Raw genomic sequence first — 144,179 nt, 5'->3', positions numbered from 1 at the left:
AACCTTCCACAAACAGTTGACATTCAGTAAACACTTGCTCAGGGACTTCCCTGGTGGTCCAGTGGTTAAGACTCCACATGTCCACTGCAGGGTCCGTGGGTTCACTCTCTGGTGGGGGAACTAAGACCCCTTACACACGGTGGTCCAGACAAATAAATAAATAAAATGATAAAGTAAATTTAAAAAGCACTTGTCCCCACTGCCCTTAGGCCTCTAAGATACCCTGATATGATTCTTTCCCTAAGGCCCAGAGTGAATCAAAGAAAAATACCTAGGACTATCCTCTAAATTTAGATCGTTCAATATAAAATTGTCCAATTAAACCCCAATTCAATGCAGGCAATACTGAATACTTCAGGGGCCAGGTGAGAGGCAATTTCTGAATGGTCCCCCAGTGATCCTCACCCCCAGATACTCAGGCCCTTGTGGAAACCTGAGGGCGAACTATACTCTGTGGTTTTTCTCTAATGAATAAAATAAAACCAAGATGAGGTGGTATCACTGAGATTAGGTTACAGATGGCTGACTTCTATTTCTCACTCTCTCATCTGCTTGCTTTCATGAAGCAAACTGTTCAATATTGTAAACTGCCCCTAAAGAAGACCCACATGGCAAACTGAGGGACACCTCTGACCAACAGCCTGAATCCTGCCAACACATGGATGAGTTTGGAAATGAATTTTTTTCCTGGTGGAGTTTTTAGAGTGTTTAGGTACCTGCAGCCCCAGTCAGCATCTTGGTTGCATGCCGTGAGGAACCATAATGCACGTGACCCCATTCAGCTGTATTCTGATCCCTGATTCTCAGAAATCAGACATGATCAAGTGTGCATTGTTTTAAGTTGCCACATTTTCAGGCAGCAATAGATAATACAAGTCTTTTATTTACTCCAGTGGAGCCCAAAACATGAGATTCCCTTAACTTCTCATGGGGACAAGATAATCTCAGACAAATGATAGTAGGAAAACAATATAGTACATCAAAACTAATCCATAATCTCCAATCATTTTAAAATTAATTTTTGTTGGAGTATAGCTGCTTTACAGTGTTGTGCTACTTTCTACTGAACAGCAAATTGAATCAGCCACATATATACACATATCCCCTCTCTTTTGAGCTTCCAGCTCATTCAAGTTACCACGTGCATTAAGTAGTCTCCTGTGCTATACAGTGGGTTCTCGTTAGTTGTGTATTTTATATGTAGTATCAATAATGTATATGTGTCAATCTCCCAATTGCTCCCATCCCCTTTTCCCCCTTGGTATCCATATATTTGTTCTCTACATCTGTATCTTTATTTCTGCTTTGCAAATAAGATCATCTATACCATTTTTATAGATTCAACATATATATGTTAATATATGATATCTATTTTGAATTTAGCTGGTGTCTAAGGCAGTAGGGAAGCTCTGTGGTTAGGTTTAGAGGCCCTGCTGACCTGCATTCATAGGTGTCTAATACTGGACTAGTAGGATTTGGCCTTCTTTCCATTATGAGTGGTCTTCCAGCTCTTCTCTACTTAGAGATGCCTGCAAAGTCATTATAAGGCAGCTTTAGCACCACAGGCCTTAAGAATATAGCATTATTATTAGCCAAGTGCATAGAATTCCAGATATCAATAAATCAATCCTCAGGGCCAATCTATAGAACAATCTGGGAAGTACAAAATTTTCCATTGAGAAGTTTGGTATACTTCAGTAAATAAAGTTTCCCTGCCAACAGTTTTTCTCTCTCTCCTTTTCAGTGAGGCCTGAAATGAAACATCTACACATTCTTCTGGCAATTTGTTTCTACCCTATCCCATGCCCACTGGCTCCAAACACACATACACACACAAACACACATATACATACATGCACACACACACATATACACACACAGTTGGAATTTCCAATAGTAACGAAGATGAATTGGCCAAAATGACATTGTTTATGAGTAAACCAGATGTAAATTGCTCCATTAGAAATAAAAGAATTACAATCCTTGCTCCTTGCCAAAGGTGTCATAACCCTGTATACCATCTTGATCTCTAAGTCATGTCCAGGCACACACATTGTTTCCCAGATGCAGATATAACAGTCTATTGCACAGAAGAGAGTGGGGTGGAGTTTCACCACATCAAGCAAATTAGTTTGTGACATGAAGAACATAGTGTGGGCTGAAATGTCAAAGATGCAGGGTCAACATTCACCAGCCCAGACCACAAACCAGAGGTGAACAGAGATGCTCCCAGCTGCCCCTGGCTCAGTGTTGCCCTGGAAGAAAGGAATCCACTGGATCCTGACAAAGGCTGAAGTCAGGTGGCTGAGTTTGCATTCTCTGGCTCAGCAGCTGGCTTCCTTTGAGAAGACTTGCATCCCTCCCAAACAGGTGAGGCATAAATTTAATCCTTCATTAAATAAAGGCAAAATCTCAACTTTACCTAGTTATAATTTCCAAATTATGTATAAAATTGTAGATATTCGTATTTGTAGTTCTATAGCTTGCCAACACATAGGCATATCTTTCTGTGCATTCTAGAAGCATTGCCTGGGCTACTTCTCCATTTTACTGATAAGAGAAATCAAGCACAGAGAAGTAGTGTAAGTGCCATACTTGAACCTCAAGATCTGGCTCAGTCACTCACTAACTGTGTGATACTGACCAGTCACTTAAACATTGTCACTCTAAAACAAAATACTGCTCCCGCAGTATTCTATGCGGGATTGTAAGGATTCTATGTAAAGTTCTGTAGAGACTTTAATGCAAACACAAATGTGGTCTATATGATTACTAACCATAGTTCAAAAAATTAAGTAGAGGAGTCAAGAATGGTCTCTGAACTCCTTGCTACTCTAAGTGTGGTCTATGGAGCAGCAGTAGCAACAACCCCAGGAAGCTTGTTAAAAATGTGAATCTGAGTCTGTAGCCCAAAATTTCTAAATCAGAGATGTCCACGTTAGCAAAGCTGCCAAGTGGCTTCTATGCTCATGAAAGTTGAGACTGAGCCCTTACCTCAGTCTCAGAGTTGATCATTCTTCCCGAGCAGACTCTCATGACCCATCCAAACAGGCCAGTGGGGTTCACTCCTGAATCTTCCCTGGTCTCCCTTCCCCATCCTCCAAAGAGCAATGTTTCAGAGTAGATATTGGTTTACTTAAGAGTGCAGGCGGGGAGTGAGTTGACAGTTATCTAATATAGGCTAACCTTATTTTTTTAATTATTATTATTATTATGGATTATAAACCTAATGCATGTAGAAAATATTTTTTAAAAGAGAAAATATTTAGAAAAAAACCTTATCATTTCCCAGTTAACATTTAGAGGTATTTTCTTTGATTTTTCCTTCATATACATACATACAATGTAATTCTTAAAATAGAACTGGGTTTATACAATTTATATACGTTTGTAAACAATTGTCTCAATTAATATTATATTAATTGGTGAATATTTATACTTGTCATTAAACATTAAAAATATGACTTTTGTTGCATGGCACTTCATCATAAGCTTATACTAGTTACCTTTAAGAGAAACATGCATGTAATCTTCACAAAACTGAGACACTATTTAAGCATCATCATGTTGTCCCTAAGTTTAGCACAGCACTGAGCACATAGTAAGTGCCCTCAGTAACATTCCTTGCACTGAGGACAGAAGATGTTTTAAATTTATAATCAAAATTTTCCCTAATAAAGAGTTATATTAGCACATATGTTGAATCTGCCTCTAATGAGGGGTTCCAAAATGATTCATTAATGAACTACAGACACTGATGTATAGAACAGTCTTATGGACTCTATGGGAGAGGGAGAGGGTGGGAAGATTTGGGAGAATGGCATTGAAACATGTAAAATATCATGTATGAAACGAGATGCCAGTCCAGGTTCAATGCATGATACTGGATGCTTGGGGCTAGTGCACTGGGACGACCCAGAGGGATGGTATGGGGAGGGAGGAGGGAGGAGGGTTCAGGATGGGGAACACATGTATACCTGTGGTGGATTCATTTTGATATTTGGCAAAACTAATACAATTATGTAAAGTTTAAAAATACAATTAAAAAAAATAAATAAAAATAAATAAAATGAGAGGAAGGAGTATTACCTCTAAAAAAAAAAAAATGAACTACATATTTTTGTTACAGGTTTCCTGTTGCAATTAACTTTGGAGAATACTGTAGTAATTCCCAGGGAACTCCTGACTGGGTGTAAGTTCAGTGCAGAGAAATGCTTTGAAGCAGAATCAAAAGTGGCAGTGGAATCACTGTCATTGAGCAGGGATAGTTCAGGTGGTTCTGACAGTGCTCTGTCCCAACTTCAAAGCAGTGTTTTGTCCCTAACAATGCTCCGCATTTCACCTTTTTAGAAAAGCTCTTGCAAACTAGTACAGCCACGATGCAGAACAGTGTGGAGATTCCATAAAAAACTGGAAACAGAACTGCCTTATGATCCAGCAATCCCACTGCTGGGCATACACACTGAGGAAACCAGAAGGGACAGAGACACGTGTACCCCAATGTTCATCACAGCACTGTTTATAATAGCCAGGACATGGAAGCAACCTAGATGTCCATCAGCAGATGAATGGATAAGAAAGCTGTGGTACATATACACAATGGAGTATTACTCAGCCATTAAAAAGAATACATTTGAAGCAGTTCTAATGAGGTGGATGAAACTGGAGCCTATTATACAGAGTGAAGTAAGCCAGAAAGAAAAACACCAATACAGTATGCTGCTGCTGCTAAGTTGCTTCAGTCGTGTCCGACTCTGTGCGACCCCATAGACGCCAGCCCACCCGGTTCCCCTGTCCCCGGGATTCTCCAGGCAAGAACACTGGAGTGGATTGCCATTTCCTTCTCCAATGCATGAAAGTAAAAAGTGAAAGTCAAGTCGCTCAGTCGTCCGACTCTTTGCAACCCCATGGACTGCAGCCTACCAGGCTCTTCCGCCCATGGGATTTTCCAGGCAAGAGTACTGGAGTGGGGTGCCATTGCCTTCTCCGAATATAGTATACTAACGCATATATATAGAATTTAGAAAGATGGTAATGACAACCCTATATGCGAGACAGCAAAAGAGACACAGATGTATAGAACAGTTTTTTGGACTCTGTGGCCAGGGCGGCGGGGGGAATGATTTGGGAGAATGGCATTAAAACATGTATAATATCATATAAGAAACAAATCGCCAGTCCAGGTTCGATGCAGGATACAGGAAGCTTGGGACTGGTGCACTGGGATGACCCAGAGGGATGGTATGGGGGGGGGGGGGTGGGAGAGGGGTTCAGGATGGGGAGCACATGTACACCCGTGGCGGATGCATGTTGATGTATGGCAAAACCAATACAATATTGTAAAGTAAAAAAAAATAATAATAATAATAAATAAATAATAATAATAAAGAAAAGCTCATCTCTCTGGGCCAACTAGTGTCAAGAAGTTTGTTTCATACCATACTGTTGTTTCAGTGGCAAAGAGCATAAAGAGGACTGAGTATCAGAAACCTAGCTCTGACGACTGGACATGTGCCTAGAGAAAGGCACCCCGGCACTAGTGGCACGTTCTTTGCTGTGGAGAGAAGTGCTGTGCGCTGTGGGATGGTTAGTAGCTTCTCTGGCCTTTACTCACTAAATGCCAGTAGCCAACTCTGTTCCCTGAAATGTGACAACCAAAAATGTCTCCAGACGCTGTTACATGTCCCCTGGAGGGCAAAATCACCCCATTATTAAGAACTGATAAATCCATACATACTTAGGATGGCTGTAACTTTTTTGAAAAGATAATAGCAAGGGTTGGCAAGGATGTGAAGAAATTGGAACCCTCATGGACTACCAGCAGGACCATGAAATAGTGTGTGTAGCCATTGTGGAAAACAGTTTCTCAAAAAGTTAAATACAGAACTACTACGTGGCCTAGCAACTCTACTTTTACATTTGTATCCAAAAGAACAAAAAGCTGGGACTTGAATATCTGTTCACAATGTTAATGGAAATATGATTCACAATAGCCAGAGGATAAACAAGCCATATGCCCATCAACAGATGGATAAACAAAATGTGATATGTGTGTTATTTATATTGATATTTTTACATATTTTTATGCATAGAAAACTCAGTCATAAAGAGGAATGAAATTTGGATACATGCTATAACATGATTGGACATTGAAAACATTACATTTAATGAAATAAGCCCGGAGGACAGGTATTGTACCATTCCACTTACATGTGGTACCTAGAAAAAGCAAATTCAGAGACAGAATGCAGAGCAGAGATTACCAGGGACTGAGGGCAGAGGGAAAAAGGAAGTTATTCCTTCATGGATACAGAGTTTCTGTTTGGAATGATCAAAAGATTTGGAGTGCAACAAGGGGTGATTGTGAATGTGTATAATACCACTGATTTATATCTTACAAATGGTTAAGATGATAAACATTATATTATATATGCATGCATGCATACATACATGCTAAGTCACTTGCACATCCAACTCTGCGACACTATGGATTGTAGCCTGCCAGGTTCCTCTGCCCCAGGCTCCTCCATGGGATTCTCCAGGTAAGAATGCTGGAGTGGATTATCATACCCTATATTTTATCACAATTTTTTTTTTTTTTTTACTTTATAATATTGTATTGGTTTTGCCATACATCAACATGCATCTGCCACGGCAACTATGGAGAACAGTGTGGAGATTCCTTAAAAAACTGGAAATAGAACTATCACAATTTTTTTAAAACTTAAAAAAGGAATTGACCCAGAGTGATTATATTCAGAATTATTTTTTAAAAATCAAGCAAAATATAAATTTTTGTTTATTATTAATTATATATCACTTTTTTAGATGACTTATTTATTCTGTTAGAAGATGGGAGGAGGGAGGAATCCCTTGCCTAAGAAACTGGGAGACCTGGATTCTGGTCCTAATTCACTGCATGAAATTAAGCATATTATTTTATCTTTTATAAGGATAAACCTTAGTTTCCTTATCTGCAAATTTCAAGATTTGCATTAATAACATTATGACCATTTGCAGTCATAAATTTCTATATTCTGTAATTCTGAGAATGGACTATGAAAATTATTTTCAGAGCATTTCTGAAAAATGCCTGTTAAGAAGTATCATAAACATTTCTTTGTGTAGAAGTATCCGAAAACGATGTGACATGTATTGAACTGGACAAAGTATGGTGATCTGAAGACTACAATCCTAAAACAGTATTTCCACTGTGATAAAAACACAAAGATTTCCTTGGGGTGAGCGCTTCTCAACTTAAGGTATTAAGATTACTTAAACAGCATCCCTGTCTTCTCCCCTTCCTTTCTCCATTCCCTTCTTCATCCATCTTGTTTATTATCTATTTTACCTATTTTGTTACCTGTATTACACATTTCTTCTCACTTAACAGAAAGTTTAACTTCAAAAATTATATGAGAATACCATTAGAAGTACATTTACTTGGGGGATGGTTGGAAACAGTACTCCCAGAAACAATCATAATGAAGATGAAGTGATTATAAAATAATAGCTAACATTTTGAGCATTTAAAATGTAGGCCAGTCCCTGTATCATTTTTTATGTGATATCATATTGGTAAGTGCTATTTGATCCTCATCATACAGGTTCAGAAACTGATCTTCCAGCTATGAAGTGATAGAACTGGAATTTGAAAACTGGATATTTCTGAATACAGAATCTGCACTCTTAACCATTTCTAATATTTGCCCTGTCTCGAGCCCCAAACCATCAACCAAGCAAGGAACCAGAGCATCTAGAATAAGGAGAAAAGAAGCAGTATGTTCCCCCTTCTGTTACTAAGGAAATGGAGAAGAAGATCGCTTTCTAACCTTTCTGAATGAATAAATTCATGAATAAGTGACAGCTAAAATCCCAGCACGAGCAAAAAACCTGTTAGCTTAAAAAGGCTCATTACTAGAAGCGGTTTATTGGATAGCCCTGTGTAAACTTCCTTACCAGAAGATAGATAACATCTCACCTACAATGTACAAAACTTTTTCTGGTGACCTCTAGATACCACAGCCTAAAAAAAAGAGAGAATGACCACCTCCATCAAGCCTCATTTCTTCCTCCACCCACTGGCTCTTTGCCAGTCAGTTACACAAGCTCTCCGCCTTCTGGACCTAAGCAGCCAATAGATAGCACAGTTTCTTGGTATCTGTCGGTCTCTGTTCATGGCCACAACGTAACGCTTCTGGGATTTTCTTTCCTAGTGGTCCCTTGAGCCCTTCCACAAAGATGGTTTTCTCATATCTGGGCAGGTATCCTAGTCACTTACCTCTCTCGTTAGTACTCCATCAGATCCCTCCCATACATATCAGGCTTTTACATATCAGGAGAATATGTTTTATAATGAGTCAGAAAGGCCTGATGGCTTACAGTCTCTTGGCAACACATTCTGGCAGCAAAGCCATCTGAGGACTTATTGGGTTAATGCATGTGTGTTTCTGAGTCTCTCCATTCCCCTTAAGAAGGGAATAGATATTCCCTTGAGCGTGACTATGACAGGATTGAGATTGGATTAATTAGCAGGCACTTATCCCGTGCCTGGAGATGCAAGTTAAAAAAAAAAAGGCATAAAACCATATTGTGTCAGCAGGGTGCTTATAGCATTGGCAGTCTTGGTTTTTTAACATATTTCTAAAAGACTGTTTTCCTCATTGAAGAAGTTTGAAGAGTAGATGCCTTTGAAGCTAGAGATATAAAACTCCTTTAATATCCAATAGAGTTGATGCATACCAAAAAAAAAAAAAAACCAAACAATTGAAAGAGATAAAATGAAAGGCTTTAAAATTCTCAGCACTTTAGTTCTTTATTAACTTCTTGAAGAGATTATTGTCCACATACAGATTTGTCTTCTCATTTTGTCTGCTTATCTGTTTTCGGGAAAAAGAAAAGGACCCAGCCTGGGAGAGAAGGAATCATTGCCCGCCATATCCCAAATTTGGGTATTTTCTTATCAAAGCTACTAGCTCAAATGGCTGGGTCAGTCACGTTTTGCAGCCCTGTCAGTTTAAAATTATATAAGACAATGGGAAATGCAATAAACCAAGATCAACAGAAAATACTGTGCTGTACTTGAAAGTGTTTAATAAGAACAGGGATAAATGCCTGTCACTTATCCCCTGAGTTGTCTCACTTGTCCCCTGAATAGTCAAGGTTTAGAAATCTTATTCTGTTTCACAATTCTATAAGGCTGGAATCAGCATCTCTATTTTATAGATAAAATGTCACCCAAACCCTTTACAGTTGGTATGTAGCAGGCATTCCATAAGAATTAGCAGGAAAAGGAGAGGGAGGCTGGTGGAGGGAGGGAATTAATTGGCAAGTAACTCTAATCCAGTCTCCTCTCACTTTCTAGGTATAGCAAAAGTAGTGGTGCAGTGGTAAAGAACCCACCTGCCAGGACAGGAGGAGATGCAAGAAGATGCAGTTTCTATCTCTGGGTCAGGAAGATCCCTTGGAGCAGGAAATGGCAACCCACTCCAGTATTCTTACCTGGAAAATCCCATAGACAGAGGAACCTGGTGAGCTACAGTCCATAGGGTTGCAAAGAGTCATACACAAGCAAGCAATGCTGCTGCTGCTAAGTCGCTTCAGTCGTGTCCGACTCTGTGCGACCCCAGAGATGGCAGCCCACCAGGCTCCCCCGTCCCTGGGATTCTCCAGGCAAGAACACTGGAGTGGGTTGCCATTTCCTTCTCCAATGCATGAAAGTGAAAAGCGAAAGTGAAGTCACTCAGTCGTGTCTGACTCTTAGTGACTCCATGGACTGCAGCCCACCAGGCTCCTCCGTCCACGGGATTTTCCAGGCAAGAGTACTGGAGTGGGGTGCCATCGCCTTCTCCGACAAGTAAGCACACACACATAGCAAAATATATTGATGTATATTTATTTTGTCTCCCTTTCCTTGCCCTGTCCCTGAAGTAGGTGCTACTTGATGGTAAATAATCTAAAACATAGTGGGGTGAAGAGGAGCAGCAGATCTGGGATAATCCAGGAAAAAAATCTTCCCAGTGTTAATACAAGAGCGAATCCACCATAGGCATTTTCGGTCTTAAAGCACGACACTATGTTATGGTAGAAAATGAGAGCCAGCATTCTTTTCCCTGCCTGCAACTAGCAATGTGGCCAACAGGGAAGCTCAACTGCCTGGTTAGCTTTATCACCTATAAAAGAATGATAGTTCTCATGTTGGGGTTTCTGGAACAAATTTAAAAGATAATATTGGTGAAACAGCAAGTCAAATGACTGTTGCAATGTTTTTGTAAGATATAAATCTGATGAGCACTCAGTAAACTGTAGCCTTTATTATCACTGACATTTACTCCTTTAGTTTCTCAAGAGACTCTGGTGTGCATTTTTTTATTAGGGAAAGGGTATATGAAACAAATAAAGAGTTTGTTTGGAATTTCACAGTTTATGATAAATAGCCTAGAAGGTCTACTTCTAATTACATGACCTTTAAGAATACATCTCATCTGTTTATAAACTCCAAAATATTCAAATCCTCCTATACCTGTCTCTCACATCTGTCTTAGCCCTCCCTACTGGGTCAACAAAGTCCCCAAAAAAGGAAGAATATTATTTACACTCTATCCCCAGTAGAGGATAGGGCATAATAACAACTATATATGCACACTCACATACACACACATTCTTTTCTCCCTATTACATTGCTGTCTTGTACAGTTCGCAAGCTTTTTATTTATAAATTCCTATTTTCCTAGTTCCCAGAACAGTGATTTTCATATAGCAAGTGCCCAATAAGCATCTGTTGAAAGAATTGGAAACATTATTCGCAGAGAGAGGGAAAAAAACAAGTCTCCAAGCAGGAATTGATAAATACACTTGACAGTGGGCTGGGCAGTGAGATGCAGGGTGTGATGTGAGAAGACAAAACTCAACACGTGGTTTTTCCAAGCAGCTTTGTGCTTCACCCTTTGCACCCTCACTCCCTTTGTGCTTCGTCTTTTGCATGTGGGAGTGACAGTGATTTCTGTAGCCAATGCCTAACTTCCTTGAGTGACTCGGCCTTGTTGCCTCAATATGTTGCCAAGAGCTAATTGTCTTTCCTGCTGCTCTAGAAGTAATGACAACCACAAATACTGAGAGCACGCCATGTGCCAGGTACTTAATTGACTGCTGATCCTCCTCAATCTGTGTCCCTGGACATTAAAAGGAGTCAAGGAGCACACTATTACACAGCCCCCAATTATCAGCACTAAATTAAACTCTACAGAAAGCCCTTTGCCTAGTTACCTTAAATGAAATCAGTTGTCTTTTCTAATTAAAAAGTTGCAGTCAGTGTGGTAACTTTCCAGATGCTGCTGGCTAATAATCAGTACATCTTCATCCCTCTTTGCTTGTTAGAACGTGGAAAACACACACCCCTGATTCCCATGTCAAAAGCAATTAAAGTCAGAGGATGGGAGATCCTTGTGTGAGATTTGAAAGATGGAAGAGAAGGAAAAGCCATCCCTACCTGCTGACACTGTCAACATACACATATATCACACACCATATAAACCCCTACATTCCACACATTTGTTCACAAAGAACACATATCATACACAATGCACACACACACACATACACACACACGCACACACAACACACACACTCCACTCATTAGGACCAAGGCTTTCATTGACTTGAGTCTTCCTTAAGTCACACCAATGCTAAATTTTTTCTCAGAAGGTCCTGAACTGTAGCTTGATGTGCTATGGCAAAGATTGTGTAAACATCTTCCCTGTAAAAACCTGAAACAACACAAAATGAACACTTAAGAAGCACATTGGCCTTTGTTAGAAACAAACCCGAACTCTATAAACCATGTTACAGAACTGAAAGTTTATTTAGTATTAATTACGTGGGAGAAGAAAAACTGTTTTCTGAGACTCACAAGCATCATCATCAAAACAGAAAATCTTTAAAAAGAATATATCTCTATGCTATGCTATGCTGTGCTAAGTCACTTCAGTCGCGTCCGACTCTGTGTGACCCCATAGATGGCAGCCACCAGGCTCCCCCGTCCCTGGGATTCTCCAGGCAAGAACACTGGAGTGGGTTGCCATTTTCTTCTCCAATGCATGAAAGTGAAAAGTAAAAGTGAAGTCGCTCAGTCGTGTCCAGCTCTTAGCGACCCCATGGACTGCAGCCTACCAGGCTCCTCATCCACGGGATTTTCTAGGAAAGAGTACTGGAATGGGGTGCCATTGCTCTAGCAGCATCTAAAAATAGCACAATAGTAACTGTCCAAACTATGAAATCAAGAACAAATTTAAGAATTATGATCCTCGGGAACTTCCCAGAAGACACAGACATATTGCTTTTGAAGATTAACTTGCAAACTGTAGGTGCCCCCTAGAAATGGAACTCCAAACTGGATGCACAAACTTCAGATGTGCCCAGTAGTCAACACAACAACCATTCACTGAGACCCAACTTTTGATTGAGGGGTTTAGCCAAGATCCTGAACCACCATGTACGTTTTAAAGTCTAACCACAGAGCAAGAAATTATAGGATTTACCAACCTTAACAACAATATACCTATGATGGAAAATGTCATTACATAAAACCAGAAACTTACCAGGAAAGACTGCATACAGCTGTACATGGCAGAGGAGTCTTGGTGGTCAAACTTCATGTTCAAAAAAAGTTGTTTGAGAGAGAGAGGCCACAAATGAAGAGCAACCTAGAAGAGGAGATTCATGAAAACTCTCTAAAAGGAAATGTATAAGTCTGAAAATTATTCTAGAAATTGGATTGTGGCACATCCTTAGTAGTGTCTGAAAAAAATAAAATAAAAAGGCATGAGGCAGTGCATCACAGGGGCTTCCCAGGTGGCACTAGGGATAAAGAACCTGCCTGCCAATGCTGGAGACATAAGAGATGCAAGTTCAGTCCCTGGATCAGGATGATCCCTTGGAGGAGAGCATGGCAAACCACTCCAGTATTCTTGCCTGGGAAATCCCATGGACGGAGGAGCCTGGTGGGCTAAAGTCTAGGGGATCACAAGAGTCGGACACGACTGAAGCAATTTAGCACATAGTGCATCACAGTGGGAAGAGCCTGAGCTTCAAATAAGCTCTCTTTTGCTGCGAGACAGAGTGAGCTTCACTAGATCTGAATGTCCTCATCTATCAGTGTGGGATGTGGTAGGTGCTAGAGGTGACACATCTAACTTGCCAGTAAGCAAGGAAAGGGCAAGCAAATACTTACACAGCAAGTAAATACAGTCTGTTGAAGCCTATGCTTTTCACCAACTCATGCTGAAGCTGTTTGCTCATTCAGTTAATTATTCTGATTGTTTATTGAATATGTGTAAAACCATGAGGGAGGAGAATTTTTTTTTTAATCTAGTCTTGGACACAGACAAAAAGTAAATAGGCAGATATGATTTAGGATTACAACAAATACTACAAAGAACATTGGAAGAAAATGATGTTAAGACCTTAAAATTGAAAAGGTTAACTTCATGCAAAGATAGGCTGACATGAAGACATGAGGCAGTGTTCAGGCAGAAAGACAGCTTGTGCAAAGTTCCTGCATCAGAAGAGGGCTATTTGAGGAACAGAGTGATCCAGGAAGGGATTAGCATCAAATGATTTTAGAGGGATCCTCTTCTACAAAGAGGAGGATAAGGATTTTTTTTTTTTAAATTCTAAGTGTAATTGGAAACATTGAGTGATTTTAACCAGGAGCATTTTGTAAATAATTTGTGTTTTTAAAAATCACTCTGGTTCCTACATGGAAAGTGAGCTGTTGGAATAAGAAAACCATTCTGTTACCGTATAACAAATATGACTGAAAGTCAGTAGGAATGGGTTTAACATGTGTTCCCATCATTTACTAGAAAATTCTTGAGTCATACCAGAGTTCCAAATGGGAAAGGAACTGACAGAAACATAAACCCAGGGGTAGCTCATGTCCATATCAATGTATGTATTCAAAAGCATTTGAATAAATAAAGGAATTAGAATTCCTCCTTGTTCCAAGAGGTAAAAAGACTATTTCCTCTCCATATTGAGCTACCCCATGAGAAATGGAAGGTATGTAGTGCTGCCATATTCTTTCTTTGTATCCCAGAAAGAGAATAGACAGAGATTTACAATAGCCACGTGCCATTATTAAGAGATATTTTGTGTACTTTCCAGGGAGACAATAAATAGTAACATTGCATGCAATCAAATAACTTGTTCATTATAATCGAAGAGTCAGGAGTGGACTTCTCAGGATCAGTATTTTCAGTCTCCACATACTATCGTTTTCCAACACATCATAATGACTCTGTTTCCAACTGAGTTAGTTGAACTGTTATAGGAACAGTTACGCATACAACCATGCAAGTTCAGAGCTCCAAATTCAAGGCCAAGCAAACTAAAATATTACACTCCTTAAGTCTTGAGCACTTCTTTTAAGTTTGTGATTTCATCTCCTGCATCATAATTTTAATGAGATCCTTAAGGATCTTCACCTTTGAATTTGCACTTATTTTTGTTCTTAAGGAAGTAAGGATTCTTTTTTGTTTGTATTTCATTGTGATGAACATACAAATACTGATTATTACCTAGATAACATGAAATGATCTTTGCACACTGAACTCAACACATGCGTTCTTTCTTGTAGATATAAGTAACTCTTCAAATATAGCAACATTCAAAATCTTTTAGTAGGCAAGTCCTATATTTCATATATTATTAAAAGATTTGAATTTGACAGAGGTCAGCATAACCAAATTTACACATATGGCCATGCTGAAAAATTCTTTTAAATGCTTGTAAATAACTTGACAATTGATTCTGAGGTTACTATAGCAAAGTATCATAAAACAGTATTTATTTTATAAAATTTAATATATTACCAATAGTGTTCAGAAATCACTCATAGACCACACACACAAAAATTAAATTACTACTCAAGTTTCAAACTCTTTCCAACAATTCCTGTATGAGAGCATGAAATCTAACAAAAATAAACTAATATAAAAGTTAAAAATAGCAGAACTCCATCAGACTGACCTCTTGATTTACTTTCCTCTTTTTTAGTTTTTATTTTTTGATTAATATACTAAGATTATATTTCTCTTCAGGGAAATTTTGATCTTTTCTCTGTTGATTATATTTAATATAAGCATTCCAGCACAAAAAATTTTAATTGATGGCTATTAACAATATGCCCTCTGGGTGTATCAAGTCATTTAAATGTTTAGATTCATTCTGGGAATTGACTTGAGAATTCAAATTGTTATGAGAAATATCTAAGAAGCTCTGGTTTATTATGTTTTTAATACCTTATATCACAGATGACAAGGGAAAAAATAAGAGTAGAAAAGAAAGGGAGGATGAAAAGAATAGGAAGGTGAAAGAAAAATTAGGAAGATACACTGAAACTCAGAGGTAAATAAAGGCAAAACAAAATGAAAGAGCAACGTTTTAAGCAGACATGGCTAACTAGGATTGGCCATAAACTTTAAAAAAATAAATGGCTTTACACAGGGAACTCTGTTCAATGTTATGTGGCAGCCTGGATGGGAGGGGAAGGGAGTTCAGGGGAGAGTGGATACATACATGTGTAAGGCTGAGCACCTTTGCTGTCCACCTGAAACTACCACATTGTTAACCAGCTGTACTCCAATATAAAATAAAGTTTTTTTAATGGTTTTAATAATGATGACACTTAAGAATAAACAAAGGTTTAAAAAACTTGGGGACAAAATTTAAAGTCAATGAAATTATTACATGTGTTAAAGAACATACTTGCCAAGTTATTAGGTTTCAAACTGACATTCTAAACATTGAGACTTGGCTTTGTTTCTTTGGAGACACAATTGAAAAGCCAGCTTACTACTAATGTATTTGTAATAATCAATTTAGAGTAAGAATATTTCATATTAACATTCTTACAGCTATAGACCATCATAGGTGAGGAGAGTAAGATCAATGCAAATTATTTCCAATTTAGGTGTAGCTTGAAAAGACTTGTCACCAGAGGCAATTTTACTGTCTATCATTGATAGTTATTGTTGGCAAATTGTCAATATTTCCTTCACAAACAGCTTTAAACCTATATAACAGTTCTCTTGCTTAGAGAGATTAAATCAGTTGTTACAATTAATGTTCTATTTTGATTTTTGTAACTAAGTTGCTCAAATTAACAAAAGTTATTTATTTCTTGACACTCATTTGATGGATAATTATGAAAATAGGAACTCAGAAAGAAATTCAATATCAGAATGAGAAAAACATACTTTTGTAAAAAAAAAAAAAAAAGAAATTTGGAATGACCATAGTTTAATTACATTTGGGCTAAATTTTCTTGCCAAGTTTTATATTCAAGATAAACATGGCTGAGATTAGAAGGGAAGCCTGATATAGGAGGCCCTAACCAGAAAAGCAGAGAATGAAAGTTCAGTCCACGTCCTCTATAATGACTTGATACATGGCCAGGGCAAATTTCCCCAGTTAGCTTTAACATCACTGATAAAAACAAGGTCCAAAAGAAATATCTGTCAGACTTTCTCAATGTTAGTCTGTCTTAATCACATCAATCATAGGCTCATTCATTTTCTATCAGGTGTGATATAAGTTTTTTTTTTTTCATGGATTTCATTAAAAAAATTTCCTCATTTTATAAGGCTCAGTCCCCCTTTTGCAATATATTTATTCTTTGTCTAAGACAATCATTACCCCTTTGAGAGCAGAATGGCTTGGTTAAAATAGCCACAGGATAGTTTTGACTTTGACCTTGCCAAACTTCTTCAGTGATTAACACATCACTTGTGCCACTGGACAATCTCTCCATATTCAAAGGTAAAACGTGGGAACTGGATTTGTCAGCCTCCCTTTTAAGCTTGTGGTACAGCTTTTATGGGTGTGCTAGTCAAAAGGAGAAATCTCTTCTAATTCAAGGCAATACTAGAACTCTTCTGAAATAAGGACTCCTCTGATGTATGATGCTTTCCTAGTATGTAGAAACAATGAAGGAAACACCCAGAACTTCAAAGTTTCTGCATTATCACTGTCTTTCACAAGAACTGTAGGAAAACTGATCAAGGCATCTTGAATGGGAAATATGCCCTAACCTTTGTTAGGGCAGACCCTGAGACCCTAACCAGAAATTAACTAAATCTTCACTGTGAAGATGGTTGTATAGCCACAGCCATGTGGAATGATTTGTAATTTCTCATTAATTCATTTAGTCAGCAAATCTTTTTTTAGTTTCTATCATGTGTCAAACACTGGAATAGGACTTGGAAATACAATGATGACCAAAATAGAAAAGTTCCTATTATAGAGTATATACTCTCAAGGTGATTAATAGGCAATTTTAACCCTGAGGTATGATGGAGGAAGTTCAAGAGCAACCAGCAGGAATATTGAACTCAGTCTAAGGGTGGAAGTGGAGACATGTACAGTTGATCCTCATTATCAATAGATTCTGTATTTGCAAAGTCATATCACTAAAATCAGTAACCCTAAAATCAATACTTGAAATGCTTTCTGGCTCATTCACAGACATGTGCAGAGCAGGGAAATTTTTGAAATGTCCAAACTCATATGTACCCAGCAGAGATGGAAGAAGATAATGCTCTGTGTCCTCATTTCAGCTCAGAGAGGAACAGAGGGTAGAGATTGTGGGATGCTGGTGGGGAAGGAGATTTGCAGGGCAATGCAAGATGTTCTGACACAAGCCTGTTAGACTGGGTTTGAATCCCAACTCTGGCTCCTGTTACTGGAGCAACCTCACATAAGTCACTTTAGTACTTCTGAATGTCGCTTTCACTTTTATAAAATAAAGAAAATAGAATCTACCAGGATATTTTGCTTTTAGGGTTTAACATTGCAATCTTTGTGATATATGTATAAGTGTGTGTATATGTGTGTTCCCCCTAGGAAATAGTTCAGTATTTGGTAATGCAGTGTTGTTGGGATTTCATAGAACATTAACCATCATGATAAGAAGAATCAGTTTTATAGGTCTAGGAGTTTAAAAGTTGAAGGAGGGATTAAAATACATGCAGAGGGTTTCTGCATTTTGAAGAAGTGAAAAATTTCAGAATGCAAACTAAGCTTTGTGCTCAAGGAAGAATGGAGTGAGACATAAGGTCTAAAAATTCAGTAAGACAAATAATGAAGGATTATTGAGATCCGAAAACAACAAAAAAAAATGGGGGTTTATATTAATGGGCATTGGAGACCTCAGCTGGAGGATTTTAAATATGAGGCTGCCACAATCAGATGTAACCCAAGATAACTGTTCCCAGGAATATATGCAGTCCTGTCATTGATATGTTTTGTGGTTTGATGCTTCCAGCAGCATCCTTTTAATACAGAGGCAGGAGCTTTGGTCTTAGAACTGGAAAGAAAACATGAAGAGAACAATGAGTCTACAGAGGACATAATGAAGATTATCAGAAAATGGAAAAATGGTCTTCTATAAAATACTAGAAGTTTCTGCTTCCTGAAAGTGTTAGACATTCAGTCATGTCTGACTCTTTGTGACCCCCATGGACTGTAGCCTGCCAGGCTCCTCTGCCCATGGAATTCTCCAGGCAAGAAGACTGGAGTGGGTTGCCATTTCCTTCTCCAGGGAATCTTCTCAACCCAGGTCAAGATTCTTTCCCATCTGAGCCACTGCTCCCTACCACCATCACAAATAAGTCCTAACTATTCAATACATCTGTTGTCAATCTCTCCAGGTTCAAATCCCAGGTGAGTGAATCATAATAGACAAGCCAAGACACCATACCCTTTCTCTGCCAGAGGAAGGCTGATAGAGGCTGTCCCCTCTCAGGCGTTTGTAGTAGTAGGTAGCACTGCATTCCACCACCCAGTAGGAAAGGGAATTGGATTTACATGCCCAAATGTAACAGCAAATATTCAACATACCCACAAAATATGAGGAGAGGAAACAAAATGCCAAATTACTAATGAAAGCATTCCCTTAGAAGAGAGAACTTACAAACCAATAAACTGTCTTAATGTCTCCAGGGTCATAAGTCCTAGGAAACCAAAGACTCTTTGGTCTAACGATACATATATGGGAGTAAGCATGTGTTTTATTTACCACCAACTGAGAGTCGGACTGTGAAGAAAGCTGAGCACCGAAGAATTGATGCTTTTGAACTGTGGTGTTGGAGAAGACTCTTGAGAGTCCCTTGGACTGCAAGGAGATCCAACCAGTCCATTCTGAAGGAGATCAGCCCTGGGATTTCTTTGGAAGGAATGATGCTGAAGCTGAAACTCCAGTCCTCTGGCCACCTCATGCGAAGAGTTGACTCACTGGAAAAGACTCTGATGCTGGGAGGGATTGGGGGCAAGAGGAGAAGGGGACGACAGAGGATGAGATGGCTGGATGGCATCACTGACTTGATGGACATGAGTCTGGGTGAACTTTGGGAGTTGGTGATGGACAGGGAGGCCTGGCGTACTGCGATTCATGGGGTCACAAAGAGTCAGACACGACTGAGCGACTGATCTGATCTGATGCATAGGAGGACACATCCTAAGGCATTTTTAGAGCTGTCCCCAATTCCCTGACAAGAAGATAAATGTCCGTATTACCAACTATGGCTTTGTTGACAGAGCATCACCAGTTTAAGTCCCTCTGCTACTGCTAAGTCACTTCAGTCGTGTCCGACTCTGTACAACCCCACAGATGGCAGCCCACCAGGCTCCCATCCCTGGGATTCTCCAGGCAAGAATACCGGAGCAGGTTTCCATTTCCTAAGTCCCTCTGACATTGCTAAAAACTACTTTTACCTTGTTCTTTCTTCCCTAACTCTTATACCTCCCACAACTCCACAACCAACCCCACTCAGTCAGAAAATCTACATGTTAAACTGTATTTTGAGCACATTTTCTATATCAAGAACTGGATTTATTAACATTTATAAAAATGCCAAGCATTATCTGTAAAGTTTAGATAAACTCTCAAAGGAAATAGCATTTTTAAGGATGGAATGAGATCTTAAGTAACTTTCCCAAGATCACATAACTGACAACCACTAGATCCACATGTCAAATCCAGATCTGCAGAACTCCAAAGATACTTATAGTCAACAAATTACTACACCTTCTCGATTTCTTTTCCTTTACTTTCCAAATAGATCTGAGGGAACTGATAATTTCTTAGACCTTGTTTTCTGTATCTGCTGAAGGAGACAAAGACTGAGGCACCATTGTGCCCTCCAGGTGGATACTATTCTGGTTTCCCAAGGATTAGGATTAGAGATGGCAACTTAATTAGAGTATAGAAACCATACTTGTTTAAGAAGAAAATCACATAGAAGATGTGGTGCATATGTACAATGGCAAAGTACTCAGCCATAAAGAAGAACAAAATAATGCCATTTTCAGCAACACGGATGCACCTGGAGGTTATCATACTAAAAGAAGTAAATAAAAAAGGGAAAGACAAATTCCATATGATGTCAGTTAAATGTGAAATCTAAAATATGACACAAATGAATCTATTGAAACAGAATCACAGACATAAAAAACAGCCTGCTGGTTGCCAAGTGGGAGGGGCGGGGTGGGAGGCTGGGGTTAGCAGACTTCAGCTTTTGTATTTAGAATGGACAAATAACAAGGTCCTACTTATAGCACAGGGAACTCTAGTCACTATTCTGTGATAATGTAATGGCAAAGAATATTAAGAATGTGTATATACCTGAATCACTTTATTGTACAGCAGAAACCCACACAAATCTGTAAATCAACTACACTTCAAGTTTTAAACAATGATTAAAGAAAAAAGAAAATCACCAAAATGGACTTCCAAAAACTATAATTTTAACAGAATGGCTTTAATTCTTGACTATAAAACAACTCTGCTCTCTTCTCTATTCTTCTATGCTCTTTTCCTTCCCTTCCTTTCAATCTTATCTTGCATCTTCTCTCCTTATCACCACTTGAAGTATTTTGACTGTGAACTAACTGGAGGCTAAGGAGCATAAAGTGCTTCCGACTATATATCAGTGTTAAAAGGTCAATTTGGGAGAAAAATGCAAAGCCAAACATAGGAGAGATGTTATATAACATCAATAAAAAAGAACTGGGTGTGGAATGTCTAAATAGCATGAACTATTAATAAAATCCCATTTTATTTCCTTAATTTTTTATGGAGTACTATTATTCCCATGTAATAGATGCAGGAATTGAGTCCTGGGGAAAGTAAGTGATTGGCTTGACCTTGGATCAGGTGAGTGATAAACTGGGAGGAGCAGGCTGGGTGTAAATTGGGAATGGAGGTGACAATGATGAATAGGTCTTGGGCCCATGGCCATCTCTCAGCATTAATGAGGCTTCTAACTTTCCAAGAGATTCTGGAAATAGCAGTTTCGTGAAATAGTCTAACATGTATTCTCTTTCTGTGAGCCAATGCACCTGATCAGGGCAGGACATTTGCCTTTAACAACTGAATAAGAGCAGATCCAAGCCCATGACTGCAGTCTTCTAGCTCTTTATCTGGTGTGGTCTCTGTAACAACACTGTCCCTGCCAAAGACTATACCACATGTGTGTGCATACAGATGAGGATAGGGCAGCCAGATGGTATCAGAAACGGTAAAGGGGCCTAACAAGACCACTTTTCCAAAAAGTAGAGAGAGAACAAAAGAGGTACTTATTGAAGAAGACAGTTTTGACAGGACTGTCATCAGCAATAAGGTTAACTCCTAACATTTTCTCTCAGCAAGACTTCTTCAACTTGATTTATTTTGGAGAAAGTACATAAGAGAAAACTTTCTCCTTTCACTTCACATCAGTTGCAAGTCTATATCAAAAGGCATTTGGGGACAAAAAATAGAATCAAAAAGCCAGGTATCTGGAGTCTTTTACTATGAATGTTTGGAGTCTTCATGTGTCCGTTCAATGCCCAGTTACTGGGTATTTCCATGAGCTAGCCACTGAAACTGATGATGGCAGGCCAAAGCTTCTTATATTTAAGAGGGTCAACTGGACAACAGTTTTAGTTATAATACAATGGAAACCACCATGAAAAATGTTTGCCTGAGACCAAGTCTTAAAGTTCACCTCTACTTGATTAAACTATGGACTGTAGACCTCCCTTTTCTTAGAGCACCTACTTTAGGAAACTTTCTGTTGTAAATTCTTTCAACAGGAAGAATCAACAATTTAATTTCAACAGTTTAAATTCTTTCAATCTCCTTCTCCCAGCCTGTTGCCAGTTGTACAGTCCAGGAATATCTTTCTCATGGACTTGGGAGGCATCCCTGCATCTCTTATGGATCCTACACTGGCAGGCATGTTCTTTATCACTAGCGCCACCTGGGAAGCCCTTTGAAATATAATCATCAAGAAAGACAGTGTCAGGGACTTCCCTGGTGGTCGTCTAGTTAAGAATCTGCCTTGCAATCCAGGCGATATGGGTTTGATCCCTGGTCTGGGAACTAAGATCCCACATGCTGTGGAGCAATTTAGCCCCCACCACAACTGAGCCTGCATGCCACAACTAGCATGCTATAACTAGAGAGTCTGCTGCTGCTGCTGCTAAGTCAAGTCTGCACACTGCAACAAAAGATCCCACGTGCTACAATTAAGACCCAGTGTAACAAAATTAAAAAAGAAAAATTAATGCAAAAGACAGTGTCCCTATTTTTCAATTTCTGTGAGAGGGTAGAAGTCTAACTTCAGTAAACAACAATTGGCAAGCACAGATGGCCTAATGACTTTGACCAACTTCCCTGCTAAGTGCTTCCAGTACTTTTTCACCGGCTAATCCAGCGCTTAAAAATCCTCCAACCTTTTGTTTTGGTGGAGTAGAGTTTAATCTCACTCCCTATTGCAACAGTCTTGAATGAAGTCTTCCTTGCTGATGAGGCAGTAAAAATTTGACAGCTACCAGCTTGTCCAATTAGAGGAGGGAGAAGTAGGTCATTGGTGACTGGAGAAGAAGGATGCAAACTTCATGTAAGAGGTTATTAAATGGACCTTTTGAAAGATGAACAGTGAACTGTACTAATCAGAGTAGTGCAAACTATTCCAAGCAGTAGGTCTCCCTGCACCTTCACAGACATGTGAGAGCAGTGTCTTTGGAAAATGGCTGGAAATGACTGGCAGGCTGTGAAAACACTAAAACTATTATTGTGAAAGTTTCTGTGGTTTTTACTTCTGTTCCACTTTATAATTCTGTCTTGAAGTTTCCACTTTAAATGTTATTCTAATTATAAAAAGAACACTGAGTCCACAGTGAAAGACATACCAGCTAGAATTCATGTAATTAATTCAATAATTTAAAGTTTACTGAGTACCTACTATATGCCAAGCAAATAGATACACATGCCCTTGTTGTAGAAAGGACCGGGTTAAGAGCATGGACTCTGTGGCCACACAGTTTGGCTTCAAACCCATACTCTGTACACCCCATGTGACTGTGTGACCTTGGGCAAATGACCTGGCCTCTCATGACTCAGTCCCCTCATCCATAAAACAGTATACTTGATTTTTGTATGCTGCTGCTGCTAAGTCACTTCAGTCGTGTCCGACTCTGTGCGACCCCATAGACAGCAGCCCACCAGGCTCCCCCGTCCCTGGGATTCTCCAGGCAAGAACACTGGAGTGGGTTGCCATTTCCTTCTCCAATGCATGAAAGTGAAAAGTAAAAGTGAAGTCGCTCAGTCATGCCCGACTCTTAGCGACCCCATGGACTGGAGCCTACGTGGCTCCTCCATCCATGGGATTTTCCAGGCAAGAGTACTGGAGTGGGGTGCCATTGTATAGTATATACTTAATTTTTTAACTTAATGATTTAACACTATAACAAAAGGTATTTGGGACAAAAAATAAAATTAAAAAGTCAGGTACCTGGAGTCTTTTATTGTGAATGTTTGGAGTCCTCATTTGTCCATTCAATGCCCAGTTACTGGGTATTTCCATGAGTCAGCCACTGAAACTGATGATGGTAGGCCAAAGCCTGCCATTAAGTGTTAAATCAGGAAAAACATTTATGACAATACCTGCACATACTAGTTGTTTAATAAATATTAGCTATTATTTGACATTTATTAAAATCGAGCTTAAGTCTTATTTATGGCTAGCTAATGCTTGTATTTCAAAAAAGCATTATTAGTAATAATACAGGCTTAGAAGAAATCACTACTTTTTAAAACTGCCTTTTATATACCTTCTTTCTAAATATTCTTACATTAGGAGAGGAAGAATTCCCTGTCAGTGGATATCCCCAACTCTCCTCTCCCACCACAAACATGCATGTATAAGATCTTGTGCTTAGCATAGCAATTTCACCCCAACTCTCCTTAGGGTTTTTCTCAGTTTCCACCAAACTGTCATCAGCAATTGACGTTTGGCCCATCAGAGTCAATTAAGGAAAGGCCTATTTTGGCCTTCCTGTCTCCTTCTGACCTATGAAATGTGCTATGTCTTCACCTTCTTTATTTGCTTTTCCACTCCACAATGGAAAGACTGAAGAGAGAAAATAGGAGAGGAATCGGAGAGAAGGACTGGGGAGCAGGCCAAAGCAAGGCCAAATCTCAGATTAGCCTGGAAGCCAGGCTGCCTGAGTTAAAATCCAACTTCATAAACCATGTGACCCTAGGTAAATAATTTATTTCTTTGTTCCTTAGTTTTCTCATCTGTAAATTATGGATAAAACAAGTATCCATATCATGGGGTTGCTGCAAAAATAAAATAAAATAAAATAAGCTACTGTATCATATAAAGCGCTTGGAACTGAACCTGACAAATGTCAACTTTTTTCATTAATCTAATTATAGTTTTCTGACAACATCCTTTTCTTCTCCATGCTAAGCTTCCCTATCCCTTTCTGATGAATTCTTCATTTGAAATAAATATTCTGAGTACTGGGCACTGAACTAAACCTTTGGTCCTCTTAGGAACCATCACACAGACCACAGTAAATGAGTGCTCCTTCATATTCACTGTTTCTCCCTATTTCCTATTGGTCCTTCTAGCCCCACAATGAACAACAGACTGTTGACCCATAAATGTTTGTTGCTTTTAGTATACAAACTTCTATGAACACAGACTGCTTTCTAAACTTTTAATAGAAATTCCATTGAAAACATTTTAAAAATATATCAGACTCACTCAATAATGTAGAGAGTGCCAAAATGCATAACAAAGAAAAAATATTTTAAATCCTAAGAATTTGAACCAAAAGCTATGGTTTTTCCAGTAGTTGTGTATGGATGTGAGTTGGACCATAAAGAAGGCTGAGCGCTGAAGAACTGATGCTTTTGAACTGTGGTGTTGGAGAACACTCTTGAGAGTCCCTTGGACTGCAAGAAGATCCAACCAGTCCATCCTAAAAGAAATCAGTCCTGAATATTCATTGGAATGACTGATGCTGTGGCTGAAACTCCAATACTTTGGCCACCTGATATGAAGAACTGACTCACTGGAAAAGACCCTGGTGCTGGGAAAGATTGAAGGCAGGAGGAGAAGGGGGTGACAGAGGATGAGATGTTTGTATGGCATCACTGACTCAATGGACATAAGTCTGAGCAAGCTCCAGGAGTTGGTGATGGACAGGGAACCCTGGCATGCTGCAGTTCATGGGGTTGCAAAGAGCTGGACAAGACTGAGTAACTGAACTAAAGAATTTGAACAGAAAGTTTTCCAGTAGTCAAGTACAGATGTGAGAGTTAGACCATAAAGAAGACTGGGCACCAAAGAATTAATGCTTTCAAATTATGTTACTAGAGAAGACACTTGAGGGTCCCTAGACCAGCAAGGAAATCAAACCAGTCAATCCTAAAGGAAATCAACCCTGAATATTCATTGGAATGACTGATGCTGTAGCTGAAACTCCAATACTTTGGCCACCTGATATGAAGAGCTGACCCATTGGAAAAGACCCTGATGCTGGAAAGAGAGAGAGCAAGAGGAGAAGGAGGCAACAGAGTACGAGATGGTTGGATGTCATCATTGACTCAATGGACATGAGTTTGAGGAAACTCCGGGGGATAGTGAAGGATAGGGAAGCCTGTCATGCTGCAGTTCATGGTTTCAGAGTCAGACACAACTTAGTGACTGAAAAACAAGTATGCCTGAAAGATATTTGCATGTTATTTTAAATGAAGAATAATATATACTAGAAAAATACATAATAATGGTTATTAGATTTATAACACAGTATGGGAAGGGAGAGTTCATATATTGTTATCTCTTTTTAGGGATAATGGAATTTTAATTATGTTTAGATATTAATGGATTTGTAAAGGAAAAGGATGAGTTCTGCAACCCTGAGTGAGTAGATGATAGGTGCTGTTCTAATTCTTGTTGAGCCTGAGGCACACTTAAACGCCAAAGAAGGGAGGTTGTGGAGACACACAGTCATCTTATATCAAAGTCACTGCCTGAGCTAGGATGTGTCCTATCTACAGAAGGAATAACGGCATCTCTAGATAGATATTCTTTTGAAATTAGCAGAAGGAGTCAGAAATGTATATGATTATTCAGAATCATTTAAATAGTCTCAGTTTGCAGAACTGAGTGAAAGATTCCCAAAACACAGGGTCCCCTCTTAACTCTCCACTGAGTGGGGACTTAGGGAAGAATAAGATAATGGGAACTGGAAAAGATTCAAAATCCAAAAATAGAGGACCAAGAAGATGTGCCTATGAGGGAGGTTTCAAAAGTATGACACAGACGTAGCACAATGAATCAGAAACAGTGATGAGTCCAAAACATCTGGATGAAAAGTAAAACTAATAACCTGAGAATTACTAAAGATGAAATCATATTTAAAGAGACAGAAGTATTTGTAGGCATGTGTGTATGTAGTTTAAAAGCAGGAAAAATAGATAAAATCATAAACTCTACTGTACCACCAGACCATTGGATCATACAATTATCTTCTTTGAGATTCATGAAAAGAGTAGGTATCTCTTTTCACTAACTCACCCTTATACAAATAACTTCCTAGAGTAACATTCTAAGATTCAATCTAGTACACCTATTATCCACTTATTATCAGCTTATATAGGTAAACTATATAGGTAGAAACAATGGACTTGATGGTAAGGTGAAGAATAAGAGTAAAAGATGAAGAGTCAAGAATGACTTCTATTTTCTGTCTTGATCTGATGAAACAATGACTGAGTCGGAGAGCCACTTACTCTGAGGAGTAAAAAACTACAAAGGAAATCAAAGGTTGAGAGGAGTTAAGTTTGAGGTGCTTGCTACTCACCCAAGAAGAAATGATATACAAATGGGTATACGTATGAAGTGTAAAACTCTGAAGAAAGCTCCAGACTGGAGACTGATTTTGAGATCTATGTTAATATATAAAGTCTTAAAATGGGTGGGATCATTTCATAAGAGTATACAGAGAGGAGAGGAAACATTTTCTCACCTTAGATGAATAGCAACAACAATGTTTTAGCTTTTCAGATATATTGACTTCTATATAATACAAATAAGAAATATTTATCTGATTTAAGTATTGTAAGTTTCTTTTATAATTATCTCTGAAAGTAATATAGTGTACTTGAGTTCAATCCCTGGATCGGGAAGACCCTTGGAGGAGGAAATATCAACCCATGCCAGTATTTTTGCCTGGAAAATTCCATAGACAGAGGAGCCTGGGAGCTATAGTCCATAGGGTTGCAAAGAGTCGGACACGACTGAGCGACTGAGCACACGTTCAGGACTTTTGTGCCCTAAGCTATATCAAGTGTTTTCCATGAATTTCTTTCTCACAAGAATGCTATCAACAACACAATGCTATTATCCTAAATATACAGATAAAGAACTTGACACAGAGAGATTAAGAAATATAATTTATGATTGCTCAGCTTGTTTGAGAGCAACTCAAATTAAACTTCAGTTCAGTTCAGTTGCTCAGTCGTGTCCAACTCTTTGCGACCCCATGAATCGCAGCACGCCAGCCCTCCCTGTCCATCACCAACTCCCAGAGTTCACTCAGACTCACATCCATTGAGTCAGTGATGCCATCCAGCCATCTCATCCTCTATCATCCCCTTCTCCATTAAACTTATGAATTATCTAATTCCAGAATTCCACTTTATCATTGAGCTAAATCACTTCTATGTAAATAACTCTAATTTTTCAAAGTATATTTATATAATCTTTACAACTTCCTGGTAAAGTTGGAAATACTACAGACACACATTTTCAAACTTTAAAGCTCATAGATGATATGTAATTTGTCAAGTGAATACCACAGCACTGAAGAGAATGTTTGCCACGTGATACAGTTTATCCAAGCACAATTAGGCAAAGACATTGCCAGTATTAGAAAATAAATACTACAGATTACAGGTGTATCCAAGACAATGTACCTTGGTTCATAATCTAAGGCCAATGAATTATAATTAAGTAAGTGAAGTTTCATCTTACCTCTTTTCTTACCATAACATTCAAAGGCCTACAAGACCTATTATCACTAAGACCCATGAGTCTTAGTGATAATAAACAAAGGTTCTCTTATAAACCTAAAATGTTTACATATCTCTGTATTTTACAAAATACTACTATATTCATAGGATTTGAACACAATTTCACTCTTGACTCTCAGAAATGGGAGAAATGAGGAACAAAGAAAGGGAGAAAGGAAAAACAAGGGATTAAAGGAAAGAAAAAGAAAGGCTTGTGTTTCCTTGATTAAAACATTCATACTTATCCCTTCCTAGCAATAATAGTCAAGTTTCATTTTTAATATAATACAATGTTTCTCAAGGAAACATGAAAAATAGACATTGTTCAATAATAAGAAACTCATCAAACGGGTTGTTTAGTGAAGGCCAAATAACCATCTGATGAATGAACTCTTCAGATTCCCATTATTTATTTAGGCATTGTATAGACGAGTAATCTTTATTCCTTTTGAAGTTTCAGCTTCAAACAGCATCGTCTTTTTCAGTTTCTTAAAAAAATATATATTTACCTTAATTTGTAAAAAACCAAGTGGGTGAAATTTTGTAATGTGCCTGGAAACCACAGAAACACAACAGATTGGGAAATCCCTGGGGCAGCTGCAGCCTGAATCACTCGGTTGTTTTTGCTGTTGTGTAGACATGGCCTTCAGGGCCAGTGATGGATGAGTGATGGAGTCAGCCTAATTCTTTGCAAAATCCATGCTTGAAGTGGCAGCCAAGGTCAAAAGACAAAGCTGGCTGGATCTCTGCACCTAGTGTACTGTTCCTGTTCTTTCAGGGACTCTGGGGAGGCCCTTCAATGTGGGGGGGCAGGCTCAATATCAATCTATCCTTTTCCTACTCCTCCACTCAATATACATTGTTACCTCATTTCCATAATAAATTCTTATGTCCTGGTTACCACAGCAAGTATGCCACCCATGTTCAGTGCCAGGGTAGAAAAAGTCATCTTGTTTGGCTGAGCTAATACGAATCTATTCAAAAAGTCCACAAGGCAAATGCAGTCTGATTCAACCATTCCATTTCTTCCCAGTCCTGTTTAGCAAGAAGTATACTTTGGCTCAAATGTGTATTAACAAGGAAATCTATGTTTGTAGTGACCTGCTCTGAATGGGCCCCATTCTTACAGAAAGTCTTCTACTATACCCAAGAAAAAAGTCCTGATAGGTTGGAGAGAGTAATTCATAGAGAAAGATGTGCTGACAGCTCCGAATGAATAGCTTTCTTCCTCTAGGGCTCCAGCTCCAGTAGGCCCCCAGACGCAGGGAACTTATTCACATACTAGAATCCCAGAACAGCAGTCATATCCAACCAAGTCCTGGAAGTGATTAGAGAAGAGACTTCTCTCCTGAAAAAAAAAGCAGTCTTTCAATTAGCTACACAGATTTTTTTCTTTTTAACTAGAGAGTAGAGAAAGATGAAATTTCAGACTCTGAGTTGCAATAAGCCTCTGATTTTTCTCTCTACAATGGCTTCCTGTATACCGTGCATGATGAACCAAATGGAGCTGCCATCTTGGAATAGTTATGAGCTGTTCAAGAGCAGACCAAAAGCATGGAACCTATAATGAACAGGTACAGACAAGAAAGAATGCTTTGGGTTGTCTTTATGTCACCCCCAAATCTTGCCCCATTTTCTTTCATTTAATTGAGTTAGGATTCAATAAATGTTTGTTATGTGTTTACTATGCACCAAATACCTATTGAATTCTTTCACATGCATTATCTCATAAGACTTACTCTTCTCATGATACAAATGAAGGAAAGGAATATAAAACAAGTTAAGCTACATAAAAAGATCACACATGTAATGAGTAACAGGGAGATATTTAAACCTGTCTTCTAAATTTTTCTCTTTTCAACATGGTACATACCCCACTGTTGTGTTGTGTTGTGTTTTTTTATTTCCACCCAGTCCCATCAATTCATGGGAAATAGATGGGGAAACAATGGAAACAGTGACAGACTTTATTTTCTTGGGCTCCAAAATCACTGCAGATGGTGACTGCAGTCATGATATTAAAAGACGTTTGCTCCTTGGAAGAAGAGCTATGACCAACCTAGACAGCATATTAAAAAGCAGAGACGTTACTTTACCAACAAAGGTCCATCTAGTCAAAACTATGGTTTTTCCAGTGGTCATGTATAGATGTGAGAGTTGGACTGAGCACCAAAGAACTGATGCTTTTGAATTGTGGTGTTGGAGAAGACTCTTGAGAGTTCCTTGGGCTGCAAGGAGATCCAACCAATCCATCCTAAAGCAAAATAAGCCCTGAATATTCATTGGAAGGACTGATGCTGAAGCTGAAGCTCCCATACTTTGGTCACCTGATGCAAAGAACTGACTCATTTGAAAAGACCCTTATGCTGGGACAGATTGAAGGCAGGAGGAGAAGGAGACAACAGAAAATGAGATGGTTGGATGGCATCACCAACTCAATGGACGTGAGTCTGAGTAAACTCCGGGAGTTGGTGATGGACAGGGAAGCCTGGCGGGCTGCAGTCCATGGGGTCGCAAAGAGTCAGACACAACTGAGCGACTGAACTGAACTGAACCTCCACCAGGGCTTTGACCTTGACAGAATTACAGGCTCCATTTTCTAGTTCCTGAGAACTCTCATGGTTTCAAAAACAAACAAACTCAGGTAACAGATGGGAGACAGATACAGGCACTCCTGAGGATGCCCCTCAGGTCTAGAACAGCATCATCTGCAGGTAAAGCTGACAAATGCCCTTTGGGGAGGCAGCCCTTGGTGTTTCAAGCTGAATGCTCAAATCCCTCTTGAAAGAACAAGGCATTTTTTTAATCAAAAAGTTCTAGAAACTTTTCAGAACACCAGGGAATAGTTTGAATATATCAAAATACCCTCAAGTCATCTTGTCATTTGAGGGATTACTTAATTGCTAGGGTAAAATCACTGTTTGCTGATTGGTTTTATAGAAATGAAGTACCTCTTCTGCTTCCAAAAAATAAGTTTGGTTTTAGTGAAATATAATTTTCTTGATTAATTACAAAGAGAAAACTATCTATTCTTGCTGAAGAAGTTAACTATGAGACTGCTGGAAAGTATAGCCTCTCAAAAATTAGAGCACAAAATTGACAATAACAGTGTAAAAGAAGTATTTGTCCTAATAAGCTTATCATGGCTGTACTGAGACATATATGATAAAAGTAAAACAATTTTTGTATAATTCATAATTTTATTCATCATGACTTTAAGAAAGCACCTGATAGCTGAAAATATACTGAATTGATTATTTTTAAAAAATAAAAAACTACATAGAGGATAATTAATAACACTGAAAATTCTTGTTAACTCCTTAATGTCAGTTAAACAATATAAACCAAGCCTGAAATGTTGATATTATTCTTTGTGATTTTTGTTTGGGAGACAACAGATTACATACAATGCAAAAGCAGAGGAATCAGATGAGCAAGAATGAAACTCCAGTAGGACATCTTAGGATTTAAATGAGGGCTATTTTCTGCATCAGTAATAGGAAGTCTTAGAATATGAATAATAAAGGATCTATGACATAGAGTTTCATTTAAGCCTACATGTGTGAACACTTGAGTTCTGAACCTGTTTTCTTTTCAAAATAGATGTGTCAGATCAGATCAGTTGCTCAGTCGTGTCTGACCCTTTGTGACCCCATGAATCGCAGCACTCCAGGCCTCCCTATCCATCACCAACACCCGGAGTTCACCCAGATTCACGTCCATCGAGTCAGTGATGCCATCCAGCCATCTCATCCTCTGTCGTCCCCTTCTCCTCCTGCCCCCAATCCCTCCCAGCATCAGAGTCTTTTCCAATGAGTCAACTCTTTGCATGAGGTGGCCAAAGTACTGGAGTTTCAGCTTTAGCATCATTCCTTCCAAAGAAATCCCAGGGCTGATCTCCTTCAGAATGGACTGGTTGGATCTCCTTGCAGTCCAAGGGACTCTCAAGAGTTTTCTCCAACACCACAGTTCAAAAGCATCAACTCTTTGGTGCTCAGCCTTCTTCACAGTCCAACTCTCACATCCATACATGACCACAGGAAAAACCATAGCCTTGACTAGACGGACCTTTGTTGGCAAAGTAATGTCTCTGCTTTTGAATATGCTATCTAGGTTGGTCATAACTTTCCTTCCAAGGAGTAAGCGTCTTGTAATTTCATGGCTGCAGTCACCATCTGCAGTGATTTTGGAGCCCAGAAAAATAGTCAGAAACTGTTTCCACTGTTTCTCCATCTATTTCCCATGAAGTGATGGGACCGGATGCCATGATCTTCGTTTTCTGAATGTTGAGCTTTAAGCCAACTTTTTCACTCTCCACTTTCACCTTCATCAAGAGGCTTTTTACTTCCTCTTCACTTTCTGCCATAAGGGTGGTGTCATCTGCATATCTGAGGTTATTCATATTTCTCCCGGCAATCTTGATTCTAGCTTGTGTTTCTTCCAGCCCAGCGTTTCTCATGATGTACTCTGCATATAAGTTAAATAAGCAGGGTGACAATATACAGCCTTGACGTACTCCTTTTCCTATTTGGAACCAGTCTGTTGTTCCATGTCCAGTACTAACTGTTGCTTCCTGACCTGCATACAAATTTCTCTAGAGGCAGATCAGGTGGTCTGGTATTCCCATCTCTTTCAGAATTTCTCACAGTTTATTGTGATCCACACAGTCAAAGGCTTTGGCATAGTCAATAAAGCAGAAAGAGATGTTTTTCTGGAACTCTCTTGCTTTTTGCATGATCCAGGGGATGTTGGCAATTTGATCTCTGCCTTTTCTAAAACCAGCTTGAACATCAGGAAGTTCACAGTTCACATATTGCTGAAGCCTGGCTTGGAGAATTTTGAGCATTACTTTACTAGCGTGTGAGATGAGTGCAATTGTGTGGTAGTTTGAGCATTCTTTGACATTGCCTTTCTTTGGGATTGGAATGAAAACTGACCTTTTCCAGTCCTGTGGCCACTGCTGAGTTTTCCAAATTTGCTGGCATATTGCATGCAGCACTTTCACAGCATCATCTTTCAGGATTTGGAATAGCTCAACTGGAATTCTATCACCTCCACTAGCTTTGTTCTTAGTGATGCTTTCTAAGGCCTACTTGACTTCACATTCCAGGATGTCTGGCTCTAGGTCAGTGATCACACCATCATGATTATCTGGGTCATGTAGATCTTTTTTGTACAGTTCTTCTGTGTATTCTTGCCATCTCTTCTTAATATCTTCTGCTTCTGTTAGGTCCATACCATTTCTGTCCTTTATCGAGCCCATCTTTGCATGAAATGTTCCTTTGGTATCTCTGATTTTCTTGAAGAGACCCTAGTCTTTCCCATTCTGTTGTTTTCCTCTATTTCTTTTCATTGATTGCTGAAGAAGGCTTTCTTATCTCTTCTTGCTATTCTTTGGAACTCTGCATTCAGATGTTTATATCTTTCCTTTTCTCCTTTGCTTTTCGCTTCTCTTCTTTTCACAGCTATTTGTAAGGCCTCCCCCGACAGCCATTTTGCTTTTTTGCATTTCTTTTCCATGGGGATGGTCTTGATCCCTGTCTTCTGTACAATGTCACGAACCTCTTTCCATAGCTCATCAGGCACTCTATCTATCAGATCTAGGCCCTTAAATCTATTTCTCACTTCCACTGTATAATCATAAGGGGTTTGATTTAGGTCATACCTGAATGGTCTAGTGGTTTTCCCTACTTTCTTCAATTTAAGTCTGAATTTGGTAATAAGGAGTTCATGATCTGAGCCACAATCAGCTCCTGGTCTTGTTTTTGCTGACTGTATAGAGCTTCTCATCTTGGGCCTATCTTTTAAACACTCTGTCCTCAGTTTCCTTGTTTTTTCAGATTAAGTTTTACTGGAGTGTAGCTGCTTTACAATGTTGTGTTACTTTCTACTCTATAGCAAAAGGAATCAGCTGTGTGTATATATATATATATATATATATAAAATCCCCTCCCTTTTGAACTTCCCATTCAGGCCACCATAGAGCATTAGAGTTCCCTGTGATATACAGTATATTCTCATTAGTAAATAGATGGGAAAACAGTGGAAACAGTGTCAGACTTTATTTCTTTGAGCTCTAAAATCACTTCAGATGGTGATTGCAGCCATGAAATTAAAAGACGCTTACTCCTTGGAAGGAAAGTTATGACCAACCTAGATAGCATATTCAAAAGCAGAGGCATTACTTTGCCAAAAAAGGTCCATCTAGTCAAGGCTATGGTTTTTCCTGTGGTCATGTATGGATGTGAGAGTTGGACTATGAAGAAAGCTGAGCACCAAAGAATTGATGCTTTTGAACTGTGGTGTTGGAGAAGACTCTTGAGAGTCCCTTGGACTGCAAGGAGATCCAACCAGTCCATTCTGAAGGAGATCAGCCTTGGGATTTCTTTGGAAGGAATGATGCTAAAGCTGAAACTCCAGTACTTTGGCCACCTCATGCAAAGAGTTGACTCATTGGAAAAGACTCTGATGCTGGGAGGGATTGGGGGCAGGAGGAGAAGGGGATGACAGAGGATGAGATGGCTGGATGGCATCACTGACTCAATGGACATGAGTTTTAATAAATTCCAGGAGTTGGTGATGGACAGGGAGGCCTGGTGTGCTGCGATTCATGGTGTCACAAAGGGTCAGACACGACTGAGCGACTGAACTGAACTGAAGTGATGATCCTTATTTTTAAAGTTAAGAAAAATACATTCCTATGTTATGGTCTTTTAAGACCAAATGTGGACTAAAGAGTGTTTTATAAATTCTAACGTAAGGTTAAAGCTGTGCTCTTAACCTGCACAGTGTTTAGAAATAAAGTAAGTAATAAAGCAGTTAGTTACTTTATTTAAAATCAGGATATTTCATATAAAATTTAAATGTTAGGATTCTCTTGAAAAATAAAGCATTCTGACAACACTGGCCCATATAACTCTATAATTGAATTGTCTGAAAATTAATACCATTTGCTCCCTTAGAACAAGATACTCCTCAGTTTCTTTATCCCCTACAGTTCCCTATTGTTTTACTCAGGGGCCATTTCAAACATCCATATGATCTGAAACCCTGGGTTATTAAGTTTATTTGCCCCCACATACACACTGCATAAAAGCAAGATTAATATTGAAACCAGTAGTCAGTAGATATCAAGTAAGGCTTAGCACCCAGTTGTGCCTTAATATTTTATATTGGTCACTTTACTGAAGAGATTTTTATTGGCCTCAAATAAAATAATCTACAACCCAAATCTCTGAATTAGTATCATTGCTCCTCCATTCAACTACTGCTACCATAGAATTATTCCATCTGACTTTGTCCACATGTTCACAGCCACTATTTATCTGGAATTCTATTGAATGGATATTTTAATTCTGGTGTCATTAGAAAATTATAGGAGATGACCTATATACCACTCCTTGTGCTATGAAAGAAGAGGAAATACCAGTAAAAAAAAAAAAAAAAGTGCTTTTGGTAAAGCAGTTATTCAGACTACCAAACAATACTAGGAGACAGATGATTTTGCCAATAAGCACCACAACCAACTTTTCTAAACTTAACTACAATCATCTTTAGAGAGAAAAATATCAAAGTCTGAAAAACATACTATGTAGTTTGAAAATTATTTTGCATTCCTATTTAAGTATTCTTAAAGCAACCATTAAATTTCAATGTATTAATAAAAGAACTTTTAGCTTTGGACTATTAAAAAACCACTAGATATTGTTCAAAGCCATCTAACCCCCCAAAAAATAACTTATGGTTATTTTTTAACTGTAAGTAATGTTTTGACCTTGGACACAGACATTAATTCTTTTTCAGTGCCCAAGTCAAACATTTTTGACTACTTCAATGGATTGAAGTTTGCTTAGAAACAGACAAGGAGATGCCAGCCACAGATGGATTTCCATTTGGAGGCATTTTAGATGCAAAAGCAGAAAATAGCCATCTCCCCTCTTTTCTAGTGGAAAGGACCATGGTGGCTCCAAATCAATAGACATTAAGAAGAGCTCTTAAGTCACAAGATGAGGGAGAACGTAGAAGACTCAGATGAAAGATGCTCTGGATGAGAAAGTATCCAGTTTAGGGAGGCAGACAGGCAAGAATTTGTAGGGGGAACTTCATCTAGGATGTGCAGGTCCTGTCTGATGACAGGTAAGATAGAGTGCTTCTGATGTCCCTAGCCTAGCCTTATCTAAAATCATATATGGAACTAACTCCGCTGGTGGGATTTCTTTCTTTAATCTGTGCTGTTTTTAACATTCATTTGCAAATACTCTCAGTTCTCAGGCTTCCAAAGATCCATATTTCTATTTGCCTGCTCAGGCTATGGTGACAACACAGATGATCCACCTTCTGTGTGAGCCTCTCTTCCTCTGACACCACTTACTACCAGGGCATCTACTGATGAGATGCAGTGTGAGAAGCCCAGGCCTTTCAACTGCACAGGCTTCACCTAATTCATGCTTCTTCCACCATCTCAAAAGATGGGCATAAGGCTTTAACCACTTTTCTGATCTTTATTTTAAAGTCTACTTGGAAAGATCAGCTCCTCTTCAGACTCCCTTTACTCAGTCAAACAAGTCAGAAGAGACATTACAACAAACTCCATGGTTTCTGCTGGTTTATCTTAGTTAGGTTGATAGTTAACCACCTTGTTGGCTGTGGGTTGGTTGCTTCATTAATTGGCATTAATAGTTTATTTGTCTATATATAATCTGAAGGGTGTTTCCTCAAGAGAAGAAGCTCAGAGAGGCTATCAAATCCCTCTCACTACTAACATATATTCCACAGAGTGCATAAATAATGAGAAGTGCAGATCAGCTGAGGGAAGAGTCTTCTGTCTTTGGAAACAAACAACTTCAGGTTCACTTGGTAGAATACACTCTAGTAGTTCTTAACATATTATTGACCAGGGGATTTTTGCCGAAACGAATGCCTGTGGCTGGTGATTTATTATGTAAGTGAATATTGAAACACTTTAGCCAGTAACATCTGAGTAACAAAAGATGTATTAATATGTCTCTGGTCAATAAGTTGTTAAAATATGGGGATCATGGACAGCCCTCAAGATACCAAGAAAAATCATAATAAGCCTTCTTTCTACAAAAATGCACAATATTGGGCATTCAAGAATTCTCTAAATCCACTCATGGGCTTAAAGATTCATAGACCTCAAGCAAAAGCCCAGTGAGGAATGCAAATAAATATTCTTCTGTTTTGAATTCAAGGTTTTGATAGGAACATTAGTTATACAACTCAGTTAATAGATAGTCCATAAGAGAGATCTTTGAGTAATTACTAAGTAAAAGATTGGAAATTCAATGCAACTTGATGTCAGAACGCTGATATGCTGAAGTGATTACTATTCCCAGTTTATACGTGAGAACACTGAGGCGTAGAAAGGGTAAGAGTCCCAAGTTTATAGTGAGGACAGAGGAGCCTGGCGTGCTAGAGCCCCTGGGGTTGCAGAGTCAGACAGACTAAGTGACTGAAAAACAACAATAATAAAGCTAGAATTTTAACATAACAAGAATCTAGAGGATGGTCCCACTTACATGACTTTCACCTGAAAATACACCAATATATACTTAACACTGTCCATAATCAGGAAACTTTTTTTGTTTTATAAGATCACTTAACCTATACATGGCATCTTATATCTAGCTTGAAGGTCATGTGACATCATAGCAAAGTAATAAGGTCTATAGAGTGAGAAAAGGAAGACTATTTTATCTTCAGTCAACACAAGAGGAACATGGACTTCTTTTTTTTAAACTACAGCTTAAATATATTTGTTGTTGTGTTAGTTGCTCAGTTGTGTCCAGTTCTGTGACTCCATGGACTATAGCCCACCAGACCACTCTGTCCATAGAATTTTCTAGGCAAGAATACTGGAGTAGGTAGCCATTCCCTTCTCCAGGAGACCTTCCCAACCCAGTAACTGAACCTGAGCCTCCTGCTTTGCAGGCAGATTCACTACCATCTGAGCCACCATTCAGTTCAGTCAGGTAGGCTCAAGTCGCTCAGTCATGTCCAGCTGTTTGCAATCCCATGGACTGAGCACATCAGACTTCACTGTCCGTCACCAACTCCCAGAGCTTATTCAAACTAATGTCCATTGAGTCAGTGATACCATCCAATCACCTCATCCTCTGTCATCCCCTTGTACTCCTGCCTTCAATCTTTCCCAGCATCAGGGTCTTTTCAAATGAGTCAGTTCTTTGCATCAGGTGACCAAAGTATTAGAGTTCCAGCTTCAGCATCAGTCCTTCCAATGAATATTCAGGACTGATTTCCCTTAGGATTGACTGGTTTGATTTCCTTGCTGTTCAAGGGACTTTCAAGAGTCTTCTCCAACACCACAGTTCAAAAGCAGTGCTTCACTGCTCAACATTCACTATGGTCCAACTCTCACATCCCTACCTGACTACTGGAAAAACCGGAGCTTTGACTAGATGGACCTTTGTGAGTAAACTAATGTCTCTGAATTTTAAGATGCTGCCTAGCTTTGTCATAGCTTTTCTTCCAAGAAGCATATGTCTTTTAATTTCATGGCTGCAGTCACCATCTGCAGTGATTTTGAAGCCCAGGAAAATAAAGTCTTTCACCGTTTCCATTGTTTTCCCATCTATTTGCCAAGAAGTGATGGGACCAGATGCCATAATCTTAGGGTTTTTTTAATGTTGAGTTTTAATTAATTTTAATTGGAGGCTAATTACTTTACACTATTATGGTGGTTTTTGCCATACATCAACATGAATCAGCCATGGGTGTACATGTGTCCCCCCATCATGAACCCCCTCCTACCTCCCTCCCCACCCCATCCCTCTGGGTTGGCCCAGAGAACCAGCTTTGAGTGCCCTTCTTCATGCACCAAACTTGCACTGGTCATCTCTTTTACATAGGGCAGTATGCATGTTTCAATGCTATTCTCTCAAATCATCCCACCCTCACCTTCTCCCACAGAGTCCAAAAGTCTGTTCTTTACATCTGTGTCTCTTTTTGCTGTCTGCATACAGGGTCATCATTACCATCTTTCTAAATTCTATATATATGCATTAATATACTGTATTGGTGTTTCTCTTTCTGACATTTCACTCTGTATAATAGGCCCAGTTTCATCCACCTCATTAGAACTGACTCAAAAGCATTCTTTTTTATAGCTGAGTAATATTCCGTTGTGTATATATACCACAACTTTTTTATCCATTCATCTGCCAATGGACATCTAGGTTGCTTCCATGTCCTAGCTATTATAAACAGTGCTGAAATGAACATTGGGGTACATGTGTCTCTTTCAATTCTGGTTTCCTCAGTGTGTATGCCCAGCAGTGGGATTGCTAGGTTGTACAGCAGTTCAATATCCAATTTTTTAAGGAATCTCCACACTGTTCTCCATCGTGGTTGTACTAGTTTGCATTCCCACCATGAGTGTTGAGTTTTAAGCCAGCTTCTTCATCCTCCTCTTTCACTTTCAACAAGAGGCTCTTTAGTTCCTCTTTGCTTTCTGCCATAAGCATGGTGTCACCTGCATATATGAGGTTATTTATATTTCTCGCTGCAATCTTGATTCCAGTTTTTGCTTCATCCAGTCTGGCACTTAGCATGATGTACTCTGCATATAAGTTAAATAACCAAGGTGACAATATTGGTGAAAAAATTCATTCAAGTTTTTCTATTAGGAAAAGCCCAAACAAACTTTCTGGCCAACCCAATATAATGAAAGAAGCACTTGGGTATCTTGATCCCTGAGTTCTTATCAAAATTCTATTAACCTGTAGACAAATAACTTGTTTGAGCCTCAGTTTCCTGGTCTATTTATTGAAGGTGTGCAGGTGTTTTCTAAAGTTCTATGGGCCTGTGATTTGAGTCTGTTAGAGGGAACTTTGGAAGGCAACTCAGACTCCATAGTTCTACTAAAAATATCCTCCAGGGAGTTGTCTCTGATCAGACAAGTCTGGGTAAGTTCCCTTCCCTATGTGTCCCTGATGCTCTTAATTCTAACACACTACTTATATACTATTTTGAAATCATCTACTTACCTACCTTATTAAACAATAAATTCACTGAAGACAGGGGCCTGAGTCTTTTTACCATCCATAGAAGAAGCAGAACAACATGTAGTGTAAGATCACAGACTCTGAAGTCAGAATTGTTTGCATCTTCGTTTTGTGTGCTTGGAAGAATTACCCAAATACTCTGTAACTTGTATTCTTTGCATGTGAAATGGATACAAGAATGGGACATAACACATGGAATTATCATGAGGTCTATATATATAAGACTTATAAAGCATTTAGAAGGCTACCTGAAATGCAGTGAACGTTCAATAAAGTCATATATCACTATCACTAAAGTCTAACAAATTCTGGCATGAGGTAGATGCCCAGATATTTGCTAAACAGGTGAAATGTACTGATGAATGAATTCCTCAGCATTCAAGATCTGAACCCTGAAGGGTCCAAATTAATGACAAGCTGTGACTTAAGCAGTTTGTCTAATCCAAACTGAGGGGCTTTTGAAAAAGAATAGATACATATATAACTAAATTACTTTGATGTACACCTGAACCTAACACCACACTGTTAATCAACTATACTCCAATATAAAATAACAGTTTTTAAATGAGGTGTTTTGTTATCTAGATTTAACACTTCACATATTATATTAAGTTGTATTTTGGATAAAAATAAGCAGATAGGAAGCTAATGCTCTTGTGTCTGGTTTCAAACACTGGTGAAACTCCAAACTTCACAGATCAGAAGTTGTAACAAAGAGGAACTTCCCTGGAGGTCCAGTGGTTAAGACTCCAAACTTCCACTGCAGGGGGCATGGGTTCAATCGCTGGTCAGGGAACTAAGATCCCTGCATGCCACATGGCATGGCCGATTTAAAAAAAAATCAAAACAGATTGTAACAAAGAGAAGCATTTCCATTGCCAACCATCTACTTTGAAATATATTACATGAGCAAAGAGTATAAAAAGACATGGTTACATGAGAGACTAGGAAGTTCTATGAAAAAGATCAACATGCTGTGTGATTTTCACACCAAAGAAGCATGGGCTCAACTCTTCTCTATAATTAGATACTGAGCCTTCATTTATGTAAGTTCCTATCTTGGTACTTACCCCCATCACCCTTCACTGAAAACTCCTCCATTCTGTTTCCACTTCTGTTTCTGGATACATGATAATATTGTTGTGGCTTTCCCAGCATAATGGTGCTAGTTGATTTGCAGAAAACTCATTTAGAAAGCATTTGACTTGCAGATTATGTTTCGGTGAACTGCATCCTCAGATAAACAAACATATACTCAAAATAATGCTTGAAAATATGAGTTACAGCATCATTAAGATGAATAGCTCCACATTTCAGCTTGTCCATGCTCAGAAAAATATAACCTTAACATGAAGTTCTTACTAATCCTTCAAGAACAAAGATAGCCCTTTAGGAAGGAGCATTTTTCAAAGGCATTACAGATATCTGAACTGTTGTCCTTATAAGAAATAAATGTTAACTCATCAGCTATTATGATTCATAAAGAAAATTCTGTTCTATGTACATTTAAACTATCATTTTCAATAGCTGTCTGAGTAGGAAGAAGAGACCAAAAGGCATACAAGCATCCCACATAAGCATAGATTCTTGACTATACATGCTCCCTAGAATTTCAGCCTGGAATTAGAAGACATAAAGGATGATACAAAGATAAAGGAGAGATAAGAGGAAAAGGATGTGGGGTGAAACAATTTGAATATATTGCCCTCTCTGAGACTCAATTTAAAATTGAATTAAGGGAGTGTCAAATTACCATCTATTATAATAATCCTATAATCTCACCACTCTCTAATGACCACAGCCTGGTTGTAAAATGATTTACTTTCTGTCACTCAGTAATTAGCAAACTACACTCACAAAGCATACTACATACATTTTAGCTTTGAAATATTTTGCCCCAACAGGGTTTCTTAAAATAATAATGATGTTATAGCAACTTAATTTGTCAGTAAGTTGACATTAAATTGTTTTCTCAGTTGTATGAAGTGACAAGAATCAGTTCCACATGTTTATCACATAGACTATGATTTATGACTCCTGAAATAAATGTTTTCATCCACTGGAATACATTTGTTTATTTTAATTCTGAGGCTATTTGGGGGTAAGGAGAGGGAACACATTACTCTCCTAAAAGCTTCTTTTAATGACTATATCAGAAGAAGAAATTAAGAAGAATACACAGAAGAATTATACAAAAAAAGTCTTAATGACCCGGATAACCACAATGGTGTGGTCACTCACCCACAGCCAGATAATCCTGGAGTGTGAAGTGAAGTGGGTCTTAGGAAGCATTACTAAGAACAGAGCTAGTAGGGGTGGCGGAATTCCAGCAGAGCTATTTCAAATCCTAAAAGATGGTGCTATTAAAGTGCTGCACTCAACATGCCAGCAAATTTTAAAAACCCAGCAATGGCCATAGGACTGGAAAAGGTCAGTTTTGATTCCAGTCCCAGAGAAGGGCAATGTCAAAGAATGTTTAAACTACTACACAGATGAATGCATTTCACATGCTAGCAAGATTATGCTGAAAATCCTTCAAGCTAGGCCTCAGTATGGGAACTGGGAACTTCCAGATGCACAAGCTGGATTCAGAAAAACAGAGGAATCAGAGATCAAACTGCCAACATCCTTTGGATCATAATAAAAGCAAGAGAATTCCAGAAAAACATCTACTTCTGTTTCATTGACTATGCTGAAGCCTTTGTCTGTGTGAATCACAACTGTGGAAAATTCTTAAAGAGATGGGAATGCCAGAGCACTTTACCTGCCTCCTGAGAAACCTATATGCAGGTCAAGAAGCAACAGTTAGAACCAACATGGAACAATGGACTGGTTCCAAATTGGGAAAGGAGTCTGTCAAGGCTGTATATTGTCACCCCGCTTATTTAACTTATATGCAGAGTACATCACGAGAAATGTCAGACTGGATGAAGCCCAACCTGGAATCAAGATTGCTGGGAGAAATATCAATAACTTCAGATATGCAGATGACATAACCTTCATGGCGGAAAGAGAAGAGGAACTAACGAGCCTCTTGATGAAAGTGAAAGAGGAGAGTGAAAAAGCTGGCTTAAAACTCAACATTCAAAAAACTAAGATCATGGCATCTGGTCCCATCACTTCATGGCAAATAGATGGAGGAAAAGTGGAAATCATGACATTTTATTTTCTTGGGCTCCAAAATCACTGCAAACTGTGTCTGCAGCCATGAAATTAAAAGACACTTGCTCCTTGGAAGAAAAAGCTATGGCAAACCTAGTCAGCATATTAAAAAGTGACATCAGCATATTAAAGTCAGCATATTAAAAAGTGACATCACCTTGCCAACAAAGATCTGGATAGTCGAAGCTATGGTTTTTCCAGTAGTCATGTACAGATGTGAGAGACCATACAGGAGGCTGAGTGCCAAAGAATTGATGCTTTCGAACTGTGGTGCTAGATGATACTCTTGAGAGTCCCTTGGACTGCAAGGAGATCAAATCAGTAAATCTGAAAGGAAATCAATCCTGAATATTCCTTGGAAGTACTGATGCTGAAGCTAAAGCTCCAATACTTTGGCCACCTGATGGGAAGAACTGACTCCTTGGAATACACCCTGATGCTAGGAAAGATTGAAGGCAGGAAGAAAAGGGGGTCAAAAGAATAAGATGGTTGGATGGCATCACCAAATCAGTGGACATGAGTTTGAGAAAACTCAAGAGACAGTGAAGGACAGAAAAGCTTGGTGTGCTACAGTCCACGGGGTCGCAAAGAGTCAGACACGATTTAGCACCTGAACAACAAGAACAGTCAAAGTAGGAGTGAAATCTTCAAATATACTCTTGCATGCTTCTTCAAAACGTGTTATTTCCAGTTGTAGAAAACAGCACTGAACATATAACCCTACATGTAGACTCAGCTGACAAAACTAATTAAGCTGTTTTTAAATTAAAAAAAAAAAAAAAACTGTTTTAATGATTGCTTCTGTCTGTACACTGTCACCAAGACAATACTAATGCTGGCAGACAAAGTACTTTTTGTTTCTGTATGAACATAGCTTTGTTGTTGCAGCTAAGTTGTGTCTGACTCTTTTGCAACCCCATGAACTATAACCTGCCAGGCTCCTCTGCCCATGGCATTTCCCAGGTAAGACACTGCAGTGGGTTGCCATTTCCCACTCCAGAGAATGGGATTCCCTGGTGGCTCAGACAGTAAAGAATCTGCAATATGGGAGGCCTGGGTTCGATCCCTGGGTCAGCAAAATCCTCTGGAGAAGGAAATACTCCAGTATTCTTGCCTGCAGAACCCTGTGGACATAAGAACCTGGTAGGCTTCAGTCCATGGAGTCACAAAGAGTTTTACACAACTGAGTGACTAACACTTTCATTTTTCTTTTTTCCAGGGGATCTTCCAGACCCAGGGATCGAACCCATGTCTCCTGCATTGGCAGGCCGGTTCTTTACTACTGAGCCTGGGATGTCCTGGCCATAGTTTAGATAGCCTTAATAGAAAAGGAAATTAGATCAGAATCCAATCCGACTCAGTGAGAAAATGCTGAACTCTACCCAAATTTCCCCCATGCAGTGGGATGTGGTCTGTTTTCATAGGTTGAAAAATTCCTAAACTTCCAATCAATCATTCACCATAAGACTTATATTCATCTCAGAATCATGGCCCCCAGCAACTGTGGCAATGTACGACTAGTCTACTAAGAAGTGAAGCAAGAGGCCTGATGAAATCAGACGGCTAAACTAAAGAAGAATATTCCCAGGCTCTCTTAAGTAATCTCCCGCTTTCACTGGATTTTCAGAAGTTTCCCTGGGGGCTAAGATGGAGGACCATATGACATTTTCTGCAGAGAGATGTCTGATTCATTTGGCTACTACTCCATGTAGCAACTGAAAATAGATAATAGAGAGCAGATGAGTTTGCACCACTGAAAAATAAAACCTTACAATAACCTGCAGAAAATGGCAGGGTCAAACAGATTTTTGCTTGGGAAGCAAATAGGATAGAGAATAATGTTCTTTTTATTTTATTTTTAGAATTCTTAATTGGCAGATAATTGCTTTACAATATTGCATTAATTTCTCCCCAACACACATCAGCCATAGGTATACATATCTCCCCTCCCTCCCATCTTTTTTTTTAATTAATTTATTTCAATTGGAGGTTAATTACTTTACAATATTGTAATGGTTTTTGCCATACAATGACATGAATCAGCCATGAGTGTACATGTGTCCCCCATCCTGAACCCCGCTCCCACCTCCCTCCCCATCCCATCCCTCTGAGTTGTCCCAGGGCACCGGCTTTGAGTGCCCTGTTTCATGCATTGAACTTGGACTGGTCATCTATTTCACATACGGTAATATACATGTTCCATGCTATTCTCTCACATCATCCCACCCTTGCCTTCTCCCACAGTTCAAAAGTCTGTTCTTTATATCTGTGTCTCTTTTGTTGTCTCACATATAGGGTCATTGTTACCATCTTTCTAAATTCTATATATATGCATTAATATACTGTATTGGTGTTTTTCTTTCTGACTTTGTGTAATAGGCTCCAGTTTCATCCACCTCATTAGTACTGACTCAAATGTGTTCAAGAATATTGTTTTTGAGAACTGTCTATACACGCAGCACTTAAAGATGTTTCCTTTCCTACGGCATAAAGCTAGCATTGATTAACATAAGAAAATCAAAAGACTGAAATAAAAAAGATATTTCTAATCATTGGATTTGTTTCTAAATGCACAGCTAAAACATATTTGAATCTAAGTTTCAGCTATTCTAACATTAGATCAAAAGGAAGCCGCTCTCACCTCACATGTTATGAACAAATAGTAGATTGTCAATAAATATTTGTCAAATGAATGATGAAAAACCAAATCTATTTATCCAAGTTATACCTAGATAATGCCTGTTACATATCCAAGTTGTATCTAGATAATGCCTGTAGTCTAAGGTTGCAGTCAAACCTTATACTTGATGGAAAAATATAAGGGGCAGGGCAGACAGCTAGATCTTTGAAGCCTCTTACAATCATTTAGTTATCTATGGCATGTATGGATGTGAGAGTTGGACTGTGAAGAAGGCTGAGTGCCGAAGAATTGATGCTTTTGAACTGTGGTGCTGGAGAAGACTCTTGAGAGTCCCTTGGACTGCAAGGAGATCCAACCAGTCCATTCTGAAGGAGATCAGCCCTGGGATTTCTTTGGAAGGAATGATGCTAAAGCTGAAACTCCAGTACTTTGGCCACCCCGTGCAAAGAGCTGACTCATTGGAAAAGACTCTGATGCTGGGAGGGATTGGGGGCAAGAAGAGAAGGGGACGACAGAGGATGAGATGGCTGGATGGCATCACTGACTCGATGGACGTGAGTCTCAGTGAACTCCGGGAGTTGATGATGGACAGGGAGGCCTGGCGTGCTGCGATTCATGGGGTCACAAAGAGTCGGACACACCTGAGCGGCTGATCTGATCTGATCTGATGGCATTTAAAAAAATATTTGGGGCACACCCTGAAGCATGTAGAATCTTAGTTGCCTGATCAGGGATTGAACCCCCACCCCCTCCACTGGAAAGCAAACCCTTAACCACTGGACTGCCAGGGATGTCCCATCATCTATGGCATTTTACAAGTGATAACACAAAGATACATTCAGGACCATCTAGGCTGAGAAGTAGGCAACACATCCTGGGGCCTGCCAGGTGGCACAGTGGTAAACAATCTGCCTACCAATGCAGGAGTCTCAGGAGACCTCAGTTCAATCCCTGGGTCCAGAAGATTCCTGGAGGAAGAAATGGCAACCCACTCCAGTATTCTTGCCTGGAGAATCCCACGAACAGTGGAGCCTGGAGTGCTACAATTGATGGGGGTTGCAAAGAGTTGGACACAACTGAGCACAAACACACATCACATCCCATTTGAAGATGAAGAAAAAGTAATAATAGTTTCTAGGAATTAATGAGTACCTATCAAGAATTGTAGGTTAGCCTGAGAACCTGATCATTGTTTTTATTAATAATGGTTTACATTTGAGTTCATACATTGAAACAGATGCAGTGCCAAGCATTGTTAATATAATTTGATTCTCATAAATATTCTGTAAGGTAGATATTCTTGTTCCCAGTTTATATATAAGGAAGTTGAGTCTAAAATAAGTAATTTCTTTAAAATTACACAACCTTTGGGTGACTCAGCTGTAAGTCAAGTCTGGTAGACCAAAAAAAAAAAAAAAGAAGAAGAAGAAGCCAATTCAAGTATTTTCCCACATTAGAGTAACATGAGATAGACTTCAAAAGAGAAATGTATTCTAGACACTCAGATGGGAAGGAAGGAAAAACATTCCAGGCAGAGGGAATGGTTGTTACCTGTGTGCATGACTGTATGAGTCTAACCCCCAAAAATGGTATATGGACTGACAGTAATTAGCACTGAAAATCATATCCATGTTTGTGATTATTAGCCTCTGTTCAAAAAGTAAAACTACACACATGAACTTCAGATAGATTTATATAGACATCATAGTGTTTAACTGTAATTGGCTTTAGATAACCAATTTTTGCTCTAGGTTCTCCAAGGCCAAGACTGAGAAGCAATAATTTCGACTTAAGATGGCTCAAACACTCTGATAAAGATTAAGAAAATAATAGGTAACACATCTGATTAGGAAGCACAAAAGGGGCTCCACTTGCCCAAAGAGACTCAAAAGGAAAAAATGTGTTCCTGTGAGACATAGTGTAAAATTGACAGGATTTTACTCAAGATTATAAAGGAGCTCAGAACCACAGTTTATTAGCACAGAGACACTCTGGTGAATCATCCATCCCTCTCTTAGGAAAAATAATTCAAACCAGGTTTGCTACACCAGAAGGAAATTCACAAATAACAGAGGAATCCAGGAAGGCCACTTATGGCTAAGTCAAAACTCATGGATCAAATACAGGATAACCATGAGACATCCACAAAATTTCAGGACCTCAAAAGATTGAAGATTTTACATGGAAATGGAGTGTCCTGGAATTAACTACTCATATCTTTAGAATTTCTGCATTATATCATATCCTTTGAGCTTCATGAGAGTCATTTTCTTTGGTAATCTGATCAAACCTTTTGACCAAAAATCAGATTATTCTTTTAAAAAAAAGACACCATGTCTTTCTGAAAATTCTTGCCCAACACCTCAGAAACTAACACTAATTAAGGTACAGTTACCTTCCAGTCATCTATGCAAATTGTAGAATTCCGTCTGGGTCCCCTAGAAGGAGGTTGTGGCTGTTTAGTCACTAAGTTATGTCCAACTCTTTTGTGACCCCAAGGACTGTATCCCACCAGACTCCTCTGTCCATGGGATTTTCTAAGCAAGAATACTGGAGTGGGTTGCCATTTCCTTCTCCAGGGTATCTTCCAAGCCCAGGGATCAAACCTGAGTCTCCTGCTTGGCAGGCAGATTCTTTACTGCTGGGCCACTGGAGCAGACCATAAATATATTAAACTTCTTAATTCACATTCAGGATTAAAATACCTAAATCATGACACCAAGATACTGTGAAGTTGGTGTCCACACATGAATTTGATCAGTACATAAAACACTAACAATTTTTTTAAGATAATACTATTTAACACTATTACTATCCTCTAGACTTTTTCCAAAAACCATTATTCTCACCTTGGGGTATAAATGTATTGATTAAAATGAAATAACCACCTATAGAAAGGACAAAAGCTACTGACAGCCAGTGTTTAAGGAGCTTCATTGCAAAAAAAGAAAGACATTTGGTTCTGAAGTCTACAGATCCAAGGAGAGCCTAGGGTGAGAATATATTACCCCCTAAATTTTGTAAGTCAAACATCAGTCCATAAAGGAAAACTGCAGAAAATCTGTAAAAGAGAATAAAGAATGAAAAAACATCTCCTGTATCACAGGCAGCTTCTTTGCCACTGAGCCACCTGGGAAGCCTTGGTATTATCCCTACACAAACCCTAAAATTCAATATTCAGCAACCCCTTGGCTAAGACATCAAAGGCTATTAAAACACAAATATTTCAATGACCTCATCCACAGCAAGCCCTTATCATGTAACACACTGCACTGGGTATGAGATCCTGTAGCAGTCATGGGAATGGGCTGCCTAGATATCCTTCCAGAAGAGAGTCTGACATGACTCACTGGAGTGAGTGGGCAGTGATCCGCTATGACATTCACACTGAGGGCATTATCCCTCTGAGCTGCCCCAGCTAATGAGCACAGCAGGGCCACTACAGCCAGGCCATTCCTGCCCAACATGGGGCTCCTCCAACAGGTGATCTTTGCTCCCCAACATACTAGCTAAGACTTTCTCAGAGCTGCCCCATAGTCTGAGACTCCTGCTCAGTCTCCTTTCCTTCTCTCTCCCTTTTTAGACCTGCCTCATGGTCTGACCCTCTCTCCAACTACTTCTGCTACTAATCCCCATTATCCTTCACAGGTGTTTCTAGTTCTCTCAATGTCTGCTTCCTAGAGCAGAGGTCCCCAACCTCTGGGATCTAAAGCCTGATCTGAGGTAGAGCTGATGTAATAATAATAGAAATAAAGTGCACAATAAATGCAATGTCCTTGAGTCATCCCCAAATCATCCCCCCCACCCAGGTCCATGGAAAAAATTGTCTTCCACAAAACCAGTCCCTGGGGCCAAAAAAGCTGGGGACCACTGTTCCTAGAGCATCTGAACTGACCCAGATCACAAGAAATGTTAAGATCTCTTATGCCTTAAGACCCTTACTTAACCTCTATAGAAAGAACTCTTTAAGAATTTGCAGAACCTTTATATCACCTAGCTTATTCTTCTCAGCATTTCAGCATCTTTTCTGCAGCATTGACAAAATTTGTGGAGATACTGCCAGAACACTTCTGAAGACAGGAAGTTCCATACTCAGGGGAACAGTTCATGCTACAGGCAACTTAGCTTCTCCCCAGAAACTACCTGCCCACTACTCCTCTCCACTGCTTCTAGTTTTGTACCTTAGGGCCACTCAGAATGAGTTTACATGACCTTCACATAGTGACCCTTCTAACACTGAAGGACACATACTTGCTTAACGAGCAGAACAAACACCCCTGGTCCTTCCCACTGTTAGATATTAGATATGGGTTCCAGAGTCATTATCACTATGCTTGCTCCTCTTTTCTGCTCTAATTTCTCAAAAGCCTCTCTGAAAATGTATCCCCCGAAGCTGCAAAGGATCATTGTTTGTCTAGTCTGCAAATCCACAGTTAAACTGTAAGCACCACAAGGGCAGGTATCAAATCCCTATTCTTTATCACATAGTTTACCCATGACAGAAACCCGATGTACATTTATCAGATGAAGAAAGGAAGAAATAAATGTTTCTAATTCTCAGGTCCTGAATTCTCATGAGACCAGCACTCCATCCACCACTGAGGAATCTAGACTCCAGATCCCTCTAGGATTTGAAAAAGGTATTGAGCAGATCCTCCTGGTCAAGTCAAGATGAACCCTCCAGATTCCTGATGAAGACAGATTGGCTTCAGACACATGGAGGGTCCACCTCCCAGAAGGCTGCGGAGTACAGTAATCTGAACTCTTATCCTCTTAGTCAAAGAAAGAATGAAAACAAGCTACCAGGGCCTACTGAGGGCAAGTGACCCTGATCATTAGTAAATGTGGCTCAATAAATATCCTGATCAAATTGTCAACATCCATTGGATCACTGGAAAAGCAAGAGAGCTCCACAAAAACATCTATTTCTGCTTTACTGACTTCGCCAAGTCTTTGACTGTGTAGATCACCACAAACTGTGGAAAATTCTTAGAGAAGGGAATATCAGACCACCTTACCTGCCTCCTGACAAATCTGTATGCAGGTCAAGAAGAAACAGCTAGAACTGGACATGGAACAACAGTCTGGTTCTAAATTGGGAAAGGAGTACATCAAGGCTTTATATTGTCATCCTGCTTATTTAACTTATATGCAGAATACCTCATGAGAAATGCCAGGCTGGATAAAGCACAAGCTGGAATCAAGATTGCCAGAAGAAATATAAATAACTTCAGATATGCAGATGACACCACACTTATGGAAGAAAGCTAAGAAGAACTAAAGAACCTCTTAATGAAAGTGAAAGAGGAGAGTGAAAAAGTTGGCTTAAAGGTCAACATTCAGAAAACGAAGATCATGGCATCCAGTCCCATCACTTCATGGCAAATAGATGGGGAAACAATGGAAACAGTGAGAGACTTTATTTTGGGGGGCTCAAAAATCACTGCAGATGGTGACTGCAGCCATGAAATTAAAAGACTATTTCTCCTGGAAGAAAATCTATGACCAACCTAGACAGCATATTAAAAAGCAGAGACATTACTTTGCCAACAAAGGTCCTTCTAGTCAAAGCTATGGTTTTTCCAGTAGTCATGTATGGATGTGAGAGTTGAACTATAAAGAAGCAGAGTGTTGAAGAATTGATGCTTTTGAACTGTGGTGTTGGAGAAGACTGTTGAGAGTCCCTTGAACTGAAAGGAGATCCAACCAGTCAATCCTAAAGGAAATCAGTCCTGAATATTCAATGGAAGGACTGATGCTGAAGCTGAAACTCCCAATACTCTGGCCACCTGATGCGAAGAACTGACTCATTGGAAAAAACCCTGATGCTGGGAAAGATTGAGGGCAGGAGGAGAAGGGGACAACAGAGGATAAGATGGTTGGATGGCATCACCAACTCAATGGATGTGAGTTTGAGTAAGCTCTGGGAGTTGGTGATGGACAGGGAAGCCTGGTGTGCTGCAGTCCATGGGGTCACAGAGTCGGACACAATTGAGTGACTGAACTGAACTGAAATATCCTGAAGTCCACCCAGTTTTGAGAATCCTCATTCTTCTGAATGTAGATTAACTAGACTATGTAATTGTGGAGAACAGAATTTTGATCTTTAACTTCGCTGGATGTTAGTTTTAGGGAGATTTCATTTTTATTTCTAATATAATAATCAGAACATCATTCATCTTGCTCACTGGGACATTATCATACTGTGAAAACTGAATTATTCTGGGTTATTTTTATACTGTCTTTTTGTACTTGTTAAAAAAAAACACAGTATTATATCTTCAAATTATGTCAGGACATAATTTAAAATGGGAATAGGGGATTTGCTCTTTCTATAAGGTACAGTGTACACTTGAAGTGTATTTAATATTCTTTACAATACATTTTAGAACCTTCTGGGACAAAAGCTAAAATTCCTAATGGCCATGGAAAACCAGGGGAAAATAGGGAGCACACAGCCCCAATAAAGATGAAACTGCCACTGCAGAGATTCAGTGCAAGCCCTTCCTCTGGAAGAAGGATAATCATAAATTTAGCCACTTAGCCCAAGTAGTTAAAAGTATAAACTGTTGGAAAGTGTTGAAAAGAGGCAGCCCTTATTCCTTGTCTACACGTGTATCTACACCTGTGCCACTCCACGGGGCTAATATCCCTCAATTCAGTAGGGAGAAAACTAGGAGGTGCCACATCATCATCCAGTCTAAGACCTGCCCTTCAACACGCTTCACTGCAAGTCGTAGGTTTACAGAGTGTTGAGAACTGCCTGGCCATCGATAAAAAGAATACTTTGGCCACCATTTTCTATCAGTCCCTTATGAGTATATTTTATTAGTTAGAACCTGGAGGGTGAGAACTTCAGAGAAGCCTGAATTAACTCTATCAGTGACAATATTCATTCTACATTATGGAAAGAGGAAATTCAGAACACTATTTCCCAGCATGTGACCCATAGAATACTAGCTACCTCAAATATGAATCCCCTTCATGAATCACAGCCTTGCTAGCAAGAAGGGGTTTGCATAACTCAATGAAGCTATGAGCCATGCTGTGCCAGGCCACCCAAGAAGGACGGGTCACAGTGAAGAGTTCTGACAAAACATGGTCCACTGGAAGAGATGGCAACCCAATCCAGTATTCTTACCTAGAGACCTCCATGGACAGTACAAAAAGAAAAAGACACAATGCCAGAAGATGAGGCCCCTCAGGTCAGAAGGTGTCCAATATGCTACTAAAGAGTGTTGGCCAATTACCAACAGCTCCAGTAAGAATGAAGTGGCTGGGCCAAAGCAGGAATGATGCTCAGTTGTGGATGTGTCTGGTGGTGAAAGTAAAATCTAATGCTGTAAACAACAATGTTATTGCATAGGAGCCTGGAATATTAGACCATTAATCAAGGTAAACTGGACAGGGTCAAGCAGGAGATGGCAAGATTGAACATCAACATCTTAGCAATCAGTGAACTAAAATGGACAGAAATGGACAAAATTAATTCAAACGACCAGTATATCTACTACTGTGAGGAAGAATCCTTTATAAGAAATGGAGTAGCCTTTATAGTCAACAAAAGAGTCCAAAATGCAGTACTTGGGTGCAATCTCAAAAAACAACACAGTAATCTCTGTTCATCTCCAAGGCAAAGCATTCAGCATCACAGTAATCTAAGTCTATGTCCCAACCACTGCTGAAGAAGCTGAAGTTGACACATTCTATGAAGACCTATAAGACCTTCTAGAACATTAAAAAAAAGTCCTTTTCATCATAGGGGATTGGAATGCACAATTAGGAAGTCAACAGATATACAGAATAACAGGCAAATTGGGTCTTGGGATGCAAGATGAAACAGGGCAACAGATGACAATTTTGTCAAGAGAACACGCTGGTCACAGCAAACACCCATTTCCAAAGGCAGAAGAGACGATGCTACCCATGGACATAACTAGATGGTCAAAACAGAAATCAGATTGATTATGTTCATTGATTGTGTCCATCCTAAAGGAAATCAGTCCTGAATATTCATTGGAAGGACTGATGCTGAAGCTGAAATCCAATACTTTGGCCACCTGATGTAAAGAACTGACTCATTGGAAAAGACCCTGATGCTGGAAAAGATTGAAGGTGGGAGGAGAAGGGGGTGACAGAGGATGAGATGGTTGGATGGCATCACCGACGTGATGGACATGAGTTTGAGTAGGCTCCAGGAGTTGGTGATGGACAGGGAAGCCTCAGGTGATGCAGTCCATGGGGTCGCAAAGAGTTGGGCAAAACTGAGCGACTGAACTGAACTGAATGAACTGATGCTTATTGCAGCCAAAGGTGGAGAAGCTCTATACAGTCACTAAAAACCAGACCTGGAGCTGACTGTGGCTCAGATCATGAGCTCTGCAAAATACAGACTTATATTGAAGCAAGTATGGGATACTTTCTGAAGTCTTTATGAAGAAAGTATGCAACATTCAAGCATGACCTAAATTGAATCCCTTATGATTATACAGTGGGAGGTTATGATTAGATTTAAGGGGTTAGATCTGGTAGACAGAATGCCTGAGAACTATGGGTGGAGGTTCATAACATTTTACAGGAGGGAGTGACCAAAACTATCCCAAAGAAAAAGAAATGCAAGAAGGTAAAGTGATTATCTGAGGAGGCTTTACAAATAGCTGAGGAAAGAAGAAAACTGAAAGGCAAGGGAGAAAGGGAGAGATATACCCACTGAACGCAGAGTTCCATGAAGTAGCAAGGAGAGATAAGAAGGCCTTCTGAAATGAATAAATCAAATAAATAGAGTAAAACAATAGAATAGGAAAACAAGAGATCTTTTCAAGAAAATGGGAGCTATCAAGGGAATATTTCATGCAAGGATGGGCATGATAAAAGACAAAAATGGTAAGGACTTAAAAGAAGCAGAAGAGATTAAGAAGAGGTGGCAAGAATACACAGAAGAACTATATAAGAAAGGTCTCAATGACCTCAACAACCATGATGGCGTGGTCACTCACCTAGAGCCTGACACCTAGAAGTGTGAAGTCAAGGGGGCCTTAGGAAGTATCACTATAAAGATAGTGGAGGTGATGGAATTCCAGCTGAACTATTTCAAATCCTAAAAGATGATGCTGTTAAAGTGTTGCACTCAATATGTCAGTGAATTTGAAAAACTCAGCAGTGGCCACAAGACTGGAAAAGGTCAGTTTTCATTCCAATCCCAAAGAAAAGCAATGCCCCAAAATATTCACATTACCATACAATTGTACTCATTTCACATGCTAGCAAGGTAATACTCAAAATCCTTCAAGCTAAGTTTTGACAGTACATAAACCAAGAACTTTCAGATGTACAAGCTGGGATTCAAAGAGGCAGAGGAACCAAAGATTAAATTGCCAAAATTTGTTGGATCACAGAGAAAGCAATGGAATTCCAGAAAAACATCTGCTTCATTGACTATGTTAAAGTGTTTGATTGTGTGGATCACAGCAAACTGTGGAAAATTCTCGAAGAGATGGGAATACCAGACCACCTTAGCTGCCTCCTGAGAAACCTTTATGCAGGCCAAGGTGCAAAAGTTAGAACCAGACATGGAACAATGAACTGGTTCAAAATTAGGAAAGGAGTACAAAAAGGCTGTCTATTGTCACCCTGCTTATTTAACTTATATGCAGAGTACATTATGTGAAATGCTGGGCTGGATGAATCACAAGCTGGAATCAAGATTGCTGGGAGAAATATAAACAATTTCAGATATGTAGATGATACCACTCTCATGTCATAAAGTGAAAAGGAACTAAAGAGAGTCTTGCTAAGGTTGAAAGAGGAGAGCAAAAAAGCTGGCTTGAAACTCAACGTGAAAAAAACTAAGATCATGGCATTTGGTCCCATCACTTCATGGTAAATAGAAGGGGAGAAAGTGGAAACAGTGACAGACTTTGTTTTCTTGGGCTCCAAAATCACTGCATACAGTGAATTGCAGCCAGGAAATTAAAAGACACTTGCTCCTTGAAAGGAAAAATATGGCAAACCTAGCTATGCTATGCTATGCTAAGTCACTTCAGTTGTGTCTGACTCTGTGTGACCCCATAGACGGCAGCCCACTAGGCTCCCCCGTCCCTGGGATTCTCCAATGCAAGAACACTGGAGTGGGTTGCCATTACCTTCTCCAATGTATGAAAGTGAAAGTGAAGTCGCTCAGTTGTGTCCAACTCTTAGCGACCCCATGGACTGCAGCCTAACAGGCTCCTCCGTCCATGGGATTTTCCAAGCAAGAGTACTGGAGTGGGGTGCCATAGCCCTTTCCATGGCAAACCTAGACAGCATATTAAAAAGCAGAGACCTCACTTCCCCAGCAAAGTCCCATATAGCCAAAGCTATGGTTTTTCCAGTAGTCAAGTACAGATGCAAGAGTTGGTCCATAAAGAAGGCTGAGTACCAAAGAATTGATGTTTTTGAATTATACTGCTGGAGTTTAGAGTCCCTTGGACTTCAAGGAGATCAAACTAGTCAATCCTAAAGGAAATCAACCCTAAATGTTTATTGGAAGGACTGTTGCTGAAGCTGAAGCTCCAATAACTTGGCCATTTGATGCAAATATCCAACTCATTGGAAAAGACCCTAGTGCTAATAGAAAGCAAAAGGAGAAGGGGGCAGCAGAGGATGAGATGTTTAGATAGCATCACCAATTCAATGGACATGAATCCAAGAGACAGTGGAAGACAGAGGAGCCTAGTGTGCTACAGTTCATGGGTTTGCAAAGAGTCGGACATGACCTAGTGACTGAACAACAACAACAAGATATCAATGTGTTATGCATTTAAAAATAAATCCACAGTCAAATATGTTTGGTAAATAGAGTTAAAGTTAGGCTCTATGGGTCTTTTCTGTGGCTTGATAATCTAATGTGTACTCTGATTACCTACAGCAGATATAAAGTTTACCATGATACCCATAATTATTTAACCATGGAAATTCTTTGTTTTAAGCAGACAATATTGGAGAAAGGATTCTTCCACAGAACTTGACTTTGGGAAATTCTGATTTAGAATAACTCTACAGACTGAGCAGCATTTCTTCTTTTAGAAACAATCATTCAGATCCTACCATGTGCCTGGCACTTGTTAGGCAATGGAAAAAATAGAAACAAGACAGAGTCTCTACCTTCTAAGGGCTTACAGCCTGGTGGTGTGATCAGACTCACAGAAGCCTGGAAGCAAATTAGGGGTTTGATGCATCAGTCCTGATGAGGAATGATGCATTAGTCCAGATGAGGAATAATATGAGAGGTGGCTATAGGGAAAAGAGGGGAGCAGTGCAGAAGGAATTTAGAGAACCTAAACATGTCTAAAGAATGTGTATTCCATGCAAGATGAATGTATTAGATAAATGACGTATGACAAATTCAAAAAAGAATCTCACCAAAGCATGAATTTCCTTCAAAGGGAATTCTCTAAAGTGACCACAGGCTGAATTGGTAAGATGAGAGGAAGAAATGAAATCATAACTGTGATGTCATGGGACAGTCATAGTTCTGGTGAACCTCAGCTAAGAGTTCATCAAAGTTCACAGATGAGCATACACCTCCCCTGGTTTAAGTACCAAATAGTAAGTTTGAAGACCACCAAGAGGGAACTCTGCTGCCAACTGGGAAGCTAGGCAGCAGGAAGACTGATGGGGAGAGATTATCTTTTCAGTTGAAGATGAAAGCATTTGGAACCAGGAATAAGAATATTTGAGACAGTTTTCTTCTTGTGCTTGTGCCTAGTCACTCAGTCATGTCCGACTCTTTGCGACCCGTCACTGAAGGCATTCAGCTCATGGTAGGGGACAAACCTATTGCAGATAATATGGATGGGATTTTTTTTTTAATTTTATTTTATTTTTAAACTTTACATAATTGTATTAGTTTTGCCAAATATCAAAATGAATCCACCACAGGTATACATGTGTTCCCCTTCCTGAACCCTCCTCCCTCCTCCCTCCCCATACGATACTGGATGCTTGGGGCTAGAGCACTGGGATGACCCAGAGGGATGGTATGGGGATTTTTTTTTTTTAATTAATTTTATTTTATTTTTAAACCTTACATAATTGTATTAGTTTTGCCAAATATCAAAATGAATCCACCACAGGTATACATGTGTTCCCCATCCTGAACCCTCCTCCCTCCTCCCTCCCCATACCATCCGTCTGGGTCGTCCCAGTGCACCAGCCCCAAGCATCCAGCATCGTGCATTGAACCTGGACTGGCATCTCGTTTCATACATGACATTTCACATGTTTCAATGCCATTCTCCCAAATCTTCCCACCCTCTCCCTCTCCCACAGAGTCCATAAGACTGTTCTATACATCTGTGTCTCTTTTGCTGTCTTGTATACAGGGTTATCATTACCATCTTTCTAAATTCCATATATATGCGTTAGTATACTGTATTGGTGTTTTTCCTTCTGGCTTACTTCACTCTGTATAATAGGCTCCAGTTTCATCCACCTCATTAGAACTGATTCAAATGTATTCTTTTTAATGGCTGAGTAATACTCCATTGTGTATATGTACCACTGCTTTCTTATCCATTCATCTGCTGATGGACATCTAGGTTGCTTCCATGTCCTGGCTATTATAAACAGTGCTGCGATGAACATTGGGGTACACGTGTCTCTGTCCCTTCTGGTTTCCTCAGTGTGTATGCCCAGCAGTGGGATTGCTGGATCATAAGGCAGTTCTATTTCCAGTTTTTTAAGGAATCTCCACACTGTTCTCCATAGTGGCTGTACTAGTTTGCATCCCCACCAACAGTGTAAGAGGGTTCCCTTTTCTCCACACCCTCTCCAGCATTTATTATTTGTAGACTTTTGGATCGCAGCCATTCTGACTGGTGTGAAATGGTACCTCATAGTGGTTTTGATTTGCATTTCTCTGATAATGAGTGATGTTGAGCATCTTTTCATGTGTTTGTTAGTAGGGATTTATTTTTTAGATGAGAGCTTTTAAAGTTGTTTCTTCTCTGTGCTGTGTTGTGCTTAGTCGCTTAGTTGTGTCCGACTCTTTGTGACCCCATGGACTACAGCCCGCCACGCTCCTCTGCCCATGGGCATTCTCCAGGGAAGAATACTGGAGTGGGTTGCCATGCCTTCCTCCAGGGGATCTTCCCAACCCAGGTATCGAACCCCTTCTGCACTGTAGGGAAGCCCCAATTTTCTTCTTAAAATAAATTGTATCTCCAATATGAAAAGTGATTTTTTAAAAAGTCCTCTATGGAAGTAGCAGAAATTGTTAGAAGGCATTCAGGGAGAGGTGGCATTTCATTGAAATCCCTGAAGCTCTGAAAATGTTACTCCCAGGGCACTTGCTCTGCGTGGGTGTGTGCAACAGTAAGTATTAGTTAGACGAGCAGAAACCTGTGGCTGAACTTAGCTGAACCAGAAAACTGGGAAGGACTGAACGCAGAAGAGAAGCTTAACTCTAAAATTAGTGTATCATCAGCTTCAAACGAAAAGTGCCCAGCCCAGAAATAGAAAGACAGACATAAAGAACAGACTCTGGACACAGGGGCTGAGGGAGTGGGGAGGCGGGGGTGGGGTGAACTGAGAGAGTAGCATTGACGTGTATACACTGCTGCATGTAAAACAGACAGCTAGTGGGAAGCTCCTGTGCAGCACAGGTAGCTCAGCTGGGTGCTCTATTACGATCCAGAAGTGTGGGATGGGGGCTTTGGGAGGCTCAAGAGAGAGGGGATATATATACACATATAGCTGACTCATGTTGCACAGCAGAAATGAACCATATTGAAAAGCAATTACACTCCAATTTAAAATAAATAATAATAAAATAGATAACCAACAAGGACCTACTGCACAGCACAGGGAACTCTGCTCAATATTATGTAACTACCTAAGTGGAAAAAGAATAGATACATGTATATGTATACATGAATACACCTGATTTTGGTTGCTGTACACCTGAAAATATACTCCAATAGAAAATAAAAAGCTAAAAAAGAAAGTGCCCAGCCTCCATGAACCTCATCATAGACAAGTGGAGGATGACATCAGACACAGTGATTCAAAGACAGTGAACCACAAAGATGCCAAGGAATGAGGACCCAGACCAGATTTCAGATCAGTGCTCCCAGCTAAGCCAGGCACCCAACGCTAAGTACTCTCACAGGCCCTGGGAAACAGAACAGGCAGCACCATAGCTATCTTTCACTCAAGGGATACAAGAACACACATTGTACAGCCTTTTGAAAGTAGATCTGAGATTTTAGAGCAAATGTACTTTAGACTGATCCAAGCCAGATTTACCCAATTGACTACAACTGCCAAAGGCTATTTTTGCTAGAAGCAAAACGGCTCTGTCCACTCTGAAAGCACTTCAAATTTGTCTGTCTTTCTCTCTCCAGTAAATGTTTTATGTGAAAGGCTCAGGGCTTTTTTTCTTTAGTTTTCAGCAACAAATCCCATGTTTGGCAAATTAACTGTTGCACATTTTCCAGTCTGTTTCCTTACTGGGGTTTTACATAATAAATTTATCTTCCCTCCTCTGAACACCCTTGTTCTCATGGTTCTAATCCATGTTCCATACTCCTTTCCTCAATGACTTTTGCAATAAGTGTGTGTAAACCACAAATTATCCCTCCTTTATATGTGGTCAATCAGATTGCTCTTATCCACTGCTCAAAACCTTCCAGTGGTCTCCCTTCCCATGCTTGGGAGGAAAAATTTCCCCTTTTCAGAGAGGCCTTCCCTGGCTACTCTATTTAAATAACTTTGCATCTTACTCAATATCCTTTCCACTCAATACGGTGTATATTTGTGTCTGTCTCTCTCCACCCAGAGATTATAACTGTTTGGATCACAGAATCTGTCCATAGTAGCTGCTTAATAAAATTTATTGAATTCATAGAATGAAAGATCTCTAATTTTTTGTTCTCTGTACATCACACAGACACACTTCTGCTAACCTTCTAAGTCACATGAAAGGCAATACTTATTCCTTTCATCTACCCCCACATGAGGGCAAGCAATGGAAATTCTGCCCTGGGCATTACTAAAAATCCCAGCCAGAGGTTTCTGCCTTATATTTGTCTCCACAATCAGATTTTCTCTGCTCAAATGTCAGAGAGCCACCTTGCTGGCAGCCTCCTCTCCTAAGGCCGCCTCTTGCCTGCATATGCCTAAGTAATAAACCTTTAGGTACTTGTAGTCACTGTCCCTGGCATAGTGGGTATCAATGTCCAGTATTTGAGCTTGAAACAAAGCAACAAACCAACTTAAATCACACCACCCTGTCACACTTATTGGGCGCTCCCAGTGAAGCCAAAAGATTCCCCCCTACTCATCACCCTGATTCAGAACACTTCTCCTAACCCTTCCTCAGTCTGGACTTGATCTTATCTCTCAGCAGCTAACCCTATTTCTCACCCTACTCTTTTCCTCTTTGCCTCTCCTTCAGAGATGTTAACTTTAGTCATTCCTCACAAGGGAGGAGTCAGTTTTGCTCTGGTTCCACTGCCACTGATCACATGTGATAGACACCATGTGGGGTTCCAGTTTGTCTAGCACCCCTAGGAACACCTCTCTGCCCCAAAGGAAACTCTTCTTAAAGGGTGCAACTAGTAATCTGCTGCTGCTGCTGCTGCTGCTGCTGCTATGTCGCTTCAGGCATGTCCGACTCTGTGCGACCCCATAGACAGTAGCCCACCAGGCTCCCCCGTCTCTGGGATTCTCCAGGCAAGAACACTGGAGTGGGTTGCCATTTCCTTCTCCAATGCATGAAAGTGAAAAGTGAAAGTGAAGTAGCTCAGTCATGTCCAACTCCTAGCGACCCCATGGACTGCAGCCTACCAGGCTCCTCCATCCATGGGATTTTCCAGGCAAGAGTACTGGAGTGGGTTGCCATTGCCTTCTCCAAACTAGTAATCTGGGCTCCCATAAACAATAAATATCTTCAGCCTTCCATGTACATGTAGTCATTCTCAGATGCTCTTAATGTTTTAATATAGTTTTGAACTACAGAACCCCTCTCAGTATTTCAGGGGTCACAAATTCAAATACCCATGGTTGCTAGGCAGATGTCATAAGCATGAGAAGTGACTGGGTATAACACAACAGAGATTGTTGAGACTGGGGCCAGTGGAGAGCACATATCTTGCCTATAGGCTTTCTAATTCAGGCATATTTAACATTGTTCTATGCAGCATTCAGTTCACAGACTACTAGACTATAAGCCCTGAGGTATGGTTAATGAAAATACCTGAATCAGGTGGGATAAACCAACCACTTGGCCTAAGATAGTATTTCTCAATCTTGGCCAGACAGAATTGTTGCAGGAAGGGGGACCCATTCCAGGGCCCAAAACCGGGCTTTTGTCTAACACTCAGAAATGAATTGTCCGAGGAGACACATGTGCTGACAAAGCAAGAGATTTTATTGGGAAAGGGCACCCGGATGGAGAGCCATAGGGTAAGGGAACCCAGGAGAACTGCTCTGCCACAGGGCTCACAGTCTCCGGTTTTATGGTGATGGGATTAGTTTCCAGGTTGTCTTTGGCCAATCATTTTAATTCAGAGTCTTTTCTGGTGGCAGGCATCGCCCAGCCAAGATGGATGCTAGCGAGAGGGATTCTGGGAAGTGGACGGACACGTGGTGTCTCCTTTTGACCTTTCCCGAACTCTTCCGGTTTGTGGTGGCTTATTAGTTCCGTATTCCTTACAAGGATCTCCTGTCATAAAACAACTCATGTGAATGGTTACTAAAGGGCCTGGCCAGGGTGGGTGGCTTCAGTCAGTGTGCTTCCCCTAACAGAATCATCCAGAAACTTAAAAAATACTGAAACCTAGCAGGACTCTGTGGGGCTCCTAGGCACAGAAGCTCTTCTGTGTCTTCCATATTTTATTTGTAGGGAATAGACTCTGGCCTCCACAACATTCCCTGAGTTCCAAAGGGCAGATTCAAACAGTTGCTAATCCGGGAAGGGAGGGGATGCAGAGACAAGGGAGGAGCAGCCAAGAAAAAAATAGAGCAGCCTTCAGGCAGCATCCTGGTTCTCCCTCAAAGGAGACACAGGACAGTATCTTTGAGCTCTTCTACAGAACTAAACCCCCAACCAAAGGAAGATGTATTGGGCTTCCCAGGGAGCGCTTGTTGTTGTGCAGTCACTCAGTTGTGTCCACCTCTCTGAGATCCCATGGACTGCAGCACACCAGGCTTGCCTGTCCTTCACTGTCACCTGGAGTTTGCTCAAACTCATGTCCATTGAATCAGCAACGCCATCCAACCATCTCATACTAGTGGTAACGAATCCACTTGCCAATGCAGGAGACATAAGAGACATGGTTCGATCCCTGGGTCGGGAAGATCCCCTGGAGGAGGAAATGGCAACCCACTCCAGTATTCTTTCTTGGAAAATTCCATGAACAGAGGAGCCTGGTGGTCTACAGTCTACAGGGTTGCAAAGAGTCAGACACGACTAAGTGACTGGGCACAGACACAAAGGAAGATGTTCAGCTCAGTTCAGTCCCTCAGTCGTGTCTGACTCTTTGCAACCCCATGGACTGCATCACCCTAGGCTTCCCTGTCCATCACCAACTTCTGAAGTTTACTCAAACTCATGTCTATCGAGTCAGTGATGCCATCCAACCATCTCATCCTCTGTCTCCCCCTTCTCCTCCCACCTTCAATCTTTCCCAGCATCAGGGGATTTTCCAGTGAGTCAGTACTTCACATCAGGTGGCCAAAGTATTGGAGTTTCAGCTTCAACATCAGTCTTTCCAATTAATATTCAGGACTGATTTCCTTTAGGATTGACTGGTTTGATCTCCTTGCAGTCCAAGGGACTCTCAAGAGTCTTCTCCAACACCACAGTTCAAAAAACATCAATTCTTCAGTGCTCAGTTTTCTTTATAGTCCAACTCTCACATCCATACATGACTACTGGAAAAAACATAGCTTTGACTAGATGGACCTTTGTCGGCAAAGTAATGTCTCTGCTTTTTAATATTCTGCCTAGGTTGGTCACAGCTTTTTTCCCAAGGAGCAAGCATCTTTTAATTTCATGGCTGCAGTTACCATCTGCAGTGATTTTGGAGCCCAAGAAAATAAAGTCTCTCACTGTTTCCATTGTTTCCCCATCTATTTGCCATGAAGTGATGGGGCCGGATGCCATGATCTTAGTTTTTTGAATGTTGAGTTTTAAGCCAGCTTTTTCACTTTCCTCTTCCACTTTCATCAAGAGATGGCAAACAACTTCAGTAGTCCTGCCTTGAGAACCCCATGAACAATATGAAAAGGAAGATGTTAGCGTCCTTCATCCCAGAGACAGTCACAGTTTGATAACCTCAAGAAGCTCATCAAGAGACTACCTGAAGCCAGATTACAAGATTGCAGGCCCAGCACACATCCTGATCCCTAGCAACTCTGCCTTTAAACCACTGCTAGAACTCTCCTCACCAAACGTCCCCAGGATGGGACACAGGTACTTTGAGGCACAAGCCTGCTGTGGGCCAATCCTCCACCCCTACCCCGACCCCCGCAATGAAAAGGGAAAAAGAGGAATGAGTTTTTCTCTTTTCTCTTTCCTGAGAACAAAGAAGATAAACAGAACAGTGAGCAGGCCTGAACATTCCTGTTTTTTTGTTTGTTTGTTTTTCCTTTAACTGCCCCTAACTCTGCATGTCCATAACTAAGTTTGCTTTTCTGCCCCCTAACTCTGCAGGAGCCACAATTCACATTTTCTCCTTTGACTCTATGCTAAATGCATTCTCCTATCTGGTGTCTACCCTTACAACACCCTTCCCTTTGCAGTTACATATCAGAAAGCAGGCCGCAGGGCCACCAAACCGCCAGACTCAGTTACTGGCTTACTGACGCCAGCTTACGTCTGTCTTTGAAATAATGCAAGAGGAAGAAATCAAGATCCTATCACCTTTGCTCCATCACCAACTCCTGACCGCGAGCCCTTGCCTTATTTAAGCCCCTGGACTCCTCGCGGAGGGGGAGGCACAGTTCTTGAGGCATGAGCCTACTGTTTTCCCCTCTCCACCAGCTGAGAGGCTGAGAATAAAAGCCACCTTTCTGTTTCCTCCAAACTCTCTGTATTTTTCATTCAGCTTCGGTGGGCAGAGAAGGCCAAGATTTTGGCCAGCAACACCCCTTTGCCTGGCAAAGCAATAAAGGTATTCTTTTCTACTTCACCCCAAAATCCTGTCTCTGAGATTTGATTCAGCACCAGCATACAGAGAACAAGTTTTCAGCATCAATACTGAGACTGTGATTCTGATATAATTTCCCAGGTGAGCCTGAATGATTCATGTATAACCAAGTAAATACCACTCCTTTCAAGGGTTCTTTTAATGAAACTTACTAGGCTGCTTGTAGCATAAATGAAGTCTGTATATACAAGCCTTGCTCCCAAAGTAGTCAATATTTTTAAAAATAAAAAATAGCATAAACTTGGAAGAAAAGCCAGTTGATTCATAAGAGAAACATAAACAGCAAATACTTAGGGAACAAAAGATTTCACAGGAATATAGCACATTAAATTCTTACTATAAACAATCAATTTCTAACCAAAAGTTTTCCCTATGGTACCTTAGCAGAACAAAACGCTTCAAGCACATAATGTACCCTCCTCATAGCATGTGCAAAAGAGCTGATATTATTTTAGGAAGAACAACTCATTTCCAAGAGTCTATGCAACATTTCTGGAATATCAACATTAAAAGAAACCATGTTTTCTTTAGAAGACTCATGGGCATACATACCAGAAGGTTCATTTCAATCCAAGCCCAAGGATTTACCCACAGATGTTATAAGCATCAACCCCCTCACTGCCTTGTGGTGAAAATGATGAAACTGAAATTCTTCAGTAGCCAAAGGATAAGGAAATTGTTCTCCTTTAGTGGAGTTGTGAGAAGGGAGACAGGATGAAGTCAGTTTTTACAGGTTCACTTCTTTTTTTAATCTATGAACCTCATTTTATGCAAAATAAAAAGCATGATTTGTATCAATGTCTTCCATAAATACTCAAGACTTCACATTCTTGGAAGTTGCTATATTGGGATTCCTGGACCCCTTAACTATGGGTACTGCAGTGCCTTTTTACCTGGTGGGCTGCAGTCCATGGGATCGCACAGAGTCGGACACGACTGAAGCGACTTAGCAGCAGCAGCAGCAGCCACAACCAGAAACAGAGAGCTCAGTAAGCACACAGCTCTTCTTGAATGATGCTCTGGAAAGAAACTGCTATCATTCATTATAAAGATGGGAATCACAATTTTGCCTGTATCCACTAAGTGCAAGGACCCTTAAAGGTCTTGTTTAGACTAACATAAAACAAAATGTCCTAAAATGCGATACCTGAAATGTTCTCAAAATAGGAATGAATGGGCAAATAAGTTTAGGAAAGGTATGTAATGGTCCTCCTCGTTGTAGATTCCCAATGCTCATCAGAACAATAAGGACTCTGAAACACAGGTTTCCTAAACAAAAATCCCAGAACTCCTTTTTGATTGGACTAAGCATTATTTTGCATGGGATTAGCTTTGGAGGGAGTATACTTCTGGAAACATCTGTGTTTCATGCAGAACATTAGGCTCAACATCAAGAAACCAAGAATATAGTCCCATACTTGACATGAGCCATTGTACAACCTTGACCAAACCATTGGTGAGCAGTTGTGTGACCTTGATCAAACCACTGAAGTTCTGTTTTCATTTTGCAAAACCATGAGAGAAAGAATGTTGGCTCAGAATTCTAGCCTGGACCTTGGAAATAGATTCCAATAATATATCTACCATTCAATGTTATTTCAGATCCACAATCCCTCATCCATAACTTAAAAATATAGAAAGGCTCTGAAATCCAAAATTTTGTAATAGACTTAGTACCTAAACCTGGCCTAAGCCAATATAAGCCTGTTTATACATGTTTTCCCAGTTAGCATGACTGCCCATCTATTTAGCTGCAGAATTATCCAGTTGACTACAGTGTGCTCAGACTCTGTAGCTGTTAAGTATAATAAAATAAACTTTTGTCTCATATCACCTTTGTAAAATCTGGAAAAATTCTGAATTCCAAAACCTATCCATCCCTCAGGGTTTCAGATAAGAGTCTGTGAATCTATATGAACACTTTCATCACACTTATCATGTACCAGGCATTATTCTAAGTGCTTTAAACATATAAACTCATCATTCCTCATAATAACCCTATGAGGCAGAAACTGTTATTCCTCTTTTCAGATATGAAAATATGAAAACGATAAATAACTTGCTCAGAGCAACATAGATAATATGTGAAGGAGCCAAGACTCAAATCCAGGCGTTTTTCCCCACAGTCCAGCCTTCTGACCACAATGCTAGTCTATAAGAATTTATGAGTCTCATTTAGGCAGCCTTTGATTTCCTCATCTGTAAAATGGTATTAATAACAACTACCTTTCAGGGAAAACTTATGGCCAACTCTCAATGGCTTTTGCAAAAGAGACTCCGTTTTCAATAATCAGTAACTTTCATATGATATTTTATTACCCATATCCAGGTCTGCAAGGGGCAATGCAGCTAACAGAAAAGAAGGGGCTGCTTACTCATTTTAATCTAAAGCATTCCCACTCTCTTGTGCAATTTAGACACCTATATAAAAATTAAAAAAAAAATCTGTGCTATGCCCAGAGGCACATTACAGATTACCTAAAAGTACATTGCGATGTGTCATTTGAAATTTAAATGAAACACTATAATCTCCAATCAAAGCAGTTTAATATCAGGAACTGTGAAGTTTGGGAACTGATGTATAACGAAGGCCTTGAGGGCGCCTTTTCCCAGCAGCTGTTCTAGTGGGCACCCCATGATAAACACCTAAAAAATCAGGCCCACAAACCACCTGCCCAAAGTGGGGGAACAGCTGGACAAGCCACCAGGGAAGTGGAAAGGCAATAAACTAAACAAGCCTGATTTATTTTTATGTCTCCCCTGGGCTCTGTATATCTTAGGGTTCAAGTATATTTCGCCTTCCAGGTGCATTTGGCTTCCATCTTTGAGTCTAACCTCTGAATCCACTCCAGCCTTTCCTTCTTCCTTATTTCCACGCTACCTTAACTTTCAGTCTGTTTAGCATTACCCTCCTGACCTTAGGCTGATTGTCTTCATTAAGCCCAAGGATTTCCTCTTCCTGAACCAATGTCAGGTTACAGAGCAAGAATAATAAAAGGCTGATTGGGACTGTGGTATCATAGCCAGGGCCCCAATGTCAATCTTTTGAAAACAACCATCCCACTGGGAGATTCAATCACAGCAGCATTGCTATCTACCAACTGGGGAGAACCAGTATATATACCAAGAGTGTTTTCTCCAGGTATCTTGCTTCTTATTCAAACAGTTGGGCAGAGGGAATTAAGAAAAATATGGCAAGTTAAATCAAAATATGTTAGTTTAAAAAAGTAGCAAATCTACTGTGCCTAATCCTACAAGTTCATTTAACGTGTTTGGAAGAAATTCAGAGTAAATGAATGTACTAGCACTTTCAACAAGCACTGACTTTAAAAACTAATGCACAGCACATAAGTTAGAATGTTTCTTAATAGGTCCAGCAACCTTCACCCTAAAAGGTATACAAAATGCACACTTACATGGCATAAGGAAATAACTGTAATTGGAATCACATGTCATTAGAAGTAAAATTTTATCTATATTTTAAATATAAAATTCAGTATGATTCAACATCTGTGCCTTCCTGAAGGCAATGAAAGACTAGGCAGTATTTTAAATGATATACCCTTGGACTTTATGGATGATATTCTCAACTATCCCATCAGGAAAAACCCTCAGAACCCTCTCGGGAAATGGGTAAACAATGCAGAGTAGTTTCTTCTCCAAAATTAAATCCTACCCCTAGAACCATAACTCTTTCCTTCTCCCACTTGCCCTAAACCAAACAGCCATGGGAAGGCGGGTGATGGGCTTGGTGAGAGGAGAGAGGATGACTGGAGGCACTTCCAAAGACTACACCAGTAAATTAAATATGGTCAGCTTTGCCCAGGAATACTTTCTACACTAATCTTTTCTCCCTTCTTTTACTCATTCCAACAAATCAGGGCAGCTACTACCTCTCACCTTTTGCTGCCCATTTCAGTATCATTCCAGTCCTTATACCACATATATATAACAGACTAAAAATATAATTGATTTTTTTCTCTGCTGCCAAATAAGTATATATTTAGCCTCAGCTATGACTAACTCTGCCCATCCTGTACAGTAACTGGAATAAATCACACCCTCCAAGCAATATGGCCCCTGACCATATGAACTAGCCACTAAGGGTGCTGACTTTTATCTGTGGAATTCCTGCAGATACATCTGTTGGTCTGCTTTGTTGCTGCTCACTCAGTTTTCCTGATACAACAGCCTCTGTCTTAGTTCAAGTTGCCATAACAGAGTACTATAACAGGTGTGACTTTGCTGCTGCTGCTGCTGCTGCTAAGTTGCTTCAGTCACGTCCGACTCTGTGCGACCCCATAGACGGCAGCCCACCAGGCTCCCCCGTCCCTGGGATTCTCCAGGCAAGAACACTGGAGTGGGTTGCCATTTCCTTCTCCAACACATGAAAGTGAGAAGTGAAAGTGAAGTCGCTCAGTCGTGTCTGACTCTTAGCGACCCCATGGACTGCAGCTTACCAGGCTCCTCCGTCCATGGGATTTTCCAGGCAAGAGTACTGGAGTGGGTCGCCATTGCCTTCTCCAAGGTGTGACTTTAGATAACAAATATTTATTTCTCACAGTTCTGGAGGCTGGGAGAAGGCTCTGAAGATCCATCCCATCTCCAAACCCCTCTCCAAACTTCATTGTTCATAAACTGGGAGTTTCTTCTGCTCTCAGGTGGGCATTCCAGAACTTGTTGGGGAAACTGCTTTTCAATCCCCAAACTGATAAAAAGATGAAGCAATAATAGAAAGTTAGAGCTCAATCTCAAAAGAAGAATTAAAGGGCATGGCCATCACACTCAGTTATCACATCTGAATGGACTAAGGTAATGGTGTTTTGAACTGACTCATATGAGCTTGGAGAAGGAAACGACAACCCACTCCAGTATTCTTGCCTGGAGAACTCCATGGACAGAGGAGCCTGGTGGGCTGCTATCCATGGGGTCGCACAGAGTCGGACATGACTGAAGCGACTTAGCAGCAGCAGCAGCAGCCTACGAGCTTAATGGTTAAATTTTTTAGAAACTTGTAAGATGGTTGTTAAATACAGCCATTATTTTTAAATTACATAAATTATGTCAAAAACCAAGATAATGCTCAAAACTCACAGCTTTTTAATTATTTTTATAATGTTTTATTATTGTCTATGCTCTTGAAGTTATTACTACATCTCTGGGGTGAACATATGCAGATAGTGGGTTAAGAAAGCATCCAGGTCCTAAGAGGGTATATCTGCCAAGGCCTTCTACAGTTGTAGACAAAAAGAACAGCAAGAATAAAATCTAGAGAGTGGATCTAACATTAACAGAAAATAGACAAGTTAGAAGATGATCCCTATAAGTTAATCAGAAACATTCCCCACCACCAAACCAGGAGCCCTTTGTCATGTCTGCCCAGGGGGATTTCAAAACTGCTTTGAAAGAGTGACTAGTGCATTTCTCTCCTCCTTCCCCTCCATGAACAGAAGTGCTGAGAGTCAGTGTTCCTGTTCTACCCATAGGTTAATTGGATGAGTTAGGTGGTAGAGGGAGCAGAACAAGAAGTCTTTTTAGTTTGTAGGTCTCTGAATCTAGAGAAACTACATTCAAAGCTGACATAGAAGTCACTGCACACCTTCCCCAACGAAGAAACCACCTGACAGCATCCACATAGCTAGTCTTTCAAGTAGCTGTAGGGAATGAGTTGAGTTTGAGCCAATTCCTTTTAGGATGGAATAAGTATGTTCCATATGGAGTGAAAAGAGTAAACACAGTATCTTTTGCCCACAGAGGAAAACAGTAGTAGCCATTATTGAAGTGAAGTGAAGTCACTCAGTTGTGTCCGACTCTTTGCGACCCCATGGACTGTAGCCTATCAGGCTTCTCAGACCATGGGATTCTCCAGGCAAGAGTACTGGAGTGGATTTCCATTTCCTTCTCCAGGGGATCTTCCCAACCCAGGGATCGAACCCGGGTCTCCCTCATTGGAGGCAGATACTTTACCCTTAGCTATTTTTGCTGTCTACCAAATATCCCCCTTCTTCCAGGCGTTTATTTGGTGTGATTGTACTTTTCCAAATCCCTGATGATGGATGTGATCAAAGGATATCCTCTGGCCAGAGAAATGTGAGCACCAGCAGTATGGGTAACCTTAAAAGCAGTGAACAATTTATGACTTCTATTTTTCCCCTTCAGCCACAATGACCAGCAATGTTCCCAACAATGTCTATTTCATCAGAATGAATCCTGGATAAAGGATGATGTGAAGAGAAGTTCCCAGCCAACCCAGAAGAACACGTAGCACGAGCAAGAATAAACTTGATGGTTTTAAGCCGCAGAGGTTTGGGCATCATCAAGCCCACTCTGACTGGTACAACCAGAGTTCCACACTTTCTGGCATGGCATGCCCACAAGGAGATTAAGCTGTGCTATGTTTGATTACTGAAACACATGCCAGAATTTCCTATCTCAGACCAAACAATGCAACTGAAGACAGGAAAAGTTGCCAAATTCCACAAAATAGTTTAAAGAAATTTCAAAGCAATGAAGCATTGGTGTGAGCAAGTTATGTTTCACTCAGAACTGCCAAGTATCAATTTGTCAAAATTTTACAGTGACTTTGATCAGAAGCTACTAAACTTCTGGCTGGCAGCATAGATTTCAACTGAGGTGGGGTGGAGGGGGGGACAGGAAAATGTCAACATCAAAATTGAAGAAAAAGTTTGAGCAGCTTAGCTAGTATGGAGGATGCAGAAAAACAATTAAGATTTTAAAAACAATTATGAATTTAAAAATGATTTAAAGGATATAGACGTGAAGACATTTTAAGAACACCATAATGATAGTTTTATGGTTTCCTTATGTATACAAAAATTGATATACAACACAAATTGACATTTAAATGTCATAAGATGCCCCTTTAACAGGTATGAATCAAAATTCAAAGTGCTAGGGAGGTACTACATCACAGTTTAATTAGCATCATTGTCTCTTCCTTCTAGGCTGTACACAAACAGTATGTCTTTTTTTAAAATGGTATCTTAAATGAACTTATTTACAAAGCAGAAATAGACTCCCAGACATAGAAAACAAACTTATGGTTTGCTCTTGTTTTTATTTCCTAAATAGTGTCTAACTCTTTTTGACCGCATGGACTGTGGCCCTCCAGGCTTTTCTCTGTCCATGAGATTTCCCAGGCAAGAATACTGGAGTGGGTTGCCATTTCCTTCTCCAGGGGATCTTCCCACCTCAGGGATTGAACCCACATATCCTGCATTGGCAGGAGGATTCTTTACCACTGAGCTGCCAGGGAAGCCCAAACTGATGGCTACCAATGGGGAAATTGGATGGGGGGGTGGGGAATAAACTAGGAATTAGGGATTAACAGATACACACTACTATTAATATACATGAAATACATAAACAATAAATGCTATACAATATAGCATTGTATTCAATATCTTGGAATATCCTATAATGGAAAAGAATCTGAAAAAGAACAGACATATCCACAAATAACTGAATCATTTTGCTGTACATCTGAAACATGTTAAATCACAGATCAACTATACTTCAATTTTTTTAAAGGCATCATTTAAAAAAATCAATGGTATCTTGTAAACAATAAAATGAAGCATTGGAAAAGTAATAGTCAGTAATAGTAATCATTGGGTGTGCTGAATGATAAATTATCACATGTATACTCAAAAAGGAGTTCAAAAAAAGAGATGTATGTACATGTACAGCTGATTCACTTTGCTGTACAGTAGAAACTAACACAACATTGTAAAGCAACTACACTCCCAAAAAATTAATTTTAAAAGAGAGTCATTTACTATAAGATGGGCAAACAAAATCATAATACATGTATCAGTATGTCATATATATATGTAGACATACCTATGTATAATAGAATTCATTTTAGGGATTTTATAAGAAAAGAATGGAGAGAAATGTTCTTCTATAAAGATGTCCTCTTGGAAGTTATTGACTAAATAAATAAATAAATTTAGTTATTGACTAAAGCAATAAAGTTATTGCTTTATTGCCAAAGCCTTTGACTGTGTGGATCACAATAAACTGTGGGAAATTCTTCAAGAGATGGGAATACCAGACCACCTGATCTGCCTCTTGAGAAATTTGTATGCAGGTCAGGAAGCAACAGTTAGAACTGGACATGAAACAACAGACTGGTTCCAAATAGGAAAAGGAGTACGTCAAGGCTGTATATTGTCACCCTGTTTATTTAACTTCTATGCAGAGTACATCATGAGAAATGCTAGACTGGAAGAAACACAAGCTGGAATCAAGATTGCCGGGAGAAATATCAATAACCTCAGATATGCAGATGACACCACCCTCATGGCAGAAAGTGAAGAGGAACTAAAAAGCCTCTTGATGAAAGTGAAAGTGGAGAGTGAAAAAGTTGGCTTAAAGCTCAACATTCAGAAAACGAAGATCATGGCATTTCGTCCCATCACTTCATGGGAAATAGATGGGGAAACAGTGGAAACAGTGTCAGACTTTATTTTTCTGGGCTCCAAAATCACTGCAGATGGTGATTGCAGCCATGAAATTAAAAGACGCTTACTCCTTGGAAGAAAAGTTATGACCAACCTAGATAGCATATTCAGAAGCAGAAGACATTACTTTGTCAACAAAGGTCCGTCTAGTCAAGGCTATGGTTTTTCCTGTGGTCACGTATGGATGTGAGAGTTGGACTGTGAAGAAGGCTGAGCACCAAAGAATTGATGCTTTTAAACTGTGGTGTTGGAGAAGACTCTTGAGAGTCCCTTGGACTGCAAGGAGATCCAACCAGTCCATTCTGAAGGAGATCAGCCCTGGGATTTCTTTGGAAGGAATGATGCTAAAGCTGAAACTCCAGTACTTTGGCCACCTCATGCGAAGAGTTGACTCATTGGAAAAGACTGATGCTGGGAGGGATTGGGGGCAAGAAGAGAAGGGGACAACAGAGGATGAGATGGCTGGATGGCATCACTGACTTGATGGATGTGAATCTCAGTGAACTCCGGGGGTTGGTGATGGACAGGGAGGCCTGGCATGCTGTGATTCATGGGGTCGCAAAGAGTTGGACACGACTGAGTGACTGATCTGATCTGATCTGATCTGATAAAGATGTCCTCTTGGAAGTTCCAAAGGAATGATTCGTGTCTCAATTTTACCAACTAGAAATGGGAATAGTGACTACAATTCTTCCCAGGAAAATATTAAGCATTGTGTGATGAAATACCTTTGAAAGAAAAAGATGTTCTCTAACCCAAAGCATCACCACATCATGGGAGGCAAAAAGCCCTTAGAGCCCTTTCAGAGTGTCCTGGCTTCTGACTTGGGAAGCAGCCCAAGCTTTGTCAATCTTACACATTGTACGTTCAATCTGCTGTGTGAAGTATGAGCTGTTATCATCTTTTGTTTTTTAATTGGGATACAGTTGCTTTACAATGTTTTGTTAAGTTGCTATACAATAAAGTGAATCAGTAATAAGTAGACATATACAACCTCCCTCTCGGACATCCCTCTCACCCCCATATCCCCAGCATCCTGCCCATCTAGGTCATCACGGAGCACTGAGCTGGGCTCCCTGAGCTATACAGCAGGTCCTGTGAGCTATCTATTTTACACACGGTAGTGTATTTATGTCAAACCTAATCTCTTCATTCACCCCACCCTCCCCTTCCCACTGTGTCCACATGTCTGCATTTCCATCTCTATTTCTGCCCGGCAAATAGTTTCATCTGTACCATTTTTTCTAGATTCCACATATATGCATTAATATATGATATTTGTTTTTCTCTTCTGACTTAAACTTCTCTCTGTATGACAGACTCTAGGTCCATCCAGGGACAGAAATTAGTCTTCAAAGACAAGTGCTTCAAGTCACACAGCCAGGGTAGAATTTCTCATCACAACGAGGTTTTCTGATTCCCTTCTTCTCTGAACGTTTGAGCCCCCAAGCCTGTGTCTTGTCTTCCAGCACCTGTGTGCTCTTTTATGTTGGTTTCAAACATGAATGTCTTTTCTGCAACTCACTAAAAATACTATAGGTACTTGCACTTGAGGATTAAAATCGTGGTTGGGTAGTGATAGTTATAACAGCTAATATTTATGGAATGTTTACTTTGTGAGATTCATTGGGCTATGTTTTACAATTGTTTTCTTTTGCAATTTCCATAAGAGCCCAGTGACTTAGTCACAGAGCTATTTAGAGACTAAAATGCAGTCCCACTGCACTAGACTGCTACTCATGCAAGGAATGTTAAATCTAGACATAAAGAAACAAACATTTCAATGCAGACATTAACTAGTATAAATGCTGTTAACCTTCCTCAACATACGCTGCTGTCTGCTAGTAAGGATGCTGGTTACCCAATTCAAATACTTTCTCTTTTACAATAACGTGTCTTTTAACTAAGAATTTCATAATGCCAGCAATGAAAACAATACACTTCAAATTAACTCAACCGTCACTACAGATCTAGAACTATATCAAATACATAGTATTTAGGTACTTACCTGCACTATGCATAAAGAGTTTATAAGAAAGACAAACCTTGATATGGAGACTAAGAAAACCCTGGAGAGCTGGGAGATGAGACAAAATCTAAACTTGGAGGCACTAAGAGTTACACACTTAAAGGGATTGTGTGTGAGTGTGAAAGTTGGTGCACAGACATGTACAGTCCATTGTGGTGGATCAAGTGCAAACTTCCAATATCCTCCACAGCCTACTCCCACTCTCTGTGAGGCATTTGTGAGGATGTTAGCTCAGGGAGGTCCATGAGCCATCAGATCACTCAAGTCACTTATTAAGAGGCAGATTCCCAGGCACCGTCCAAAAATCTCAGGTGCCTCAACTTGGATTCCCTCATCCTAGACCCTGAGACCAGAGTCATAAGGAGACTGAGGCAGAGATGGGACGGAACCAACACTAAACATGTCTGTGAGCAGATCACTGCTTTGGACAAGTGAGGCTCAATCTCTCTGTGGGTCTGGGTTAGAGTCTTGGTTTTCAAACACTTATTCTCACACTCCACCTCCATTATACTCTAAATTATTGAGGACCTCAAAGAGTTTTTGTTGAGTTATATCCATTGATATTTACCATTCAGTTCAGTTCAGTCGCTCAGACGTGTCCAACTCTTAGGACACGACCCCATGAACTGCAGCACACCAGGCCTCCCTGTCTATCACCAACTCCCAGAGTTTACCCTATTAGATGTTAAAACTATTTTTTATTTATTTTTGTATTGGAGTATAGTTGCTTTATAATATGTTAGTTTCTGCTGTACAGCAGAGTGAATCAGCTTTATATGTACACATATCCCCTCTTTGGGGGATTTCCTTTCCCTTTAGGGCACCACAGAGCATTAAGTAGAGTTCCTTGTGTTACAAAGTAGGTTCCCATTAGTTATCTATTTTATGCATTAGTAGTGTATATATGTCAATCCAAACCTCCCAGTTTGTTCCACTCATTCCCCCCACCTTGGTGTCCATATGCAAAACTATTTTTTAAACAGGAATTCACAAGCATACCTTCCCTTAGCTGTCCTAGGACTGATATTATCACCTATCGAACACTTCATTGTACCCCCGTGAGAAAATCAGAGTGAAAGAGGCAAATATCCTGGTATTAGTTCAAAAATAAGTTGATCTCACAGGCCTCCTAAAAGGATTTGGGAGTTCCTCCATAAAGCCCCTCAACATGCTTTGAGAACCACCAGCACAGAACATACCTCGAAGCTGCAGCATTTAAAAGGCTAAGGAACTGGGATGTTTATGTTCCAACTTCCATTCATGGTGGTTTCAGTCTATACTAACTCCAAGGAATTTCTCACCTGCCTTGCAAGCAGACTGAAGGTGTTTCCCCAGCCAGAGGGAAAGTCCAGGCAGAGAGTTGTGGGTGCGACTAAACAAGACCAAAGAAAGAACGAATGCTTTAGAAGCCCAATCTCCTAGACCCTAGCAGAATCATCTCTGACTTCATCCTATTAGTATCCCTTTGTTTTCATTTTTCTAGTCTATACTTTTATATCAGGGCATTCAATTATTACTTTTAGAGAACCATCAGTCTCTCAGACTGAAGCTGCTCAAAGTCCACACTTTATACAGTGGTTCTCAAATATACTTTTATGAGGTTCTGATTTCTGCCAATATGCTCTACAAAAAAATCCTAGCACCTGTCATGAATAATTTCAGAATTGGTTGCTTTATTAATTCACTACTAAAACTAAACTCTGTCTCTTCTGCTTCAATATCTAGTAAGCCATGTCTGTGTCTCTGATATGATGGGAGACAAATTTATAGACTCTGGTGTTTAGATGGAAATAATATCTTCCAGATTGGGCCTAAGAAGCAAATGATCCCTCGTTATGAAGAAATATTATTTTTGGCCTGTACCTTACTACTGTTTGTCCCAGGGAAGGGAATTGAAGGTGTCTTCCAATATAGTTCACAAATATAGTAAAGGAGACAAGATTCAAGTCAAGAATCCTTTGTTCAGAAATAAAAGTGAATAATGGTGGCTGAAATGGTCTGCCTGCAGTGCAGGAGACCCAGGCTCAGTCCCTGGGTTGGGAAGATCCCCTGGAGAAGGGAATGACAACCCCCTCCAGTATTCTTTCCTGGAGAATCCCAAGGACAGAGGAGCCTGGTGGACTACAGTCCATGGGGTCGCAAGAGTCGAACATGACTGAGTGACTGACACACCTCCAGGTTCAAGATACCGTGTGCTAGACACACAAGCATGGCAGAGAGTACAGAAGGGTGAGGGGCAGGGCTGTGCTGGAGCCTATGGCACCAGCTCATAAGAGTTGAGTGTGCAGGTTTCTTTCCAACTCTGCCATCAGCAATGTCTCATTGGCAGCTTGAAACCAGCCACAGAAGAAATACTGGGACTACTTATACTATAAAAATTGGCAAACACAAAAATCTCTTTCTAGAGAGAGCCAGTTGTCAAACATTTACCTACACACCACAGGTATGAAATTCCAGTAAGGTGAGGCTCTACTGGTGTGAGCAGTTGTCTCCTGCTTGTCCATGTTATCTTCTCCAAACTCCGGTGCCCTCCCCTCTATCCAGACAACCACAGCTAATTCTGAGGTCTTGAGATATTAGGAATGTCTAATTACAAGTCCCTCAGCAATGCCTGCACATTCCTGATATCCTATTTCTACAGTTCAACGCGTCTTGAGAAATCTGTATGCAGGTCAGGAAGCAACAGTTAGAACCAGACACGGAACAACAGACTGGTTCCAAATAGGAAAAGGAGTACGTCAAGGCTGTATATTGTCACCCTGCTTATTTAACTTCTACGCAGAGTACATCATGAGAAACGCTGGGCTGGAAGAAGCACAAGCCGAAATCAAGATTGCTGGGAGAAATATCAATAAACTCAGATATGCAGATGACACCACCCTTATGGCAGAAAGTGAAGAAGAACTAAAAAGCCTCTTGATGAAAGTGAAAGAGGAGAGTGAAAAAGTTGGCTTAAAGCCCAACATTCAGAAAACAAAGATCATGGCATCCAGTCCCATCACTTCATGGGAAATAGATGGGGAAACAGTGGAAACAGTGGCTGACTTTTTTTTTTTTTTGGCTCCAAAATCACTGCAGTTGGTGACTGCAGCCATGAAATTAAAAGACGCTTGCTCCTTGGAAGGAAAGTTATGACCAACCTAGACAGCATATTAAAATACTGAGACATTACTTTGCCAACAAAAGTCCATCTGGACAAGGCCACGGTTTTTCCAGTGGTCATGTATGGATGTGAGAGTTGGACTATAAAGAAAGCTGAGTGCCGAAGAATTGATGCTTTTGAACTGTGGTGTTGGAGACGACTCTTGAGAGTCCCTTAGACTGCAAGGAGATCCAACCAGTCCATTCTAAAGGAGATCAGTCCTGAGTGGTCATTGGAAGGACTGATGTTGAAGCTGAAACTCCAGTACTTTGGCCACCTGATGCGAAGAGCTGACTCATTTGAAAAGACCCTGATGCTGGGAAAGATTGAAGGCAGGAGGAGAAGGGGACATCAGAGGATGAGATGGTTGGATGGCATCACCGACTCAATGGACAGGAGTTTGGGTAGACTCCAGGAATAAACGATGGACATCACTATTTCTCAGATCCTCATTCTGTTGGATGAAAGGGCATCTCTTCCTCCAAAGAACTCCACCCGATGTGTCCTAACATTGAAGGGCATCTAAAGAGCGCCCAGCTTACTCTCTATCCATACAAGTTTGGGGAGAGAAGAGTCAAACCACCGTATTGGTTCAGATAAAAGAATGCATCACTCTACACCAGGGAGAGCTCCTTCTTTGAAAATTCTATGCACAAACCCTTAAGAGTTGCTGATTTTTTTAAAGACTAGAACTCAGAGATCTGGCTATGGATTATCAGAAACATTTTACATTATACGTATTCTCTTTCAGCTTTCCCCATCTCCAAGAGATCCTGAGTCCTTAGAGATACCATTCTCAGACATGAGGGTGAAATATATTTTAAGGTATATATGTATTTTTTTAAAATTCTTTAGAGTATAGTTGTTTTACAATGCTATGTTAGTTCCCTGCTGTACGGCAAAGTGAATCAGCCATGTGTTAGTCGTTCAGTTGTGTTCGATTCTTTGAAACCCCATGGACTGTAACCTGCCAGGCTCCTCTGTCCATGGGATTCTCCAGGCCAGGATACTGGAGTAGGTTGCCATTCCCTTTTCCAGAGGATCTTCCTGATCCAGGGATCAAACCTGAGTCTCCTGCATTGCAAGTGGATTCTTTACCATCTGAGCCACCAGGGAAGTCCAGTATACATATATCAGTGTATATATGTACAAATATTCCCTGTTTTGGATTTCCTTCCCCTTTAAGTCACCACGGAGCATTGAATAGAGCTTCCTATGCTATACAAATACTGTATATTAACACATATAGGTGGAATCTAGAAAAAAATGGTACAGAGGAACCTATTTGCAAAGCAGAAATAGAGGGCGAAATTTTGATACAAAGTCATAGACCAGGGAGGTAAACATCCACAAAACACGGTAGAACAGGAGTAACTCTATTGTCAAAATAACCGCAAATTTATATTCCATGGAGGATTGGTCCTTCTAGAGGAAAAAAACTAGTTGTGATCTAAGAATTATTTTGCTACTCAGCTTTCTTTGGTTGTGTCTACTCACAGAATGAAAGGTCAAAAGGTCCTGAGAAATAATTTTTCCATCACATCATGAATAATGATATGCCTACATGGTTGTGTGATCAGGAGTAACTGGCTCTGTGGATGTATTGACCATGAAATGTACCTGTCAGATATATTGACCATGAAAAGTTAAGTGTCTTGACCAAAAAATAGTGACCAAAACGCTTTCGGGACTCTTTCCACTGTCCTGAATCACTGACACAGCCTCTGTCTCCCTCTATAAGCCATATGTCACATCTAGACACTGATCAATACGTGGAAATCTGTGCTAATCCAAGTTGGCTAAGAATGTAGCAAAACTAGTGCCTGCCTTGGGAAATCACATGTCCCCTTAAATACAGACCATGACTAAGGGAAAGCTACAGTATCTATTTCATACTCAGCTATGGTTTGGAAAAAATAGCTTTTCCATTAATGGACAAGATCTGAAAGGTCAAAGAGAGCACTAAGTCTGACTTGGGAGGAAAAGAAAGAAGCAAAGTAATAAATTGAGAAGACAGACATAGGTGGGATGGTTAAGCATACACAGTTCATCCAATCTCACCAAGAAAGAAAAGAAAAAAACCCATACGCTCTGGGCAAAAATGATGTCTTAATAAGATCCCGGTTCTCTGATTACACTCCTGTTGGCTTGTTACGTTCACGGATGAGCTGACTGTAGTCCACACCATAATAAAGCAATGCTGCCTGCCTTGTCTGCACCTAGGCTATCGGAGTAGAAGCTGCAGCCCATTACAGAGCCTTCTCCTGACAGCTGTAACCAGAAACTAAGTAAATACAGATCTGCAGATGGGTTTCACATGGTGTAATCTTGCCTCAGAGAGGGAATAGTCTACTAAGCTTTCCAACACCAGGTATGCGAGTCACACCCACCAAGTGACAAAACCCCAAGCCTGCTCCCTCTAATCAACCCAGACAGAACAAAAGGAACCAAACACCTCAGAGGTTCGCCCTAAATACACAAGCTTGTGGGCGTCTGTATGTTTAATGCTGGATGTTAAAGAATTATAGCAGGAAAAAAATTCATGTGTACATGAGTATATTCTACCCTTCAACATTTTCTTATCTATATTGCACCACTCTATCATTTCAAATGTCGTCTTGACACCACAGAAGTGACTTCAAAAGGCAGTCAGTGATTGTGTGTGTGTGTGTTAGTCACTTAATCATTTCCAACTCTTTGTGAGCTGCCAGGTTTTTCTGTCCACGTGGATTCTCCAGGCAAGAATACTGAAGTGGGTTCTCATTTCCTTCTCCAGGGGATCTTCCCAACCCAGGGAACAAACCTGGGTCTCCTGCATGGCAGGCAGATTCTTTACTGTCTACACCACCAGGGAAACCCTAATCAGTGCTTCAGTTCACTCACCAGTCGTGTCCAGCTCTTTGCTATCCCATGAATCGCAGCACGCCAGGCCTCCTTCTCCATCACCAACTCCCGGAGTTCACCCAAACTCATGTCCATCGAGTCAGTGATGCCATCAAGCCATCTCATCCTCTGTTGTCCCCTTCTCCTGCCCCCAATCCCTCCCAGCATCAGAGTCTTTTCCAATGAGTCAAACTTCGCATGAGGTGGACAAAGTATTGGAGTTTCAGCTTTAGCATCAGTCCTTCCAATGAACACCCAGGACTGATCTCCTTTAGAGTGGACTGGTTGGATCTCTTTGCAGTCCAAGGGACTCTCCAGAGTCTTCTCCAACACAGTTCAAAAGCATCAATTCTTCGGCACTCAGCTTTCTTCACAGTCCAGCTTTCACATCCATATATGACCACTGGAAAAACCATAGCCTTGACTAGATGGAACTTCGTTGGCAAAGTAATGTCTCTGCTTTTGAATATGCTATCTAGGTTGGTCATAACTTTCCTTCCAAGGAGTAAGCATCTTTTAATTTCATGGCTGCAGTCACCATCTGCAGTGATTTTGGAGTCCCAAAAAATAAAGTCTGACACTGTTTCCACTGTTTCCCCATCTATTTCCCATGAAGTGATGGGACCGGATGCCATGATCTTCATTTTCTGAATGTTGAGCTTTAAGCCAACTTTTTCATTCTCCTTTTTCACTTTCATCAAGAGGCTTTTTAGTTCCTCTTCACTTTCTGCCATAAAGGTGGTGTCATCTGCATATCTGAGGTTATTCATATTTCTCCTGGCAATCTTGATTCCAGCTTATGCTTCTTCCAGCCCAGCATTTCTCATGATGTACTCTGCATATAAGTTAAATAAACAGGGTGACAATATACAGCCTTGACGAACTCCTTTTCCTATTCGGAACCAGTCTGTTGTTCCATGTCCAGTTCTAACTTTTGCTTCCTGACCTGCATATAGGTTTCTCAAGAGGCAGGTCAGGTGGTCTGGTATTCCCATCTCTTTCAGAATTTTCCACAGTTTATTGTGATCCACACAGTCAAAGGTTTGGGCATAGTCAATAGAGCAGAAATAGATGTTTTTCTGGAACTCTCTTGCTTTTTCCATGATCCAACGGATGTTGCCAATTTGATCTCTGGTTCTTCTGCCCTTTCTAAAACCAGCTTGAACATCTGGAAGTTCATGGTTCACATATTGCTGAAGCCTGGCTTGGAGAATTTTGAGCATTACTTTACTAGCGTGTGAGATGGGTGTAATTGTTCAGTAGTTTGAGCATTCTTTGGCATGGCCTTTCTTTGGGATTGGAATGAAAACTGACCTTTTCCAGTCCTGTGGCCACTGCTGAGTTTTCCAAATTTGCTGGCATATTGAGTGCAGCACTTTCACAGCATCATCTTCCAGGATTTGAAATAAATCAACTGGAATTCCATCACCTCCACTAGCTTTGTTCATAGTGATGCTTTCTAAGGCTCACTTGACTTCACATTCCAGGATGTCTGGCTCTAGGACAGTGATCACACCATCATGATTATCTGGGTCGTGAAGCTCTTTTTTGCACAGTTCTTCTGTGTATTCTTGCCACCTCTTCCTAATATCTTCTGCTTCTGTTAGGTCCCTACCATTTCTGTCCTTTATCGAGCCCATCTTTGCATGAAATGTTCCTTTGGTATCTCTAATTTTCTTGAAGAGATCTCTAGTCTTTCCCATTCTGTTGTTTTCCTCTATTTCTTTGCATTGATCTCTGAGAAAGGCTTTCTTATCTCTCCTTGATATTCTTTGGAACTCTGCATTCAGATGCTTATATCTTTCCTTTTCTCCTTTGCTTTTGGCTTCTCTTCTTTTCACAGCTATTTGTAAGGCCTCCCCCAACAGCCATTTTGCTTTTTTGCATTTCTTTTCCATGGGGATGGTCTTGATCCCTGTCTCCTGTACAGTGTCACAAACCCCCGTCCATAGTTCATCAGACACTCTATCTATCAGATCTAGCCCCTTAAATCTATTTCTCACTTCTACTGTATAATAAGGAATTTGATTTAGGTCACACCTGAATGGTCTAGTGGTTTTCCCTACTTTCTTCAATTTCAGTCTGAATTTGGCAATAAGGAGTTCATGATCTGAGCCACAGTCAGCTCCCAGTCTTGTTTTTGCTTAATTCCTTTCAAATAATCTTTCAGTAAACAAATTTCTCTTCAAAAACCATAATTTGGGCAGTTCTTAAGAGCTGACTGAAATGTTGGAGCAACAGCAACCCGTTGACAAGAATATATGGAGGCACTCTTAAAAGGGACAATGTGGCATTTGAGAGCCCAGCTGGAACTGGGTTTGGACAGCAGACCTGTCACTTACCACCTATGGACTCTAGTTAAGGTATCTGACACATAGGTAAGGTATCTAGTTAAGGTATCTAACACTTCCGTGCTCTAGTGTCTCATGTAGAAAACAACACCCACCCTTTATTGTGCTATATGAGGAATAAATAAAATCATGCATTGAATGCTTAGCACTGGCCTGAGAACATTTACTAAATGACAGCTATTGCCATATGCAATGCACTCAAGATCCAGAAATAGAAATGAATAGGGAAAAAAAAATCAGTGCTCTTGATAACTGAGAATCTCACAATAATCTATTTCATTGCAAGAGGTCAGATTAGAATCTGAAGAATCAAAAGACAGTGTGGAAGAATTTTGTGCACAATTTGGGGGTGTCTCCCCATCCTCTGCAACCATCCCATTCACAGGAATAGCCTCCAGCAGTCACATTTATTTCAGAATTCTTCTCTCCTGACCGTAGCATAGTGAACTCACTGAGGGGCGGACACGACACAGACCAGGACACTGAGTGATTGTCTCCCAGCAATTTAGAATCTCAACCAGACAGTTGGGTTTCCACGGGTGGCCTGGAGCAGTAAGATGCTAAATTAGGAACTAGAACATGGAATCGAGAGGAGAAATATTGTCTTCAGAGGGAGAGAATAACTCAGCAGACCCAAGAAAAAAAGAAGAGAAAAGAGGTGGAGAAAGTGGACTTTTCATGCCAGAGGTCTGTCTTCTGCTTTTAGGTTGCTTCAGACAACCCCATATACAAAATATTTTCCCTTTTCTTATTGATGTCAGATTTTCTTTTTTCTTACTACTTATTGTCTTAAGGATAATATCAGGTGGCAGCATTAGCTCTTGACCATGAAAATGATCAGTTGAAACAAAGGAGCCAGAAGACAATACAAAGGCCATAGGTTTCAATGCTTGTGGTTTTAACGAAACAGGATGTTCATTAAAACTTCCTTCAGTAGAAATATTAGACCTTAATATATTCATGGCACCCGAATCCAGCTTTCTTTCCTGAACGCAATACTTGTAAATCCAATGGCGTACCAGAACTTAATCATCATCATAAGAATTCTTCATTGAACATCTACTGGGGAATGAAGCAGTGTAATTATTTTATATAATCTGGGGCATGAAGCCTTGCACAATTGCTTTATACAATCTTACAAAAACCCTATGTTTCTCTCATTTTGCATACCAGGAAACTTAGGCTTAAAGCAGTTGAGTGACTGAGCCAGAGATTTACAGAAATTGGAAGAACCAAAGACTACTGGATTCTACCCCAAAGCTCTTTTCTATTTAGTCTCTAATAACTTGGAACTGTACCAGACTCTTCATAACCGACAGATTGAGAATAAACTCACTGACTGGTGGTGACCTAGGACGACCTGAGTTTGAATTCTAGTTTTACTTCTTCACAGCCAGTCACTTAAAACTCCCTCAGACTTAATTTCTTCATTAGCAAACTCAGAGCAAGAAGACTGCCCTACCAACTCACCCAAAATTGTGGAGAGGATGAAGGAAGACAATGTATGTGAAAGCATGGCATAAATCCTGAACAAGGATGCTAATAATTATACTAATCTTATCATATAGCCTTTATGGTTTCAGTATTTATAGAATTAAGGTTTAAAAAAAAAAAACCTGATTCACATTCTGATGAGAGTCTTAATGATGTTTAAATGAGACTTGAAAATATTTTACACATTCTGAAGGGCACTGGAAGTTTAAGAATTAGCATATTGAGTTAACCTTGAATTCATGGCAAGATTTCCTCAGACTGTTTCAACACATATATGGTCCATGACCTCCTGAAGTTTATAGTTCTTCGAGAAGGGAGAGAAAGTGTAAGAAAGTAATGACAAGTATGAAACTCTAAACATAAAGTGCAGTTTTTTGTGTGTAAATACCCTCATCTCAGACTTCACCTGATGCCTTCTCTGAACCCCCATGCAGCCACTTCCAAGGGTCTCAAGCGGCTTCATACTTAGTCTCCATGTAATTGCCAGACAAGTATTTACTTTCATATTGATGACCCCCTCAACATTACACACTGATTGATAGCAAGGTGTCTCGTAAAGCAGGGGTCCCCAGCCCCAAAGCCTTGGACCAGTACTGGTCCTTGGCCTGTTAGGAACTGGGCCGCATAGCTGGAGGTGAGCGAGCAAAGCTTCATCATTATTCCCTGCACCACCCTTCCACCAACCTTCCACCCACCCCCACCCCTTCTGTCTGTGAAAAAATGGTCTTCCATGAAACCGGTCCCTGGTGCTAAGGGTGCGAAAACTGCTGTTGTAAAGCACCTGACAGCTGACTTTTTTATTGTAACGGCCTGACATTAAGCTTGTCATTGCCAAAATATCCACTTCAAAGACATCCATCTCCAATAAACACAGTGCCAGCCACACAACTAGCTAAAAAGCCAGGCCACCCTACTCAGGAAGTTCCCCTTTTCAGAAAGCCCTGGGTAATCTACAAAACTGACCTTTTGAGTGACCCTGCTTTTCAAAACTTCCTCAGCTTTAAACCCTGCTCTGTTTTAATTCACGGAAGAGTGAACCTGAGAACCTGAGGTACCTGACCAGAGGCCCCGCTCCAGCTGGGGCCCTGACCTACCACAAAGCTAGAGCCTTAAACAGTAAAGGTACAGCAAATGCGTCAACTTACAGTTCTGGAGGCTCCATTTCTTTGCCTTTTCCAGCTTCTAGATGCCAGCCACATTCTTAACTCATAGCCTCCTTTCGTCATCTTCAAGACCAGCAACGCTACCCTGAACTCCTATATCATTCTGACTCAATGTTTTCTGCCGCCTCTTCCCCCTTTTAAGAGTTTGGGGTTACAATGAATACACCTGGGCAATCCAGGCTACTCCTGCTCTACTTAAATCAGCTGATTGAAACCTTGCTTCTATCTGTAACTTCAATTACCCTTTGCCACATAACCTAATATATCCCCAGCTTCCAGGGATAAGATTTGAGCATCTTTGAGGGCTATTACTCTACCTACCACAGTGCATTTAAGCAAACACCTGGAGGAGGTAAGGAAGCAAACTTTGTGGAAATTGGAAAAGAAGAGCTTTCCAGACGGAGGTAAGTGAAAGCCAAGGTACTGTGTGCGTGTGTGTGTGTGTGTGTGTGCGCACGCACGCGTGCACATGTACGTGTGTGCTCTCAAATACTCAAGACTGAACACCTTCATACAGTGTTCATGTTAATTTTGAGTGAACCCAAAACACAGGAACCCATAACAGTAGGAAACAGATCCCTCCAAAAGGCACAAGGTTAGATAAGTAAGAAAAGTAAAGGTTGGTTTTGTCCAGAATGTTTAAACCATTTATTTTCAATACTGAGAAAGGATGGTAAAACTAATTATTTGAAATTCACAGATAACAAAGCAACTGGACGTGTTACCTTTTTTTGATAAAATCTCACAGAATTGCAGAACATTATTTATGGAAGAGACTTCAGCAGACATCTTCCACCTAAAGCACTTAGTCCATGACTAAGCAACTACATAGTTGTTGCTCAGTAATTATTTTCTGAATACCCTCAGATTAAGAATGAGAATTGTAACATGTGCCCTTGACAACCACTTATAGGTTTAAATCCTCCCTCCCTCTTTCTTCTAGCTCTTTCATGGAATAACCATATTCCTACATGACCTCTACCCACAAATGATGTATCCCACCATAAGCATCTAGCTCAAGCTTGAACTTATCAGAGATTTTTTCCTATGATTTTGAACTTGGGACCACTGAGCAGTCACTGCCTATTGACAGAAGTTTTAAGGTATACAATCCAGGAGCTTCCCTGAGAAAATATAGAGCTGTCACCCAGAAAGTCAGTGATTCTGACCTGGCATCATTGAGTTCAGATCAGTTCAGTCGCTCAGTCGTGTCTGACTCTTTGCGACCCCATGAATCGCAGCACGCCAGGCCTCCCTGTCCATCACCAACTCCCAGAGTTCACTCACACTCATGTCCATCGAGTCAGTGATGCCATCCAGCCATCTCATCCTCTGTCATCCCCTTTTCCTCCCACCCCTAGTCCCTACCAGCATCAGAGTTTTTCCAATGAGTTTTTCTTCATATGAGGTGGACAAAGTATTGGAGTTTCAGCTTTAGCATCAGTCCTTCCAATGAACACCCAGGACTGATCTCCTTTAGAATGAACTGGTTGGATCTCCTTGCAGTCCAAGGGGCTCTCAAGAGTCTTCTCCAACACCACAGTTCAAAAGCATCAATTCTTCAGCGCTCAGCCTTCTTCACAGTCCAACTCTCACATCCATACATGTCCACTGGAAAACCATAACCTTGACTAGAAGGACCTTTGTTGGCAAAGTAATGTCTCTGCTTTTTAATATGCTATCTAGGTTGGTCATAACTTTCCTTCCAAGCGTCTTTTAATTTCATGGTTGCAATCACCATCTGCAGTGATTTTGGAGCCCCAGAAAATAAAGTCTGACACTGTTTCCTCCCCATCTATTTCCCATGAAGTGATGGGACCAGATGCCATGATCTTAGTTTTCTGAATGTTGAGCTTTAAGCCAACTTTTTCACTCTCCACTTTCACTTTCATCAAGAGGCTTTTTAGTTCCTCTTCACTTTCTGCCATAAGGGTGGTGTCATCTGCATATCTGAGGTTATTGATATTTCTCCCAGCAATCTTGATTCCAGCTTGTGCTTCTTCCAGCCCATTGAGTACCTGAACCCAATTATTTCTGAGCTTCTGACGAAGTCTCTGAACTTCTTATATTATGTTTTTCAACATTTTCTTGGAATCCCTAAATGAATTAATTCCCCTTTGCTGCTGTTAGATAAGAGCCTAGTAAGTTGCAATATTAGACTCACAGGGTAGAAACCTGAAAGCCAGAGTCAGGTAAGTCTTTATTCGCAAGGGATAGCCATAATTAGTTAGAGAGCCAGGACTCAACGAGGTTCTAGTTCCCCACTTTGGGATCTCCCCACGAATAATATGACCCAAACCGAGGACTCTACTCCAAACTATTTCCTATATATATTAATTTATCTCATTTCCATCACCACCATCCTAGTCCAGGCAGCCATCACTCTCACCCAGACTACACCTTCCTGTTGTACCAAGGATAAAACTAAATTTTTATTTTTCATGCAATTCTCGATAATGCCTCATTTTCTGACCTCATCTAGTCATCCTTCAATGTATTCCAGCCATACAAGTCTTATTTTAGTTCCCAAAAGTCAAGTCCTTCGCTCTGAGATCCCTTATGTAGCTATGTCCTCATTCTGGAATGTTCTTCCTTAACTCCATATTACCAGTTCCTTTTCATCTTTCATATCCTTGCCTTCTTGTGAGGTTTTCCTTCAGCACCTGTTAAAGGAGACTCCTTCCCTTTGGTCATTTACCTCAGCACTTCATATTTTTCATAATGCTTTACATATTCTACACAATTTAGAATTTATGATTAAAATAGAATTTGCTTTTTTAAAAAGAAATCTCCCAGTAGACTGTAAGCTCCATGTGTTCTCCTCATCACTGCATACCCAGGACTTAACCAAAAACCTAGCATTCAACCCAGCTCCTCACTTTCTCCCATATGCTATACATCCAATCCATCAGCAAATTCTGTTGGCTGTACCTTAAAAATGTATTTCAAATATGGCCACATCTTTTAGCCACAACCACTACTTTGTAATCCACGTCAACATAATCTCCCACTTGGACTAAGGTATTTGCCTCCTTGAAGGTCTTCCTGATTCCTCTACTGGTTTCCTAATGTCTGTTACCCCAAAACAAAAATGCTCCTAGAGATTCTCTTGAAACAGAAGTAATATCATGTCACACGCCCTCTTTAAAGCCCTCTTGTTTATATTACTAAAAGAAATTATCCAAAATTTGGAAACAACAAAAAAGGATGCACTGTTTGACAGAGTTACCTAAGAATTTTTTAACACAAAGGAGAAAACACCTTACTTTGTCTTGATTCTGTGAAGTGCCATGTGAACTTGCGTGTTTCTCTCTGATGGAAAACCCCAGGGTTAAAGTTATGTTGTCCTTTAAGATATTAACCAGTGTAGACATGTTAGCAAATTTACCTTAGCATGTCTTTCCTCCATCCCTCCAATTTTCTTTTGAACCAGCTTTACCACATTTTGGATCCCTCATTGATTAATGAGTTTTTATAAAATATATGATACAGGTTCATTCTACATTTTCAAAAGTCACTTTCTAAGCTTTTGAAAATTAAACTCGACAGATTTGGATGTCTCACCAGGAATTCCAAGTGGAGTCACCTGTTGCCCAAAAAAGGCAGCTGATATTTTAAGCCCAGACATGTTTTTTGGTCCTGAAATGATTCCCAAAAAGCACTATGTCTTTGTTTGGGCTGCTACAACAAAATATCATAGACTAAATATGCTCATTTGTACCATTCTTTTAGATTTCACATATAAGAAATGTAATATGATTTACAAAACAGAAATAGAGTTACAGATCTAGAAAACCATCTTATGTTTTCCAAGGGGGGGATGTAGGGAAGGGATAAATTGGGAGATTGGGATTGACATATACACACTACTATGTAGAAAATAGATAACTAAAAAGGACCTACTATACAGTACAGGGAAATCTACCCAATACTCTGTAATAGCCTATGTGGGAAAAGAATCAAAGAAGAGTGGATATATGTATATGTATTACTGATTCCCTTTGCTATCCAGCAGAAAGTAACACAACATTGTAAATCAATTATTCTACAATAAAAAATGTTTTTAAAACTACCATAGACTAGATGACTTCAAAACAAATACTTGTTTCTTACAATTCTGGAGGCTGAGAAGTCAGATATCCAGGTGCACCAAACTCGGTGTCCGGTAAGGCACACTCTTTGATTCACAGAATGCACCTTCTCACGGTGTCGTCATGTGCAGGAAGCAGTGAGGCACCCCTCTTGTGTCCCTCTTATAAGGGCACTAATCTCGTTCTTGAGGACTCCACCCTCACCACCTAATCACCTCCCCAAAGCCCCATCACTCTTACACCATCACCTTGGGAGGTAGAATTTCAACATATGAATTTTCAGAGGACATAAGCAGTATATGACACACTAGAAATTCATCTGTGTTGAATTTTTTTTAATTTCTGTGACTCTGTTTTTGTTTCCAGTTCTTAGCCAGGTTTATTTCTGGTTTCATGATGCCCTACCTTTGTTCAAATGGATTATTTTGTCTTGTATATATGTAAGACCGAACCTCTGGACTACAAACTTAATACAATTAATTATTAGAATAATAATAATAATATTGTCTATACTTGTTGAATGTATATTATGTGCCAGTTTGATTATAAGTATTTTATATGTATGAGTTATTCAAACCTCATAACAAACTCCATGAAAAGTTATTACTATTTCCACTTGACAGATGAAAAGAATACATAGACACATATACTTCAGTTTTGTTTACAAAGCAATTATGGCATAAGCTTTTTTTACTTCATCTTGACAAAGACTGTATAAAATTGGAAGTGGAATAATTCTTATTCCCATTTTACAGGGGGGGGGGGAATGGAAATTTAGATGTTTGATGGCTACCCAAGAACCCAAGTTTTCTTCCTCCAACTCTAGTATTTTTGCTTCTAAACTATACTCTCTCAGTATAAAAGAGCAAAAAGTAAATAAAGATGTCACAAGAAAATTTTTAAATGAACACAAAAAATTTAGGTACTCTACCCAGAATAAACATAATTTTATAATATATAACTATCAGGAACCAATTCCATAATAAAAACAAAACCCCCTCCTACATTTGTAATAAAAGCGCAACAGACACACTGAAACCAGAATATTAAAAAGAATCTGTTTTACCTTGGACGGGCAAAGATGTTTTCTAAACTATTATATGTTTAAAATATCAGCAGCAGTGTTGGGTAACCTCTGAAGTAAAACAGGAAAAATCATTGTCTTTTTAAAAAATATTTTGACAGGCTACCACCATTGTTCCTAAGAAATCATGGCTCCAACTCGAGAGTGCTCCAAAAGGGTTTCAATTAAACTAAATATCTCTTTTCAGGATTTCAAAATTAATATTTACCAGACCTCTTGCCAGCTCCCTAGGAAGAAGCAATGTACAAGACTATGCTGAACATAGGATTCAAGCAATATGTCTGTCTGAACACAACGAATATAACAATCCAAGAATATAAAACCTGAATTACACTAGAAGAATTACAGATCAGCCAAGGAATTCTACTGTGCATTGTCATCATAATTGAGATTTAGAGATTCCTGTAAGAGCAAAGCAAGATGTAAGATTTCAGAGTCCTGACACTAACAATGCTTATATTTATTGAGTTGGGTTGAAAATGACTAAAATCAGAGTGACCTCAAATGGCCATGAACCTATGAACCTATCTCCTACTCTTTTATAGAAAATACCAGCGAATGGTGAATGGCCATTTAGATGGTGATTGTCCTTGGATTTCTTCCACACTCTCAAATTATATCCTAAGGTATTCTGCTATTTCTGGAATATCTTGCCTATGGTGATAAAAGTTCTTGTCCCAGTTTCTGTCTTAAATTACAATACCACTCTGCTCTCAGCCATCCAAAAAAAGAATATTAGCAATCATTGTGTGCCAGGGTTTTTTTTTCCCCAGATCCAAGATATTTGGGAGGACAATCCGTTTCTATTGCCAATATGCCCAGTTGTATATTGTGACATAAATAGGTGTGTTTACACAATAAACTCACAATTTGTGATAAAAGCTAGTTAATATTCCTCATAGAGGTTTTCTCTGATCTTTTTACAAGGTAGCCACCACCCTTCCCCTTAGAAAACACCTTTAGCTACACTTCTATTTGATTAGTATATATCAGACCTGTAACCATTGTTACAGCTTCAAGTTCTAATCAATGTCATGATTGACTCAGTGAGGGATAGAGGGGAGTACATAAAAGAAACCAAGGCATCATTAAGTCCAATATCAAAAATTCTAGTTTTGATTGGGGGCAGGGAGAAATATGGAGATCTGTTTACAGATTTCTTGCAATATAGTGGTTACCTCAGAGAAGGCAGTGGCAAGCCACTCCAGTACTCTTGCCTAGAGAATCCCATGGATGGAGGAGCCTGGTAGGCTGCAATCCATGGGGTCGCTTAGAGTCAGACACAACTGAGCGACTTCACTTTCACTTCTCACTTTCATATGTTGGAGAAGGAAATGGCAACCCACTCCAGTGTTCTTGCCTGGAGAATCCCAGGGACGAGGGAGCCTGGTGGGCTGCTGTCTATGGGGTCACACAGAGTCGGACACGACTGAAGTGACTTAGCAGCAGCAGCAACAGTGGTTATCTCCCAAGTTTTAGATAATGAGGCTTATATTCAAACAACACCAAGTTCAAATTCTGTTCTACCTCTCACTAAAACAAAGATCTTTTAAAATTTTTTTATTCTCCTAAGGTTCCAATTCCTCATTTGACAAACTTAGGCAATGATGCTGCAGAGTGCTGCAATCCCAAATAATGAGATCACGGATTAGGGACATAATAAATACTTAATAAAATGGTCCAACCAGTCCATTCTGAAGGAGATCAGCCCTGGGATTTCTTTGGAAGGAATGATGCTAAAGCTGAAACTCCAGTACTTTGGCCACCTCATGCGAAGAGCTGACTCATTGGAAAAGACTCTGATGCTGGGAGGGATTGGGGGCAGGAGGAGAAGGGGACGACAGAGGATGAGATGGCTGGATGGCATCACTGACTCGATGGACATGAGTCTGAGTGAACTCCGGGAGTTGGTGATGGACAGGGAGGCCTGGCGTGCTGTGATTCATGGGGTCGCAAAGAGTCGGACACGACTGAGCGACTGATCTGATCTGATCTGATGATTATTCATGCTGATCATCATGGATTCATTCATCCATTCAACAAGGAATAATTAAGCTTATGCTATCCTATTTTCTCACTTTTGAGAGCAACACTTTTTTCACATTTCAATGTTTGTTAAATTGAAGTGACATTACATTAAATATACACCGGGTATATTCTTTTTTCTTCTGAAAAAATGTCTATTAATTTGCTGATGTATCCTACAGTGACAATGTCCTAGGGCTAGCCACTGCTCTAGAAAGTAGAGGGTGACAAAAGTAAGTAATTAAGCCCCTGTTGAGTAGGAATCTGCAGCCCCTGATGCCTGGCAGAGAGGCCATGTGGCTTCAGGTTATAGACTCAATCCCTGAGCTGCTACTACCTATTTTTTTATCTTATCCTAATAGTTCCAAAGATATAGGGCACCACAGGCCACTCTGAGAATCTGACAAAAGTTATATGCTTTCTTTCCAAGACAAAAGTACACATATATTATCAATTTTACATAGAATTTTAAGAGTTCTGTAGATTCTTCAAAGATCTGTGGTATTACCAAAAGAATCTATGAAACCTAGATGAGAACCCTGTTTACCCGCTTATGAACACTCCCCAGTTACTCTGCAGGTCACGTTTTTGATTCTATGATCCTGTGAGTTTAAGCGTTAAGTATGTCCTGAAGATGAAGAATGAAGTGCAGAGCTAAGAATCACTGGCTCAGAGAGTCCCTAACAACAGCTTAAGCTGGGCTGGTATCCAAAAAAAATCAAATTTAAGGAGAAAGAAAAGGGGGGTTATATCCACCTTAGGAAAAACAACCTACAACTTGTTACTTTTCTCATTCATTTAGTGCAAGTCAACCAGCCACTGTGTCCGTGTTTGATTTACTCTCCCATTAGAACGACCCATCTTTGTAGCCCCATGCTCATTGCTCCAAATCTAGACTTGTGGTTTGGCTGGGTCTCAAGACTGTAACCATAAATGTCAATGTAAACACACATTTTCTAGAGGGATGATAAAATCAAAACAATCTATTTTCAGGAAACCAATGTGCAAATGCATCATCATAATATAATTTTTTCTACAATTTATAAAACTCTGGTCAAAGTGCTTGTCAAAAAGAATTCCTAGTGGGATGCTGATGTGAGCCACCAGGCTCTCTTCTTCAACAAAGGCAGTACATCAGGCTGCGTTCAGGAGCACTGAGAGTCTGTGCTGGCTCTTAAATAGCTTATCTAAATGAAGGCCTGTAGCATCCAGGGAGCTCCTTTAGTGATGTATAGTTTAAAAGGAAGAGACCCCAATTCAAAGGTCAAGGTCAGGGTGATGTCCAGAGCCAGAGTCTTAGAGTGGGAAGTATTCATTTGTGACATGATGGTTGCAAGAGCAGAGAGATGAGCTAAGCTGAAAATCAAACATGGACTCTGAAGTCCAAATATTAAATATAACCAGGAAGAATGAAAATTCCATTAAAGACCAGAAGTAGAAATTAAAACTAGATATGGAGTCAAAACTGGAAACAAAGGAGGGGATTGATTTATTTATTTAAAAGTTATGACCAACCTAGACAGCATATTAAAAAGCAGAGACATCACTTTGTCAAAAAAGGTCCGTCTAGTCAAGGCTATGGTTTTTCCAGTAGTCGTGTATGGATGTGAGACTAGGACTATAAACAAAGCTGAGCACAGAAGAACTGATGCTTTTGAACTGTGGTATTGCAGAAGACTCTTGAGAGTCCCTTGGACAGTAGGGAGATCCAACCAATCCATCTTAAAGGAAATCAGTCCTGAATATTCCTTGGAAGGACTGATGTTGAAGCTGAAACTCCACTACTTTGCCCACCTGATGCGAAGCGCTGACTCTTTTGAAAAGACCCTAATGTTGGGAAAGATTGAAGGCAGGAGGAGAAGGGGACGACAGAGGATGAGATGGTTAGATGGCATCACCAACTCAATGGACATGAGTTTGGGTAAACTCCAGGAGTTGGTGATGGACAGGGAGGCCTGGCGTGCTGTGGTTCATGGGGTCACAAAGAGTCATACACAACTGAGCTACTGAACTGAAACTGAATAGTTCTAAGCAGAAATGATCAGTGGAAAAAAGGGGTAGGTAAGAAGGGTGATGAGACCCTGATATGAATGATGATCTCAGACACCATGCACATTATTTTAATGACCAGCTGGAATGTGTTCTTTGTAAAGATGGACTTGGCTTAAGAACCTCTAAATGGGGTCATGAAGATACTTTTTTCCCCAGTATGCATAACTATTTCTTTAAATAGCACAGTACGTTTAAAAAACTATAAGAAACTCATCATGCTTTGAATTCTGAACCACAGGTTGAATTTGGACTCTCTTGGCAAAACCCAAACAAACTGGATATTTCCATTATATTGATACCAAGACTTTTCTAGTGATGATGTGGCCACTAGTCCAGTCGTTCCCAAAGCCAAGCTTTACTTCCTCCACTCAGGATTCCTTCCTCCATAAAAAAATAAAAATAAAATAAAATAAAACTATATTTGCTGACTGCATTGTTGTAAAGACAAGTATAACCCCAATCAGATTATGTCCATTTTTTCTTCTAATTTCAAAAAAACTTAAGTTTTTTGTGAGTCCTAGGTACCTTACACCTAGTGGCGGTGTTAAATTAATGAAACAAGAATACCATTAGACTAATGGTTCTAATACCTTTAGCTGTTGTTCTGCTAAGACATGTCTAACTCTTTGTGATCCCATGGACTGCAGTATGCCAGGCTGTTCTGTCCTCCACTATCTCCTAGAGTTTGCACAAACTCATGTCCATTGAGTCTGTGATTCTATCTAACCATCTCATCCTCTGCTGCCCCCTTCAATTTTTTGCCTTCAATTTTTCCCAGCATCGGGATCTTTTCCAATGAATCGGCTCTTCACATTAGGTGGCCAAAGTATTGGAACTTCAGCTACAGCTTCAGTCCTTTTAAAGAATAGTCAGTGTTGATTTCCTTTGGAATTGACTGGTTTGATTTCTTTGCAGTCCAAGGGACTCTCAAGAGTCTTCTCCAGTACCACAATCTGAAAGCATCAATTCTTCGGTGTTCAGCCTTCTTTATGGTCCAACTGTCACATCTGTACATGACTATTGGAAAAAGCATAGCTTTGACTATATGGACCTTTGTTGGAAAAGTGATGTCTCTGCTTTTTTAATATGCTGTCTACGTTTGTCATAGCTTTCCTTCCAAGGAGCAAGCATCTTTTAATTTCATGGCTGCAGTCACTGTCTGCAGTGATTTTAGAACCCAAGAAAATTGAAAAGGTTTTCCCCATTACTATAGATGCTTAGGACATGGCAACCCACTCCAGTATTCTTGCCTGGAAAATCCCATGGACATGGGAGCCTGGAGGGCTATGGTCTATGGGGTCTCAAAGAGTCAGACATGACTGAATTGACAGCACATACAGCACAGATGCTTGTCTCCACTCTAGATCCAAGGAAATTCATCATGAAGGTCCTTCCCACCAGACCTCAGTGCTTCTCCAAGCAGAGGTCACACAGCCCAAGGGGGTTGAGAAAGAACAATCTGTCTCTGCCAAAACCTGTCTCCAGAAGTCATCAAACCTGATCTGGCCCCAGTTGTACTCTGAGACCACAACTAACAGGAAATTAGCAGCAGCCTTTGCCAGCCCCACAAATTCGGAGTCCCAACTCCTCAATCTGTGCTACTCCAAGAGTCTTCTGAGCCAACTCTGATGCTGCAACATATGGTCTTCAATTTTGTCCAGGGTTCTTTGTGGGGACCAGGGGATGGCTCCCAAGAGAAGTTTAGAGGGAGCTCAGCCCAGCCTATAAGCACCACAAGGGCCTGGATGTCTCTGGCATACTGGTCTGGTTCTCTAGCATCTCTTGGGACACTGCCTGTATCAGTGGTATGCTGGCATGCCCACCACCCTTTCTCAGTGAGGGTTCATCATTTGCAGCTTACAGCAATCTTCAGCTTCATTTTACAAACAGAGATATTTGGAAGACTTTCAAAGCACAGAGCTAGAGACAGTTTAAGGAGTCACATAAATAATTTATATGCTGATTACATCCTGATCTACTGACTTGTATGGGCAAAAGTGAAGTCACTCAGTCATGTCCGACTCTTTGCGACCCCGTGGACTGTAGCCTCCTACAGTCCAACCAGGCTCCTCCATCCATGGGATTCTTTAGGCACGATACTGGAGTGGGTTGCCATTTCCTTCTCCGGGGGATCTTCCCTTACCCAGGGATCAAACAGGTCTCCCATATTGCAGGCAGATGCTTTAACCTCTGAGCCACCAGGGAAGCCCTGGTTTAGGCAAAAGCCTAGCTTTAAATCCCACAAACCTAATTGAAGGTTAAAGTAACAGTTCTGATAAGAAATTAGAGGGAACCAAAACCAAGGTGGAGAATGTTTCCTGAATGTTGTTATACTTCCACTCCATTTAATGAAAAATTCCCTGACTAGAGAAAAATATTTTCTTCTAATATGTATCAATGAACATATCATATCTAATATACATATTTATCTAATATACATACATATCTATATAATTAAGAGTAGCTATCAATCTGAATCATGACTCTACTATTTAAGCAAAATTTTAGACATTAGTATGACTCAATTTCAAGTAGGATTTGTTTCATAGGATTGCTATGAGGATTGATGAGGTTTAAGGAGGAAAGTGAAAAGGCCAGCTTAAAACTCAATATTAAAAAAATAAGATCAAGGCATCCAGTCCCATCACTTCATGGCAAATAGAAGAGGAAAGGTGGAAGCAGTGACAGAATTTCTTCTTCTTCAGCTCTAAACTCACTGTGGATGGTGACTGCAGGCATGAAATGAGAAGATGACTGTTTCCTGGCAGGAAAGCTATGACAAACTTAGACAGTATGTAAAAAAGCAAAGATATCATTTTGCCAACAAAAGTCCATATCAGATCAGATCAGTCGCTCAGTCATGTCCAACTCTTTGAGACCCCATGAATCGCAGCATGCCAGGCATCCCTGTCCATCACCAACCCCCAGAGTTCACTGAGACTCACATCCATCGAGTCAGTGATGCCATCCAGCCATCTTATCCTCTGTCGTCCCCTTCTCCTCTTGCCCCCAATCCCTCCCAGCATCAGAGTCTTTTCCAATGAGTCAACTCTTCACATGAGGTGGCCAAAGTACTGGAGTTTCAGCTTTAGCATCATTCCTTCCAAAGAAATCCCAGGGCTGATCTCCTTCAGAATGGACTGGTTGGATCTCCTTGCAGTCCAAGGGACTCTCAAGAGTCTTCTCCAGCACCACAGTTCAAAAGCATCAATTCTTCAGCGCTCAGCCTTCTTCACAGTCCAACTCTCACATCCATACATGACCACTGGAAAAACCATAGCCTTGACTAGATGAACCTTTGTTGGCAAAGTAATGTCTCTGATTTTCAATATGCTATCTAGGTTGGTCATAACTTTCCTTCCAAGGAGTAAATGTCTTTTAATTTCATGGCTGCAGTCACCATCTTTTGGAGCCCAGAAAAATAAAGTCTGACACTGTTTCCACTGTTTCCCCATCTATTTCCCATGAAGTGGTGGAACCGGATGCCAGGATCTTCATTTACTGAATGTTGAGCTTTAAGCCAACTTTTTCACTCTCCACTTTCACTTTCATCAAGAGGCTTTTGAGTTCCTCTTCACTTTCTGCCATGAGGGTGGTGTCATCTGCATATCTGAGGTTATTCATATTTCTCCCGGCAATCTTGATTCCAGCTTGTATTTCTTCCAGTCCAGCATTTCTCATGATGTACTCTGCATGTAAGTTAAATAAGCAGGGTGACAATATACAGCCTTGATATACTCCTTTTCCTATTTGGAACCAGTCTGTTGCTCCATGTCCAGTTCTAACTGTTGCTTCCTGACCTGCATACAAATTTCTCAAGAGGCAGATCACGTGGTCTGGTATTCCCATCTCTTGAAGAATTTTCCACAGTTTATTGTGATCCACACAGTCAAAGGTTTTGGCATAGTCAATAAAGCAGAAAGAGATGCTTTTCTGGAACTCTCTTGCTTTTTCCATGATCCAGCGGATGCTGGCAATTTGATCTCTGGTTCCTCTGCCTTTTCTAAAACCAGCTTGAACATCAGGAAGTTCACGGTTCACATATTGCTGAAGCCTGGATTGGAGTTACTTTACTAGCGTGTGAGATGAGTGCAATTGTGCGGTAGTTTGAGCATTCTTTGGCATTGCCTTTCTTTGGGATTGGAATGAAAACTGACCTTTTCCAGTCCTGTGGCCACTGCTGAGTTTTCCAAATTTGCTGGCATATTGAGTGCAGCACTAAATATTGAGTGCAGCACTAAAGTCCATATAGTCAAGGCTATCGTCTTTCCAGTAGTCATGTATGGATGTGTGAGTTGGACAATAAAGAAGGCAGAGTGTTGAAGAATGGATGCTTTTGAATTGTGGTGCTGGATAAGACTCTTGAGAGTCCCATGGAAAGCAAGGAGATCAAAGCAATCTTAAAAGGAATCTTAAAGGAAATCAGCCCTGAATATTCCTTGGAAGGACTAATGCTGAAGCTCCAATACTTTGGCACCTGATGTGAATAGCTGACTCATTGGAAAAGACCCTGATGCTGGGAAAGATAGAGAGCAGAAAAAAAAACAGTGGCATTCCTGATTCAGTGGACGAGTTTGAGCAAACTCTGGGACATACTGAAGGACAGGGAGGCCTGGCATGCTGCAGTCATGGGGTCGTAAAGAGTCTAACATGACTGAGAAACTAACAACAACAAATATCTCAATGATAATATCCCTTGAACCACACACATTTGTGGTATTGTCATGCCCTTGACACTGAGGTGATGGGCAGGTTAATTTTCAGTTTCTATTTTATATTTTTGCCATTATTTGTTCTCCTAGTAAGTGACACCTTAACGAAATGACCTGGGATAAAAATAAATAATAATATAGACTGAAATTGTCAGGGAATATTTATCTTTTAATTTATATATTTTAAAAGTATAATGTACTTGTGAAATTTTTGGAGCAACTTGTAAAAGTGGGCACACACACAAAATTTGACAATTAGGCAAAAACACAGAATAGGAATTAAGCAAAGGAAGCAATGGGAGTAGAGGTTTCCAAGAGCTGGACATTAGCTGTTGCTACATTTGACCATAATACTTTTCACTAAATTTGATAGCAGCTTGTATTTGAGAAAAAGAGAATGGGAAGAACAAAGGGAAATGTATGAACTTTTCATTGCTTGACCAAAGACCACATGCCAGTGTACCCAACTCATCCTGCCCTCAATGAGAAATCTCTAAGCATATATTGAGTGCCCACAATAATTTCTATTTTTGAAAATAAAAATAAAGTAAAAGTAATTATGTCAAAGGGCTTCCCTGGTACTCAGTGACAAAGAATCCATCTGCCAATGCAGGAGACATGGGTTCTATCCCTGGGTCAGGAAGATCCCCTGGAGAAGGAAATGGCAATCCATTCCAATACTCTTGCCTGGAAAATCCCATGGACAGAGGAGCCTGGCAGGCTACAGTCCACAGGGTCACAAAGAGTTGGACATGGCTTAGCAATTGAACAACAATTATATCAAAGCATGAACATAACACCATCTTGGTCATGATTAATTACCAAGACAGCTAAATTGCCTAGATTGACCCTGCCTCATTCTGATTTAGAAACCTCAGAGAAGATCATCTAAGCACTTCCAGCTTCCTTAAGAATCACAGATCCAGGGAGTTCCTTGGTGGTCCAGTGGTTAAAACTCTATACTTACAATGCAAGGGCCACAGGTTCAATCCCAGGTTAGGGAACTAAGATCCTGCATGCTGTGCAATGCAGCCAAGAAAAAAGAATCACAGATCCTGAGAGTTCTAAAGGATATTAAAAGTCATTCACACAGTCACTTATTCAGTGCCTAAGGCCCCTCCTAAATATCTCTGCAAATTGATCTCCTAGATTCTGCTTGATGCCTCTTCTCATGACAGGAATCAGTACATCCTATGGCCTTCTACTCTATGATCCAGCATCTCTGCTAGAAATACCTCCATGTATTAAGCCAAAATAAATCTCTATTCTTAATTCTATACTCCCCTCTGAGCATAGCTAATGGATTGTTTCTTCAGGAGGAAGAATGAGGTCCCCCTATATTCCCCAAGTGAGTTAGAAAAACTTTCTACTTCATGTTTGTCCACGCACTTACCATGATGTATCATCATCACCGATTCACAAACCCAGACCATAAGACTAGACATCAGGCATCTTGCACATCGATCAGGGCCAGGCTTACAGGAGGTTTTCAGGAAAGAGTTGACAGATATGAAGATGGACGGATGGGTGAATGAATATTTGGGTGAATGGATGAGTGTGTTGATGGACAGATAGAAGGATGGATGAATCTGTAAGTGGGGAAACTTTTTAAATTATTGTTTATTGAGCACTTACTTTATGCTTATAACTTACTCCATCTACTGAACAAACTATAAAGTAGATATCATTGTAATTGCCTCTGTTTTATCACTAAGGTAACGAAGACCTAAAGAGTTACATTAACTCTCAGTTCAGTTCAGTTCAGTTCAGTCACTCAGTCATGTCCAACTCTTTGTAACCCCATGGACTGCAGCATGCCAGGCCTCCCTATCCATCACCAACTCCCAGAGTTTACTCAAACTCATGTCCATGGAGTCGGTGATTCCATCCAACCATCTCATCCTCTGCCATCCCCTTCTCCTCCTGCCTTCAATCTTTCCCAGCATTAGGGTCTTTTCAAATGAGTCAGTTCTTTGCATCAGATGGCCAAAGTAACTGGAGTTTCAGCCTCAGCATCAGTCCTTCCAATGAATATTCAGGACTGATTTCCTTTAAGATGGACTGGTTGGATCTCCTTACTGTCCAAGGGACTCTCAAGAGTCTTCTCCAATACCACAGTTCAAAAGCATCTAAAGGATCCATATTTAGCATCTGGTCTGAAATGTGGATGGATGATATTAAACAAAATTTATACTTTTAGCCACTACATTCTAGTGTCAAAAATTAAGGAGGGAATGAAAAGTGAATCAATCTATCAACTAATTTTTTACATAATCCCACTGTTTCAAAAATTCTCAATGTGCTTTGGAATTCAGTTAGAGCTTGCAAAAGCAAGGCTTAGATTTTGGCTGAAAGCAACTTGTATTCAACTAGTTGAAAAGTGGGGACAAAAGCCATCACAAACCAGCCACTACTCCCCATTTTTAGGGATAGAGAGTATGGACAGCATTTATCTCTACCTCCCCTTTTTTTTCAAACTTTAAGCTTTTTATTTTGTATTGGGGTGTAGCCAATTAACAATGTTGTGATAGTCTCAAGTAAACAGAAAGGGACTCAGCCCTACATATACATGTATCCATTCTCCCCAAACCCCCTCCCATCCAGGCTGGTGCATAACATTGAGCAGAGTTCTGTGTGCTACACAATAGGTCCTTGTTGGTTATTTTACATATAGCAGTGTACATGCCCATCCCAAGTTCCCTAACTGTCCCTTCCCCCAGCAACCAAAAGTTCGTTTTCTAAGTCTGTGTGTAGCTCTTCCCCTTTTGAATGTGGGACAAACCTCAGCTCCCATCAGTGGGGATCTGACAGTTACAGCAGTAGAGATTTAAAACTACACGAACTTCATCTAAACCTCATTTGGGCTCCTCCCTTACTTTGGAAAGCTTTACATTAAACTTTGTAACATAAGGAGAACATGCAATTTAAATTAAAGAATTGGGGGAGGTTTGGGTATCTTCCAGCCTGGGTCAGCAAACCCCAAAGGCCTGTAATTAGATTTTCCCTCTGTTTCTTCTTAATCATCAAAACCATAGATGAGAATAAAGCTTAATCAGATAGATTGCCTACTCTTCCTTCAAGATGCAGATCTATTATAGACACAAAAATATCTTAAGGGATATTTTCCAAATACCTCCAAATCTGTTTAGTTGGCTGTTTTTATTCTAGTCTGTCCCATCCTTATAACCAAGCACAATGATTCCAAGCACAAAACTATAACTCTAATATTACACAGATCTTACCTTGAGGGAATTGGCTTTGTGTTTTCTGACAGCAGTTTTTCAAGTAGTACATGTCTTATGTTTCTTAAATAATATGAGAGGTACAGAAATAACTGAACCAATTTCAGGTCTGTATTCTACCTTATAGTGACACCAAAAGGTACAACTGGGGCAAGCAATGAAAGCTGAAAGGACTTCCCCGGGAGCTCAGCTGGTAAAGAATCTGCCTGCAATGCAGGAGCCCCTGCTTCGATTCCTGGGTCAGGAAGATCCGCTGGAGAAGGGATAGGGTACCCACTTCAGGATTCTTGGACTTCCCTGGTAGCTCAGCTGGTAAAGAATCCGCCTGCAGTGTGGGAGACCTGGATTCAATCCCTGGGTTGGGAAGATCCCCTGGAGAAGAGAATGGCAACCCACTCCAGTATTCTGGCCTGAAGAAGTCCATGGACTGTATGGTCCATGGGGTTGCAAAGAGTTGGACACAACTGAGCAACTTTCACTGAAAGCTATAATTTGAAAGGCCACCTCAAAGAACTATAATTTCTCTCTTAATAATTCCTTGTGTTGGACTTCCGTGGTGATACAGTGGTAAGAAACCGCCTACCAGTGTAGGGGACAAAGGTTCGATCCCCGGTCTGGGAAGATTCCACATGCTGTGAAGCAATTAGGCCCATGCATCACAATGACCGAGCCCTCCTGCTGCAGCTTCTGAAGCCTGCAAGCCTAGAGCCTGTGCTCTGCAATGAGAGAAGCCACCACAATGCGAAGCCCATGCACCGCAATGAGAGAGTAGCCCCTGCTCTCCACAACTAGAGACAGCCCAAGCACAGCAAGAAAGACCCAGCACAACCAAGAATAAGTAATTTCTTGTGTTTGTAAAGCTGTACTTACACAGCACATACATATCTGAGTTTCTATAGCACATACAGGAGTCAGATTGGCCTGAGTCAGGACTACACAGATGGGCTATTGGTGTTTCTGGTTCTAGGCAACATTATTGAGCTCAGATTACGTGTTTGCCTCATTTTCTTTATCTATGAAATGGAACTTTAAAGATGCTCAGATGAGGAAAAAGAAATAATTCCCCTAAGATCCTTCAGTTTGGGATTAACCATGGTTTATATCTTGATCATTCCCCAGTGGTTCCCCTGCCTCCCTACCACATGCTTTCTATTAAACCACACCAGGGAGCCAAACACAGTTATCCTGGATGGGAAAATCACCATGCTGGCATCAGAGCTCAGGAAGAAGAATTTAATCCATTGATTACAGATGCACCTGCCCCATGTGACATATGTAACAGATTAAAGCAATTTACCATGTACTATTTATTAGTACCCGTTATAGGTTTATGTTTCACATTTGTTGTTCAGTCGCTCAGCCATGTTGGACTCTTTGTGACCCCACAGACTGCAGCACACCAGGCTTTCCTGTCCTTCACTATCGCCCAGAATTTGCTCAAACTCATGTTCATTGAGTTGATGATGCCATCCAACCATCTCATCCTCTGTCACCCCCTTCTCCTCCTGCCTTCAATCTTTCCCAGCACCAGGCTCTTTTCCAATGAGCTGGCTCTTTGCATCAGGTGGCCAAAACATTAGAGCTTCAGCTTCAGTCTCAGTCCTTCAGATGAATATTTAGGGTTGATTTCCTTTAGGATTCACGGGTTTGATCTCCTTGCTGTCCAAGGGACTCTCTAGAGTCTTCTCCAGCATCACAGTTTGAAAACACCAATTCTTCAGTGCTCAGCCTTCCTAATAATCCAACAATCACATCTGCACATGACTACTGGAAAAAGCACAGTTTTAATTATACGAACCTTTGTCTGCAAAGTGATGTCTCTGCTTTTTAATACACTGTCTAGGTTTGTTATAGCTTTTCCTCCAAGGAACAAGCATCTAAACTTTATTTTTTAAACTGTATAATCATTCAAATGCTCCTATGACAGCTACCTCTCCCTTGAATCCTAATATCTTTCCTTTTCTTCTTGGTGTTAGCTGCTCAGTCACGTCTGACTCTTTGTGACCCCCAAGCTCCTCTGTCCATGGGATTTCTCAGGCAAGAATACTGGAATGGGTTGCCATTTCCATCTCTAGGGGACCTTCCTGACCCAGGGATCAAACGCAGGTCTCCTGCACTGCAGGCAGATTCTCTACAACTTGAGCTACCAGGTAATCTTTTCTTCTTAATTGGAGGATAACTGCTTTACACTACTGTGTTAGTTTCTGCTGTACAACAATGTGAATCAGCTATAAGCATACATATAGCTCCTCCATTTGAGCCTCCCTGCCACTCAGCGCCCCCATCCTACCCATCTAGCTCATCACAGAGCACCGAACTGAGTCCTCCCTCTGTGATATGAAGCAACTTCCCATCAGCTGTTTTACACATGATAGTGTATATGTCAATGCTGCTCTCAGTTCATCCCACCCTCCCCGCCCCCAACTGTCCGCAAGTCCACACTCTGTCTTGCCCTGCAAATAGGTTCATCAGTACTACTTTTCTAGAATCTTTAAAAATCTGAAAGGCAAATAAAGTAATAAAAGAGTAATGTATCAAAGTCCTTCCCAAACGAAGACTCTGGCTTTCTAATTCAAAGGTTACTGGCTTCAAATCATTCAGCTTTCCTTTTAGGAAAACAGAATATTTGCAGCGTCTGCAAGTGTTAACATCAGAGATAAAAATCAGGGTCCAGAAGTGACTTCATGCTATTTTTACTGAGACAGCATATTGTTGTTCAGCCGCTCAGTCATGCCCAACTCTTTGAGATCCCATGGACTGCAGCATGCCAGGCTCCCCTGTCCTCTACTATCTTCTGGAGTTTGCAGCAAAAACCTTTTAAAGGACTATATGGTAGACAAATAATTTAAATACTTTCCTTCGCATAGAAAGAACTCAAACAAATAGGTAGGATTAGGTTGGCAGCAAATGGCAAGACAGACAATAGTGGACTAAGCAAAACAGAAATGTTTTTCCTTCTCACGTGAATGAAGGCTTGTGCAGAGCCTCTGTGATCATCAGGCCCTTCTGAGTGCCTGCTTTTTCATTGTTCAGTTATCAGCAACATGTGTTTTCACCTTTGAGCACTATGATTTCTGTTCCAGTTCCAGACATCACATCTGAATTCAAACCACCAGGAAAAAGGAAAAGAAAGGAGTGGGCACACCTCCTGCCTATAAGAGCATTTTATAAAGTTGCATTTCCACTCAAAGCTTCAAGTCTATGCTGGGTATTTTCTATCTTTCCCTCCACCATAGCCACTTCTCCATACTGCTTTGTGCTTTGAAGGACTTACCTGAATGGACACCATCAAGAAGCCTCCTTGCCCTCTGACTTCCAGTGATTCCAGCCAATTGAGGTACGCTCAGGAGACCAGAGGATGGAGGAGGGTGAGGATGGGTATCTATATCCCCAGCCTGTCCCCTGTCAAGTTGCTAAGGGATGGCTCTATCTCTTTATCCAGTGCATAAGTGGGAGTGTCTAGTAAAACCAACTAAAAGTCAATCTTTTATTATTACCATGCACAAACAATGCTGGGCTTCCCAGACTCAGTGGGTAAAGAACCTCCAGCAATGCAGGAGATGCAAGAGACATAGGTTCGATTCCTGGGTCGGGAAGATCCGCTGGAGGAGGACATAGCAACCCACTCTAGTATTCTTGCCTGGAGAATCCCATGGACAGAAGAGCCTGGCAGGCTACAGTCCATAGGTCACAAAGAGTCAGACATGACTGAAGTGACTGAGCATGCACACATGCAAAGACAATTTTAAACAATGTCAAGGATTAACACCTCCTGCCATCTACAGACCACTCCCACATTTACCTCTCCCCACCTGTGGCCACTGCCTCTCCCAAAGGTCACAGCTCCTGCCAATCATCCATCTTCATCCAGTGACTCTCTCCAGGTCTATTAATCATTCTTCCTCCTTGCCCCTCAGGCCCAGGGTGAAAACAGCTCTCTGTATATGTTCCTCTGAGTTTCCAAAACCCCTACACACATTCTCTCTTGAGTTACTTTATTAAACTCTGGCCAATTATCCAGTTTGAGTGCATCATGTATTTCTTGCTGGCACTATGGCTGATTCCACCCAGCACCAAGGGAGTTTTCATCCTGAAGTAGTCAAAAGCCAAGATAAAATTTTAAAGTTCTTTATTGAAAAAAAAATGATAACCTAGATACCAGGAGAACAACAATCTCTGTCATCCTCAATACCTGATTTTCCCTTATTTTAATTTAGAGTTCACAGATCTACCAAATGTAAATACTCTTAAGATTATTCCCAGGCAAAGCTCTCATTCCTCTAACCACTTCTGCTCTTCCCTCCAAGGAAAGTCTCAAGGAAACCAGGTAGATGGGTACCACTGAACAGTGTATCCAGTTTGCGGCCCTACAGCCAAGTAGAAGGAACTTGATTCAGTCCTAAAATCCACTCAGGGTGCCCTTAGGAAAGGCTGTATTCAGGACATGACCAACTGAACAGAGGGACATCCTGCCCCGTTAGAACAGACACTGCCGGGACTTCCCTGGTGGTCCAGGGCTAAGACTCTGCCCTCCCAATGCAGGGGGCTCCGGTTCAATCCCTAGTCAGGGAACCAGATCCCACACACCACACTGAAGATCCTGCATGCCACAAGTAAGGCCTGGTACAGCCAAATAAATAATAAAATAAATCAACAAAAGTAATAATAAAAGAACAGACACTGCCTGGTGTGCCATTCCAGTGCAGACCCACTGGACATTTTCCTACCCCTTAGGAGAATGGGAAAGATAGCATTTGATCTCATTCCTGCACCCACAGACTCTGGGCACCTCCTCATCCCCAAGTCTGTTTTACGAAGTCAGGCCTGTCCACACCAGCCCATCCTTGGCTCCTGGGCTCGATCAGCCTCCCCACAGGAAAGGCAACTTGACAGCTCCTGTTTCTTAACTGTGAACCCCAGCCAACACTCACTTTAGCTTGTCAGCATCCACACGGCCACTTCCTTGTAGTACTGATTTTACAAAGGGAAAGGCAATGTTCAGAAGCAATAAAATGGCCAAGGATGAACAATTAACTGAAGAACTTTCATTTCCCTCCCTACCCACCCCCAAATAAAGTACCTAGTAAATTTGATTTCATTGTCTTATCATAAAACAGTCTGTCCTGGGACAGCCTGGCGAAGGAGACTCCACAAAGCCCTGAGATGTGCTTTTCAAAGCCATGTGTGATTGTCATGGCAATCAGTAGACAAGCCCCTATTGTGCACAGCTCAGCTCCAGGGCCCAGAGCACAGGACATCCTGTGAGTGGGCTGCTGGTTGTTTGGCTGTTGCTACAACAAGCCTCAGAAAGAACTTCCAGGGGGTAGGGGTCAATGTTTGAAGTCCCCACAAGTCTGAATGCAGGTCTCATTTCTCCTCCTTGTGGTTGACTGAAAATGTCAAGCTCTTCTAAAAGTGAGACAAAGTCTTATATAGGGAAACATTGAGGGTGGGTTTTGTTCTGGCTGATTGTTTTTAATTTCTGTGCCAGACACTTCACACACATACACACACACATACACACACCACCACCACCACTAATCTTTACAAGATCCCAGAGAAGTAAATGTGACTGTTGTTGCTGTTGTTTAGTTGCCAAGTCTGACTCTTTAGCAACCGCATGGACTGTATCTCGCCAGGTTCCTCTATCCATGGGATTCTCCAGGCAAGAATACTGGAGAGGGTTGCCATTTCCTACTCCAGGGAATCTTTCTGACCCAAGGATCAAACCCACATCTCTTGAAACTCCTGCATTGGCAGGTAGATTTTTTATCATTGAGTCACCAGGGAAGCCTGATAAATGGGACTAGTTTCATTTGTAAAAGATGAAACTGAGCCCCAGAGATGTAAATAACTCTGTGTACCCTGGAATCTGGGAAGCAGAGTGTAGCAATGGGGTCTCAGGTTGGCCAGCCTCCAAAGCCCCATCATATAGTCCCTACATGTGGACTGTGAGACCCTGTGGACACAGACTCTCAACTCTGACCTCCACCCGGTGAGATGGGCAAGCAACCGACCAAGCTGGTGTCAGAGAGGAAGGCAGTGAAATGGTAGCATCATGGCAGTGCAGGTCAGCTGCCTGTGCCAGCTTGGGCAGGGAAATCACTAGCAGAGGATGGGGAGCTGGGAGGGATGGGTTTATCAGTTATCTTTTGCTACAATGACAATCCCCTTCAAAAGTTAGTGGGGTATGGAGAGGAGTGTAGAAGTTCCTTAAAAAACTAAACATAGTTACCATATGATCCAGCAGTCCCACTTCTGGGCATATACCCAGAAAAGAAAAAAAAAAGCCTCTGATTTGAAAAGACACGTGCACCCCAATGTTCACTGCAGCACTGCTTACAACAGTAGAGACTTGGAAGCAGCTTAAGTGTCCACTGATAATTGATAGATGAATGGATATATATATATATATATATATATATATATATATATATATAGCTCTAAGTGATCTAGACCAGTACTTCCCAAACTGGTTATCTCAGAAAATTGTTCCTGATACGTTAATAAACACACTGGGGAAACAGACCACTTGTTCTGCAATTGCTATGGACGATATTTGTCCTACCCTACGTGAAATTCATCCCAGGTGGGGCTAGAGGGAAAGAACCTACCCATGAGATGGGAACATGAAAAGTGTTCATGAATGGTGGTTCATGAATGAACAGCCTGGATCAGAACAGCCATGTGCTGCAAGAGTAAAGCCTCCCATAGAAGCTCAACCAGGAAGGTGCTCACAGCCCCTCTTGAGCGCAGAGCAGCAATGAGACCGTCTGTACTGAAGAGGGTGCTGTCTCGAGCCCCCGGTATCCTTGAAACTCTCATTCCTACAGCACATTTGCAGCATCCAACACATCCTTCCCTCAGTTGATGAGCAGTGATTATACTCTCTGAGGTACACAGAGAATATGAAAAGTGGTTAGAAAACCCAAGGACATCTTTAAAAAGATTTGCAGCCTTTTTTCTTTAAAAAAATTTTTTTAATTAATTTATTTTTAATTGAAGGATAATTGCTTTACAGAATTTTATTGTTTTCTGCCAAATATAAACATGAATCACCTATAGGCATACATATGTCCCGTCCCTCTGGAACCTCCCTCCCATCTCTCTCCCCATCCCACCCCTCTAGGTTGTTACAGAGCCTGTGTTTGAGTTCCCTGAGTCATATAGCAAATTCCCATTGGCTATCTATTTTACATATGGTAATGGAAGTTTCTGTGTTACTCTCCGGAGAAGACAATGGCAGCCCACTCCAGTACTCTTGCCTGGAAAATCCCATGGATGGAGGAGCCTGGTAGGCTGCAGTCCATGGGGTCGCTAAGAGTCGGACACGACTGAGCGACTTCACTTTCACTTTTCACTTTCATGCATTGGAGAAGGAAATGGCAACCCACTCCAGTGTTCTTGCCTGGAAAATCCCAGGGACAGGGGAGCCTGGTGGGCTGCCATCTATGGGGTCGCACAGAGTCAGACATGACTGAAACGATTTAGCCGCAGCAGCATGTTACTTTCTGCATACATCTCACTCTCTCTTTCCTCCCCCACTTCCCACATCCATAAATCGGTTCTCTATGTCTGCATCTCCACTGCTGCCCTGCAAATAAATTCATCAGTACCATCTTTCTGGATTCCATATACATGTATTAGTATACAATATTTATATTTCTCTTTCTGACTTACTTCACTCTGTATAATAGGCTCTAGGTTCATCCACCTCATTAGAACTGGCTCAAATGCATTCCTTTTTATGGCTATTAAATATTCCAGTGTATATATGTACCACAGCTTCTTTATCCATCCATCTGTGGATGGACATCTAGGTTGCTTCCATGTTCTAGCTACTGTAAATAGTGCTGCAATAAACATTGGGGTACATGTGTCTTTTTTCAATTTTGTTTTCCTCAGGATATATGCCTAGTAGTGGGATTGCTGGGTCATATGGTGGTTTTATTCCTAGTTTTTTAAAGAATATCCATACCATCTTCCATAATGGCTGTATCAGTTTACATTCCCACCAACAGTGCAAGAAGACTCCCTTTTCTCCACACCCTATCACACACATGAAAAAATGCTCAGCATTGCTCATTATTAGAGAAATGAAAGTCAAAACTACAATGAGATATCACCTCACACCAGTTAGAATGGCCACCATCAAAAAGTCTACAAACAATAAAGGCTGGGTGTACAACCATTTTTCAGTGGAGATATTATATTAAGTGGTAATCAAGGAAACAAATAAATATCAGCTGTGGAGAACTGATGAATTGGAAATGGGTGGGAGGGGTGGATTCTGACCTAACTTATAACCAGGGATGGCAGGATACCCTAGAGACTCTCAGTGAAAGCTCCTGGGATCCCCCAAAGCACAGGTATTAAAATATATTACCTACATTCTTAGTTCATGTCTCTCAAGGAGATTCATGGTAAAAATTAACATAATCACAGTTTTGCTATTTCAGCTGAAAACATTTTAAAATTTGTTGAACAGGTCTTTCTCTGCTTTTACTTATTTGAACACTGTCTTAGTTCAGGCTGCTGCCACAGACTACCATACACCAGCTGCCTTATGAACAATAGAAATGTATTTCTCACAGCTCTTTGGCTGGGAAGTTCATGGTCAAGGTGCTGGGAGATGCAATGTCTAGTGAGCACAGACTTCCTGGTTCATAGTCAGCTGTATTTTGGCTAAGTCCTCACCTGATAGAATGCTTGCTTCTTTTATAAAGGCACTAATTCCACTCATGAGGGCTCAACTCTCACAACTTAAATCATTCCAAGATCCCACCTCCTTAATACTATAACTTTAAGGAATTAGATTTCAACATATAATATCAAACCAGTCAATCCTAAAAGAAAGCAACCCTGAATATCCACGAGGACTGATGCTGAAGCTCCAATACTTTGGCCACGTGTTGCAAAGAGCAGACTCACTGGAAAAGTCCCTGATGCTGGGAAAGATTGAAGGCAGAATGAGAAGGGGGTGACGGAGGATGAGATGGTTGAATGGCATCACCAATTCGATGAATATGAGTTTGAGCAAGTTCCAGGGGTTGGTGATGGACAGGGAAGCCTGGCGTGTTACAGTCCATGGGGCCATGAAGAGTCGGACAAGACTGAACAACTGAACTGACTGAAACTCTCTCTCCCCAACAAAATGTTTAATAAAGCACCCATTTCTCACCCGTGCCTTATGGAATGGGTTTTCTTCTAGGGAGAAAGAGAGAGAGTTTAACACATAGCAATTCACTTCAAAGAAAACTCTGTAAAGCATGTCTCTTTTCTCAAAATCTTGCCCCGGACACATTGGTACTCACTCTTTTACTGACTTCATGAACTCTGAGGAATGAAAATCTGGGAGCCATCTCCACCAAGGAACAACCTATCTGAGAATGATACCAAGCATAGGTAGGCAAAACTGAGCAATGGACATAAAAGAACTGTCATGATTCCATCTGAACCCCTGAATCCAGTCACACCTGAAGCCAGCAAAACTGGCAAGCAGCCAGAATGAAAGCTGGATTCATCAGTATTGTAAGCTGACAAATTCATGTAGTTCACATTGCCATCTATACCTTGAAGCTAAATGATTCCCAAATAACACTTCTTATTGTAAAATAAAGAAATTGAGATGCTAAGAAATCAATTAAGTTGAATAAGTCCACGTGGCACTAAATGGGAGCGCTGTAATTCTATTCCAATTAAGCTCCAAAGTCTCTGCACTCTCCCCTATACCCCACAAGGCCCCAGAGTCTCTTGTTTTTCAGCTCTCCATCACGGACAGTGATTTTCACAAATGCTGGTTTCCATTTGCTACGAATGTCTTTAGATTATTCGGATCCCACTGGAGACATATTCTCATGGAACCCTTCCACTCTCTTTCACTTCTCCTTGTCATCCACCTACACTGTAATCGTCACTAAAAGCTGGTTTTCACAGTCTAAACAACTCAGAGCAGCAAGAACCGTGAGCGTGGAGCAAAGAGAGAAGAATAAATCTTCCTGATTTGGAATCCAAAGACAAATTTCCACAATAGTCCTTGGAGTAAATGACAAGTTCTATTCTCATCGATGGCAGAGTGCCATATTTTGACAATAGTTTCAACATAAGCAGCCTGCTGGGAGGGCAGTGTTGGTGACGCTTCTTGAAAAGACTTTTTTCAAAAATGCAATGTGCTTTCCCACTTACCAGTTGGTTCAGGAAAGAGAGAAAATGTCACAGAGGAAAAATGAGATGACCTTTGAAAAGTTAAACAATGATAGTCATTGATGAGAGTATGAATGTAGTCAGAACAAAAGTAACACTCCTTTATCCCTTGGTAGAAATTTCAGAACACATCCCTGTTCTTGGCCATGGAGTATACACTCTATCTTGGTAACTGGATTCTCACCTTGCAGCCAAATCAGTCAGACAAGGAAAAGACACAAAGCAGAGTGAGAAAACCCCCACCAAAGTGCCTCCTAACACACATGGACACACATGCACACAAAGGAACGCACCCAGAAGCAAGGAGAACAGAGGGTGCATTGGTTTTGAAGACTGAGGAAATTGCATACAAACCATGGCTCCCCCACTTTATATTATGTGAACCTGTGGAAAATTACATAAGTTCTCCAAGTCTTGTCTAGAACATGGAGATAATGCCTACTGCTCTGGCTTGCTACCAAGATTCTATAACATAACATACCTGGGGGGTCCCCTAAATAGCAGTGATGGTTATTTACTCTTCCTTTGGAACCACTGAGGTCAGGTTTCCCTCATAAGGCTTCAAGCACGGCATAATGATGAAGCATTGGTTCAGACTAATCTGGGTTCAAATCCCGGCTTAGTCAAGTCCTAACTCTGCATCTTAGGACAATGTATCATTTAGCTTTTGCCCTGTGAGAAACAACCACAAAATCTCGGTGGCCTACAACAGTAAGCACTGACATTGCCTGAATGCCTGTGGGGGCCAAGCATTGGCTACTCCAAACTGGGCTCAAACCAGGGGGCTCCTCTGAGTCCTGTTGCAGTTGCTCACACGCCTGCTGGCTGGCTGGGAAAGCTTTCCTGAGGTGGCTTTGATGCATGAGTCTCCTATTCTACTCCTGAAGCAGAAACTCTATTTACCAGCACCTGGGCATGTTTCCATGGCAATGGTAAAAGGACAAGCAAAAAAGACAAGAGGCTTCCAAGTGCTAAGCTTGGCACCAGCACACCATCACTTCTGCCATATTCTACTGGCCAAAGCCAGCTCCACAGCCAAGTCCAAAATTAAGAGGTTTCAAGATACTCCTGTCCCTTTAGTAGGAAGAAGTACAAAGTCATATGACAAAGTTACAGAGGGGTGAAGAATTGGGGAAAGTGATGTATAATCTCTCTCTCACATAATGTGTCTTGGTTCCTTAATCTGTAAAGTAGGAATAATTCTACCTACAGAATTGATTCTTTCAGATATTAACGATGTATCTGTATGCCCATCACACTCTCATAAAGAGCACTTGATACATGTTGGCTAACAGTGGGAGTCAATGCAGTGGGCATGTGAGTGGAGTGGTTGTTGTTGTTTAGTTGCTTAGTTGCTAAGTCATGTTGGATTCTTGAGACCCCATGGACTGCATCCCACCAGGCTCCTCTGTCCATGGGATTTCCCAGGCAAGACTACTGGAATGGGTTTCCATTTCCTTCTCCAGGAGAGCGTTCTGATCCAGGGATTGAACCTGGATGTCTCCTGCATTGGCAGGTGGATTCCTTACCACTGAGCCAGGAGGGAAGCCCAAGTGGAGTGGTACTCTGTCCCAAATCTTTCTAGAGTGTTCTGGCTTGCTTTATTCATTCATTCATTTGTTAACTATTTATATTATATTCATTGCTTAATTGCTAAGTCGTGTGCGACTCTTTGTACCCCCAGGCTCCTCTGTCCATGGGATTCTCCAGGCAAGAACACTGGAGTGGGTAGCCATGCCCTCCTTCAGGGGATCTTCCCAGCCCAGATGGATTCTTTACCATCTGAGCCACCAGGAAAGCATAACTACCCACATAACTACAATGCAGAAACTTCCTTAGTTTGCTGACCATAGGAAAGAGTGATTTCAAATAATATTTATGAAGCATTTTCATATCCGGATCTAATTTGATCCTCACAAATACCCCTTATTGTAGGTCTTGTTATCCCTGTTAAATGAAAGATGAAACTAAATCTGGGTGAATATCTCAGTGACGTTTATCAGACAAGCAGCAGACAATAGGTCACCACCTCATAAAGTCAAGACTGTATTTAGATCCAACAGTGCTATTTTAGGTTAGGACTGTCGCTCAGAGTCTCCTTCTCACTCAGAATTCGAAGATTCTAAATGGTTTATAGAAAACATCACAGTAATATCATGCTATATCTGATGCTTGTCCCATTCATTCACTTATCTATTTATAAATCAGTGAATTCTGGCTTGTTCTGAAGGATGAATGAGTGCTAACCTGGAGAAAGAAATGGGAGATCAGAGAAGCACAGGGCATTTCAGACAGAACCACCGCATAAGGAAAGGCAAATGGTGAAAAGGTGCCCGTGAGACAGTGAGGAAGTTCACTATAAGGCTTCAGTTTCAAGGCCAAGATGAAGTAGATGATGCTAGAGAAGTAGTCTGGCATTTTTTCAGGGACAACCATGAATGTCATGCAAAGAAGCAAGGATATTAGATTATAAACAGTGAAGAGTTTTTGGAAGGTTTTAAAAGGGAGCCAGATGCAGACAAGTTTGACTTTTCTAATGAGACACCCGCTGGCTGTGTGGGTAAGGGCTCTAAAGAGGGTCACAGCTTCATAAGAAAACCAACCAGCAGGCATCCTTCAATTTGGCTACTTTAAGAAAGGAAGTAGAGGGAAGGGCTGGTACTGCTGGGGTTGGACCCATCCTTCAGAACATAAGCGTACAAGAGGGATCCGAGATAACATACAAGCGCCCTTGTATATATTATACAAAGGTGACCTTTTATAATATACAAGCACAAGAGGGACCTGCTAATCAAATCTGAACACAGCAACCCTGCATTACTGAACTACAAGGAAACTAGGAGGGCATTGCATCAGCCCCCTTTTTACAAATGACAAAAGCAAGGCCCGCAGGATGCACAGAACTCCTTAAGGTCACCCAGGAGCCGCCTCAATCCCAGTCCTGTCCTGTCTCACCCCCACCCAGACACCCCGCCTCCTCTGCAGGTGACTACACAAGACACCTGAGTGTTCACTGTGCAGGCACCTCAGAGGTCGGGGGACTGGAGCCCTGTCTTTCTTGGCATGGCCCCCTTGAGCCCTTCTCCCCTCATGCTCCCTGCACTTTGGGCTCCCACAGAGGCCAAGGAGACACAGAGACCAAGGGCACGCAGAGCCAGCATCAGCCATCCTAAGAGAACAGGTTCCACAACCCAGTGGAACGTTTGTGAGAGAGGCTAAAACTAATCCCATAGGAAGAGGTCACTGAGATAAGTGACGAAAAAAATGCACAGTTCTGAGAGAGCCAGATCCGTGTCAGAAGGTGTCAGACTTCCTTGGCAATCCAAAGTAAAGATTTCATGCTTCCACTGCAGGGGTCGCAGGTTCAATCCCTCGTCAGGGAACTAAGATCCCACATGTCACGTGATACAGTCAAAGTAAATTTTTTAAATAAATAAAATAACTGCTTATAAAAACAGCAATTTCTATCCATATCAGGGCATGTCAGAGACCAAAGGAAACCAGGTGAAGAGTGGTTCAAGCAGCCCAGTCTCAACTTCCAATCTGTCCAGTGGACACTTTAATGGTCCAATCCTTGTTACAGCAACTTTGTTCCCCAAACACCTTAAAAGGCACCCCCAGCACCTACCTTTTGGGGCTTCCTTGGTGGTTCAGACAGTAAAGAATCTGCCTTCATTGTGGGAAATCTGGGTTGGATCCCTGGGTTGGGAAGATCCCTTGGAGAAGGGAACGGCTACTCACTCCAATATTCTTGCCTGGAGAATTCCATGGACAGAGGAGCCTGGTGGGTTACAGTCCATGGGGTCACAAAGAGTCGGACACAACTGAGCAACTTTCACTCACTCACAGCATCTACCTTTTGCCTCCCAACCTCAGTTTTTGCTGAGTTCTCAGGCTGACTCCTTGGCTCGCATTGAACAATCAACATGTATGACCTTGATTCTGAAGTTCAAGGTCTCTAGGACTGCTTCTCTAAAGTAAAAGGCCAATAATATCACCATCCCACTCTTCATTTCCCACCTGCAGTTTATTCATACAATTCTCCAATGTCCACAGCAGAAACTACACTTGAAATAGACTAAAGAGAGGCCCCTTTACTCTAACAAAATTCAATTGTTACCATAAATCAGAAGAAAATAGAAAAGATAAATCTAAAGGAATACATCTGGGGTTGATAATCTGTTGGCAAATAATCTTTTCTTGTTTCTCCCTAAGGTCTATGGTGAGGAGAGCTGGGGGTAGGGTGGGGCTTGGGGAGTAGTGTATTAGAGGAAAATGCTCTCTTTAGAGAAAGATTAGCTGTGAAACAGGTAGATCAAAAAACAAAAGGCAGGAAGCGTGCCTTCTATTCCAGCTCTGAGTGGCCTCATACAATTTGTGTCAACTCTGTGGGCTGGAGACCTTTGCTCTAAATAATAGAAGGAACTGGACAAGTTGATTCTCCAGCTCTGAGAGTCTACGATTTTAACCTAAAGCCAGTTTGAGGAAGATGAGAAATCAAAGTTCATGAATCACAGGGAAATCGAACAGACTCTCTAAGCTTAATTTAGTCCCTTTATTGTCTCTTTGGTTTCTGGTTTTTCTTTCCTGTGGGCAAGCTATCTTCCCTATAGCTTTGAAAAAAATATTTAATAAAAAAAATAAAAATAAAAATATTCCCAGTCTGTGGGTTTGTGGGACAATGGGACAAGAGAGAGCTGTCATAGGGCAACACAGACAGAAAATCTAAGAAAACGCATGCTCCCAGCCCACTTCCAAGTAAGACGTGCAGGCCAATTACAGACCTTCTCAGAGGAGCCCAAGCTTTAGAACCACTCGTGAAGTAGCCCCAGCACTGCACTGGGCCATCTCCTGCTGTGAGCTGGCTTGGCTTCCACTGCCAACTGAAGCCCTGTGTGGTCTGCATGGCACAGAGATGAGGAACCAGGCTGTCACTCACACCCTGAGAGGTTTCCTTGGCAAGCAAAGCTCTGGGAGGTACCATACAACAAACACCAAATAAACATTTCTGTAGGGAGCTTCACAGATGTCAGATTTTCTGCAGCAAATATTGAAATACACCTTAAAGCCATGTTTGTTTCCCAGCAAAGATGCCTTAACAGGCTCCTCAAATTGGTTAGCTCTATGGCTTTAGAAAATTTTGACATTCTGGGGTTAGCCACAAAAACCGAGTAACTGTATATTACCTAAAAGCTACAAAGATTGTGCTTATAGGAAGAGAGCTCTTATTTGCAATGTAATTTATGTGTTCTGTGCTAAGCATCTGAAACTCACAGCTGTCCTCTAAGAAAGCACTTTCTTTAAACTAATAGACTTTACCTCCTTTTTTTTTGTTTTTTTGAGCAGTTTTAAGCTTATAAAAAAAATTGAGCACAAGATTGAGAGTTTCCATTTGATAACCCCCATCCCCTACCCTCATTCCCCATCTTGTATTAGTGTCGTACATTTGTTACAATTGACAAGCCAATATTAATTACATTATTCTTAACTGAAATTCATAGATTTCATTAGAGTTCACTTTTTGTGCTATATATGCTATAAGTTTTGACAATAATGTAAGATGACAAGCACGCACCATTACAGTCTCATACAGAATAGTTTCACTTCCATAAAAATCCCCTGTGGATCCACGATTCACTCAGTCTAGTACTGCAGGCACCCAGGACAGACACCTTCATGCTCCCTTTCCTCACCTGTGGCAGACATTACTAATCAATCATGGCACACTTTCTCCATGAGCCCCTGTGAAGCTCTCTCAGCACAGGGCTTCAGGCAAGTACTACAACAAACCATCACTGACCCTCAGGATGAAACTTGTTAGCGAGCCCTACACCAAAAAGATACCTGCTTGATTAAGAGCAGCTTCCAGGGAAAATTGGAGACTAAAACTTGAATTTCACAGAGCTTTACCAACTCTGAAATTCTCCAACTGAACACAGGCTCAGTCTGAGGTTTTCACTTCTATTTTCAATAAGGTGGGAAATTAATCATATAAGGCGACAAATATCCCTCTGGCTTGGAATTTCTAGTGATATAGTAAATGTTAATTTAATCCCCTGCCTAGGACTATTCCCCTCCTCCTTTCCCCTGCCAAACACTACTTCAGGGTTACTGTGCAAACTTTCCTTCCATGTTTTATATGTTACTGTATTTATTCCCCTCCACAACTTGTACATTTAAATATATATATATAATTTTTTACATATCATATGTTTCCCCGTATATATGTGCAAGGATTTCTCTAAGGTATACACCCAGAAGTGAATTAATTGGATTTTAGGGTATACATAGTTTCAACCAAAGTAGAATTTACCTCATTTTTCTACTTGTAATTATTTCTTTCTAAGTCCATCTCCTCTTCTACACTGCAAGCTTCTTGAGTGCCTCAAATGTGATAGTGTTGGTCACTCAGTCGTATCCAACTCTTTGTGACCCCATGGACTATAGCCCACCAGGCTTCTCTGTCCATAGAATTCTCTAGGCAAGAATACTGGAGTGGGTTGCCATTTCCTTCTCCAATTGAATGTGATAGGCACCCAATTAATATCTGATGAATGAGACAATTTAATTTCAATTCCAGTAACTGGGGCTGATTTTAACTGCATCCTTAATCCCTCCTTTTCCCAAACCACTTTCACTATAAATACTGCTATGGACCAAGTTGTGTTCCTCCCAAATTCATATATGGATGTGAGAGTTGGACCACAAAGAAGACTGGGGGCCAAAGAACTGATACTTTCAAACTGTGGTGTTAGAGAAGACTCTTGAGAGTCCCTTGGACAGCAAGGAGATCAAACCAGTCACCCCTAAAAGAAATCAGTGCTGAATATTCATTGGAAGGACTGATGTTGAAGCTGAAACTCCAATACTTTGGCTACCTGATGGGGATGAGCTGACATTAGAAAAGACTCTGATGCTGGGAAAGATTGAGGGCAGGAGGAGAAGGGGGAGACAAAGGATGGTTGGATGGCCAAAGGACATGAGTTTGATCAAACTCTAGGATTTAGTGAAAGGCAAGGAAGACTGGTGTGCTGTGGGAAGCCTGGCATGCTGCAGTCTACAGAGTAGCAAAAAGTCAGGCATGACTTAATGACTGAACAACAACAAAGGAGACAGAGGAATCAGAGTGGGGACAGGGGAGTCCAGGGACATGTGACAGCACAGAAGAGGTACCACTGTGCCTAGGTTTGGAAAAACTGAGGGCAAGAGAAGGGGCTGACAGAGGATGAGATGGTTGGATGGCATCACTGACTCAATGGACATGAGTCTGAAGAAGCCCCAGGAGACAGTGAAGGACAGGGACGCCTAGAGTGCTGCTGTAGTCCATGGGGTAGCAAAGAGTCAGACGTGACTTAGAGATTGGACAATGACAACAACAAAGTTCATAGGCTGAAGCTCCAATCCCCTAACTTAAAATGGGACTATATTTGGTGATTAAATTAAAATGAGGCTGTTGGGATGGGCCCTAATCCAATCTGACTGGTGTTTTTATTTAAAAAAAAAAAGAAGAAGAAATTTGGACACAAAAAGAGACACAGTGGCTGGGCACACACAGAGGAAAGAGCATGTGAGGACATGGCAAGAAGGAAGCCATCTGCAAGCCAAGAAGAAAGGCCTCAGGGGAAACCAACCCTGACAACACCTTGATCTTGGACTCCCAGGCTTCGGAACTATGATAAATAAATGTCTGTGGTGTTCTATTATGGCCACCACAGCAAACAAGGTGGAATGCTACCTCTACAAACAAAGAATCCAAATTGCCATGTCCAAGCCCCCTCCTATATTGTCTCCATTAAACTCAGAAACCCAAATTTCTAGCTTAGCAGTCTTTCCTGAGAGTCCCATGGACAACAAGATCAAACCAGTCAATCTGAAGGGAAGTGAACCCTGAATATTCATTGGAAGGACTAATGCTGAAGCTGAAGCTCCAATATTTTGGTCACCCGATGCAAAAAGCCAACTCACTGGAAAAGTCCCGACGCTGGGAAAGATTGAGGGCAGAAGGAGAAGGGGGTGTCAGAGGATGAGATGGCTGGATGGCATCACTGATGCATGGACATGAACTTGGGCAAACTTCAGGAGATAGTGAGGGACAGGGAGGCCTGGTGTGCTGCAGTCCATGGGGTCACAAAGAGTAGGACACGACTGGGCGACTGAACAACAACAACAGTCTTTCCATTACACCACTGAGTTTGAAGCTATTCCATAGAATTTCAAGTTACACACAGTGAGGACACACCCTGAGTAAAACGTTGGTAAGTTGCAGATTTTTAGGATCCCTTACCATGGACATCTGAAAAATGGCTCATAGGGTAAAGCGTCTGCCTGCAAGATGGAAGACCTGGGTTCGATCCCTGGGTCAGGAAGATCTCCTGGAGAAGGAAATGGCAACCTACTCCAGTACTCTTGTCTGGAAAATCCCATGGACAGAGAAGCCTGCAGGCTACAGTCCATGGGGTTGCAAAGAGTCGGACACGACTGAGCGACTTCACTCTCACTTTCACCATGGACATCAGAACAGTTTCATAAAATTGGACTTCCTCCCTAAATTGTCCAAATCAAGAACTTGAAGGGTTTAAAAGATAAATCAGGAAGAGTGCTAAAGATGCCATAAAAGTGATTTTTTCAAAAATTTTCCAAAGAAAAGATTCAAGATCAGAGGTAGGTAATGAAAATGCTTAATAAGACCATTTTATTCATAATAAGTAGAAAACTTGTAAACAGTGCAGATGTTCATCAAAACAGGAGTGAATAACAAAGTGTAGTTTAGCATTATGATTAAACACTACTCAGCAATAAAAATGAACACTCTATTGAACCACACCAAAACCTGGACACATCTCAAAAACAGTACACTGAGAGTAAAAAGCCAAATAAAGACAGAGCGCATTCCATCTGATTTCATCTGTGAGAAGGTCTAAAAAAGCCAAGACTAATCCATTGTGACCAAAAGCAGAACAGAGGTGCCTGGGGGCATGAGAGGGAGGGGAACACCTTGAAATGGGGCATTGGGGAATTTGAAAGAGATAAAAATATTCTCTATCTTGTCTGTAGGGATGCTTATACAGGTGTATGTAGTTGTGAAAATTCATCAAATGTTAGACTTCCAATGGGGTCTTATATAAATAAACCTCAAATTTTTATTTCATAAAAAGACAAAAATGGTCAAAAGCTAGCATGTCATTTGATCCTAGTTAGCCCACCATTCTACTATTCTTAAAAACATGTGCATTTTTAATGTGACTTTGCCTGCCTCAGCAACTGCAGAAGCATAAACTACTCATTCTGTGAATGAGTATACTTTTTCTATCTTGCTGCCCAAACAGATCTTTTCTTTCCATGCCCTCCTTTTTTACCACTTTTCAGAGTTGTTCCTTCCACTTCTGCTTCAACCTTCCTTTCTGCCGTTTGTTGTTTTGCTTTGTAGTCCCAAGAAGCACTTGTTGTTCAGTTGCTAAGTCATGTCCAACTCTTTCGCAACCCCATGGACTGTAGCCCACCAGCTTCCTCTGTCCATGGGATCTTCCATTCAAGAGTACTAGAGTGGGCTGCCATTTCCTGATCCAGGGGATCTTCCCAACCCAGAGATCAACTGAAGCCATGTCTCCCGCAGTGGCAGGTAGATTCTTTATCACTGAGCCACCAGGAAAGTCCTTAAGCACACACTGAATTATGCTAATTGTAATCCTTGCTTTAATGCACACTATTGTCATTGGTTCCTGTACAATTCTCTTTAATTCTATTTTATTTTGAACAATATTATGAATACCCTCACTGCCCAGTCTAAGAACCAGAGCATTAATTAACTATAACTTACATCTCCCCATGTGTTTTCCTTATACCCTTTTGTTTGCTTCCTCCTAAAATTATATTCATTGCACTTATAGTTCTTCTGCTTTCCTTTTTTTTTTTTTAGTTTTTCACAAGCAAATTGTCTCATTTTACTTAAGTTGGACATTTCTAAAACAGGTATCATACTTACTCTATTCCTTAGGATAAAATGTTAGTGTAACATAGAGTTAATCCACTCTCACAGACACATTGTACACATCTACAATATTTGGACTCCTTTTGTCTTGGGCATTTAGGATGTGCCCAGGGTTTTGTTATTATAAATAGTTCAGCTATGAACACTCTTGTATGTGACCTCCGGTGCACACGTACATGGACTTCTCTTGGGCATATGTACCCAGGAACAAGATATTAGGTCATAGGGCATCGAAATGCCCAACTTTACAAGTTAATGGCAAACTGCTTCTCAAAATTCTAAGGCTATTGGATGAGAACAAATCATTAAATGAAGAGGGAATGATACATTTTCTGAAACATTGACTATTATCCTTATTTTCTTTAATATACACAGATATATATGGGGCTTCCCAGGTGGCACTAGTGGTAAAGAATCTGCCTGCCAATGTCAATGCAGGAGATAGAAGAGACCTGGGTTCAATCCCTGGGTCAGGTAGATCCCCTGGAGGAGGGCATGGCCACCCACTCCAGTATTCTTGCCTGGAGAATCCTATGGACAAAGGAGCCTGGCAGGCTACAATCCACAGGATCACAAAGAGTCAGACACAAATGAAGCGACTTAGCAGACATGCACACACACACATATACATATATAGTCATTTATTAAAATCAGAAAATAAATCATGCCATGTCCTACTTGGCTTCTTCATAAAATCACAGTTGGGATATTTATGAACAATAAGAAAAATATTTCCCCTTACTTTTCCAGAAAATTGGAAGCTATTATCATTAGCCTCTTTTAACAAACTTTATTTTTTATTAGTTAATTGATTTATTTTATTTTTGGCTGTGCTGGGTCTTCATTGCCGCACATGGGCTTTTTCTAGTTGCGGCGAGAGGGGGCTACTCTTCATTGCACTCCACTGGCTTCTCATTGCTTTGATTTCTTGCTGTGGAAAACAGGCTCTAGGCACGCAGGCTTCAGTAGTTGTGATACACGGGCTTTTGTTGCCCTGGGCATGTGGAATCTTCCCCGACCAGGAATCAAACCCGTGCCCCCTGCCTTGGCAGGTGGATTCTTATGCACTGTACCACCAAGGAAGTTCCAACAAGTTTTAGAAATAAGAACAATAGTAATGGCAAGTTGAGCACTATTTATGACCTACGCATGTATTTATGGTTTGTAGTTTAGTTCTCATAACAATCTTATTAAGAAGTTCCTGTTACTATTTCCTTTTTACAGAAATGTAGATTGGGATTTAGACAGAGGAAGTGAGTAGGTAACCTAGCATTCAAATCCACCATCTTTTTTCCCATTGTACACCTGGTCATCTCAAGACTTGCATAAATTTTTGTGACACTGACTTTCCCACAGAATGTTTCAAACAGTTTTCTCTCTCAAGGTTTCCTCTGGGTGTGTGAGACTGTCATGGTGAGATCTTGCTGTTTGTTCACTCTCAGTCATGCTGAGCTTTGCCTAAATCTCTCTCTTCAACATAACTGTCACCATCAGCCACAGAATGCCCTGTGGATCCACGTCTCCTCCTCTTGTGGCAATTCCTTTCAGATTTGAGTCACGAAAACACTCACTCACGTACGCCCATTCACACACACATACTCCACCCACCTTGCCTCCTTCCCACTGAAGACACTGCAGATCTTTACAGTCTTTTCTTGTCTGGATGTTGTGAAAGGGAGGCTGAACTGATTGGAAGCAGGAGAAATGTGTCCTTCATCAGCAATGAACTGCACATTTTAGACAAATCATGTAATCTCTTTGAGGCTAAATTCTTGTTGTCGTGAAGATCAAATGAGATGACTCACGTGACAGCCCTTCAGGAAATAAAAACTGCTAAATAAAGCCAAGTTACTGCTATTGCTGTCAGCCCCCTTTCTTATAGCAATGCTATTTAAACCCTGAATTAAATGGGTATCACATTGACATTCACAAAACTTGAGACAGTGCAGTATAATAGAGTGAGGGTGAGCCTGGAATAAAATGTATTGAGTTTTCAGCTGGCTCTTCAGCTTATGCGTCCTTAAGCCTTAACAACCTTACCTGAAAAACGACAACGATACTATCTACCACAAAGAGTGTGAGGATTAAATTGTATGTCTTACATAAAGGAACTATGGCAGGGAGAATCCTAAAGTGGCCCCCAAGATTCTTGCCCTCTGAGACATGCCTTGTATAGTCCTCTCTATCGAGTACGGGTAGGGTATATAGGGCTTACCTTGTGGCTCAGCTGGTAAAGAATCCACCTGCAATGCAGGAGACCTGGGTTTGATCCCTGGGTTGGGAAGATGCCCTGGAGAAGGGAAAGGCTACCCACTCCAGTATTCTGGCCTGGAGAATTCCATGGACTACAGTCCATGGGATCACAAAGAGTTGGACACAACTGTGTGACTTTCACATGCCAAGGTGTGTAAATAGGATATGATTTTTACTCCCATTATTAGATTACTAATAAACTGACTTTGAGTTAGTCAAAATGATTATCCTGGGTGACCCTGACCTAATCAGATAAGTCATTAAATGACGTATTGGACCCTTCCTGAAAGAAGAGATTCCAACTGAGAGAGAGACAGTGAAACCCTCCTGTTTACCCTGAAGAAGCAAATTATGTGTGGGGGGAACAGCCCATATTGCTAGGACCCAAGGGTGACCTCTAGGAGCTGAGAGAATCTCCAGACAACAGCCATCAAGAAAAAAAGGACCTCAGTCCCAAAGCTGAGGAGGAGGACATTGAAACTCACTCCAGTGTTCTTGCCTGGAGAATCCCACTGACAGAGGAGCCTGGTGGGCTACAGTCCACGGGGTTGCAAAGAGTCGAACACAACTGAAGGGACTTAGCGTGCATGCACACACATTCAAAGCTGGAAAGAATTGAATTGTGCCACCAATATGATGAACTTGATAACAGAACTTGATAAAAGATAACCTCTTCCCTAATCAAGCCTCTGAATAGGAGTGCAGCCCAGCCAACACCTTGGATCCAGACTTATGAGAACCCAACTGAGCTGATTCATTTGGTCTGACACACTCGAACCCTGACCTACAGAACTGTGAGATATTAAGTGGGTGTTGATTAAATCTACTAAGTCTGTGGTCATTTGTTATGCTGCCCTAGAAAACCAATACAGTATCTGACACACTGCCAAGTACACAGTGTGAGGTCAGTAAAAATAACAAATCTTAGTGCTCTCGGAAATATATTTAATGTATCCTAAAACAAATACACTCTTTCCTGCCTCTTGATCTTCTGCATGCTCTATACCTGGTATAGAAATATTATTTATTATAAATTATTACTTCAATTACTTTCTTCTCTCCCTTTACCCATTTTTCACTCAGTCAATTCCTACTCATCCATGAGATCATACGCTTGAAAGGAAGGTGAAGAAACTAAACCAGAAATTTTTAATGACTACTCTGGGATGACCTAGTCAGTTAACAGTAGAAGTGACACCATAACTCCAGCTTCCTAATAGCACCTAAGATCCCCTTGCCCCTCATTTGTCCAGGAGGATGCCTTGTTTCTCTTATCCACAACTTTGAGTTTCCTCCCCAATCCACTTTTCTCAATAATGCCCTAAAAATGGGCATCCCTACACCAACAACTGAGAGAAATTAAAGTCCAAAGGAAGGTCCTCCCTCTATATAGTATGAGCATCTACCAGTGAATCAAAGTTTCTTCCTTCAAAGCTGGTTGGCTTGGTATTGAGGTTATGAACAAATATCATTTATTATTTGCTCTAAGGCATGCACCCATAAGTGTTGCTGTCATTGTTGTTCAGGCTAAGTCGTGTCCAATTCTTTGTGACCCATGGACTGCAGCATACCAGGCTTTCCTGTCCTTCACCATCTCCCAGAGTTTACTCAAACTCATGTCCATTGAGTCAGTGATGCCATCCAACCATTTCATCCTCTGTCATCCCCTTCTCCTCCTGCCTTCAATCTTTCCCAGCATCAAGGTCTTTTCCAATGAGTCAGTTCTTCGTATCAGGTGGCCAGAGTACTGGAGCTTCAGCTTCAGCATTAGTCTTTTCAATAAATATTTAGGGCTGATTTCTTTTAGGATTAACTGGTTTGATCTCCTTGCAGTCCAAGAGACTCTCAAGAGTCTTCTCCAGTTCAAAAGCATCAATTCTTTGGTGCTCAGCTTTCTTTATGGTCCAACTCTCACATCCACACATGACTACTGGAAAAAAAATATAGCTTTGACTATATGGACCTTTGTCAACAAAGTGATATCTCTGCTTTTTAATAAGCTGTGTAGCTTTGTCATAGCTTTTCTTCCAAGGAGCAAGCATCTTTTATTCTCATAGCTGCAGTCACCATCTGCAGTGATTTTGTAGCCCAAGAAAATAAAGTCTGTCACTGTTTCCATTTTTTTCCCATCTATTTGCCATGAAGTTATGGGATCAGATGCCATGATCTTAGTTTTTTTAATGTTGAGTTTTAAAGACTTACTGATCATGGCCCTGCCCACCAGAGCAAGACCCAGTTTTCCCCACAGCCATTCCCTCCCATCAGGAAGCTTGCATAAACCTCTTATCCTCATCCATCAGAGGGCAGACAGAAGAAGCAAGAATTGCAATCCCATGGCCTCCAGAATGAAAACTGCAATCACAGAAAACTATTCACAGGAGTTATTTATCAGCCAAACAACTCTTTATTAAGGAAAGTGAAAGTGAAGGTCACTCAGTCATGTCCAACTCTTTGCGACCCCATGGACTATACAGTCCATGGAATTCTCCAGGCCAGAATACTGGAGTGGGTAGCCTTTGCCTTCTCCAGGGATCAAACCCAGGTCTCCCACATTGCAGGCAGATTCTTTACCAGCTGAGCCACAAGGGAAGCCCAAGAGTACTGGAGTGGGTAGCCTATCCCTTCTCCAGCAGATCTTCCTGACCCAGGGATTGAACCGGGGTCTCCCGCACTGCAGGCGGATTTTTTACCAACTGATAAGGAAGCTGACTCTAATTTTAATAGCTATGTGAATAAAAACTAAGCATTATAATCAGTTGCCCCTTAGAAATTCACTCCTAGTTCTCCTTATCACAAACAGAAATAATTTTGAGGGTGTTTGGTCCAGACAGGTGGTACTCAAATGTGGTTTACCCTAACTGGGTAAGCTGAGTCACTGTATATTGTACTACAGTAAACTGGTGATGGGGAAATGTTTTGGGAGGAAATGCAGGGCTCTTGACCAGGTACTCAAGACTCTGTAGACATTCCCTCCCAATTGGATGAAGAATATATTCAGGAAAGAGAAACCAGGAAGTGGTGCAATAGCATGATGGTTGAGGGAAAGAGGAATGCTTACCCCGTAAGAGGGCCACTCAAGACTGCCATGGTTGTTATTTTTCAGCATATTTCTCAAACAATTTATCTGTGCTATGTTCCAAAGACTAAACTAAACCCTGGGGCTGGAGTTGTGTATTTGATATTTTCCCCTGCCCTCAAGAATTTAAGTTCTGGTAGAAAGCAGAGAAGTAAATAATCATTGCAACATCGATGCAGGAAGCAAGATAATTCTTCAAAGTGACCCTCCTCCCTCTGTGTCACTTTGCTGTTGTTTAGTTGCTCAGTTGTGTCTGACTCTTTGCGACCCCATGGGCTGTAACCCACCAGGCTCCTCTGTCCACGGAATTTCCCAGGCAAGAATACTGGAGTGGGTTGCCATTTCCTACTCCAGGGGATCTTCCTGACCCAGGGCTCAAACTGGAGGCTCCTGTGCCTCCTGCATTGGCAGGCAAATTCTTTACCACTGAGCCAAAAGCTATTTCCAAACTATATTGAATGGATTTTTGGTAAAGAATCCACTTGCCAGTGCAGGAAGCTGGGTTCAATCCCAGGCTTGAGGAGATCCCCTGGAAAAGGAAATGGCAACCCACTCCAGTATTCTTGCCTGGAAAATCCCATGACAGAGGAGCCTGGTGGGTTACATTCCACGGGGTCACAAAGAGTCAGACACGACTGAGCGACTAGCTAGCAACAACAAAGTGACACAGCAGGAAGAGGGCCACTTGGAGGATTCATCTTGCTTTTCATGATGCCAACAGACAGAAACTCCAAGGAAGCAGGCTCTACATCAAAATAAAAAGGACTTTTCTCATTGTCAGAGCTGCCTGAAAAGAGGATGGACAAAAGCAAATGAGGTTCTCTCCATGAAAATGCTCAAGCAAAACTGAAAATCTATGGATAGAGGACAGTTTAACACATTGCCTGAGTATATGTTCTCAAACAGGCCTTTTCAAACTTGAAACTATTGACATTTTAGCCATTTTGTAATGAGAGCAAACCCCACCCACTGAGTGTCTGAGAATGAGAAGCAAAACTATCTCTGGACATTGAAAAATGTCCCCTGGAGGGGAGGGGGATGCTCCTCCTAGTGTAGAATTCCCATGATAAAGGAAATCAGAATTGAATTTGAACCCTGGCTCTGACATCATCTAGCTGTGTAATCTAGGGCAAGCTATTAAGTTCAGTAAGCCTCAGTGTTCTCTTCAATAAAATGGAAATACTGTGAGCATCACCTAATAGCTTCAAGAGAGGATTTAGGAGATGGTGAAGTTAAATGCTCAGTAACGTGTAGCTACAGTAATGGTTGACGTTCTCAAGTGGACAGAAGCTGAAGGCAAAGCAGTAGACAGGCAACTCTGAAGTTTCTTTCAACCTGAAATGCCTTAATACTAAGTGAAAATCACTGCCTAATTTTTCTATAGATTAATATTATTCTTAAATAAGACTTGCTTGAAGAGTAAGTAGAATATCTCATCACAAGCAGACATAAGAAGAATCTCTTTTTCATCAACATTTGAGTAATGAATGGACATTTGCTAAACTTAACTTTGAAAATCCAAGTGCATCGCATCACAGAACAGTTTCTCAACTCCCATTCATTCTTCCCAACCCCTATTGTTGATGAAAACAATAGTGGAAACTGCTTTAATCCCTGCCTTGTATAATCAGGTTCTTGTGAGGATTACATTAGTTCATGTAGACTAAATGCTTTGATATTACTATAGAATATAATGTGCTTTAGGAACACAAGTCACGATTATCTTTGCCAGAGAAAATCACTAACTGAGCTCATTAGTATATCTAGGAATTCAACAAGAAAACAAGAGAGAAAGTACATGTTTAACACAGGTGTCTGGTGAAACATGGAGGTATATAAACTTTGGCAGGGCTAATAGTCTGAACTTCCTAATAGTCTTTGCTAATGAGTTTAATTTAACTGAGGGTTTAAAAGAGTGTGTTTGCACTGCTGTATTTAAAATGGATAACCAACAATGTCCTACTGTATAGCTCCTGGAACTCAGCTCAAAGTTATGAGGCAGCCTGGGTAGGAAGGAAGTTTGGGGGAAAATGGGTACATGTATACATATGCCTGAGACCCTTTGCTGTCCACCTTTAACTATCACTTCCCTGGTGGTTCAGCTGGGCAAAGAATCCGCCTGCAATGTGGGAGACCTGGGTTCAGTCCCTGGGTTGGGAAGATCCACTGGAGAAGGCAACAGCTACCCACTCCAGTATTCTGGCCTGGAGAATTCCATGGACTATATAGTCCATGGACTCTCAAAGAGTCGGACACAACTAAAACTCACTTTCACTTTAACTATCACAACATCGTTAATAGGCTATACTCAAATATAAAATAAAAATAAAAGAGTGTGGCTGAGTATGTGTGTATAGGAGTAGGTGAGGGAATGAATGGATTGGGATCAAGAACTGGATGAGATTATAGAACTGGAGGATGGACTGTAGGTGGGGTACATTTGTTCACTGCTCCCAATCCTTATTCCCTCGTGTATTAGAGTCAAACATGAGTGTTACTTGCCTCAAGACTTCCCAATAGAGTGGGGAGATATTTTTCCATCTGGTTAATGTTGTGTTTTGCCATAGAATTTGTTCAGTCAATGAAAAGTGGACAGAAGTGACAGTATATGCCAGTTCCAAGCCATGGCCTTCAGAGGAATCACACACCCTTATGGTTTCTTGTGATCCATCCTGAGAAGAGTCAGAATGCAAAGGCATGAAGCAGACCTGGACTTGACAAGAGCCTGGAGTCTAGTCTGACCCACCAAAGATGGTCTAAATCTGCTGACCCACAGTCACCCTGAAGATCTGTGAGCACGAAAATAAATGACTGACATTTAAATCATTGATATTTTGAGACTGTTTGCAGCAAAGCTTGACTAATATATCAGAGACCTTGCAGTAGCCATTGATTCATTCAGTTAATACATATTGAGCTTATACTGTACGTCAGGCACTATTCCTAGAACTGGAGCTACATCAAAGAACAAAATGGACAAAAATGCGTCTTGCATTTAAATGATGGCCGTTATTCAGGTGAGAATTCTTAGGACCAATACTGTGGCTATGAATTTGGGAATAAAGATTATTTTTACTTGACTGTAAAAATTACAACACAGTTTTAATAGTTTATGAGAACATATGTCCAGTAACCACCCCACAAAGTTTCATCCAAGAAAATTGAATTTAGGAGGGTTAAGTGACGAATGAGGGGTCACTTTGCAGACATATTGGGGATGCCATTATAAACATAAAGCCCTTACTTTGCCTCTGAATTACCTGGGATGTTCTAAATTATGACAGTCCAGGCCATGTCCCATAGATTCAGATTTGATTCATTGAGAATCAAGCATCAATTTTGTTTTCGTTTGTTTTAATTTTTCAGGTGATTCTAATAAGCCAGCATATTTGAGAACCACCATATTGCAGACAGACTGTACCAGTCAAACAGACATCAAATGCAGCAGATATAATAGTGCCTATCAATAATGACTTCACTTCTAAACCATGGAAGGTTTGAGTTCAGAGATCTCTGAGTTCCCAGGTCAGAGCATCTACAGTCTATGAACTGTTCCAGCAGCAGACACAAAAAGAGTTGACATTTGCTTTTATTATAACTACTTTAAAAACTTCAGCCTAGGATTTCTGTCACTGATCAAGAAGGTAAACTTTCTAATTCAGTAAATTTGAGTTATTCCTGATATGAATTGATATGAATGACACATTGTCATTTCAGGATAAACATATCTAAAGCTATGTTTTTAAAAGCAAACTGCTTCAACATAAAAGACCCAGAAACCTTTTAGTTAAGTCAAAAATTCATCAAATGTTATTAAATTTTGTTTGCCTTGTTTTCCCCCCAAAACAGTTTGGAGGGTAGGCTCCTTGGAAAGCAATCAAGGTAGTTTCTGCCTGGGCCAGGAAACGAGAAATCGAATTCCAGTTCTCATTGTCAGGAGCAATTTTTTTCTAGTTGTGATTTGTCAGCAGTTCCAGGGATCAATGACTCTCTGGTGAAATGGGACAACTCAGAGGAGTGGGTGGTTTTTACACGTCATTTCTTCCTTTCTGTCAAGTAATTTGGGTAGTGATAGAATAGATCTCATGGGGAAAAGTCTTTTAAATATTACGAAAGAAAAATCCTTTCCTCTGTGTCTTACATGCATGTGTGCTAGGTCGCTAAGTGTGCTTCCATTCTGTCTGACTCTTTGCAACCTCATGGACTATATATAGCCCAACAGGCTCCTCTATCCATGGGATTCTCCAGGCAAGAATATTGGAGTGGGTTGCCATTTCCTTCTTCAGGGAATCTTCCCGACCCAGGAATCAAACCTGCAGCTCCTGCAGCTCCTGCTTTGCGGGTGGATTCTTTACCACTGAGTCACCTGGGAAGCCCCTACATCTTACAACCATAGTTAAATATATGTCAGCCTAGTAAATAACAACTAGCTAATAAACTTGGTAGAGGCACATTGGTAAAAAATGCTTTGCCAAAGTACGTTCATTGGCCCAGACCTGGGAAAAACTTCTTCGTGTTTGAATACTACTTACTTACATCGGCCTTTTGTCCAGTTCCCAGATTGGATTGGACATAGTCACAAAAATGAAAATGAACACCACCAACACACATTTTGATTCTCTGCTGTCTTTGTCTACTTTTGACATCTGTGTATACTCCAGGAAAGCACTGGTCATTGATCTATAAGAATGACACAACATGGATGGAGAAGGTCCAGAAAAAATTAAATTAATAGTCAAAAGATAAGGCAAGCTGCCATATGAAGCTACAGAGCCAACAAACAAACAAAACCCACAGACTGAAGAGGGATATGGTTGAAGCTGATTAAACCATTACATATGTGGACAAAACAACTAGATTTGGGTCAACAAATTCCAATAACAGTACTAAAGTATACCCACCTTAAATACTTAAGGAAGAAATTTCTAGTAAACTGCATACTGATTTCTGATATACAAACCAATAACCAGTGAAACTGGGTTTCTATTTTTTCCATTTCACAAATAGTAACCCAAAGCTAAGATTTTAAGTGACTCACAGAAGGTTGTACAACTAGTATATATGAATATAATAATAATAAAGACTTCTCTGGTGGCTCAGTGGTTAAGACACTGTGCTTCCATTGCAAAAGGCAGGGGTTTGATCCCTCATCAGGGAACTAAGACCCCACATGATGCAAGGCCAAAATAAACAGATAAGTAAATTAATTAAATAATTGCTGGATACTAACAAAAAAGGAAAAGTAAAAAATATGTTAATAAAATAGTAATAATAACTGTCTTTAGGTTTTTAGCATGTGCTGGCTGCTGTGCTAAGCATTTTCATGTATTATCTTGTCCTTTTAAACCTTGCAACAACACTTTAAATTAGGTATTGCTATTATCCGCTTTATACAGTCAGGAAGCTGACTTTTAAGTAGCCATGTAAAAATACCATTACTTCTTATCTCACAATTACATGGTCAGTATACAATGGAAGGAATTTTGTAAACAAGGCCATCTGATTCCAATATTCACACTGACCAGACCAACTAACTGTAAAATCCCTAAGGCATTCTACTTCAGGGTACACATGTGAGTGTATGAATCCTCAAAAAAGAATGATGAAAGAAACACATACTTATAAGTGGCAACCCTGAGATTAATATGTAAGCCTTCTGAATGCAAGTCTGGTCAGAGGAGGCCTCACTGAGGAGATGCTGGGGTCCAACACGCACCTGGCAGAAGAGCCTTCCAGGCAGAAGGAAGACCCAGTGCAGAGGCTGAGACACGCATCTTAGGAAACAGCCAGGAGGCCAGTGTGTCTGCTGCTCACTGGGCAAAGCGAAGAAAGGGAGAAAAGAAGCGAGAGAGGTGACAACAGGCCAGATCAAGTACAGCAGACAAGGTGAGTCTTTCTGAACTTCCCAGAGCACGACTTCCACCTCTGCTCTCTGCACCCTGCACCCAGAGAGAGGAGACAACTGGACACACGAGCATCAATAATCAAAGTATAGACAACCTGGATATTCAGCCATGTGTGTGTGTTAGCCACTCAGTCCTGTCCAACTCTTTGCAATCCCATGGACTATAGCCAGTCTCCTTTATCCATGGAATCCTCCAGGCAAGAATACTGGAGTGGGTAGTCATTCCCTTCTCCAGGGTATCTTCCCAACCCAGGAATCGAACCTGGGCCTCCTGCATTGCAGGCAGATTCTTTACCATCAGAGCCATCAGGGAAGCCCCCATATTCAGTTATAACAGTCATAATTTTGAAGAAAATTGGTACATATTTTTAAAATATCATTCCAGTGGAACCTAAAATGTGGAATTCTTGCTGTTTGGATATGGGATATAATTCAGAATTGAAGAGAAAAATTATTTCTCCCTGTGGCCAGGAAGGAATTTGATACTACATGTTATGACAAGCAATCCCTTAAATTTATACTAAATTCTTCCTGCTGTCATTTCAGAGCATTTCTTCTTGTTAAGTCCTGAGAGTAGGTAATAACCAGGGGATATTTTTGCAAAATACCGTATGCTTTCTGAAGAACTGTTGCCAAGAAAAATTTTGCCAGGTCCCATGTGACAAAAGAACAGAGCAGTCCATTTCAAATATACACCCCCAGATGATCCCAAAGACACATATGTGTACAAATGCATATACACACGCATGACTATACCAAATAACAACAAGGACGAATGCCAGACCATCGGGCTGGGTGCTCAGCGCCTCCCATACAACTTGCTTCTGGTGCCCCCCACACAGCAATCCGCAAAGTGGAGGCTCTCTGGTCCTAGCCTCTGAACCTCCAGCTCCTCCCACAACCTGACACCCACATGCTTCCCTGGGAGCCCCACCTCTGCTACAGACCACAACCCAGTTACTCAAGGGCATCTGATTTTCACAAACATCGTGACAGAATGACCCTCCAGATACACACTCTACCCACGAGCTAACTCATAGGTGTCCTATTGGATATTATCCTGGTTATAGGTTTAAAACATTCCAGCGTCTTTCCCAAGTCACCACCAATTTTCACTGGTTCTCCAATAATTAAAAATTCTCCTCTAAATTCAACAGTTAGGGGTATTATCTGTTCTTATTAGTTTTCTCCCTTTTCACAACCCCTGTTCTGGTTAAACTTCACTTGTGACTCCAGATACATCTCCTACTTAGCCCTAAGAGACCAACAACCTCTGGAAAACTGCATCACGTGGGCCCCCTCATCCTCTGGATTTCCACTGCGTTTGGCTAAACCAGGAGAAGAAGAGAGAGGTCGATGTTTCTTCCCTCTTCTCATCTTGCTCAACACTGCAACTCGGATGCATTGTCCCCTCCGTCATCTTCTCCTTAGCTTTGTTAACACTATGCCCCTGTTGGTTGTAACCTTAGGAGCTTCCAGGTGAAATGCGAAATCAGCTCCCAAATACAGAGGGAAGGTAACTTTAAAAGAATGAGGCAGACCACCCAGATTGGTAGGTAGCAATAATAATAACAAGCAAGGGAACTTATATATGAGGCTTGTCTTATATAAGATGAGTAAAACTCAGCATCCACCTGCAGAATCATTTTTTATATAATTAATTTATTTTTAATTGGAAGATAACTGCCTTCCAATGTTGTATTGGTTTCTGCCATCCAGATCCAGATCAGTCGCTCAGTTGTGTCCGACTCTTTGTGACCCCATGAATCGCAGCACGCCAGGCCTCCCTGTCCATCACCAACTCCCAGAGTTCACTGAGACTCATGTCCATCGAGTCAGTGATGCCATCCAGCCATCTCATCCTCTGACATCCCCTTCTCCTCTTGCCCCCAATCCCTCCCAGCATCAGAGTCTTTTCCAATGAGTCAACTCTTCCCATGAGGTGGCCAAAGTACTGGAGTTTCAGCTTTAGCATCTTTCCCTCCAAAGAAAACCCAGGGCTGATCTCCTTCAGAATGGACTGGTTGGATCTCCTTGCAGTCCAAGGGATTCTCAAGAGTCTTCTCCAACACCAACAGTTCAAAAGCATCAATTCTTCAGCGCTCAGCCTTCTTCATAGTCCAACTCTCATATCCATACATGACCACTGGAAAAACCATAGCCTTGACTAGACGAACCTTTGTTGGCAAAATAATGTCTCTGCTTTTCAATATGCTATCTAGGTTGGTCATAACTTTCCTTCCAAGGAGTAAGCGCCTTTTAATTTCATGGCTGCAGTCACCATCTGCAGTGATTTTGGAGCCCCCCCCCCAAAAAAAGTCTGACACTGTTTCCACTGTTTCCCCATCTATTTCCCGTGAAGTGACGGGACCAGATGCCATGATCTTCGTTTTCTGAATGTTGAGCTTTAAGCCAACTTTTTCACTCTCCACTTTCACTTTCATCAAGAGGCTTTTTAGTTCCTCTTCACTTTCTGCCATAAGGGTGGTGTCATCTGCATATCGGAGGTTATTGATATTTCTCCCAGCAATCTTGATTCCAGCTTGTGTTTCTTCTAGTCCAGCGTTTCTCATGATGTACTCTGCATAGAAGTTAAACAAACAGGGTGACAATATACAGCCTTGACATACTCCTTTTCCTATTTGGAACCAGTCTGTTGTTCCATTTCCAGTTCTAACTGTTGCTTCCTGACCTGCATATAGGTTTCTTAAGAGGCAGGTCAGGTGGTCTGGTATTCCCATCTCTTGCAGAATTTTCCACAGTTTGTTGTGATCCACACAGTCAAAGGCTTTGGCATAGTCAATAAAGCAGAAATAGATGTTTTTCTGGAACTCTCTTGCTTTTTCCAGGATCCAGTGAATGTTGGCAATTTGATCTCTGATTCCTCTGCCTTTTCTAAAACCAGCTTGAACATCAGGAAGTTCACGGTTCACATATTGCTGAAGCCTGGCTTGGAGAATTTTGGGCATTACTTTACTAGCGTGTGAGATGAGTGCAATTGTGCAGCAGTTTGAGCATTCTTTGGCATTGCTTTTCTTTGGGATTGGAATGAAAACTGACCTTTTCCAGTCCTGTGGCCACTGCTGAGTTTTACAAATTTGCTGGCATATTGGGTGCAGCACTTTCACAGCATCATCTTTCAGGATTTGGAATAGCTCAACTGGAATTCAGGGAGAGAAGGCAATGGCACTCCACTCCAGTACTGTTGCCCGGAAAATCCCATGGATGGAGGAGCCTGGTAGGCTGCAGTCCATGGGGTCACTAAGAGTCAGACACGACTGAGTGACTTCACTTTCACTTTTCACTTTCATGCATTGGAGAAGGAAATGGCAACACACTCCAGTGTTCTTGCCTGGAGAATCCCAGGGACGGAGAAGCCTGGTAGGCTGCAGTCCATGGGGTCGCCCAGAGTCGGACACGACTGAAGTGACTTGGCAGGCAGGCAGCAACTGGAATTCTATCACCTCCACTAGCTTTGTTCATAGTGATCCTAAGACCCACTTGACTTCACATTCCAGGATGTCTGGCTCTAGGTCAGTGATCACACCATCGTGATTATCTGGGTCATGAAGATCTTTTTTGTACAGTTCTTCTGTGTATTCTTGCCATCTCTTCTTAATATCTTCTGCTTCTGTTAGGTCCATACCATTGCTGTCCTTTATCGAACCCATCTTTGCATGAAATGTTCCTTTGGTATCTCTGATTTTCTTGAAGAGATCTCTAGTCTTTCCCATTCTGTTGTTTTCCTCTATTTCTTTGCATTGATCACTGAAGAAAGTGTTCTTATCTCTTCTTGCTATCCTTTGGAACTCTGCTTTCAGATGTTTATATCTTTCCTTTTCTCCTTTGCTTTTTGCTTCTCTTCTTTTCACAGCTATTTGTAAGGCCTCCCCAGACAGCCATTTTGCTTTTTTGCATTTCTTTTCCATGGAGATGGTCTTGATCCCTGTCTCCTATACAATGTCACGAACCTCATTCCATAGTTCATCAGGCACTCTATCTATCAGATCTAGGCTCTTAAATCTATTTCTCACTTCCACTGTATAATCATAAGGGATTTGATTTAGGTCATACCTGAATGGTCTAGTGGTTTTCCCTACTTTCTTCAATTTCAGTCTGAATTTGGCAATAAGGAGTTCATGATCTGAGCCACAGTCAGCTCCTGGTCTTGTTTTTGCTGACTGTATAGAGCTTCTCCATCTTTGGCTGCAAAGAATATAATCAATCTGATTTCGGTGTTGACCATCTGGTGATGTCCACGTATAGAGTCTTCTCTTGTGTTGTTGGAAGAGGGTGTTTGCTATGACCAGTGCATTTTCTTGGCAAAACTCTATTAGTCTTTGCCCTGCTTCATTCCGTATTCCAAGGCCAAATTTGCCTGTTACTCCAGGTGTTTCTTGACTTCCTACTTTTGCATTCCAGTCCCCTATAATGAAAAGGACATCTTTTTTGGGTGTTAGTTCTAAAAGATCTTATAGGTCTTCATAGAACCATTCAACCTCAGCTTCTTCAGCATACTGGTTGGGGCATAGACTTGGATTACTGTGATATTGAATGGTTTGCCTTGGAAACGAACAGAGATCATTCTGTCGTTTTTGAGATTGCATCCAAGTACTGAATTTCAGACTCTTTTGTTGACCATGATGGCTACTCCATTTCTTCTGAGAGATTCCTGCCCGCAGTAGTAGATATAATGGTCATCTGAGTTAAATTCACCCATTCCAGTCCATTTTAGTTCGCTGATTCCTAGAATGTCGACATTCACTCTTGCCATCTCTTGTTTGACCACTTCCAATTTGCCTTGATTCATGGACCTGACATCCAGGTTCCTATGCAATATTGCTCTTTACAGCATCGGATCTTGCTTCTATCACCAGTCACATCCACAGCTGTGTATTCTTTTTTGCTTTGGCTCCATCCCTTCATTGTTTCTGGAGTTGTTTCTCCACTGATCTCCAGTAGCATATTGGGCACCTACTGACCTGAGGAGTTCCTCTTTCAGTATCCTATCATTTTGCCTTTAATACTGTTCATGGGGTTCTCAAGGCAAGAATACTGAAGTGGTTTGCCATTCCCTTCTCCAGTGGACCACATTCTGTCAGATCTGTCCACCATGACCCACCCATCTTGGGTTGCCCCAAGGGCATGGCTTAGTTTCATTGAGTTAGACAAGGCTATGGTCCTAGTGTGATTAGATTGACTAGTTTTCTGTGAGTATGGTTTCAGTGTGTTTGCCCTCTGATGCCCTCTTGCAACACCTACTGTCTTACTTGGGTTTCTATTACCTTGGACAAGGGGTATCTCTTCACAGCTGCTCCAGCAAAGCGCAGCCATTGCTCCCTACCTTGGACGAGGGGTATCTCCTCACCGCCACCCTTCCTGACCGTCAACGTGGGACAGCTCCTCTAGGCCCTCCTGCGCCCGCGCAGCCACAGCTCCTTGGACGTGGGGTTGGTCCTCCCGGCCATCGCCCCTGGCCTCGGGCATGGGGTTGCTACATCAAATTAAATCAGCCATATGTATACACATGTCCCCTCCCTCGTGAACCTCCCTCTCACCTCCCTCGCCATCCCACCCCTCTAGGTTGTCACAGAACTCCAGGCTGAGCTCTCTGCACTGTATACCAAGTTCCTATTAGCTATCTATTTTACATATGGCAATGTATATATTAGGGCTTGGTGGCTCAGATGGTAAAAATCTGCCTGCAATACAGGAGACCCAGGTTCAATCCCTGAGTTGGGGAGATCCCTGGAGAAGGGAATGGCTACCCACTCCAGTATACTTGACTGGAGAATCCCATGGACAGAGAAGCCTGGTGGGCTACAGTTCATGGGGGTCACAAAGCATCCGACATGATTAAGCAACTAACACTTTCACTTTTCACTTTCATGTATATATTTCAGTGCTACTCTCTCAATTCATCCCACCTCTTCTTCCTCCTCTGTGTCTATAAGTCTGTTTTCTATGTCTGAGTCTCTATTCCTGCCCTCACCTGTAGAATCTTAAAAGTTAACCTAGAGGCCTGAACAGGGTTCAGTCATGGATACAATCCAGATGGCCTGAACACATTGCTCTCTCAAGGCTGTGTACTTGGGGCAACTCCTAGCTTGGGGAAGCCAGAGGAATATTCATTTCCCAGGTCCAGCTCACAGGTCAAGCAGGGGTCATGTCCTCTCAATGACCTTCCCCAACAGTCCTGCCTTTGTCCCTTACACCGTAATGGTGGTAATAAGTTCCCCTTGTTGTTAGTCTCTGGGTACAGGAACATCCTTTGTTGATTTTCTTAACTCTGACCACACTGCTGTAGGTAGTTTCTTTATTAGACTCTCTTTAGGTAATCTATCTCAATAGAATCCTGTTTTTCTCCAGAACCCTACTAATACACCAGACCTGGTCTATTTTCAGTTCTTTCTCACTGGATAAATGTTTACTTTTCCCTTTGGACTAAAGTCTAATTCCATTTGCCTCACTTCTAAACAGTTCCCACAGAATATGCAAACACTAAGTCCAATATTTTTCAGGTTCTACCCACATTCTTTATTCCCCTTGGTTTGACACTCAGCTTCATCCCAAATTTCCCTGAAAGTATTCATATGTTTAATCAAGCAATATTCATTAAGGACTTAAGGATATCAAACATCATGACTAAGACACAGTCCCCACTTTCAAGTAGCTTGCTATCCCGTGAAAAAAAATAAAATAAAATAAAATAGACCAGAAAAATATTAATAATAATGAGGAAGGGAAGAAAGGAAGAACAGTACGACTCAGTATGAGGAACAATGAATTTAATCTCAGGGAGCCTAGAGAAGTGATGTCCAAGGTGAGACGTGAAGGATACGAAAGTGAGCGCTATATTTAAATGGATAACCAAAGATCTGCTGTATGGCACATGGAACTCTGCTCAATATTATGTGGCAGCCTGAACACGAGGGGAGTTTGGAGCAGAATGGATGCACATATATGTACAGCTGAGTCCCTTTGCTGTCAATCTGAAATTGTCACAACATTGTTAATTGGCCATACCCCAATGCAAAATTTGATAATGAAATTAGATTTAAAATAAAATTTAAAAGAATAAGCAAGTGTGAAGTAGGAGAAAGGTAGAGGGAGGTGGAAGAGAGCATGGACAGACACTTAGAATGTGGCCCAGGAAACAGAGTGTTCATCAGAGCTGGAGCAAAGATTGTAAAAGAGAAAACAGGAAGAGATGAAGCTGGGATGAGAAGAGGAGGCAGATTACCCAGGTCTTGTGAGCCTCTTTTTAAGGAGTTTGGACTTTATCAAAAAATCAGTATGGAATCATTGAAGAGTGTTAAGCTGAGAAATACCAAAATCAGATACGTGTTCCAGAAATTCCAAGACAGCTATCAAGTTGAGAATGAATGACAGGGAGCAAGACTGCTCAAGGCAATAGTGGCAACCTGACCTAGACAGTGCTGGTGAAGACTGTAAGAGCTGGTAGAATTATTAAAATGTTTAGATGTTAGGGTCAATAGGATTTGGTGGTTATTGGGATGTAGAAGGTGAGGGAGATGGAGAAACAAAAAGGCACACTCAAATCTGTGGTTTAAGCAAGAATATGCTTAACACAGCAAGACGAGAAGGTCAAAGGTAGAAAGACTCCTTAATGGTGCAACTGAGTTTGAGGTCTGGTTGGATTTCCAGTGGAAAAGTGTCTGTGAGCGGATGAGCATGCAGGACCAGGCCTAAGCAGAGACAACCGACTGTCACCATCATGGTTGGCTGTTATGGGAAACCCCTCACTCTCCTAATGCCTTTCTTTGCTTTAACTATATTTCCAGCAGTTACCTTAGCCTCTTATCTCACATTCACCTAATTTAGGGTCCTCATTCCTTTCTCATGGGGTGTCAAAGAGCAGGACACGACTCAGTGACTGAACACACACAACACACATTACTTTTCAGAAACATAGTTTCCTTTTTAAATGTCCACATCTTTTTTTTCCAGAATGTCCACAAGCTTAATTTCTTTATAATACCAACGACCAGCATAACCAACTTGCTTGAGGAAGCTAGGAGTCCTTCTCTTCTCACTTACTCCCAACCTCCACCTTCAGACTGGCGTTGGGCTCCTACCTTCCAAGTCCCAACAAGTAACCATTTCCCCACAATACCTATAATTCAAATTCAGTCCCCAGCTCTAGCCAAGGGGACCCCACGTCCCCTTTAACATTTGAGTAGGGGGTATTTTCAATAAGCTGTGTCCATGTGAGTAAAAGATACACATTCCCACCTGGAGGAGATATCAATCATTCATTAGGGAAGTCAAGAGTGCCTGCTCTAAGAGTAAAGCACTAAGAAAAGAAACAGCGTCTTCTGCTAAGAACAGGTGTATTTCAGCTTCCAATAGCCCCTCTCCGCTTCCCATTGAGCTCAGCCCCCAGAGGCTCAGGATAAATCTAAATCAACCTTCCTTCCTCCAAAGCCAAATCTCTGCCAAGAGTTGACAAGCTTATTCACTGGCCAGACCTAAATCTTCAGCTCTGCTTTTCTCATCAACTACAACCTGCACCTGTGGTTGAACCC

This window comes from Bos indicus, chromosome 14, assembly GCF_029378745.1.
Source record: "Bos indicus isolate NIAB-ARS_2022 breed Sahiwal x Tharparkar chromosome 14, NIAB-ARS_B.indTharparkar_mat_pri_1.0, whole genome shotgun sequence".
NCBI lineage: Eukaryota > Metazoa > Chordata > Mammalia > Artiodactyla > Bovidae > Bos > Bos indicus.
This window is presented reverse-complemented; position numbering follows the sequence as displayed.